The 123,202-nt window shown below is 40.2% G+C and overlaps 6 protein-coding genes and 2 long non-coding RNA genes across 9 annotated transcripts; 3 read left to right on the top strand and 5 right to left on the bottom strand.

Annotated features, from left to right (window-relative positions):
• Positions 1–6,234: 6,234 nt before the first annotated feature.
• Positions 6,235–41,661, top strand: col28a1b (collagen, type XXVIII, alpha 1b). Its single transcript, XM_064349503.1, has 36 exons — positions 6,235–6,370; positions 7,307–7,350; positions 9,236–9,382; positions 9,683–10,248; positions 12,475–12,495; positions 12,656–12,718; positions 13,604–13,657; positions 13,769–13,813; positions 14,115–14,141; positions 14,606–14,650; positions 14,735–14,779; positions 17,518–17,571; positions 18,286–18,354; positions 18,563–18,631; positions 19,081–19,149; positions 19,524–19,592; positions 19,946–20,014; positions 20,129–20,197; positions 21,058–21,126; positions 22,572–22,643; positions 23,832–23,900; positions 24,968–25,039; positions 26,102–26,170; positions 26,962–27,030; positions 30,926–30,994; positions 31,970–32,038; positions 33,077–33,145; positions 33,792–33,860; positions 34,231–34,299; positions 35,076–35,156; positions 36,128–36,163; positions 36,331–36,367; positions 36,539–37,093; positions 37,859–38,037; positions 38,953–39,214; positions 40,967–41,661. Exons 2-36 carry the CDS (start codon positions 7,326–7,328, stop codon positions 41,137–41,139), a joined length of 3,594 nt encoding a protein of 1,197 aa, XP_064205573.1. The 5' UTR covers positions 6,235–6,370; positions 7,307–7,325; the 3' UTR covers positions 41,140–41,661.
• On the bottom strand, positions 24,848–27,745 carry LOC135262510 (uncharacterized). Its single transcript, XR_010332236.1, has 3 exons — positions 26,883–27,745; positions 26,058–26,159; positions 24,848–25,025 (listed from the first exon to the last, which is right to left on the bottom strand). It is a non-coding gene; the product is annotated as an uncharacterized LOC135262510 (long non-coding RNA).
• Positions 41,662–41,732: 71 nt separating the features above from the next.
• c1galt1b (core 1 synthase, glycoprotein-N-acetylgalactosamine 3-beta-galactosyltransferase 1b) lies at positions 41,733–43,590 on the bottom strand. Of its 2 annotated transcripts, XM_064349513.1 has the most exons (3): positions 43,416–43,590; positions 42,469–43,136; positions 41,733–42,277 (listed from the first exon to the last, which is right to left on the bottom strand). In XM_064349513.1, the coding sequence occupies exons 1-3, from the start codon at positions 43,588–43,590 to the stop codon at positions 42,095–42,097; spliced, it is 1,026 nt and encodes a 341-aa protein (XP_064205583.1). In that variant the 3' UTR covers positions 41,733–42,094. The 2 variants fall into 2 exon arrangements, with proteins under 2 accessions (XP_064205583.1, XP_064205591.1); XM_064349521.1 differs by lacking the exon at positions 43,416–43,590 and having other exon boundaries at positions 42,469–43,099.
• Positions 43,591–50,757: 7,167 nt separating this feature from the next.
• On the bottom strand, positions 50,758–81,143 carry si:dkey-256h2.1 (uncharacterized protein LOC337520 homolog). Its single transcript, XM_064349474.1, has 12 exons — positions 80,394–81,143; positions 79,643–79,779; positions 78,141–78,316; positions 76,700–76,860; positions 73,672–73,812; positions 71,405–71,526; positions 69,774–69,942; positions 67,323–67,468; positions 58,518–58,642; positions 57,140–57,266; positions 54,452–54,585; positions 50,758–50,965 (listed from the first exon to the last, which is right to left on the bottom strand). Exons 1-12 carry the CDS (start codon positions 80,882–80,884, stop codon positions 50,846–50,848), a joined length of 2,049 nt encoding a protein of 682 aa, XP_064205544.1. The 5' UTR covers positions 80,885–81,143; the 3' UTR covers positions 50,758–50,845.
• Positions 81,144–81,906: 763 nt separating this feature from the next.
• On the top strand, positions 81,907–91,290 carry LOC135262463 (protachykinin). Its single transcript, XM_064349485.1, has 5 exons — positions 81,907–82,368; positions 83,425–83,527; positions 83,916–83,939; positions 90,347–90,403; positions 90,769–91,290. The coding sequence occupies exons 1-5, from the start codon at positions 82,255–82,257 to the stop codon at positions 90,795–90,797; spliced, it is 327 nt and encodes a 108-aa protein (XP_064205555.1). The 5' UTR covers positions 81,907–82,254; the 3' UTR covers positions 90,798–91,290.
• Positions 86,078–87,552, bottom strand: LOC135262474 (uncharacterized). Its single transcript, XR_010332234.1, has 3 exons — positions 87,314–87,552; positions 87,061–87,118; positions 86,078–86,247 (listed from the first exon to the last, which is right to left on the bottom strand). It is a non-coding gene; the product is annotated as an uncharacterized LOC135262474 (long non-coding RNA).
• A 2,314-nt stretch (positions 91,291–93,604) lies between the features above and the next one.
• On the top strand, positions 93,605–102,368 carry matcap2 (microtubule associated tyrosine carboxypeptidase 2). Its single transcript, XM_064349446.1, has 7 exons — positions 93,605–94,043; positions 95,161–95,828; positions 98,064–98,207; positions 99,184–99,316; positions 99,974–100,279; positions 100,687–100,784; positions 101,583–102,368. Exons 1-7 carry the CDS (start codon positions 94,019–94,021, stop codon positions 101,739–101,741), a joined length of 1,533 nt encoding a protein of 510 aa, XP_064205516.1. The 5' UTR covers positions 93,605–94,018; the 3' UTR covers positions 101,742–102,368.
• A 1,645-nt stretch (positions 102,369–104,013) lies between these two features.
• LOC135262409 (endonuclease/exonuclease/phosphatase family domain-containing protein 1-like) lies at positions 104,014–121,997 on the bottom strand. The gene is made up of 7 exons (XM_064349438.1): positions 120,695–121,997; positions 114,363–114,414; positions 109,080–109,190; positions 107,505–107,636; positions 106,847–106,976; positions 106,423–106,617; positions 104,014–106,095 (listed from the first exon to the last, which is right to left on the bottom strand). The coding sequence occupies exons 1-7, from the start codon at positions 121,549–121,551 to the stop codon at positions 105,899–105,901; spliced, it is 1,674 nt and encodes a 557-aa protein (XP_064205508.1). The 5' UTR covers positions 121,552–121,997; the 3' UTR covers positions 104,014–105,898.
• Between the last annotated feature and the right edge of the window lie 1,205 nt (positions 121,998–123,202).

The following is a 123,202-nucleotide window of genomic DNA, read 5'->3' as shown; positions in this document are numbered from 1 at the left end:
CTAGTGTGATTGGTGGTGCATGGCACACTGACAATGATGTTATTTTCCCTCAGAAAAGAAAGAAAAAATATTGTGTTGGCCTGCTTCTCTTCCCCTGAATGGCTTGTGCTGCAGACAGGCTGTGCTAAATCAACACGCACAACAGACATGAAAACAACAGTACTGCTGCCAGAGGAGCAGGAGGAGGGCTGGAGTTTCCTGCCTCATCTCTCACATGACGCTGCATTCACACACGGCCGAGAATCACCAGCGTCCCTGAAACCTTCCTGATGTGGTGGCTGCTGCAGGGTCACCATATTGTTTCCAGTGCGACAAAGGGGCTTCAGAGTGCTATTACATCCAATCAGCAGGCATACATGCTGTCTATAGCATAAATGATTTTGGGCAGCCATGTGGGAAGCCCACTGCTGACTTAATGGTGTTAAAGTACACCAGTGAACCTCAATACATGGAAAGAAATATGCAGCTTTTATGCTACTCATAGCAAAACTGCTTGCGTGAAATATGTCTCACAAATAAACAGAATGTGTGAAATGTCTGAGCTGACACTGCTATGAGAATAAAGCTTGGGATACCCAAGCAAGTGGGCTTGCTCTCATGCAGTTAAGGGAGCCGTACTGTAAATCACAAGTAAAAGGGCTGTAGTTGACTGCTGGGTAATTCATTCATTATTGTGACCTCACCATCATGGGTGTGGTTACATGACTAGAGCATTTCAGCCTCAAATCCTTGTTGTGACTGACTGACATTCCAGATTAGTTTAGACCAGTAGACAATCTCAGTGTGCAGTCAGGGTAAGCTGACTCAGTTCCAGTGGGTCCCTGTATCTTTTTTATTTTTTTTAAATCTTGATTTCGAAACTGTCAGTAGAGATAGCAGAAAAAAATCTGTAAATATATGCAATCAGAACTTAAGGTTTCTGAAGGTATCCTTCCTGTAACATTCTCTTTGACAAGAAAAATCGGCAAATCAAAGGCTTACTTAATGTCAACATACTTACTGAGAAGGTTACTGAGTAAACTTGAAATATACAGTATATACTAGACATACATAAATATTTACCCATTAGTCACTGACATGCAACTTAAAAAGTGCCTCAGATATTAGCTGTAGTGTTTAGTAGAGTGACAGTTTAAAGTCCTCCAGTAAGTTGTTGCAGTAATGCAGTTGGGGATGTTTTTTTTTTTTTTTTTTTAACTCAGCATGTTTGGATAATTAGTTACACCTTACTGTATAACATGTAAAACATAAAATACACTACAGCACTGACAGCTTGATGGGCCATGTTCAGACCCTGCCTCAAGAACAGTAATACATGTATATTAATAATACATGTAATACATGCTAAAGTATACAAAACTAAATCAGACTAAATTTTAACCAGGTTTTTTTAGTTCTTTGTTCTAGTATGCCTTTGCATAATTTGCAAGTTAATTGGCAAGTTCATTTTCCAAAATATCTTAAACAAGCAAATTGGCATTAACAGACATACTGTCTTCTTTAGAGTAGTGCAAATGGGTCACAGAAAGCAAGTCATGAACATGGACAAAGTGACAGCGATAAGTTTTTGATAACAAATCCTGCATGGGTATAACGTATGTGCTGAGTACTGACAAAGTATCTCAGAGTAATATCAGGATATATTTGCTCTTGAAAAAAGACTATTGGCTGGCAATTCAGTCTGTTGGTTCTGTGGCTGTTATTTTGAGGGACTGTGTGCATTAACAATCACCACTATTGTCAGAACTGCTCACAATACTGCAGCTGTTGAGTCAGAAGCAACATTTTTCCAACCTTTGAGTACTGTGTGGAGATCAGGAATAGTGTGTCATAGATAGTCATTGTAATTGCTGAAATGACATGGTGCACAGGCACAAAAACCAAGAAACAATATTTTGTTCATTTTGTTTTTCATTCATTCTGTCCTCAGTAACAGTAAATTGAATCAAGACGCTTCTCTAGCTTCCCCTATTGTAAATTCTTACATTACAAGAAAGCTCACCCAGTGATTCAGCAACATTTTTTTGTATGCACAAAACGTTTATAATGTGATGAGATGTTTCCCTTTGCATTTTCCCTGAATCTCTGGCTTCTCCAAAGTAGAGGCTGCTTGAACAGCAACCTAATCTTTGTTTATGGTTAGTTGTGAACTGTTTGCTGCATGGCAACTGTTTCTGTCTTAGACTCAAACCCCTGAGTGAAAAAAGTAGGTATTTTCCATTTGTGTCCACAGCAGAGGCCTTAAATGTTAAAAACATTCATGTTCCACTTCCCAACAAGGAAAGAAATGCTAAAAAAGACATTTGTAGCCAAAACCCTGCTTCCTCTCAATACACATGAATCGTAAATCCACCCACAAAATAGAAGCACAGAGCCAGCAAACTTAATCTGCAACTGAATTACAAACACTTTTTGATTTACATTTAAAGGGACAATAAACACAAAATCACATTTTTTTTAGTAGTATCCTGTTTCCATTTGATACATCACATTAGTCAAAAAAAAAAAAAAATTTAATTAAGTCACCGCATTTTGTGCAAAAAACTACCATGCTCTGCCACCCAAAGGGGAAAAGTTCAGTTTCATTTTGCCTGGTGCCCAGCCCACATCCGTGTTGCCGAAGTAGGTAAAAACCTACTTCTGCATAAGCAAATCAATGTCCTATCTCCACCCCACTTGATGGGTCAGTATTGTCAATTCAACTGATCTAGCCGCGTTTCCACCGCAGGAACTATACCCCGGAACTAGGAACCTTTTGAGGAACTCAGTGCGTTTCCACCGCAGGAACTAGGGTCTAAATTTAGTTCTGGGGGCTTTGTTTTACCCCCCAAAACGTTCCTGCTCGAGGGGTAGTACTTTCCGAAAGTACAGGAACCTTTTGGGTGGAGCTTGCAGCGCTGAACATTTCTGATTGGTCGAGTACTCGTAGCATTTGTGTTGTATTTATTTTCCGCCATTACCCGCCATGTTTGAAAATATGCAGCGGCAAACCAATTTATTTTCATAATAACTTCAAATCAAACTTGTATGTTATGCGGCGCAGTAGCCTACTTTTGGTTATAGCCTGTCAACGTCTTGGAATTATAACGTGTGCTCTTCTGTTCTTTTCTTGCTTTAGTATTCGTTTTATAAAATGCTAAGCATTCGTGCTGGGACAGCATATTACGTAGGCTACCAAAACATTCAAACGGATGAATTCGGTTGCTGAATATTTTCTTCCGGATTTTCTTTGTTAGCCCGTTGTAATTGACTCAAAACGTTTGATACAGTTATGTGAGGTATGCGGTAGTTCTGCATAATTAACATTGGTGATACAGTACAAGCAAACTGGAAATCACCTTCCGCACTTTTTATCCGGGTAAAATAACAGGTTAATTCTAGTAATCTTCCCTTTAGCTTTTTCAGACTGCCGTAATTTTACTCAATTTTACTGCCACTTTTCAATTCCACGAAAAGACCAGGAAGACTATGGACTTATTTATGGTGCATGGTTCGCATCTGGAGGGCACACTTCGCTGCTCGGCTAGCAGTAACTTCGAAGGAAAGCAAACGGTGGCTGTACCACTACTAATTTACATTTTCACGCAAGTCCGAGTTTTCGTTCTATTCTTGTCATTTTGCGATTAGCCTATATGGAATTGACGACGAGAAAGTAATAAAACAGCAAATTGTTTACAACGTGTGCATGTTTTCTGCTGTTAATTAATGTGTTTGAGAGGATATATGAAAATCAATAAATACAAAAGTAACCATATATAGTCATTGTTGGTAACCCGTTGTATATAAGTGGAATAAACCCCTTCGGGCTGTCCCGGTTATTAGAAAATAATGTAGGCTAATATGACTGCACAAATTACCCAGCTCATTTCAAAACGCCTGCAGTCCATTAAGATTTAGGTACAGTAGTTAGACTCGTTTTTATAACCATACATAGCTTTTCCAATTGTAACATTAGTCTTTTCTAATTTTATTATTTTATCATTTTATTATTTTTTTCAAATGCAGCAAGTAGGCTAAGGTCATTTTATAATTATAGCTGAGGTGGCCAGCATGGGTTTCACTTGGTGTGTCCGTATCAGAGCTTTGTTAACATTGCTTCTGTACAGTAGTTGATTGTACAAAGCTAAACCATTCAATTATGGTCTGCTAGCTAATGTTCATCTACTTTCCATGGTCATCGATCACTGGCGTGGTTCTAACCAGGGAAGTAAATAAGATGATACAGTTGAATAATTTTCCTACTTAGTAAATGCATAAGGACAGCACCTGTTGCTGGTCTTTAGGAAACAAGGATTCAAAGTAATTTGCAGACATTATAATAAAAATAGCAACTACAGCTAGCTTGATCTCTGGTGGGTCCCAATTCAGAATGGAGACAGACACAGGACTTTTTCTTTCTTTCTTTGTTTCCCCTCGCCGGCTCCGCCTTTGAAGCATTACTGACTGGTTCTATCGCCCCTCCCTCCTCAACCCTCCCCTATGTGTTCTCGCTCTCAACCCAAATTAGCATCTTTTAAAATTGTAAAGTGGGCAGTGACAGGCGACATGCTGGTGTCACTGTACACTTTAACTGTCTCTGAAAGCTTGTCTCAGACACTGAAACCACATGAAAGTACTATGTAAAGGAATAACATGTAAAGAATCACCTCAGTGTTTCTAGCTGGCAGCTACCAGTGGCAAGACTCTCGTACGCTTCTGGCACTACTGAAGTTTAAATCTAAGTCAGATATTTTTAATCATAAATGCACATTAATTGAAACAAAAATTGCTGATGGCTTGGGATATTGTAAACATAATGAAACATATTTCATTAGGAATAGGACATTTTGTTTTACACATTTTTTGGCATGTCACATTGACACATTGATATTTAGCCAAGAAGATCCTGCAATATTTTCTCAAGCAAAATTGTGTGAATGTGTGAAAGCATATCAGCATAATTTTTCATATCATTTATGTGCCAAATTGCTGGCCATTTCAAATTCAATGTTTGCAAAGCTTCAGTGCTCCCACATGATATTGGCAAAAATGAAACACAGGAAAAAATACTCACAACAACATTAGGTTTCACACACGCATGTACACATGCACACACACAAAGAGATTATGGTGGATGTACTATTTTCTTGAAGAAAAAGGATTCGAATTTAAGTGAAAGCAATCTTAGTTAACAGCTAAAAGTTAACAGCTAACAGAAAAAAAGCACATTTTTGAGAGATATTGAGAGAAATAAATTATCCATCATGGATTATCCGCCAACTGGTCAACTCAGTGATACAGCATGCACACATATTCCACTGCTACCCCTTAATGCGCACAGAGGCATTACGATGCGCACAATGCATCGTATTTTAAATATCATACTAATTATGTGCAAGATTACATACAGACACGTCACTACTGCCCTTCTATTGTATTGAAATTCTCTCTACATATTTTTACCTGCTGAAAACTGAAGGAATCTAGGTAAAGCACATATATCAGGTAAAGTAGTCAATGTTTTTGCAAAAATATTCAGCTCTGCCGACACCTTTCCCTCACTGATCTGAATCCCCTCCTTTCCTACAAGCTCACCCACCCGATTTCCACTAGGTCAATGCAGTGCTTGTTTTACATGCCCACCCCCTGCTATTATGTTTGCCAGTTATACTTTTGACAGATGGTATCCCTTGAAGGACAGGGGAAAGGTCACACAACCTTGTACAACCAAGTGTTTTACTGCAAGTTTCCTGATTGAACTTGTGTATTTAACATGCTCAACATACTTGTGCTTTAACACTGAACCTGTAAATCATCTGTCTAAACTCTAAATGTATCCAACTGAAGTTTAAAGTCTACTTCTCAACCATTTGAATTTAAATGTACAATTTCACAATGAAGAACGTGGTTATGATGATTGACTTGTCTTGTCCCATTGGACCAAGAAAGTAGGAGATATTAGTTCTAACGACTGACATCTATTTAAAATAGTACAAACGACATTCAAACGACACGCAACACTCTAAGAATATTAACATGAGAAATCCTAGAAGGTAGTACTAGATAACGGGTAGCGCTGTCTTTTTTATTGCGAAAAATAAAATAAATTAAAAACTTCGCTATTCGGCAGCAGATGCTGTAGTGTAGACCGTTCCCACTTTCCCTTGTTTTCTTGATATGACAACAAAATTATATGAGGTTGCGCCCTCCGTGACTATACAGAACAAGCCTCATAAATATTCATAAATGTCCACTCCTCCGTGAGAGTTCGAATTGTGAAGCGCACTATCCCACTAGGTACAACGCAAAAAGAAAGTTGGTCCAGCAAATAATGTAATTCTCGGATCAGGAGACCTTTTTTAAAGCCATCATCTGGCAAATCAGAAAACAGGTAAGGTTTAATTCGCCAATATTTTATCCTCCAGGTGGTCTATCTGACACCATGGGTATCTACCGTTGCCACGTTCTGTTTTTTTTTTTAATTATTTTTTTTTATTTTCAATATCAGCCATGTTTTGTTAATGCGTGCATGCAGACAGTAAGACTGAATTTCAGAATCGTGTAAAAATGATAAAATAGATGATTGAAAGTCAAGCATGTGCTTTGAAATATTTTAAATGTTTAAATGTTTAAACCTGAATAGTGCCAACTTGGGAAGTATGCATTATATTCTTCGCACATCCGGTTGTGGGAACAAGCCATATAGATCAAAATTATTAACTGCATCCATAAATAATTATTAAAATGAAGTAGCTTTTACATTGTTAATACTATTTATAATGCAGTTGATTCGGTAATTTCGTCGTTACTGCTGTTACTGTAGCTACAATTGTTTTTAGTTTAACACTGGCAGTACAGAATAAAACTACCTTTTCTTAAAACTATGAGCAAAATGTCAATAAATGTTTTGTTTGTTTGTTTGGTCATTGGAATTTAATGATGTCAGTATGGCACTGAATTGAGTTCCCTTCGAATCTTACCTGCATATTCAGGAAAAGTAGGCTTGCCCATGGGGGCTTGCAGTGGAAGGGGGTTTGAAAATTCACTTTTGGGGGATTAAGCACATGACACGTAACTACTTCTCCAAACTTTAATAAGCAGAATTGGATTCTTACAGTAGGCTACTTCATGTTACATGAATTGCTACTACTTTAAAACATATGAAGAAGCATAGCCTAAGGAAGTAGAGAACCTAAATTTATAGTCATACTATCCATCAGTGTTTGATTTGGTGAAATGTGGAGTTTACTGGTTTTTAACCAATTTAATGGCCTCGATGTTATGTTTTCCTATGGAAAAATAATTAATGTTGCCTTTTCCCTTACAGACACATGGCTTAACACCAAATGTCCTCTCAGACAATTGTTACAGGTAAAAAATATTTTTATGGCTCCTTTAATGATGTGAAAAATCTGTTATTCAAAAAAATAAGGCCCCTCCAACTACAAAATTGGAACTGGAAGCTATAAGTGAAAGAATGTATTTTAAAACCTTAAAAAATGTTCTGTATCGAATAATGATTTGTTCAATATGGCTTTTCCACCAAAAAACCTTCAGCAAACCACTGAAAATGGCTTTGGAGCATCTCTACACCTTTACCCATTTAAGAATGCCGGAATAAATGAATTTGCAAGTTAGCAACGCTTGTTGCTGTGGTCCCAGGATATAAAGTAGACACTGGCATCTGGATACAAAATCAATTTCTTTGTGGAATCCATTGACTTCTGTCATCTGCAAAATGTGCACAACAAACACGGATTCCCTTTATACTGTCAGGTACATACACGTGATTTTTACAGACAAATTACACCAATTTTTGTTTTAGAATGGGCTCTTTTGATAACGCGTGGAATAAAGTTCCTACCTCAGGACTGCATCTTAAAACTGCACAACCTGCCATGTTCAATACACCAGCTATCACAACAATGTCACTAACTGGTCAGTTGATGGTTTACCACATCCAAGCAGTCAAAACCAGACTTTGTGTTTGAAGCTCACTACCTGGTCTTGTTGAGAGACATTTCTCACGAGCACCAATGCGGTTGGCTCCAGTATAGGTTTTTCAGCCACCTGCAATAGCGCCAGTGTGATCGGCTCCATTATGAGTGTTTCAGCCATCCGTTTCAATGTAAGTCAATGGTAACAGTATGGTAAAAATACAAAGTCAATCATTTTTTCTCACAAGAAAATTTATTTCTCAGAAGAAAATGTATTCATAGTAGGTGTTTTTTCTTCATTGTCTGTAAGTTATTGTGTTATTTTGAGAAGGCTGTAATATCTAATATGAATCAGAGGCAGTTTGCATCACTGCTGAGTCACTGTATCTTAGTGGACGACCGGACTTAATACCCGTAAGGGTCCTGCTTTTCCCAACTGTGCAGTCTCTGGCTCCAATTTGTACAACATGGCGGTGCCCATAAACTGCACTTCCCTAGCTTCAAAAGGCCTTTCACCAAGCCTATGGAGAGTCAATGGGTGATGTCACGACTTGGTCGATATTTTTTCTGCAGTCTATTACTACATCGCTGTCCTGTAATTTGCATTTCTTTTCATAGTTGACCATGATAGGTTTGATATATTTGTGATGTCTCAAATTTTTCTTGAACGTGCACATTTTCAACACACATTTCAGAAGTTCTCTGTCTACAGTGTCAGGGTGAAGCCATACATCCTGTGACGAGATCACTAGTCATTGCTCTCACCTCCCACAATCGGTCGCCTTTGGGCATAATAAAATTTTACTAGCCTGGAGTTTGGAGCCTGCACACTGAAGAAGGCATTGCTGGAACGTTCGTACAAGATGTGTAGTCTGCATTTTTTTCAAATTTAAAACAGTATAATGTGAACTTCAAAAGCCTGGAAAATCAATTTCAGCACATGTATTGTTGCATAAGGCTTATTTTCTTGTCAATTAAACAATATTTATTCATTTCTATATGTTTGATATATTAGGTCTTTACTATAGACAATGCATCAAAACAAGGAAAATGAACTTCAACATAAGCAATGATATGATATATATAATATGATATAATATGTATAATATATAATGATCACAAAATGTACTGAATAATGCTAAACCAGCATGCTTCACCTCTCAAGCTCTGCATCCTGATATCAGTTTTGCTTCACAGCACATAAAACAACTTAGCATGCTCACAGCGACAGTGTTCTGTTTTGTTCACTTAATACACCCTATGCGGTCTGCTGCAGTGTACTGTACCACAGTAACCATGCAATATTTCCTCTGTTGAAGGGCGGAGATTGGAACCGGGGGGTAACATGGCTAAAGGTGTGCTGCTGTGTCTTTTACTGCTGGCCCTTTCAGATGTGGCCAGAGTTCAGGGCAGAAGAAAGAAGGGACAGAGAGCAAATGGCCTCATTGTCAGAGATGAGGGACACAGTAAGAACGCCTGCGGTCATACTACATGTGTTCAGACTTAGAAAGTAAACGTCTGTGTGTAAGAACGATGAAGGTCATGTCTGCGAACAGTTCCAATAATCTCTTCAGTGTCTTTCCATCGAAAAGTAATTTAAGAAATTTTAGAGCAGTTTGATTGGGAATGTGAAGATGCCCATTTCTTATCAGTATACATATACTGTCCTGCAAGTTCAATTAATCTGATAATGCTGCACCTCTCACAGGTGTGGACATTAATCCCAAAATCTCGATGAACTTTTCATGATTTTTCATTCCTTAAAGGCATGACTTGCACGATGGACATTGCCTTCATCTTGGACAGCTCGGAAAGTGCAAAGACTATCCTTTTCAACAAGGAGAAGGAGTTTGTGCTGAGCCTCAGTAGCCGGGTCATGCAGACGCAGCAGGCTGGCTGGAAGCTGCAGATCAGAATGGCTGCTCTGCAGTACAGCAGCTCAGTATCTGTGGACCACAACTTCCTGGACTGGCAGGACCTGGACGTGTTCCAGAGTCGGGTCAGGAGCATGGCCTACATCGGCCACGGCACCTACACCGCCTATGCCATTACCAATGCCACGCAGGTGTTCGCCCATGAGACCAAGGCCGGTGGCTCGAGGGTGGCCCTGCTCATGACCGACGGCGTCGACCACCCCCGGAGCCCCAGCGCCATCGCTGCTGCCACCGAAGCCAAGAGCCACGGCATCAAGGTGTTCGCCATCGGCCTGTCGGACCTGGCACGGGAGAGCCAGAACAGCGCCAAGCTGAGGGCTATCGCTAATTCCCCATCTCAGCAGTACGTCCACAGCCTGACAGACAGCTTGCTGGAGGAGAAACTGCTCAGAGAGCTGGTGGGTCAACTTACGCATTTTTTTTACACAATACTTAGTTACAGTGCAGGGGCTCATTTCACGAAAGCTGCGTGAGAGATCTGCAAGATGCAATAGAAGAAGGCAAAGTTTTACGGGGTATCTGAGGGGTGGACAAATTCAGCTCGCGGTCAGTTTAAATTAGAATCATCGTTTTATTTTTAAAATGTCATTTTAATGATTTTATTGTAACTATTACATCTCTCTGGTACATCTAATATAACCTATACGTTATAGCAACGTTAGGCCTTTTGCGATTTGTAATCAAATTAAACCTACCCACGGTCACCTAGAAGCCATACATCAGTAATGTCGCCTGTGATGAAGTGGTCACACAAATCACAGTCGCTCTAAATGTTCTGTAGTTGTCGGGTGTGCTCCCAGGTTATTTAACCACAGCGTCTACTTACTCTGCGACTAGCATCATACTGTACTTGTGCTTGTATGTTTACTGAGTGGTACCCTTTTGTACACACAAGAGTGTGTTCATTTTCAGTCAGGGTCCTGATTGGAATTAGTGAATATAAATTGCACCAAGGATTTTTGGGAACAAAATAGTGTGTAGAAGTTGCACTTGACGCCTGTGTTGGGGCTCGTGATTTTTTCCTGGAGCCTACCTCCATCTTTGCACATCAGAGCACATGCCATGTTTGCGAGAGAAAAAATGGTTTTGTGAGAGGTTTGTCATTGCTGTTTTATTTGCGATTTTCGCGTTTTGACAAGATATTGCAATCCTCACAAATCACTTTCATGAAACAAGCCCCAGGATTCTACGGGGTAATCAAGAGGTCAGCCTAGGTTAGTTCTTAACCACTGGTTTAAGTGCTGTCCAGTCTTGTAAAATGTTTATGTAAAAACAGTCCTTCAGCCAGCCCATTCCAGAAGAAGGTAGGAATGACAGCATAGTAAAATAAAAGTGAAAGCCATAAAACAGAATCTAGGAACACCTGAAACTTTGTGTCTAATCCTCTGTGCCATATGTGGGAGGTTCAAATATCTCACCTGTGAGGTGGCAGAGATGTCAAGTAATCAAACAGCAATCACATCACAAAACATTTCAAAATAAGAGTTTGAATGCAGTAACGAGAAAAAGGAAATGCAAACAATTTTGTACTTGTTAGATGTGGCCTTTTATTGCTGCCCTGCTGTATGATTGTTTATTACATTTAATGTATTATTATTTACAGATGGAAGTCTTGGAGAAGAATCTTTTGTAGCTTGGGTCAAATATAAATTAACATCACTTTCCACTCAAAATAGATAACAGCTTTCCTGTTTTAGCTGCTTACTGAAACTATTTTTAAACATTAAAAAAACACATTTTCTACATTGCCAACTGTAGCCAAACTAAGGAAGTTAAGGAATAACTTTTATGTGTATCTTAGAAATGGTTTGTTACAAATAATAGAGGGGGTTGCTTGTGAGCTATATTAACCAACTAAATGAACTCTATTGGACACATTTTGGTTGGGTCAGTTTTTTATTTACTGTCTTGCAACAAATATCCTGCATTGTTTCACCCTGCTTCAAAGTTTTAACAGGTATATCCCAATATCTCTGTAAGTTTTTAATATATATTTAATGACAGGGCTCTACAATTTTTACATGCTTTTCCACTGGAGATATTACAACTGACTCAGGTGACTTATTATAATAATGAATGTAGAATTTAAACCCATGACCTTCAGGACAGTCTCTGCCCACAAAGCAAGTAACTTTGCTCAAGGATGAGTTATGGTGTCCGACTCTGACTGTGAAGCTGAGTGAACCAACGTGAACTGAAGTTCTCTAGTGAAAGTTTCTGAGCACTTAAGTCCATCAGTTTATCAGTTTATCAGTTCATTGTTAACTATCATGTAGGAGTGGGGCTTTACACAGTGTCCCAAGCCTCAATGCTTGGATTGTGTTAAAATGGAGAGACGTTCTCCACAGATGAGAATTTTCCATAATAAACACTGAACTATCTTGAGACTTATGAGGGGTCTGTCTGGACTGAGACAATAATGCAGATTGTGCGCCACCCCAAGTATGCATCTGCATAAAATCTCACTTATGCATGCCTTTCGACTCAGATAACCTTTACAAATGCAGCAGGATGTCCTGGATTCATTTAGAATGTAACAAATTTCCAGAAATCCACTGGACCCTTGAAGCATGTTGTTTAGTTGACAATGCTTTTAAAACTAATTCAACATTTTTTTTTTTCAGAATGTCTTTGCCGGGGATGGAGTAAGTATTCAAATATAATAAATATGTCCCATAAGAGTATGAGTAGTGGATATTTTATAAGTAAATATGACTTTATCCACAATAATAATAATAATAATACTAATAATAATAATAATAATAATCTTTTGTTTTCATACATACTATTTCTATAATTTTTCAGTGTCCACAGCCACAAGCACAATGTGCATGTGATAAAGGGGAGAGGGGCCCTCCTGGTAATCCTGTGAGTCGATCAATGTGCCTCCGCCTTCACAAAATGTAAACAGGGAACGGTTGCATTAGGACAGTTGACAACAATGCCCACATTCACATACACACTGAAGCTCATGGACCAGTGACAATTCTGGTATGGTATGGTTTCATTTTAATTTAGCTGAATCTCTGAAAACCTTTCTTGTATAACATCTGATCTATGGAATCTGAACGATACTTGAAAAAAAAAGTTGGCTCCCCATGGAATTACCTTCATGCGTAAAGCACATAGATGTTCCTGGTTGCAGAGAAAGGAAAACGTTATTTTTATTCCAGAACGTTTTACATTCTAGCCACTATGGACAGTACTGTAGGACCCAGATAATAGTAAAACACAAGCTCGCACTAGAAAATGACTGAAATGGCTTCCCACATTGCAAGTGTAGCATGCTGCTGTCCGCTTGGAAACCATTAAATCCTTTATTTTCATTACCCCGTTTTTAAAGAAAATAATGTCTTGCCGTATGTGAGGACGCCATTTCAGTGAAGGCAAAGGTCAGAAACAGGATTAGGAACAGACAAACATGCTGATCAGTGTTGATTTTCCCACATAAATGTGGGGATTTAAAGTGAAGAGTGAAAGGTGAGGACAGATGCGGTCTTGTATGTTCTGAATTGTACTTAAGGATGTAGACATATGTCAGTACAGCACAGCCCTAAATTATTGCAGAATGCAGAAATAAGTGGCTAGTACTGTTCTCCTGTCACAACAGTATGACACATGATGACAAAGGAAGTCATTAAAATACATAGGTTTAGCAGATTATGCCAATATGTAAGACACTAAGCTTTTATTTTTTAGTTGATTGGCCAAAATTTTGCTTCTGTTGAAACTATCAATTTCCTTTTTCTGTAGGGCAAAAAAGGGGATCCAGGATACAATGGCCCCCCAGGTCCGAAAGGATCCAGAGTTAGTATGCCTCTTCTAATTTACGTTCTTGTCAATATCTATGAGATAGTTACACATATATTCTCTGAGAACATTTATAATGGGTTATATTTCCATTGTTGTTTTCTAAAGGGTGAACCTGGTATCAATGGCCGTCCAGGAATTGAAGGCATTGAGGTACACGATGTCATCTTTTATACTTTCCAGTATGTGTGTGTTGGGTGTTTTATCCATGTACAAGCTATACATGTTTACCCTCAGAATCAGTTTAGACTGATTCATTTCACAACCATGAACAGGAAGGCATATAATTTAGATTCTGCAGCAGTTAATCTTCCAGCCAGTGGAACAATATCCCAACCAATAATTATGTCAATCTTTACAATAAATAATCACTATTTGTGATGTCATCAATTTACAGTGAGCATTACAGAAGTTTCTCACATAATGCTGAAACATGATTCTTGTCATTTTACAGGGAAGACCTGGTTTTAAAGGTGAAAGGGTGAGATTCATAATTCATAATGCGCTTTATTGTAATGTTCTTTGTGATATGATATGAACTGCCTCCATGAATGATCACTGTGTGCAGCTGTGCATGCTCTCACTCTGTAAGTGGTATGTACGTTAATACTGTGTGAACAGTGTCATTATGGCAATGCTTTCACTGTAAGTGTTGTTATTCTGTGTATGCTGTTGTAATTGAGTGCATGTACACAGTCAGTGTGCAAATTATGTTGTGTAAACCTTGTCACTGTTTGAACACTGTCATTGCACACTGTCACTATATGAGATGTAGTTTGTGTATGCTATCACTATGAGAGCACTGTTTCCGGGTGTACATTACCACTGGGCGAGCCCTGTCATTATTTTTGTGTATGCTTTCACTGTTCAATTACTCTGATTAAATATGCATTGTAACTGGAAAGAATACAAGAATGTAATTGTACAGGGCTTGTCCTGTTTCAGGGTGAGAGAGGTGAATGCGGTGCCCCAGGGATAAAGGGAGAGAAAGTAAGTTCATTAAACCCCCTCAGTGTCTTTGCATTATTCCAACCATGTTCACGAACTAGTAAATCATGTCAATCATTCCTACAGGGTCAAGAAGGGCCGCCGGGGCCACGTGGATACAGAGGAGAGCAGGTGTGGTGTTGTGCAGTGTATGTCTGTGTGTAGTTTTTAACAATATGCTTTTGATATTTTATGTTATTTGCCTGTATATAGGGCAGTGTTTGTACCATAGATATCCTATAGCGACATTTCTGTTATTTCAGTACTATTTGTAGCATGTTTTTACCAAGTAGAAGACTTTTTGCCTCTCACCAAGGTGAAAAATTAAGCGAAGCAATTGAAATGAATGCAATGGGAGTTAGAAATTTTTATTAATTCAAATTATTTGAATTAATTTAGATTTAATGATGATGGGTCATTAGAACCAAAAGATGGCGAATACCATTTCCTAGGAGCATGCATACAGAAAATATAATGAAATATTAGATCAGAGCAAATCAGATATTCGAAACACCACAAATGAAATACTGAAACTAACAAGTGGAAGATCTGCATAGAAATTGAGTTGCTTCCTGGCTTATGCACTTGTGCACTTATGGAATGTGAATTAAGGATTATGCTTAATCCCAATACTAATGTGAATATCTAAAGCTGTGAAACGAAGCTTGCACTATATTATTCTTTTTCAGGACCAGACTTTGTCCTATAGGATTAGCACTGGGACAGAGCTACTCAGTTGCCTCTGTCTCTTCATACCCTGCAGCATTGGCATGGAGACAATAGCCTCCATTTGAAGGACTAGCTTTTGGTCATGTGGGCAGTGCCCTGCTTGGAGTTCTCAAACTGTAGTCTTGGTAATATCCATTGGGTGTTTTATATGTTGACTGTTTGGCTATTCATAGGCCATAAAAAGAATGAAAAATGTATGTAAATGAATGACAAATTTTATAAGCATTGAAAATTAACATAATCTTAATGCTCTCTTTGTCTTGTGTTACTGTCATCACTCTCAGATTAAAAGAATATGTGGAAAGATGGTCCAATGATTTTTAAACAAGAATTTCATTATCATGTTAACAGTTAGCCAAGATTAAATTTGGAAAACAACACCAAGGTGGTATTTAGTCATTTATTAGATTCTAGGTCTCATCCAAAAACAAGACTTTTAGACAAACTGACCAAACAATCTCTGAATCTCTAATGTTATTTTTTATATTGGTATATATGATATATATGATGAAAAGAGCTAAACCTACTCAAAGGAACCAACATAAGCCGCGTTTCCACCGCAGGAACTATACCCCGGAACTAGGAACCTTTTGAGGAACTCAGTGCGTTTCCACCGCAGGAACTAGGGTCTAAATTTAGTTCTGGGGGCTTTGTTTTACCCCCCAAAACGTTCCTGCTCGGGGGGTAGTACTTTCCGAAAGTACAGGAACCTTTTGGGTGGAGCTTGCAGCGCTGAACATTTCTGATTGGTCGAGTACTCGTAGCATTTGTGTTGTATTTATTTTCCGCCATTACCCGCCATGTTTGAAAATATGCAGCGGCAAACCAATTTATTTTCATAATAACTTCAAATCAAACTTGTATGTTATGCGGCGCAGTAGCCTACTTTTGGTTATAACCTGTCAACGTCTTGGAATTATAACGTGTGCTCTTCTGTTCTTTTCTTGCTTTAGTATTCGTTTTATAAAATGCTAAGCATTCGTGCTGGGACAGCATATTACGTAGGCTACCAAAACATTCAAACGGATTAATTCGTTGCTGAATATTTTCTTCCGGATTTTCTTTGTTAGCCCGTTGTAATTGACTCAAAACGTTTGATACAGTTATGTGAGGTATGCGGTAGTTCTGCATAATTAACATTGGTGATACAGTACAAGCAAACTGGAAATCACCTTCCGCACTTTTTATCCGGGTAAAATAACAGGTTAATTCTAGTAATCTTCGCTTTAGCTTTTTCAGACTGCCGTAATTTTACTCAATTTTACTGCCATTTTTCAATTCCACGAAAAGACCAGGAAGACTATGGACTCATTTATGGTGCATGGTTCGCATCTGGAGGGCACACTTCGCTGCTCGGCTAGCAGTAACTTCGAAGGAAAGCAAACGGTGGCTGTACCACTACTAATTTACATTTTCACGCAAGTCCGAGTTTTCGTTCTATTCTTGTCATTTTGCGATTAGCCTATATGGAATTGACGAGAAAGTAATAAAACAGCAAATTGTTTACAACGTGTGCATGTTTTCTGCTGTTAATGAATGTGTTTGAGAGGATATATGAAAATCAATAAATACAAAAGTAACCATATATAGTCATTGTTGGTAACCCGTTGTATATAAGTGGAATAAACCCCTCCGGGCTGTCCCGGTTATTAGAAAATAATGTAGGCTACTTCGGTGGTAGTATGGGGTTACAGAAGAAATCATATGACAGATGGACCGACGACAACGTCAGTGGGAATTTGCCTAATCTTCGCGGTACTTTAGACCCCGGTGGAAACGCAGACAACCATTGGCTGAAGGAACCTTTTAGTTCCTGGTAAAGTAATTCCTGGGACCGAAAGTTCCGGGTAATTTTGGTGGAAACGCGGCTATAGATGCCCTACATCCTCAATTTTAAGCAATAGTAGAACAAGCTATCGGCGCTATGAAAATACACAGCCATTCAACAGTTTTGACAACTAAGAAAACACATATAAAGCGGTTTAAGGGCCTGATATTCCTACTACTGCTAGACTGGAAGCAAAAAGTACAATATTGTAACCAGAAGGCCCTTTTTTGTATAATGTTCCAAAACAGTTTCATTCCCTATGTAAATGATAAGTCTCATAGCTGTGTCCCACTATTTTTTGCTTTTACTGCAGGGTCTAACAGGACCAGCTGGAGATCAAGGTCCTGAGGGGCAAGCAGGACCCAAAGTAAGGAAGTGGTGTTTGAGCCAGAAATACACAAGAGGAACTTAACGCACAACACGGAAAAAATATTCACAACAGTCTTTTTGACTACTTGTATAAATGCCCAGTGATATTATTCATGTGCTGAAAAATACATACCAGTAGATCTGCCAGCGAAGTGGGCATGTCCTGACTTTACAGCATATGTCCTACTTGGCTGATATCTCGCTCACTCGTTGGTCGTTGGTCATAGCCAACTAACAAAATGTGCCAAAAAATGAAATTCCTGCAATCGAAGGAATATTGGCAATGGGTTTTTACAAGAACAAATGCCTATTATATGTTTTTGAAATGGTGCAAATGTCAGCTTTGTAGTTCCAGTTCAAAAGGTCACCGGACCCCATTAAGGATACCAATATAGCTATATCTCTCTTTCGGGAGAATGTCATTTCTCCAAGACTAGACTTCAGTTCACTGTAATGTCATTCATTGCGTTCTTTATGTTTAAATCTTTCTGGGATTTCTCATTTGTGAGCTGAAAAGAACATTTATGAGATATTCTTGTCCTTGATCACATTATTTACAATTTTTCTGACCAGCACATATAATAATGGGGAACAGTTTATCATATAGTTTAGTAGTAACCTACATTTCTACATTTCACAAATGTCTGTGGTCTAGAAATTTAAACCTGAGGTTTAAAGTCCTAAGCCCCCTAATTTTGTACCCTTAACATAGGGAGACCGAGGGCCCAAAGGGGCGTCTGGACCACCTGGTGACACAGGCATCGGATTCCCTGGCCCAAAGGTGACCTGGACTCTGTGGAAATCCCGATCGTGGATTAAAGCGCTGCATGTTTAAAAGTCAATGACCCATGACATAGTGGTTTTTGCCACATGAGAACAATACAACAGAGTAAACTGAGTTTAAAAGGGTTTAACCCTGTATTACCAACCGATGCATCTGGTGTGTCTTTTTAGTCTCCTCCCCTCAATTATTTGTGTATGTGTTCCAGGGTGACAAAGGCAACCAGGGAAGATCAGGTCCAACTGGCTTCCCAGGAATTGGGGAGCCAGGCCTGCCAGTAAGTTTTCTGTGCAGGTACTCAGCAGCAGAATACGTACTGAAGCAATTCCTGGAAGGCTATGTACCTTGCTCAAGGCTACAACGACAGCGCTCCAAGTTGGAATCAATCCCACAGTTGGGCTGGACTTGCAAGCTCAGATTCCTAAGCATGACACGACTCTGCTGTTCAAATTGCTCTATATTAATGCTACGTTGTATGATGCTGAACTGTCTCCCACAATAAACCTTTATTCTATTTATCTAATGATAAATAGTATTCAGGGTAATTGTGCTTTATTTAACAAGATTTAAGAGTATATTGAAATTATTCTGTGTGTGTGTGCGTTTATGTGTGCATATGCGTGTACATGTGCACGCGTGCGTGTGTTTGTGTGTGCGTGTGTGCATTCATGCTTGTGTTTTGTGTGCTTATTCATGCTTTTGAGTGTGTGTGAACTTGTGTTTTAGGGCCCTCCAGGGCCTCCAGGAATACAGGGCAACCAAGGGACCCCAGGAGAAGGTCTGCCAGGGCCCAAGGTAGAGTGGTCCACCATTATTATAAGTACATGTTTTCAGTAAATAATTATCATAATAAATATCTTCTAACTTACGTTCCTGTCTGGAATATTATCTGATGAATGGAACAATGGTATTCCATAAAGCATAATATTTTTTATGACAGGTGGCTTATACTGTTGGGATACCTATGTTGAGATAATTCTGTGGCATATGTTTCAGAATAGCATGAGTATTCAGAATACACATGATATTTGCATGTATTATCTGCAAGCTGAAGCAGATGATAGCTACAAAAAACCATTCTTCAATTAAGGGTTATTTAGTATTTGTTTTGGATGACATAAACCACTTGTTCGTGTGGGGACTGCTCTTTAACAGCGTCTGTGTTTCAGGGTGACCGTGGATATGACGGTCTCAGAGGAATGCGGGGTCCCTCAGGTACAGGAGCGAAGGGTGAGAAGGTAATCTGAACAACAGGAACAAGTCGGCTATTTACAATCCAAAATCACAGTAAATGTAAAACTGAATACATTTCAAGGTACTATAAATAAAAATGAATAGAATCTTAGATCATTAGGTGAACTGAATTAAAATCGTCATTTTTTCATTTCAAACATTTAAAAAAAAAAGTATCGCCAGGAAACTTTTATACTACATTGTTTAACCTTGCAGGATATATGCTTTTTATTGCTTTGTGTTCAAGACATTACAACCATCATGGTCATATCTATCATCATCCTGACTGCAGTTTACATGTTTTTATGATTCTGATAAAAAAGAGCATGTTTGAACTATGACCTTTGGCTCTGTCTAGGGAAATACTGGCTCTCCAGGATTGCCAGGACCTGTAGGGTTTCCAGGAGCAGGGATTCAAGGCGAAAAGGCAGGAAAGAAACATATGTTCTAATTTCATGGTCAATATCATTTTAAATCATTCTTCTGAAAAATAATTCTAGTGTGGAATACATATTGCATCTCTCTTCCCCTCTTTGTTTAGGGTGATCAAGGACCAATGGGTCCCTCTGGCCCCAGAGGAATGCCAGGGGTGGGGTTCATTGGTACAAAGGTAAGTCTGAGATCATGTAATGAGTAGTATTGCATGGTTATAAATTAGAAGGGGGACTTATCCTTTAAAAAATGAAATTAATCTGGAAAGTGGCCGGTTGAGAATGTTTCTCTCAGATTAGGTTTGGAAAGAAAGAGGAAAATGGATCTACCACGTGAAAGTCCTAAAGACTCCATTTAAATACATATAACTACAGGGAATTTGTGTGTCCATATCCAGGAGTATATGTGATGTGAGGTCATAAAAACCGAGAGTAGAGTATGTGGATTAATGCATGTTCACTGCTTTGGGTGATTTATCAAGGCTAGTTGCAACTGAACAAAATAAAAGTGTGTTTTTCCTACGTGGGGAAAGCAGATCTTTACTTTTTGAATAGAGTCACAATGTGCTACTCAAGCACATTCCATCCATCCTTAAATGATGTAACCCGCTTATTCCTGGTAAGGGTCGCGGGGAGTGCCGGAGCCTATCTCAGCATGCATTGTGCGAGAGGCAGGAATACACCCCAGACAGGTCGCCAGTCCATCGTAGGGCACACACACCTTTGGACTGTGGGAGGAAACCTACGCGGACATGGGGGGAACATGCAAACTCCACACAGAAAGGCACAATTCTCTTAGATATATTGGAATTTGCTTGAGTAACAAATTCTGTCTCTATTCCAAATTGTAATCTGGTGCCAGTCATGGTGTAAGGTGCAGTATCCACAATCAGTGTACGGATACATTCCCAGTCCTCAGGAACACGTGACTCATCATTCACGGGGGATCACTGCTGAGCAATGAAACAGAGTCATACCCACCAACTGAATCCCTTCTTCCATGACATTCTTATCTTTCTTCCTTATGTTTCCTACACAGGGAAACCAGGGCTTTCCAGGAGAATCTGGTCCCCAAGGGGAGAGAGGAGTTGGAGAACCTGGACCAAAAGTAAGCATGACATTTCATATTCTAAAGAAAATGATCTGAAAAAATAGTAAAAATATAGATGTATTCTTTAAATCATTTAATCTGAAGTAGTTGTCATTTCCATGTGGGAATATGCTGTACACAGCACTGAATGCAGCATTTTACATGTCTAAAAACCATAGCCTCGACATACACTCAGTGCCATGTTATTAGGTACACCTGCTCATTAACGCAAATAGCCTGCTCCTCCAAACAGTGACTCATGTGCCTGCAGCTCAATATATTAGGCATGCAGACATGGTGAAAAGGTTTAATTGGTCAGCCACATATTAAAATGGACAAGTGACTTAGACCATGGTATGATTGCTGGTGCCAGATGGAGTGGTTCCAGCATCTCAGAAACTGCTGCCCTCCTGGAATTTTCACATACTACAGTTTCTAGAGTTTGCAGAAAATGTTGCGTAAAAAAACATCCAGTGAGCAGCAGTCATTTGGGCGAAAACACCTTGTTAATGAGAGAGCTTTGAGGAGAATGGGCATACTTGTTCAAGCTAACAGAAAGGCTACAAATGCTCAAGTAACAGTAGGGCATCTCTGTACATCCAGTACGTCAAGCCTTGAACAAAATGGGCTACTGCAGCAGAAGACCACGCTGGGCTCCACTCCTGTCTGCTCAGAAGATTAGGCTACAGTGGGCATGTGGTCATGAAACAGTATGATTGAAAATTGTAAAAATGTCACCTGGTCTCACAAATGTCAATTTTTGCTGCAGCATGCAGATGGTAGGGACACAATTTGGCATAAACGGCATAAATCCATTGATTCATCCTGCCTTGTGCCAACAGGTGATGGTTTTATAGTGTAGGGAATGTTTTCACGCACACATATTAGGCCCCATAATACCAACTCAGTGTTATTTCAATGTCACAGTACACCAAAGCATTGTTGCTGACTGCACATCCCTTTACGGCGACAGTCTACCCATCTTTAAATGGATATATCCAGCAGGATATTGTGCTCTGTCACAAAGTGCACATCATTCTAGGTTGGTTCCGCAAATGTGACAATGACTTCAGTTTATTTCAATAGCCTGCTCAGTCCCTAGATATCCGTCCAATAGAGCAGACAGAATGGGAGGTTCACAGCATGAATGTGCAGTTTAAAAATCTGCAGGAACTACGTGATGCTGTCGAGTAGGCATAGACTGAAATCCCTAAGGAATATTCCCAGCACCTTGTTGAATCAATGCCGTGAAGTATTCAGGCTGCACTGGTGGGAAAAGAGAGTTCTACTTGTTACTAGATAAGTGGACCTAATAAAGTGGGCACTGGATGTGTTTAGCCTCATGTTGATGAAAACACATTTCTGCCTTACTGCGGTGGTGATTGGTGATGGTTGCATGTTGTAAATGTGTTGATCCATAAGTGAGCTTACTGACTACAGTATTTCTCTGGGGGGTATGCCAGGGTGACCCTGGTTCAGCAGGACTACCTGGACTTCCTGGTTTTCCAGGGGAAGATGGCACTATTGGAGCCAAGGTGGGGATGTTGTCACGCTCTTTGGCATCTTACCTGAGGTTTCTTATAATGCTAAACTAATTCTGTAAAACTGTCATACTCAATAGTCATTTCTGGTGTGCTGCAAGATCATTATTTAATGAGTCAACTAATATCCTTTTCTCATAGAATGTTAAGTAAGTTAATTACAAAATCTTTAGTAGAATTGTGAGTTCTATTACTAATATTGTGCATATGAATTAAATTATTCATCAAAAATGTAAGAAAAAATGTTGGTTGTATAAAGAAATTAATGTGGTGGCAAATTACTGAAAAGTAAAATAGGCTTTGAAGATATCTGCTGCGGGAATGTGTAATCATTATTGACCATCAGTCTAGATCAGGAACATATAACCATACACTACAATGCCGTGAAAAAAGTATTTCTGATTTCCTCTATTATTGCATATTTGTCACACAGAATGGTTTCTGATGTTTATATATATAATAATTTTTTAAGATGTGTTCTGTGTTTACTCAGTTTCCCTTTGTCTAATATTACATTTTGTATAAAGATCAGAAACCACTGAGTGTGACAAATATCCAATTATAGAGGAAATCAGGAAAAACACTTTTACACAGCACTGTAGATGTAAATGCAGAATAATTCATGCATTAATGTGTTTCTTTTTGATGCACATTAATGCATAAATAAATATTATCCTCAATTTGTATGCATCCTTAATGCATCTGTAATGCATAATTTAAGCATTACTTTGAGCCTACTTTGAGTGGATGGTTATTTGCTCCAGATCTTACGGCATTCTGCTTGCATCTCAGCCAACAATAATGAGATCATCACCAATTTAACATTTGTTTCAATAACATCAATCTATATCATGTTTACTACATAAAGGAGCCATATGTGTTTATTTTATCTGACTTAGGGATGCATATAACATGTTAGCTGCATTAACTAAACTTTACATATGACACGTTCCATTGTGATGTCTTTTGTATTGAACATAAATTAATAACGGACAAATCCAGATGGCCTCCACAATATTATGGCTCCTCTCTGACTAAAGCAGCATACAGTGCATAACGGCAACTGCTTATAAACAGCTACTGTCACATGCATGTTTGTTGTACCATAGCTATCATATTATTGAATATGTTTTATGTAATTTTGTTCATAACCCCTGCAATTCTCTTGTTACTTTAAATTAGGGGGAAACAGGTCCAGCTGGTCCCAGGGGTCCAGACGGCTCACCTGGGAAAGGAATACCTGGAGAAAAGGTATGAAAACCAAATCAATATACTGTTTGATATTTGATACATAATTATATTCCCCAGACACTCCCACGTCACTCCCCTGCTCACTACCCTCCACTGGCTGCCTGTTATAGCTCGCATCAAATTTAAAACATTGGTCCTAGCATACCAGGCAGTCAAGGGATCAGCCCCAGCATACCTCCACAAGATATTCAAACCCTACATGCCAGCCAGATCCCTCCGTTCTGCTACCTCAGGATGCCTGGCACCTCCCCCTCTTTGCACCTGCACTTCCAGAACACGTCTCCTGTCTGTTCTGGCCCCACGATGGCGGAATGACCTCCCCGTGGAGGTCAGAACAGCTGTGACACTGACCCATTTCAAACGACGACTGAAGACTCACCTCTTCAGGCTGCACCTCTCCCCATCCCTCCCTACCCCCCTGTAAATGACTGTAAGCTTAGGGTTGTAACTAGGCAGCTGTTTCGTAAGTGACTTAGGTGCATTAACTGTCTTAACTACTGCTTGTATTTTTTCCATAGACTGCATTGTTGCCGTTCTCGTTGTGTTAGTGTTAATCAGTTTAACCTTCAGGGTCCAAGTTGAACTATGCGGTTGTTCCCTGCACTTGGACCGGTATTTCTCTCTAGGGTTTTCGTCATACTTGTTCCTGGTTATGGTTATACACTTTGTTGTACGTCGCTCTGGATAAGAGCGTCTGCCAAATGCCTGTAATGTAATGTAATGTAATATGTAAGTCATACAGTTCAAAAACAAAGCACAATTCATATTTCTGAAGGTACATTATTTTAAATTCATGCTTAAGTCACTCAGTTCCATAAATAATCATAATGTTCAGATTTTTTCTGTAATTTCATGTTTTTTTATATTGTTTCACAAACATTCAAATACATCTATTGTGTTATGTATAGAAAAGAAAAAATTTAATAGCATATTTTGTGTTAAGTTGTTGCTTTTTGAAAGTTTGTTATCTTAAACACCCACATTATTTGGAAATAGTATATTACTATAATTGCTGGCAGTCTGCTGCGGATGATTCGGGGTGGAAAAGGTTTTTCTTCTGTACACAGGGGGACCGAGGAGACAGGGGTCCTAGGGGGCTTCCAGGATCCGTGGGGCCTGTGGGGCCTGCAGGGGCCAAGGTGAGCAAAGAACAATAGGCAAGACTTTCTTTAAAGGGCCCTACAAAGACACACAATCTTTCAGGTGCTGTATGTGAAACCTTCCTAAATACCACATAAATAAATAATAAAAAGGTATGCCAGTGACATAGGCTTATTATACAGTACTGTAATATTTTCATTTAATATTTTAAGGTACTGTTCTATATGGTTGGCAGTAATGTTCATGAATATTTACACAATAATATTTTAATGAACATCTTATGTCGGTCTTATGAAGGTCTTGTGTTGGATATGTGTAATCATTTTCATTACCCTCACAGATCAGCAGGGATGCTTTAAGAATAACAAACATAAACAATACCGCTTCTGCATTGCTGGAGCTATTTCTGTTTTTGTTCCATTCAAATAAATGACATAATTAGATAAATGATAGGCTATATACCTCCATTGTACAAGGCAAATTAAGTCCAAAACGATGACCTTACATTTGTACTGTAAGACATAGTGTAAGAGCGACATTTTAAGAGCTATAAGTAGAATATAAGAGGATGTAAGATAAACAAATGAGAGAAAAGCCAGACAATACAGACCACATTGAAAGCAGGGCCTGTTAGTGTCTGGTGCTGCTGTCTTATAACTTGAAATATTTATTTTAAAAGTTAATTTCAGTTCATCTATGAAATACATATACCTTGTTTGGAATTGTGTTTTTCTGATAGTCCACATGATGGTGCTGTTAATGTTCTTGTAATAGCTTACCCTCTAAAGAAGTCTTATTTTACAGAGGATTTTTATATTGAACAAGAGATATCAGTAAGAAATTAAGTTATACACAACATCTTTAAATATTAGTTGTACATTTTTTAAAACATCAACACAAAGAGTAGGTGCCTTTCTTGAAGATTAGGCATTTCAGCTGTGTAGCTGATACTGGTGTAAACCGCATGGATACATTGTATCCTGAGGAGACGTTGAAAGGCCAGTCAGTTTTGAGTTCAGGATAATAAAAAAGTAAGTGATAAGGAAGTTGGCTTACCTGTGATGAAGAAAAACATTTCTTTGAATTGTGACTGTGTACAGGGAGAACCAGGAAGCTCTGGGCAAGTCGGAATTCCTGGGCCGCCTGGGCGGGGAATTCCTGGTGCCAAGGTAAATATAGATATTGTATCTCATAAAAGTAAATGGTAAATGGACTGCATTTATACAGCGCTTTAAAATTGATGCCTCTCATTCGCCAGAGCGTAGGGTTAGGTCTTGCTCAGACATTCAAACCAGGCGGTTGAACTGGCACCCTCGACTGCTAGCAATCGGTCTACCTCCTAGCTATGCCACCCCGTAGTCTTCACACTGTAATTATATTCTTGCCTCTTGATTATTTATTCATTAGGATCCCCATTAGGATAGCTGTTGAAAAGCATCAGCTAGTCCACACAAAGCAAGACACAGTACAGAACAGCTAGTTTCGAAACATCACAAAGATTACACTATATAAAGAGTTTTAAAAAATGTAAGCACTTATATTAACATACTGCATATGGTGCCAATGCACTTTATTATGCAGTAAGTTAATTTAAGTGGCAGTCTCTAGATGATCACTCAAGAGACTAGAATATATTAGGTGACAGTCCTGTTCTTTCATTTAAATTATATAAAACACAAATTGAAGAAGAGACTAATTAAACTCATGGAAATGTCAACCATCATGGCACCCGAGTTCTAATGTACAGAAATGTTTTCATTAAAGCTTGCATTTTCCCTTGATAACAATGATTTAACTTTAGTGAAATAACACACTGATACATTTGCAGTTTTATCAAAACCACCGATCTTGTCAACAAATGCAGACCCAAAATCAACTTACAGTGCTCAAGTAGTTTCTCTTTCTGGTGCAGAATATTTTTTTAAATAATCTGATCGATGCATGGCTTGTTTGTCAATAGGGAGACCCTGGTCCTGTTGGACCAGCCGGACCAGTGGGGGAACCAGGACTTGGGATAGCTGGACCAAAGGTAAATTCACAGCAAGGAAGTTACTTCACCATCCTCGGGGTCTTCCCCATGGAAATATAATGTGTTACACTACCTGAATTTAGCAGATACTTTTATTAACCCTCCTGTTATGTTCATGGATCAGTTACATCACTTACTATATGTTCCCACCGCTTATCCACCTGGTTTAACCGTTGCCTAGTTGTCATACAGGTATTTTACCCTCCGGTTTCATTTTAACTTAACACCGAGTCAGCCATCTATGGCTTTAAGATTGACAATATTTTTCTGTACAGTACAGACTTATAATGATAAGACACATAACTTCTTAATTTTCTTCTCTTTGACCTTGACCCTCAGCAGCATCCTGAGGGAAAAGATCCTTGGAATTTCTTGCTGACAGGAGCATCATTGTTACTGTCACTCTCACTATATTTGCTTTCATTTGAACTATCACTCCTTTTGACCACCACCAATAATGGTATTCTACTCTTTTAAAATACCTCCACTGGCATTTTACCCGTATTAACATTAGTCAACTCGTTCAAGTAATGTGAAAGAGCAACACTCACACTTCTGCCATCTCTAACATTTTCTTTATGATGTGTCAATCGTGCTGCTGACAGGACAAAGGGGCATGCCACACAGCCTCTCTCACTATCTCTTTCGCTTACTCTCTTTCTCTGACTCACTGAAACACAGCTATACACAGGTTTCAGTGACAATGAAGTTGTTTGTTTTTTCCCCTTCGAGGCAGGAAGAGAGAAAAATGTGGCTAGGTCACCTAGGCAATAATACGCCAAAAGCTTTAGAGGAAAATAGCTAGCTAGCGACTCGTGTTACAAATGTCAAAAAATATGTTTATTACTTTCAGCAAGTTTGTCAGTGTTTTTCAGAGAGTGCCGGGTTTAAACTGTCAGATTGTTAAAACCTGTGATTGAACTGGTTGGCCAATATTCAAAAATATTTTAAATGCATTTCTTCATCCTGCATTTCACTCTTATGTTTAACAAGAACGTCTCTCTGTTTTCCCTCCTTTGGTTAATGGGACGGGTGGACCACCTTTTTTCCTTCCTTGTAATTTTCTTTAGAACGAAAGGAGATTTAAATTTTCTTCCTCGTCTATTATCTCAATAATTTTATGAAGGTTTCTATGGTTAATGGGAGTTTGGCGTCTTGTTGCCCAAGAGAACCCTCCCTGCAGGCCTTTGGCAAAGTATAGGCTACACAACACTAAGCTAAGTGTAATATTATGCACTTGGGTGCTTGGGAATTAAAGCGAACAACCAAAAGTTGTCACGGTTTCTGTGCAGGGTAGATCATTTTTCCGTGCCTGCACCGGCTCAGTGGTTAGCATTCTGATTAGCCACTCGGCTAATCGTTATTTTGGTGTGTGGGGACGATTAGTTTCGAGCTTGCAGATTAGCCACTCGGCTAATCGTTATTTTTGGTTCCTGTGGGATGATTGTTCCTGCTCTAACATTCCTTGCATTCCTGCAGGATTACCTCTGATCTGTTTCACCTGTTGGTTGCTCACATCTTCCGCTGATTACCAGCCACACCTGTGGCTGGGTATTTAAAGTGTCAGTAGGCAGTGGAACGGTGCTTTAGTGTTTTGCACGTTTGTAACGTGTTTTGCTCTAGCCAGTTCCCTGTCGCTTCTCTGAGCAAGGTGTAAGGATTTTAGGAACCAAGGAATTTAAAAGAATTCAGACTTCAGTTTGTTCTTTTTTGGGGAAAAAGGTATTAGGACAGTATTTGTCCACATTCTGAGGTTGGCGGTTTTAAGGGGTTATTGTGTCACCTTCGGGGCACAAACCTTTCTGCCTCTTACTAACCAGTTTTCCCCCTGGTTTTAGTTGGCCTCAGAACGTCTTCTGTTTGTTTTTGAAAAGACATTTTCTTTTTCTCTGCTTCGGTTTGAGGTCGTTTATTCTTCATTTCTCATTTCCCTGTTCCTTTATTTTCTTTATATACTCCTTCTTCCTCAGTTACCCGTTTAGGGGTTTATTATTCATTATTTGGGATACGTCCCTTAGGAGTATAGCACCACCTTCTTATTTTGTCTCTCACGAGACTCAGTGGTTACTGGAGTGCCTTTTGGTAACTTATAGATCCCCTGTTTGGTCACGTCTGGTCTTCACACTTCCCCTCCCTCACAAAAAGTAATATAAAGAATCTAGATTTATTTACAGCATGAAGTGTATGTGCTTACAGGTGCATCAATAGTCTTGTCAGGCACAGGAAGGCTAAAATACCTAGTCTGATGTATACAATTAAAAAGCAGTGACATAAGCCCACCAGAGATTTGGTATGACTGTTCTATTATCACAAACACAGTTTGGTGCCACTAGTAGGTTTCAGTAATGCCACGGTAACAAGCCAATAGAGTTTTCCATTTCCATTAATCCCAGGGTTCTTCACGAATAGCTTTAGCACACTAACTTCTTACTGGGCAACAATTCTTATTTGACCACCCCTAGCCAGCCAAATATAGACTTCCCAGATATTTGTCTTGGTGACTTGAAATAAGGCCTTTTACGACCAACTTCTCATGTTCTCCCTCCAATGACCCTTGTTTTGCTAATTTAACCAGAAGAGTCCATTGAAATTTTTCATGAATGAAAGCTCAATTTTTAACCGAAGGTAGAATATGCTTAAAAAAATGTTTTAAAAAATGTGAACATGAACAATGTTATCCATATAGCCCTGCCATTTTTCTCACATTTGATTGGTTTTTTATCATTGAACACGACTGTATGGATGGATGGATGGCTGGAGTGACTAATGTGCTTGCAGAATGTGATCTATTCATTCTGTATGTGCATGACAGTATGGGAGTGTCTGTGTACGTGATGTGCACATGCTATTTCTTGTTTTCGTAGCAAGTTGTGCCAGTTTTTCAGCTGGTTCTTGGAAAAAAGACACCTCCTCAAAATTCTTCACCTTGAATTTCTGTCTGGGAAGGCCTCATCCCCTCCATCGCCTGTGAAATTAACCAGTCAGTCTTTCATCCACTATGACTTCAGGATCCCACAACTGAAGACTCACCTCTTCAGGCTGCACCTCTCCCCCTCCCTCCCTTCCCCCCTGTAAATGACTAAACTTAGGGTTGTAACTAGGCAGCTGTTTCGTAAGTCACTAGGTGCATTAACTGCCTTAACGACTACTTGTATTTTTTCCATAGATTGCGTTGTTGCCGTTCTCGTTGTTAGTGTTAATCAGTTTAACCATCAGGGTCCAAGTTGAACTATGCGGTTGTTCCCTACACTTGGACCGGTACTTCTCTCTAGGGGTTTCGTCATACTTGTTCCTGGTTATGGTTATACACTTTGTTGTACGTCGCTCTGGATAAGAGCGTCTGCCAAATGCCTGTAATGTAATGTAATGTAATAATAATTTGTTTTCCTAATGTTGAGTTACCACATGGACAGTGTGTGTGTGTGTGTGTCCACTCGTATGTATGCATATAAAACCTAGCAAGTTGTCATAAACTTGATCTGTGCATTGTTTTTTCACTTGTTTTTGCACCCTGTTGCTGCATTCGTTCTCACTAGTCTGCACCCTCTGGTCAAATTTGACCCAGAACAGTATCTTTATATCAAAATGGTGTCTATAAATGATAAAAACATCAAATTGCTCATTATCAAATTCACACGTTCATATTTGCACGGATGAGGATGTTGTTCCAGTCTCCACCATCATTGAAACACTCTGCTTTATAAACTATATTTTTCAGAGTAGATTGTTTCAAGGATGGTAGAGTCTAAAACGGGTCCGTTTTGACCTGAACGTAACAGCAGAGTTAAGAAAAGGACACAAAGGTGTTATTACATAGGTTAACAAGAGCAGAGGACATTTCAGGACAGTTGTACACCTGTTCACCCCCAGTAAACATTCATTAAACTTTTTTTAGGGGGAGCGAGGATTACCTGGACCCACGGGACCACCTGGGGGGAAAGGAGACGGCTATCCCGGCGCACCAGTGCGTTATTGTATATGTTTGATTACCCTCAGTTATAAGCTTGGGTATTGATATACTTAACTCTTTGGCCATTGATGTTTCTTACACTTGGGGATAAACAGAAAGCAAGTTTTAATATTGTGTCATTTGAATACAAAAATTTGCAACTGTATTTCATTAGCTGTATCTTACTGTATGTCATTAGGCCATGTGTACCATAGTTCTCTCCCTCTCTACAGCACTAGGCTGGAAACAGACTGCAACCATAATGTTTGTTCTATTGAGCCTGCTTGACAGGTAGTATCTTTATTGTAAACAAACAATTGACTATGTAGGATGATTGCGCAACTCATTGTATACAGTGTTCATTTTAGGACATTCTGCAAGCCTTTGACTAGAACTTCATGTCCACATAGTAAAAACACCCCACCCTAATATACCTAACAATTTAGTCAGCCAACAAACATCTTTTGAAATTATACAATGCACATAATGCAAGGAATAAAGGAATGAAGAAGAATGGGCAGGGTGGAGTAGATGAAGACAAGATGTCTGATTAAAAATATGTGTGATTAAAAATGCATGTATTTTATTATGTGTTTTGCTTTCATCCAACAAGCTATTGCAGTTCACAGTAGATATTGTAATGCACAAATCTCAAAACCAGGACATCTGCAGTAGACAAGGTAGCTCATCTCATTATTCAGCAACAATAGCCTTCTAAATGCATATTCTGCATTTACTGGATGTTATATTGGACTGTCAATGGAACAGAATGTCAAGGACGGTAGTGTGTTCCAGACACACACTGTTCATTGTGTGGTTAATAAGCAGTGTATGTGTTTATATGGATTTCACAGAATGGCTTGAAGGGAACATAACCAACAAACGGAATGCTAAAGGCTCAGTTTAACTTTGTGCATTTATCAATGGCGAGCACTGTAAATGCGAATCATTCAATTTGCATGAACTGTGCTTTCTCATGCTAACCTGCAGGGACCCCCAGGGTTGCCAGGACTATCAGGAGAACCAGGGCCTGAAGGCAAAGGATTACCTGGGCCAAAGGCAAGAGGACCTTGGAGTATCTCTTACATTCTTGTTTTATCCTTCTAGCTTTTTGTAGTTTCAAGCCATAAAATGTCAGGGAATATAGACATGTTCAGTTGTTAAGTTAATTAGTATTGAATCTAATAATGCTATGCCACCAGCCTCACTGACCTCGTATTTTAGTCAGATCTTGAGGTGTCTTTTTTTCGCAGTGATTGGAATATAATGGTGCAATGGTAGTTGTGAACATAGTCTTAGAAGCTGTTATGTATCACAGTACAATATCCACTCTGTATGATTGAGGGAGTAATTCAATCAAAGCTAAAAGCCCTTCAAAATCAAACAAATAAAATCTGAGAATTGGGTAAGCTTCAAGTAATATAGTACAAGATATTGTGAATTATTAGCCTTCAGCACACTCCAACTGATTTGCCTGTCCTACCCAGTTACCCACCAAGACCAAAATCTTTATTTGTCCATGTGTTCCATAATTACCATGCAGAACTGTCACTGAAAAATTACCTCTGGTGCATTTACAATAATTGCAGTATTGCAGACTTATGGAGATTTTTCCTGGAAAAATTAAATGAAAAGTCACAGTATGAGTGAACGTGAAAATCTTTGTTGTTAGTTGGGCTATTAAAATTTTTTTATTGTTGCATTGTTAAACATTAACATTTTCAGATGTTGGTAATTATGTTGCCATTTCCTGCAGTTCCATTCTAAAAGAAACGGCTGTTTCACAAATGTTTTTTTTTCTCTTAAAGTTAAAAGTTTTGTAGTGTGATTAAATTATTTACAATGAGCCATTGACTATGGCATTACATTACATCACTGGCATTTAGCAGACACTCCTGTTTCTGTTTATACACCAGGATGTGTTCTGAAGCAATGTGCCTTACTCAAGGGTACAACAGCAGTGTCCTAGTTTGGAATTGAACCTGCAACCTTTCTGTTACAAGCCTACTTCCCTAAGCATTATACGACACTGCCCTCCTGCATTCATTATTTATTAATGGTTGTTTTTTGTATTGTCTTCTGTTCTTTTGTTGTTAGGGAGATCGGGGTTCTCAGGGCATATCTGGACCTCCAGGACCACCAGGAATTGGCCAGATGGGTCCTAAGGTTGTAGAAGACCTCATTCAGTTCTAACAGACCTGCTCTGCTCTCTTGAAAATGTGCTTTGATTAGGATAAACTTGTGTTTGCTGCAGGGTTAGTAAAAAAGCACCAGATCTGAGTGAGGTACAAGAGGTCGGAGATGCAAAATAAGGAAGTATCACCACTTTCAGTTAAAGCAGCTGTTCTTATGCCATATTCCACAAGGTGTGATATGGGCAATGCCCACTCCTACTCCTAAATAAAACTTTTTTATTTAGTTCCTGTTTTACCCGTACTGTATGTTGGTGTTAGGCGGGCAAGATGTGTCATTCATAATAAAACAAATGGCTGGCAATTTCTTTCAGGCAGCCACTTTTCCCTTTAACAGCATGTGAAACAAACCAAACCAGTTTAGTAAACAAACTTTCCAACATACAAATGCTCATCTGAAGGATACATTGTGGACATTTTGTGGCCAATATTAATCTTTGCTGACGTGTGGCAATGTTTATTCTAATAACTAAAGTACTGCATGACTGCATCTCCAGGGTTACACTGGGTTAACATACTAGCTTGCTGACAAAAGTAAACAGTAGCACAGATTATTTTATTTCAGGTTTTATGTCTGTTATCCTGGCTACTGGACACATTTGGCATGTTTGTGTTTCCAGGGCTCTATTGGCCAGACTGGCCCACCTGGTCCTCAGGGTTTACCTGGAGAGGGAATTCAGGGACAGAAGGTATAGCATGGTCACGTTGCTTGGTCACAACTTAATACAGTACATGGAAGAACACGAGGAGCCTGGTTATACTGTATGTCAGCTTAATGCATTGTGTGTATGTGTGTGTGTGTGTGTGTATGTGTGCTTTATAGTATTTATTCAAATAAAGAGCTGCATACTTTTTAAATAAAGGTTGTGTACTTGATCCAATGCAGTTTGATATTGCTAGGACATCTTTCAGTTATACAGTAATAACTGAAAATGGACTACAGAGAACATGTACATGCAGCATTGCATGCTATCATGTGAAAAGTGCTTATCTACAGTATTTGTAAATTTAACGTTAAAATGAATGTTAACCGGCCTGGTCTGTGGTTGGTATTTTCAGGGGGATCCTGGATTTCAGGGGATCCCAGGGCCCAGAGGACCTCCAGGAGAGGGTCATCCAGGAGAAAAGGTATACGAGACTGCAAAGATATAAGAAAAGTTTCAGTAGTGATAATCTCAGAGGATATTGATGGTGTATGACAGCTGTTTACCACACTGGCATAATCAAACACCTACAGCATTAAAGGATTCCTTTTGTAAGGATCAATTAAAATCTGCCTTCCCACACAAACAAAAATTGGATAATTGTTGGTCTGAGCCCAGCTATAAACCTCCAAAAAGTGGTATCAAGAAAATGTTTAAAGGGTGGTTACTTACTTATCTCCTATAGAATCTGCCTGTGAGGTAGGGTCACTCATGTCTGCTCTAGTTATCCCTGCAGTGATTGCAGCAGCTCAATAGAAGAGTGGGTAGAATTGAAAAAAGCTGGGAAACTGCATGCATGCCAGAATATGTGTGTACTAGTGTATGTACATGGTCCTACCGAACTGGCGGTGCATATTCCAGCACTTTTGTTGGTCCTATCAAACTGACGGCATTTCATAATGGAGTTTTTGAAAGTGGTTAAAGCCTAAGTTCTGACTCCTTTATTGTGATGTAAAGCAAATTGTACATTATATAAGCAAATCTCTAACTGTTGTATGTGTTCATGATCTATGCGACTCAATGAAGTTTCACCCAGTACAGTACTTTCAGTCAAGAAATTCCCACAAAGTGCTCTATATTGAAGAATTGCAGAATTATTGCAGAAATTCAATAATGCAGAACTCATAACCAATATGTCATAATATCTTCATTGTTCATTATATCTGAGGCGGTTTTGGGGTCACTGATGTTTCTTTGCAGGGAGACAGAGGATTGTTTGGTGACCCAGGAAGAAAGGGGGAAAAAGGAGAACTTGGGCAGCCAGGAACAACAGGACCTGTGGTATGGCATTATATTAGCCAGTGAAATTGTGATGGTGCATTTGATAACAGGTTCTTTAGGCTAAACCCATGGTCGGCTAAACCGGTGGTCCTGTGTTCCTTCAATCTTTATTACTTCCTAAATACAGGTATTTCTGGTTGCAACGGGATTCTGGTGCTCTGATACCATTTATGAACATTCATTTGGAGTTTCAGCTCCCTCATTTGAAACATAACTATCAATATTCTGTATACGGTGCAAACTTCTTTAATGGTTTATAGAATCATAGAAGTTGATAGTGCCCAGTTCTTCAGAGGTGTGGAAAGAGGGTCCATTGTTCTATCATGACTTCTGTTGTCACAAGACATTAAATAAAGGAAAATAAATTCCTCGTCTACCACTTGTCCTGATGGAGATGGGTATGGCCTGCGGTGATCCAGGTATCTTGCACATGAGAATTCACTGATCACTTCCGAACCTATGACCGGTCCAGCCATAGCCTTCATTTGGTCTCTGGAGAGTGATTGTGGACAGTACTGTACTGTTACTTCAGTTACTTCCTTTGTTGCATGATTTTCTATTTTTATTCTAAATTTTTTATCATTATTTCTTTTTTTAATCTGTTGTATCTGAACTGCTTGTGTAGAGCACATTGAGTTGCTTCCTGTGTGAAATGTGCTATATAAATAAGATTTGATTTGATTTGAATAATAGCAGCCAGTAGGACTCAGGAGGTAGTCAGCCCAGAGACTATAAATGTTTGTCCTGTTTGTGAATAATATTTTAGTGGATTTATCAATACTCTTGCAAACTTTCATGCATGAAGGATTTAGAAATTGTTAAATTAATTGGTCTGGCTTCAACCTTAGTAGGAGCATATCAGTCTAAATACAAATAGCATTGTGTTCAAATTCAGCATTAAGCATTTTTATAATAAATACAGAATGAAAGACTAATTCAATAAATGTTTTTCTTAACTCTGATAATTACAGGGTAGGCTTGGACAAAAGGGTGAACCTGGTTTAACAGTAAGTAGCCATACATTAATACAATATATTTTATGACAAATTTATCATTTCAAATAAAAGTTTAGGTTGCCAGTGGAAATTACATTACATTTATTTGGCAGACGCTTTTATCCAAAGCAACGTACAATAAGTGCAATTATGATTATAATCTGTTCCCTTTCACACAGAGAGAAGAAGTTATCAAAATAATCAGAGCAATCTGCGGTATGATAATATATTTCGATTTCTACTACTACTTCTGTTCCTACTATTGAAATATTCTATCTAGCAAAGAATTGGAATTTCAGAGAGGCATAAAATCCAGTTTCTGCAATATTTGCCTTTCCTGCTGCTCAGGAACAGTAACGGAACATTTCTTTTGCCGTTGCTGTTCAGGCTGTGGTGTAAAATGCCGGGAGAGCCCGCTGGAGCTCGTCTTTGTCATCGACAGCTCCGAAAGCGTGGGCCCCGACAACTTCAACACGGTGAAGGACTTTGTGAACGCGCTGATCGACCGCGTGTCGGGGGGCCGGGACGCCACCCGCATCGGCGTGGTGCTCTACAGCCACATCAACGTGGTGGTGGTCAGCCTGCAGCAGCACTTGAGCTACGATGACATCAAGGCAGCCGTCCGCAGGATGACCTACTTGGGCGAGGGCACCTTCACGGGCAGCGCCCTCCAACGCGCCAACCAGATATTCCAGGCCTCCCGCCCTGGCGTGCGGAAGGTGGAGATCGTCATCACGGACGGGCAAGCAGACGGAAGGGACCTGGTGAAGCTGGAGGACGCGGCAAACGACGCCCACGAGGCTGACATCGAGGTGTTTGTCATCGGGGTGGTCAACCAAAGTGACCCTTTTTACTTGGACTTTAAAAACGAGATGAACCTGATCGCCTCAGATCCTATCGAGGAGCACGTGTACCTGATTGAGGACTTCATAACACTTCCTGGTATGTTGTATTAGGTGGTTTGATTCAATGATTTATTTGTGCGATTTCTGGCATTAGCAGGTTATTTTCCCACGTGCAAACGTGAGCTACAGTATATCCATTGTTTTGAATTTCAAGTGTCTTTAAGGCACAATAAATACACACATTTGACAGGCCTTTCAAAAACACGCTTCACTGAAACAGATGTTTATACACTTGGTTTGGCAATGTCTCTCCTGTAACATGCTTTAAAAGACCGGGCCACCAACAAACACATCACAATTAAACCTGTGAGCGTCAAAATATTCCTAAAGGTTAGAGGTCTCTCTTACTGATGCAAGTCTTCAAATTGTCTCTGTCGCCCAGAGACAAGCTCTTGTGGAGGCTGCCAATTTGGGGCGGAAGGTGTGATGAAGCCCTCAGAGAAAGAGAAAAGTTTGCAATAAAAACAGCAGGCCCATGAAATGCGGAAATACAGCCCACAAGCTGCTATAACGGAAGAAAGGGCAAAGACCTTCAGACTTCTGTACCCTTTCATTTTACAATATGTTTCTGTCCATTGTAGTTTATTGTTTTCACTTTACATAAAGAACAGTACCTGGACAATGGTGCATAACAGCCAATCTCCTACATCAATTACCATATGCCTGGACTCTCTGACCCTTACAACTTAACCCCTATTCCACATTTCATCTAAGGATCAAACCAATACTTTATTATTCTGAGTGTTCTGGAATCAATATTAATTAAACGTGGCTGACTGGCTGGTGCTTGTGGTCCTTTTAGCCCTGGAGAGTAAGCTGCTGACTCGAATCTGTGAGCCTGAAGACACATCACTGTTCAGCTCCAGCCCCAGCTCCCTGCTTCCCCCTGGAACTCCCACCAACTCTGAGCTCCCCTGGGAGACACCCGAGAGGACGGACACCCCCACTTTCACTGGAGACTACAACAGGCTATATGAGGAGGTGAAAGCATAGCTCATCTACCATGCTACTGTAGTTTTAAATGAAAGTTTAAATTAAATACTGAAGATAATTATTTTGATGTTCACTGTTCACCGTCAAACTGTATCACTGTGACAAACATTGCTTTATTGCAGGAAGGAATCCATGTGAAAGAATTATCAGGCACAAAAGAGAATATTATTATTCTGGAAGGCAACGCATTAGACACTGTATAAGATAGAAACACTGAAAATACATTAGCTATTAAAACGGGATCATTTATAAACTAGAAGGAAAATCATAAGAGCTATTTATTAACAAAATTAACCTGAATGCTACCAGTTTCTTGACCTGAGGGAAATAAATGAGGCATTGGAGAATAAAAAGCAGAGTTGGGAAAATAAAATGTCTAATATAGTTCTCCTTCTTCACTGTTAATGCTAAAAGGCAGTGAATTTATGAGAAATGTGAGGTTGGGAAGAGAGTAGGAGCAACAGGAACCCAATGATGGAGGGTGGAGATCAAATAAAAAATATTCTTCCTGCATGTTACTACAGAACAGTCATTTTCATTTAGAATCAACAGTCATCATATTGATTATGTATTTGTGTTTGACAATTATGTCAGTTCATTAATGAATAACCTTCCCCATCCATCACCACAAGTGAAAACAAGATATTCTCTTGTTCAGTAATTTAAAATACATTTTTTTATCACTTCCCACATTTTTGTGGTCATATATACTGTAGCTGCACCACTTGTAAAATTTGATTCAAACTTTGTATTTAAGCAGAACATTTTGGAGTTGCATGTTAGTCTGCTGAGGAATTTGTCAGAGAGCAAATTACTTATGCATGTATTTTCAATGAGGACAAGACAGTATGGTAAAATCCCTGTTTGGCAGAGTTTAACATCTTTAATAATTCTGTTATTCAGCCAAGACTTCCTGGGGAATTGGAGAAGCATCCGTTCTCTCAAAAACGAGACAGTGGCAAGAATGGCAGCATCAGCATTACCAGGAAATTATCCTTTGATGGAGAACCACTGAACAGCCTGACAGATCTACTGCCTGATCGAGTGAAGCAACTCTCATCCAGTATGCCAGTGGCAGGTCCCCAGGCCCCTCCCAAACGACTTTTTACAACAACACAGCCATCTCCCACAACACAGTCTCGGCCCCTGGTACCGAGCAAACAAGGTAGTCACTGTATCTCCTGTATCTCCTGTCCCTCACAATTAAATCACAATTTCACAAGTGAATTTAACATTTTCACATGTGTATTAAAATATTCACATGTGAAATAAAAAAATGTCACATGTGACCTGGACAGTTTCACATGTGATTGGCTTTTTCACATGTGAATGAAAATTTACATGTGACAAAAAAATAGTCATGTGAAATTTTGCATCCTCATTTTTCAAATGTTAACTCTGCCCTGATCTTATAAGTGGTATTATTTTGATAATGCACATGTGTACTCTTCACATGTTGTGTGTTCACATGTGGTTTTTGGACAAGTGGTTATTGCACATGTGATTTTTTCATGAAAGTGCCACTCATATCGCCCACTTTCACATCTTCAATATACCCAAGTAGTTCCATTAGTCTACAGATGATATCCACTATCGCATCTGACTAATTCTGCTTCCAAAAATGGCTATCTGTTTACTTTGTCTGTGAAGTAGACAATGTGAAGGGTTGGCAACACTGGATATCACACTGATAATTGTTATGACAGGGCATGTTTTCGGTACATGTTCTGGGTATGTGATGCCACATCATTATATTACAACTAAAAAGACATACAGACCTCCACAAGTATTGGCACACAAGAATAAGATGCCTAAATAATGATCGTATAAAATCAACAACACGGGTAATGTACTGTATGCTCAAAAACGGGAAAATTATGTTATTTCATACAAATCACTCAGATAAAAAAGGTTTAATGAAAGTTATTTTATTTCTGTAAAATTATTTGACCCCTATTTTCAGTGCTTTGTGTGGTCTTCTATAGTTCTATAAAGTCTTATTTGTAATCCAATTGGGGGATCTTTGTTCCAATCCAGTTTCAGCATTGGACCTAACCAGACCAGTTGTGGGTTTAGCATCAGAATAAGGGTGCCTATGGTGAAATATGGTGACTATCTCAATCACCAGCCTTTAACTGTTTGGCAATGGCAGTCCGCATGTACAGACCAAAAGATCTGAAGGATCTTATAGAATTCTATATGGAGGAATGTCAAAGATCCTCCTCAGTATGATCACTAATCTCATAAAACACTATACAAGAACGCTCAGTAGTTTTATCGTTGCGAAGGATGTTTGAGCAAAGTATTGAAAAGGTGGTGTATTCTGACATCTATCTTTCTGGGAGATTTAATTATTAAACTTTTTAGTATGAAAGTATATATTTTCCCATTTTTGAGCAGATAATATAACTCTTTAACTGTGTTATTTCATACAACCTTTCAAAGTATCTTGGATGAGTGGATTTTTCAGCATGAGTAACCACAGGGCTCATTTACAGGCCCTCTAGGGTAACACATTGACTTGGGTATTGTATGGAATTTTCTGTTTGTGAACTACAGTACAGTATGTCCAAAAGTCTCTTGAATATAATTGATCCCCTCAGTCAACAAATGTTGATTTTGTTCCATTTTTTAGCCCATTTGCCTGTTCCTTCCCCCTACAAGTGTACCATAATCATGAAACGTATGGTTTAAAACTAAAATAAGAATGGACTCTTCAAAATAAAATAATTGAACATAAAGATGGTAGCTAAATATAAGCTGCAGGTTTTTAAATAATGGCAATACTTTTCATGTTGAAGTCTTTACTTCCTGTCATCTGAAATGGCACTAGAAGCAGAATGTTAAACCGTGATGTGATTTTATCCTGACAACAACATTTTAAGCAGATTTTTTATTTTGTCTTTTTCCTCTTCAGATGAAGGATGCGAAGAGGACTTGGATCCAGGTCCCTGCCGAAAGTATGTGGTGAAATGGTACTATGACTCAACGGCAAACTCATGCGCCCAGTTCTGGTTTGGAGGTTGTGAGGGAAACAGGAACAAGTTTGAAAGCGAGGACAGCTGCAGGAAAGCCTGTGTCAAAGTATAATGATGTACGGATAGCTGTAAGGAGCTATTAGCAAATATGTATTTGTTTCAACAAGCCATTGCCATGCTCATCAAACAGGCCAATGGGAGACAAGTACTGTTTTTGTCTTCAATTTTTCACTAGATGTTTGTCTGCTAAATGTACATGTTTATGAATTTCCATAAAACCTGTCTTTAAATAAGCTTAAGATATGTACAACTCACAGAAAGTGAAAGGGATTTTTTTACTGCTTAACATATTGATAGCATAGTATACATCACTTGTATACATTGTCTCCATAGTATTTGCATTTGTAGGATTTAACTATATTTTAACAGTGTAATTACATTTATTTATCTGCATTGAAGTAAATGGTACACTGCAGGCTGTGAGAATTCAAGTGGCCAGAGTCATGTTATTCATATTCGTAAGTATAACAATGGTTACCTATGTTGTAAATATTCAATGAATTGAGGAAATTCATTTGGCTGGTAAACCATCTGCTTCTCAAGTTACAATAAAACAAGTAATTGTTCAGAAGTATGCAAATAATGTCCAGTATTTATTATCTGCTTGGCAACGGCACAAACAAACATTGCATAAAGTGACACATCTCAGTGATATTTGTTTATTTTGGATATTTTATGTATTATCATAAACACGCACCACCGGTTATTTAAACTGTCTACGTATATATTTTCATATATAGACATTGGTAAATTGGCAAAAACTGGACACTTTAGAATCATGGAAAAACTTTCTGACTTGCTGAAAAATGTTGGAACTCAAGTTATCCAGAACTATAACTATGTTTCAGTTAAAACCAGTTGAACGTTCCAAACCAGATGAACAAGATACAATTTGTTTTGAATTATTTTTAGATCAAGGAATGGAAGAGCTACCAAGATTTCAGCAGGCAATGTAAGGGACAGAAAACCAGTTCAAAGATATTAATCAAGATATGATTAAGCACGACTTATGTGCCCATATTTGTATTTAATGCTTTTATTTTCTCTGTATTATTTTGTGGAGAATCAGGATTGAATCTGTAGTGGTAGCCATACGGACGAAGGTGATAGGTAAAATAGTCCAGTACATACATATCATCTGGGCGTATGTAATGGAAGGACACTGAAAGATCTGAACAGCACTCAGGACCCTGAGAAGAAAAAACATAATATATTATTTATTCTTGCATGGACAAAGCTTACTGAAATGTCGATAATGCAATAAGGAACTTATTGTGTCTAATTATCATGGCACTGCAACAGGTGTATTACACATGGGAGCCCTGCCAGACTACTGCACACCTTTCGTAGATTTTAATTGACTTTAGGTTTGAATACTTACTTCAGTGGTGGGGTAATATCCATAACCCCAGTACCAGGATTGTTTATTGCCCGGATCCTTGATTAAATGCGATTCTGGGTCAAAAGGGTGAAATGTCTCCCGCTTCTTTCTGTCCCTGGAGTCTCCTGCTTCCACTTCCATGGTCTCCATGCATTTTCCCAACGCCATGTCCTCAATGGAAGAAAAGTGGGTGCATTTTCCAACGCGAAATCCTTCCACAAACCTCCTGAGCGCCTCTTTGCTTAGAACGTAACCAGCCCCCCCGCTCATGTAGCCCTGTTGTACGAATGGTCTGAAACGACGGCCAAAATAAATGGGTCGATCCGAGTCATATTTAGAAAGGAGATAACGAAGATTGTCCAGCACAACGTAGGTGTCGTCGTCGGCTTTCAAAAACCAGTCGGCATCATCCAAATGGGTTTTGTGAATATACTGGAAAGCTCTTATTGTCTTCCAGTAGAGTTGGTCTCTGCCCTCGGTAACATTGAGCCCCACTGTAGGAAACTCGGTCTCCTCCGAACTCATGAATAGCACTTTATCACATCGTTTGGTCCAAGTGGCACGGACATGCAATGCCTTCTTCTGAAGATTCTTAGGTGCCGTCATTACCCAGCACAGTACTCGAACTTTGGGAAAGTGGTCCTTCGTGAGTTTCAAGATTGGCATTTCTACAATATATTTACAAAATATAATAATTAATAATCATAATAATAATAATATATAAAAATAGAACATTTTCAATATTTTAAATGAAAGAACTAGACAGAAACACACGTTCTACTTCGGTTGATTAATTTTTCTATTTGTGAAAAGCAGGCGTGTGTGGGGATCTGAAACACAAATATTAAAATTCCATAAACCAGAATAAATTCAGTCAAATTAAAATAAGCGCTTGAATATAGTTTCCATTTCGCCTAATTTGTAGAGTTGAGGCCTATTGCGCTTACCTTCGGTTGGCAGTACAGCATCCGCCTTTCGAGGGTTTGTGGTAGATGTATTCGTTATGTGGTTTCCCGGAGTAAGCCGAACATAAGTAGAAATGTCAAAGTCAGCACGTAAAACAGAATAACTGACGATGAAACCAAAGAAAAGCCCAAAGGCAAAAAACGGTAGTGAAGACATCTAAATAAAAAGCAAGGTTTATAGCTAGGCTAAATCCTTCGTGAAATCAGTGATGTTTCAAAATTCCAAAAAGGATAGGCTAAGAAAACGCGCCGCAAGTAGGTTAATTCACAACATGCACCTGCTCTGAACAGAAAAGAACGGTCCACTAAGAATATCTAACAAAAAATTTTTTAACTATCATTGCAGATTTAGGAAAGTACTGTAGGCTATGTGCCTATTTTACAGAGACCATAAAATAGATTAGAAAAACAAACAGGCTACCTTTAGAAAACTTTTATACAGCGTCTTCAATTAGGTAGCCTATGGTAACGGGGGTGAAGGTAGGTCTGCACCACGCCTTAGGGTGACGGAACGAATCCGCCAGTGAATAACAAGTCTTATTTGTACAGGCCCACCATTGACGTGAGCCTAAGAAAATATAAGACTATCTTTTAGGATTAATTTTAAAGTAGGCTACCTTTAATGGTTTACGAAGCTCTTTAGCACCATCATACATTTCGGATTGCCTGCCAGCATATGTTCCAAGCAGAACACTTCAGCTGCTGGTTTACGCAAAATAAAATAATTTTTAAAAAAGAAACATAAGAAATCCGGTAATGCAGCTTTTAGTTTTCATGCCCCAAAGGCTTGGAACGATTTTCCGGTTGTTTTAAAACAAGAGCTGTTTTAAATCGTTTAAAAGTTTAAAAACTTTCTTTTTAATTTGTATTTATTTTATTTCATTATGTAGTTTTAACTCTTTGGTTTTACTGTTTAACGATATATGCTTTCGTTTACACATTTTAATTCTTTTTATAGCCTATATTGTGTCATTCTATGCGTTTTTCCCTGTTTTATTTTATTTTATTTCATAATGCTTGAGCTCCATTTCAACGTATGAAAGGTGCTATAAATAAAGCCATTATTATTACAGAACAGGATGAAGAGGGAAAGAATAGGTCAGGTGTAAGAAGATTTAAGATGCTTTAATGGCACTGATGTGTGTCTGAGAGGCGAGTGAGAGTTATAATCTCAAAAGAATGGTAGAAATACAGGTTGTCTAAAAAAATTTAAGGGTTGAACAAATGGTTTTTCCCGTTGTTCTGTTGTTTCTTTACAGCTTGTTAAAGACATATGTACCACAAATAAAGAATAATTTTTTGTTTCTGTATTTATTTTCTCAAGTTTTTCTCCCAATTTGGTGACCAATTATACCATATAGTTCTGTTCAATTTCCCGTGTCGTGCTCAGAAACCGCGTCGGTCAGCAGTGGCAAGGAGGTAGCCGCGTCTCCTCCGAGCCGTGGCTCCTCCTGCCCCTTACCGTGATCCCGATGCCTAACCAGGCAGCTTTGTTCGACGAGTCCCTCCCACCCTTCCCGGAAGCAGCCGTCCAAGTCGACCAGTTCCTCAATGCACCGGTCATACTCAGATCTGGCATGACCTGTGCAACCGCATTGACTCCAACGCATCTCGCAAACAAATTCTGATCCGGTGGCTGATATGTAGGAGGAGCTGCCACGTGCACAGATGGACGTCAACATATCCTGACCTGAAGCATATGCCCTGCCCTGAGACTTTTTTGTTTTTTTTCCCGCAAGTGCCCTTTGCAATCACTATCTCCATTTTCTTTCTGAAATATTGGTGACAACTGTCAAAATTTAGGAGGTCAGCATTAAAGTTTACATTTCATACATTTATTCATATAATAAAGATATATATTTACGAACTAGCATTGGCCAGGGAAAAGAGTGGTGCAATCTCAGAAAAACTACACCCTAAAAATGTTAGTTTAGTGGGTGGTATTAAGGTGTGGTTGTCATGTAATGCACAACTACACATATTAAGTTGCATACTCGCTTGAGCAGCTTAATTTCAAGAAATGTTGTGAAAATAAGCATGTGTTCAAATAAAGATGTGTGTGTGTGTGTGTGTGTGTGTGTTTGGGGGGTGGGATTACATTTTTTGCAATTCAATTACAATTGCAATTACAACTCGCTTCACCTGAGAATGGTGCTGTTCACTGATGAGGTTGTCTGTGAAACGGTTCCTACTTTAATATACTGCAAGACTCCAAATGAACTGAGTTGGGAAGATCACATCGTTTTTGGAAATATTCTGGTTAAAAAAACATGAAAAATTTAAATATTATGAATAGGCATTGGCCACCGGAGGGAACAGAAAGCATTGCATTCTCACAGAAGTAATATTTCAGAATCCTTAGCTTCAAACTGTGAAGTACTTAATGCTGATGCCTATTGAGCAAGCATTAAGTCCTCATTGAAATAACTTATTTTTGAGAATATTTAGAAATAATGTCTTGCTCTAAAGACGGTACAGTCCAACGTATGTGTAATGTGGACACTAGATGGCGACAACACATTTGTACATTATACTGTGCTTGAATATAAAGATAAAATGATTAAAATATATGAACAAGCATCTAATTCCTCGACATATTATGAAGAACAGAACACAACAAAAGACTGAGAGGCAATAAAATACATAAAGTTATATGAGAAATAGGAGTAAAAGAGAATTATGAGTGTGCTTATTACACTCAAGCAAGAGGTTCTTCTTGTGCTGCAAGTGTTCCAGAAGCTGACAGTGACTCAGATGTGTGGCCCGTCTCCATCTTCTGCATTTATTGCTCTGCTTATAAAATATGTGCAAAAACATCTATGTCCAAAAAAAAAAAAAAAAACGACAGATTTTTTTTTTTTTTTTACATTGACTCTATGTGCAGTGGGAAGAACATTTTTGAAAGGTGCCTATAATGTGTATTTTCCCTCAGTAAAGCCATCTCTGCATGTGTGTAAATTTATGCACAGTTTCGTTTGTGCAGTGAAGCTATATGCTTTGAATACTATTATCATTTGGAGGGGTGGGGGGGGGGGAGCAACTCATGTTCTACCTGTAGATATAATTACTCTGATACTACTGGTAAGTATAGCTCCTACTCATCTAATTAAGTGAGTAATAATTATACACTCCTCAAAAAAAGTTTGGAAATTTGTGTTTGGTCAATCATATCTCTGTTGTCATTGTATTATTAGCATTGTATCTTATATCATTGCTATCATATATCATTGAAAGCCTGTTCATTTCCCTTTACAATGATGTCCCATTTGTAAGGATCACGCATTTGTGGGATGAGCAACACAGCTGATTATGTGGATGGAATCCAACTGAAATGTGACAAATTTCCCTGCCAATGTCAAACAGTGTATTCTCCTGTTGGTATTGACTCGATTGTTTTGAGTTGTTTGGGGGATTGGATGATTGAACTCTCTATCAGTAACAAGGAACGAACAAGACATATTGGTAATTTTACACTTTATTCATTGAACAAACAGTCAGGAGCTTCAGTAGCGGGTGGAAGAACCATCCTCCTCATGCTGGTCACCAGCCTGGTCACGCGTTGCTGTGGGATGGCATTCCATTCCTCAACCAGGATTCGTCGCAGGTCAGCCAACGTGGTTGCGTTGGTCACTCTAGCACGTACAGCACGCCCGAGCTGATCGCACAAGTGTTTAATTGGGTTGAGGTCTGGGCTGTTGGCAGGCCATTCCATTCAACCGCGTTGGCTGACCTAGGCTACAATAATGTTGTACTGTAACACAGAGCTGTTGTACACTCAACTCAACATCAGTATCAAACTTACACCCAAATAAAGAAATACAGATTTTTGGAGGACCTACTTACCAACTTACTCCATCACACGTCTGTTCTGCTACAACCGGGAGTGTCTCTAGCTACAATAGTTGGGAGGCAGGTGAAGGGAGGTAAGGCACTGCACCATGCACCAGTGCCAGCCTTTCAGCAATGCCATTTTGTTTCTTGTAGATTGTCATGTTGGTGAAATCCTCCTTGCAAAAATGGGCACTACAAATATTACCTGTTGGGGCTATTGCAAAATCGCAGTGCCCATGGGCCTCCAGAACTGAAACCCATTTAATTGTGTCTCCATTTTTTGGAAAAGAAAAAAGAATATAGTTTTTTCTGCATCCAGAGAAGGCAGAATGCTTGGGTTCTTATTTTAATAAGAATTCTGTCCAAGCTTCACCTTTAACTATGCAAAGACAGCAGTGCCAGGAACCGCCACCAAGTAGGAACACAAATCAAATCACTTAGATCCATTTACTGAACAGAGCTCCAGAATCTTTTTTTTTTAATCCACAGTGCCAAGACAGCACCAGAGGGGAGCAGCACCCTCAGAAGCAGAGACTGCTGCCAATCATGCGTCTGCATACTATTTCATCCCAAACTTGTACTGGGGCAGATTTCTTGGATGGGTTACATGAGTGACTGAGGGTCAACAGGGCCAGGAGTGCACTGTCCTCCAGTAAAAGGTATTACCAGTAAAATAAAATAAAAACTGTTCGGAGTCTGCGTTCAGTGCCATTTTTCAACGTGAAAGCAATTGCATTTGTTTTTCTTGGAGAAGGTAATGTCAGCCTCATATACCAATAACAGTCAAATTCAATTACAGGAGGGCATTATATGAGGCTGGCTCAATTTCCCCATTCAGCAATACACAATTGAATATATCAAACAAGGCCATATATATATATACATTTTTTTTTTAAGTAAAACTATACTGTACAGTGTCTATACTGTAATTAAAATGAAAATGCCCAAATGATCCTCCTGTAATTGAGTTGCATTTATTTCAGACTCCAGCATCAACATCTTGTACATCATACTGTGAAAAAGTGATATGAATACAGCTGACTGAGATTAGAGTGAACGTGAAGCGTCTGTATAGGAGCCTGTATGAAATGACCCATTTGGTTTGATGTACTACTGTACGTGATCTGTGGCCCTTTCAAATGTCTGCAGACGTGCATGCACACGCACACTCGGAGAGAAGCACAGTGCGTGAGAAGCCCGTTTCTGTAATATGTCCATGTCTTACTATCTAGAGGCCATTACATGTGCTGCATTGCTCAGGAGAACAAGAGAAACAAAGGTCTGTTATCCAGTCAGAATACGATGTCAGGGCAGCAAAACTGATGAGCAGATGAGCAGCAGCCCGGAGTGTTAATGGAGTCACAGTCAAACCCACCAATTAGATCAACATCGATGCAGGCAGCCTTCACAAGTGACAGAGGACGAGAGGTAGGCTTTCAGAAGCGACAGACCCACGGACACTCCCCTGAGGCACCGAAAGGACGATTCATTCATACATGACATCAGTCAAAGGCTTTCCCTTCCTGCGACACCGCAAGTACCCCAGCACTCCAGCGCCCAACATCGGCCCTTACGAGGGTGCAATTACGTTAAAGTGCTTTTGAGACGCGGCTCAGAAACAAATGCCCCTCCAGTGTTATGTTCCTTCTCATTTGTTCTAAGGACAAAATTATAACCTAGTACATGGGAATCTGCAAGGACTAGCACTATTCCTTGAATGGTGTAAGCTTTTATAGTATCAGAGGACCTGCAAGTAGTGTTCCTATCAACAAAGACTCATTATAACCAAATAGTCACTGCTTTTGAAACAAGCTGTTTAAAGGAAAGGACATATATTGATAACACCAAACAAAAGAGGCACCAGCCTGAAAATCTGATCCCTAACCCACAAAATGTTTTATCCTTAGCTTTAACTTACCAATCTGAAGTTAGGGTTTCCCAATATATTGCATTTATTTCAACAATAGTTGAACCTGTGATGATGCATAAGGACTGAAAGAGACACTTGCTGAAATCCATCCATACATCTGTGATTATAAGTATTGCAAGTTATAGCTTGTGAAAAAATGTGAGACCCAACACTGCCACAATTTTTTAAAAAATATGGAGTAATATTGATCCTGTAAAGTTTCTTATGTAGAGCTGAAGGTATATTTTGTAAAAATGTCTTACAATGCAGATTGCTGCAAAAGACCTGTTAATTAGTGTTCAAACTGAATACAATTTTTACAAAATATACCTTCAGTTCTACATAAGAAAATTTACAGGATCAATATTACACCATTCTTAAAAGGGTGTACTACCCTCATCCAGATCAGATCTGCAACTAAGAAACCCCCAATCCTGTGTGAACTTAAAAATAAGGTTAAAATAATTTCTCCAATGAAACCTGTAAAGAAGTAGAGCGATATAAAAAGGCACATTTGCAAACCCTGGGTCCGAATAGAAAAAAAGAGAGAGATGAATAAACGTACACTGACTTGATTTTCTGGCTGTGTGTACAGAGTGACTTCAGCAGCATTTCCTTAATTTCAATTAGCCACAAAACAGAGAGCGGAGGTTGCATGAAATCGAATACATGGGAAGAAAGTCCAGAGAAATGGTTATACAGATATTAAGGAACTGTAACCACCATTAACAAATTAGAAAAGAACTCCCAAGATGAACACTGAAACAAATAAATGCAATGGTGAAATTGTTAGTCGCTATGTGCAACAATGCAATTCACCATCTTGCAAAAGTCATCAGGTCTAACTTGATAAAACCACCTTCGCCTATGAAAGAGTAAGAGAGTAAGAGACTATTTTAATCAGTCAAACCAACCAATTAATGGAAAGTAATTTTGTCACTTTCCAAGCCAAATTCCACAAAGAAACAATATTTCCCAAAACTAAAAAGGAAAAAATGAAGGACACTGCTAAACCTAGATCAGACAGGGCTTTGTGGAATGCAATCTGTGATGCTGTTTATGACCTGTGGCCCTCTCAGATGCTAGTGGTGGCCAAATGCTAAACCTCTAAAAACATTGCACAAATACTGCCATTCTTACACTCAAGATAGCATAATTTTCTTAACTAGATTAATCATCTTTTTAGTGTTCTCGTCGTAGTAGCAGCTCTTTGAATTGGAATATCTTAAGCCTATAAAGAGTTCACCAAGGATCACTGTGCCAGGTAAGATGATACGTTCTGTGCCAACAGCTTCTTTAGTTATTATTTTGATTCCTGTAACCTCTAAAGCAAGCCAAGCTCAGAGACTCGCTGTACTCCGAGGCTAGGTGACATCCTGGTGTGTTGATTGTTGGTTTTCAATTCAACACACATTTCTTTTAATAGGCAAGACTAAAACTCACAAGGCTTACGGCAAAAACACTAATCCAAAGCCTTTTAGTACAGGTTAAAAATACAAAGCAATAATTAAAGCAATTTCATTATTAAATATTTTGTTTCCCCAAACCATTTAATGAAAAAAGCATTGATTATCAAAACAAGCATTCTAAAATAAAGTTTTATTCACAGTTCTGATTCATCATTGACATTTACAATCATTCAAATAAAAGCCACCTGTTTTCCAATGAAGCATTACTTATAGAACACAAGGTAGGAGTACATCACAATATAACCAGGGTTACTTGTGGGGTTGGGGTCCCGCCCTTCATACAAACCAAAGTACAATATGGTATTGGATCCACTCATGTACAGCTGAAAAATAAAGAATAAATAATTATTAGAGCTTCCTTACCCAATACAACATAAGTTGGCACACAAATATCACAAGTTGGCACAAATCTCTTCATTGAGAGCAGCAATCTCACAGATTCATAGGTCTATAAATCCTCAGTCACTGACAGCTCTGAGCAATGCACCGATAAAGGATTTGACAATGAGGACTTGCATCCCTGCATTCCAGGGTTGTGGTTTTCTCTTGTGCTATAAACTGTCAAGCCTCAAGGGCCTCAAGGGACCGAACAGTGCCAAATATTGCAGTGAAAAATAAGCCGTTAACATTTTTCTTCACAATTAAGAGAGAAAGAGTGTTTATGCGCGTTATTATAACTGGATATTGAAATCTTAAAACAAAAAACTGCACCTGACACAGATCTCTTCGTATCTGCAAAGAGCATACCGTTTTCACTTCTGAACTTAAATGTAATAAACCGCACCAATGTAAAAAAAAAAATTGTTAAATTCAAGAACAAATGGTCCTTTCATCTCCTGGATAATTCAGGCCCACTGCAGCCCCTGCTGTTTCAGTAATGCAATATTTCACACTCCTAAACAGGAATTAAAAAGAACACTTTATTGTGCCTTGAAAAAAAAAAAATGTGCAATATAACATGAATTTGTTTGTTTGTGGAGCATTGTTACTGCCCCTGTGGCTATATTCAATATTCAAATAAACAAGACGGTAAATTTGGGCTTTGGAGACTGAGAGGGCGCATTCACTAATGACTTCCTGTGCCTCTCGGTTTTCTGAAGGACCGCCGCGGCTGGAGAACTCTCCCATTTTAAAAGGATAATTTCATGCAAATACTGAAGCAAATGGATACGGGCCACAATCAGCACTGTGTGGAATGCCTCCAATTAAACAGTCTCTTTTGTTTGGGATCTGAATTGAAAGTTAATAATTTACAAGGCCTCAAAGCAATGCTGGGATACATGATGGCCACAGCCTTAAATGTGCGAAGGAATAAATTCATCGGGGGGAAACAAATAACAGCGAGTCTTCACAAGTTTATTTACGATGGCTGATTTGACAAAATGTTACGAGACACAGGGGTACGAATGAGTAGATTTGGATGAATACTAAAAAAGGTCATTAACACACCTGAGAATGAATCAGAGCACGGAAATTATTTTTAATGTGCATTTTTCGTTAACCTTTATTTAATTCTCACGAGGACTCATTGCTGTAAAAGTTATAACTTGGCTGGTCCTCTGGAATTTAAATTTGATTAATTGAAATGATATTTCCCTATATTCCCTCAGATCTCCCCATACATACGGTCATATTCACCTGGGCTTTCAGAAGACTGAGCAGCTTTGCTACTCCACTCTGCCCACATCGTTTCCAAGGTGACTTTTCAATTAATTAAAGACAGAATTCCAGAGGAAGTCAAGAATTTATTATTTAAAGCCAGTTATTGAACAAGACATATCATTGGCACTCTAATGCATATGCCATTCATGATTACTGAACGTTATAAATTGAATGGTCGAGTCACCTTAGAAAAAGCAAAATGATTGAACTTACACCAGGAGTGGTCTCTCGAGAAATTAAAACGCAAAGAAAACCTAGCTGGTTATAATAGGTTTTTGAAAGTCAGCATGGTAAAAAGCAAAATGTGCTTTTGTGCACCCAGCTAAACAAGTTCCCTGGGGTTCATTTTCAAAAAATGTGAGATTGAATTACTGGCTCCAATCCATATTTACATCTTAGAAGAGTTTTTATTTTCAGGTGGACCAAAGATTTGAGTATTTGATTAGAGAAACGCCGCACACGCCGACCCTCATCTGTATTCAAGGACTGTGCTGGTTTTATAGCAGTAGTGACTCAGGCAGCGGGAGGGTTTTATGGCTGAATGCACTTGCCATTCATACAGGACAATCTTGTTTTTATGGGTGTCAGACCTCGAGCCTGCGAGCAGATCATCTGTTTAATTTCCCTCGTAGTCAAGACATGAGATATGGTCCGCATGCACGCGGTGAGTCGCAATAACTTAAGTGCAGCAGCAAAAGGAGCAGCCTGCTCTTCCTAATGAGGAGCGTGTCCGTTTTACAAAGCTGTGATGCTCATAAATATCAGCTCATTATTGCCATTTCAGCTTGATGTGCCAGAGTGCATTAGGAAATACACAATACCATTATGGCATAAATCAATTGAAGCAGATTCATCCCTAGCACCGGTTTCAAACAACTACATTAGACCCTGCTCCAGCTCTTCCCCGGCCCTTTTCAATTCTACTGATGACGGCACATTTTCAGGACCCCTGACTGTAAAAATATCTCTGAGAATTCGGGAACATTCTCAGTTAGAGTACACTCTGTTCACAGTTAAACACATCAGACATGATGGCCACTGGCTAACCGCTGTTATGAAATCACTGCTGTGTTCCACCAGCTCTTTGCTCTCTGACCTATGTAGGGCACAACATCTCTCGTTTAGACCACAAAGTCTCCCTGTCCAGGAGTCCAGGATTTTATCCCTAAATGATTACTCTGTCAGAATACGTTTAATTCAAGCTGACAAACATTCATATATTGCATGAATACATATACATGAGTACAATACAAGGAAATTAACAGGGCAGGTATGTAAGTGAGAACCCTCATTGGTATGAGGAGGTGGAGTAATTCATCTGAGGACTGCTCCGATTAAATGACATGACATTTCAGTTCTACAAGTCTGCTTGCCACAGCAAGCGATAACACAAGAGGTCAGTATGCCTCTCTGGGCTTTTATCACACCAATGGGCTGTCTTCCTCTAATTAGGCAGCCACACAAGCCACGCCCATCATGCTATGAGGGTGAGCATGATTGTCACATAGCAATGTAACATCAGTAAAGACATCAGCCTCTCTATTTCCGTCAGACTTGCCGCTTGTAAATGCTACAGATTACAGGAACAGAACTAGACCTGGTACCGCTGGAACTACAAACGTAATCAATTCTCACAGAAAAACATATCTCTGATAGAAATGATCACATGAAGCAAGAATTTTAAAGATTCTGCTTCCATTGGCTTTTCCTCTAAAGAAAAAAAAAATTGCGACCTATCTTCCCCCACTGAGATATTTATGTCATTTGAATCTAATTTAAAAAATGCAAAGTAGATGCAAATACAGTACCATACTAAAGTTTATTTTGAGTATGGCGCTGTAAAATAAAAAGCTTTTATACAAATCAACTGTATTCATATTTGGCTTTGTGAGGATATAATTTTTTAAATATTTTACAACACACATATTATAAAGTCTGAAAACAATACACGCTCTGGAGGAAAATTAACACACAATCTTTAACTGCCTTTTCATGAACGTAAGTAGTATATAGGAGGAGAAACTGAAAATGAGACAGCATATTAAATGAAGCAATAAAAGGATAATTCACAAAAAAGGCAAGAGAGACAGTTCTGATAGAACAGAGAGAGTGAGAAGAATTACACAACACAGATTGGTTTGCCTTACCTGATCAGAAATGTCAATTCTCCAAGGGTTCACCTGGAGCCCATCACACCACCCTCCTCGGCCGTACAGCCAGGTACCGTGTTCATTGGGCACCGCACCCTCCCCAGCTCGGGCTGCACAGCCCAGGGCAGTACCTAAGGTCATTCAGGCACACACATCACAAAATGTCCAGTGACCAACAGAGGAAATATTTATTTGAAGCAGCAACACTTTTGCCACAAGACATTGCCTGCCCCATAATCTACTCAACAACAACAACAATGTATTTTGAATCCTTGAATATAGCTAACTCTAGTTCATAGCATGGAGCAAACCCTTCTAAACACACTGTACAAAACACACTGTACAGAATAAAATGTGGATTGTGACTAGCAGTAATGCATTCATTTCATAGTCGACCTCTTACAGGGGTAGGTTTCATGCAGGTTAAAACCAGGAGCAAAGACTTTTCAAAACAGAAAGTGTATTCATATTTTTCCATCACTGAGGGGTACTATAAATGTTACAATTATTTTCTGTGAGTCCTCTCAATGTCAAGGTTACCCGAGGTATGCACGACGCCAATGTAAAAAATGCCATCTCCAAGCAACAGGTCATACAGGCAAACACGATACCAACCTGAAGCTACGCCACCCAGAATTCAAAAATTCTTGATGCATCAAAAGCCTACAGGGCACCAATACAACCTGCAACAACCCATATCCTGTTCAAGAACTTTGTGTTCTGACTCTCCTGGGCAGTCATTATGGCAGTCCTATTTCAGTGTACCAACATCAAACTCTGAGCAGGTACAGAATCTCCATGCAGCCACTGTGTTCAGAAACATTCCCATTACCCAGCTGTTAGAGGGATCAGTGACACCAAAATGGTGGCACAAGAGCATGTCATCTTTGGTTTGGGATCAGTGATAGACCAGCTAGAAAAGGGCAGGAGGAAATCTGTGGCTTCTTTAAAGCCAAGAGAACTCGGAGAGTTTTAGGTATTAAGCAAACATCTTTGGAAACCTGGATCGATTAATATCCTTTTATCTGAACAATAACAGAAATTACATTTGATCTGTGCTTACATTTCCTCAATGCATCAATGAGATAATTGAAGAGATTTATTTGAAACAAGCATTGTAATGTGGCTGGAAAACAACATTAAAAGCATGCGCTTCAACTTCTCATGGATGGTGCATCGTAATAATGAACTGCATGATGTAAAAATACTTTTCACAGTGGATTATATGTGCTGTTTTTTATAAACATTACTGTGGAGTGAAAGCAGCCAAAACGCCCCAAAATTAATGAAGAAAACTGTGAACAATTAAACTGTTTACAGTTGTGTTTGCCAGCAAGGCTTTTAGATTTTTTTTGATGAGAAAAGCAATTCTGTCCAAAGTCCCTCAAGGGTAGGAACATAATATGCTTGGGGCAATTTCCATTTGATACCAAGAAACATCATCATCTAAAAGTCATTTATTCATGAAAGGTTTAGTACTGGGAAGGCCATGCATGAACTGGAACTTTGGCTTTTCAGTTGTTCTGCATTTTCTCTACTTGCTACACAGTTCTATCTGTAATTGCAAGAGATCTGACTGCCTGTTTCTGTTTTAACTAAACTAAGCCGAACTGAGCAGTTAGCATGCATATTCCAACTCCCTCAGCCCCATATGCATTGCTAAATCAGAGTTTCAGTATAGATATCCCAGTAAGTAGCTGTTGACCTAGGGCTTTATTAATTAATACACTTTTCCTGTCAAATATGGAATCACTAACTCTGAGTCATCACTGCAGCACCCGCCCCTTTGGCCACAGTAGAGTGCAAGTGCATGCTAGCCAGCTGGAAACTATCTTCCAAATGAGAGAAAGATAACTACATCCAACCACAGCTGACTCTCAGTTAGCATTCTGTTGACCCCTTCTCCCTTTGAAAGTGCCTGGTTCCTATAAAAAAATAAGGTTTGAATCCATCTTCATAATTTTCTCTGGTCTCAGATCTTAAAACCAAAGCTCGCCACTTCAAAGACATTACAGTACACATCTAACTGTCACTGATCATATAGCACTTCACAGCACAACAAACAAAGCTCCAACATTATTGTATAGTATAACATGACCTTGCATGCATATGAAGGACACATAGGTACACAGTGTGTATATGTACGTACATTCATTGGCCACTTAATTAGGTACACCTGCTCCTCCAAACAGCAAATCATGTGGCTACAGCTCAATATATAAAGCATGCAGACATGGTGTAGAGATTAAGTAGTTGTATGACCTAAACACTAAAATGGTCAAGATGGTGCCAGACGAGGTGGTTCCAGCATTCCCTCCTGGAATTTTCATGCACTACAGTCTCTAGAGATTACAGAAAATGGTGCAATCAAAAAACATCCAGCAAGTAGCAGCGGGAAATCCAGGCTGCTAGATCACTGTACCTAATAAAGTGGCCAATGTCTGTCTGTGTGTGTGTGTGTGTGTGCGTGCGTGCGTGTGTACACTTACAAACAGCGCATGTTTTGTAAACATGCCAAACCACATTTTACAATTTTAATCTTATAAATCACTACAAGATACAAACGCTCAATCTTACTTCAACCTCACAGTGTTCACAAAACAACCTCATGCATGTATTCATCGGACACATCATGACCAATTTAGCAGACAAGAACCGTCTAGGCTGAAATGTCACCAGGCTCACCGGCAGAGTCAAAGATGCGTGAGTTATTGGACAGGCCGTTGATGAGGAAATGATGCGACGTCACGCAAAACTCCCCGCATCCGTTCTCATCGCTTCCGTGTCCAGTGATTACGGCGTAAATCTCAACCTGGGGACCAGGAAGGAAGATCAAATGAAAAGCCAACAAGGAAAGGAGGTTGTCAAGGCAGCAGGCTAGAATTCATTAACGATATTCTGTGCGTAAAAGACTCCCTTCCTCCTCCCACTGGAAGTTCAATGATTCCCATGAAATATGCTGTTCTCCATCCCTCAATTTTCTTTTTGTGCTGCTGATCTTGTCAGGTTAAATTACGAAGCATGTTTTCTTTTTCTTTACACTGTTGTCGCAGAAGACATTAAAAAGATAGCATTTCACAGATTGAAGAGGGGAGCCTTTTTTCCAATGAAAACTGTCAGGACGGACTGCTGAATGTGAGAGTGGCAGATGCACACTTCGGTGCATCTCGACAGCCATTACAGGTGCGGTGCGATGTCAGATTTAGTCTTTATTGCATCTCTCATCACAAAAAGAGTGTGCATAGGACGGAGGAGGGACACGGCTGCTTAAGAGAATTAGATCCCATTTGCATTTCTATAGAGAGGCACCGCGATGTGGAGGCAGTTCCAACAGATGGGGGGAGGGAGGCAGGCTTTCAGACAACCACTAAGGTCTTTAATCTGAATTACAAATGTCTCCAAGTATCATTCCTCTACTGCAAACTGCTTAATAAAGGGACCAAATCACTCCGGGTGTTTTGCAGTATTTCATTTAAAAACATCACTCGAGACAGAAAACCCCAGTGCCCTGATGCGTATAAAATAGAGAATATAGTGGTGAGGATACTGCGTGCAAAATATTTCTTGGAAATACCTTACGCTGCAGGCAGCAGTAAAACTATTGTATATTAGTTTTAAAAAGAAAAAAAGTGATTTCTTCAATAATATTCAACAAAATCCTTCTTCCGTGTGATTGTACATTTTGATTAGTAACATGTCTTCCAGAAAATTCTCATGGATCTGCAGAGGTTGCTTCAGATGTTACCAGCACCTAAAGGGTTAAAGTATTTTAAATTACCCAGGCCTGCTGTTCTGTAAGAATATATAGGGGCCCAGAAGGACCCGTGCTCCGGGTTTTATGGCCTATTGCTCTGTGCACTGAATAAATAAAGACCTGAGTACTTCAGAATCAGTACCGGCCTGGACAATATTTCCTGTATGTATTTAAACAAGTCCCACTGGATAAGAACAGCTGCCAAAGGCCTAAATATAATGTAAATGTTCCAGGCCGATGCTTGCTGTAGGCACTGCCATTTACACAGATATAAAAGATAATAGAAATGATATTAGAACTAGTTCTTACTTTTTTAGTTGAAGCTGGCACAGTGAACTTGATTGGCTGGTAGCCCTTGTTATAGTCTTTGTCAAAGGTTCCTCCATTGTACAGGGACATCAGCGTGAATGGGTATAGTCTGTCTGAATGTTGACCTGTGGGAAAAAAAAAGTTGTATTCAGCATCAGAAGTTAAGTGAAGCAACTTGACAATAATTATGAAAATACGGATTCACTGGTACTCCCAAGTCAAGCTTGTCAGTCATACAGCAGCAAATATGTTGGGGGCCTTTAATGTTAATGTCAGTACATTGTAGGAAAAAAGACATTGTTTCCCATACAAAATATGTATAATAAATACATCAGATCAGATCACCAGATCTACTGTAACCCACTGCATCAGCTTAAAGTTTGGAATCACTTGAGAAAAGCATACGATTTGAAACTGGTCAGTTCACATATGTACAACAACTCGTTTTATTTAAACAGAATGGGATTTTTGCCATGACTAATCACAAAACAGTAGGAAGACATGTAAAACCAGACAGGAAACCAGATTAGGCAACAATGCACAGCTTACTGGATAGATGCACAAGATATAAGATGCAATACTGAAGCTCATCTTGTACAACACAATGTTATGTCCTTCTGTTCTGTACTACACCACCACCAAACAAACTAGCAAGAAACAGAAAGCTTACCGATATACATAGCAATAGTTATAGGCATAACCAGTGCCATATACTACAAAGAAATTCGTGTTTCGTGTCAGACTTTCCTCCAATTATTCTGCAAAATGTCAAATATTGTACTGTTGTACTTCAGAAAAGGTATGCAATTTCATTCAGGCTGCAGAGGTATGCAATAACTTCAGTATGACTCTCACTCTGCAACCTCTGCTGTTGTAAAAGGACCAGAACTTTCTTCAGCTAGGTTTTAATGCACATAGTTCCGTCCAAAGTTTCCTGAATACAGAATTTCACATTCCTTCTCCATTCTTCCACAACGCTTTCAATAACTGGCCTTGCTTCAACAAAAAAAATACAAAAAAGAAAATATAAGCATTTTATCAATGCACCCGTCTCCACCCCCACCCTAAGCCTTACTTTCGATTTTAAGAATGCATTGTAATGAATGTTAAAGCAACAGTAAATCGGATGGGAGTGAAGAACAAAGATGCATAGAACAGCAAACCAATTGGACGTGCTGAACCTACAAGTGCGGTTTCGAATTAAAAAACGCCAACTGAGAACAGGGTAATGGGCTTATACACAAGTCATTCTAATCTGTAAATCAATGGGGGGATTTTTCTCTCCCTGCTTACTGTAATCTTGAGGCTACCACTCCTCTCATGTTCAAGCCAAGCAATTGCACTTCCTCACTCCAGGCTGCTGAAGGGTACCCGCTTCTTCATTTCTCCATTCTCCACCTCCTCCCTCACACCAGCAGTGCAGAGAACAGCAGAGCAGGTTTGAACTTGGCATTCTCCATTTTACGCAAGTCAAGATGTACACTCAGCTCCATTATGTTTGGGACAAAGACTTGTTTTCATGATTTCACTCTGTACTCCACAGTTTTAGATTTGTAATCAAACTATTCACAAGTGGTTAAAGTGCAGACTATCTGCTTTTATTAAAGCATATTTTCATAAATTTCAGTTAGAAATTACAGCAATTTAAATTCAGAGCAAGGAGCTGATTGTGTGAAATCTAAATAAAGATCACCTTGTTTCTATGTTTTTTTGTTTCGCTGACCATAATCCCAGTGGTTAGCACTTGGGAACAGTGTGACCCTCGAGTTGAGACTAACCGAGGCACAAAATTCAGCAGGGCTTAACTGCAACAACACAGATCAGGTGACTTGCTCAAGGACATAAAAGCAGCGTGCCACTAAAAACACTTACTATGCTAGTCCTCAAAGCCCACATTATACCAAATTGTTATATTCATCATTTCTAATGAGGCAATACTCATAATGCATATTTATATATAGCCATAAATTAATTTTTAAAATAGACTTCATGGAGCCCTTAAACAGATTCAAAAGTTCACTTGTGTCACATTTCTTGCCCTGTTGTACCGCACGCCAAAAATAAAAACAATTTCAGAAATAAAACTGAGTACATTATTAAAAATGCTCTGAAGAAAAATGAAGCAAGATTTCAACCTCTAGACAAAGAAAGCGTGTATCTGTTATGACAAGTCCCTTGTCAGGAAAGCAATTGTAGCTCATAGACAGACAGATATATAGGCCGACAAACAAATAAACAGATTGAAAGATCCTTTAAAATGTAAAATAATCAGTAAACACTGCACTCCAATAAAGATAAATGTTTTTTTCTGTGAATTAATTCCTAGTGTAGAACACAAGCATTCCTCCAGATTACACACCGAGCAACAAAAAGACAGAGAAGTTATTATCTTGTCTGAGTTAGAAAGATTTAAATGCTAATGGAGTTCTTTTATATACAGCTGCCTGAGCATCATTATTCCAAGGTGAGGAGTAACTTTAGCAGGGAGAACAGAGAAGCACAGGATGCATTAGGTAATTAAAATAATCACTCCTGACACATGCCGGCTACTAATGGAAGGCTTCTGTTGTCAGGAGCAAAACTGATTTATGCAGACAATGTAAATGTGCAATATCCCGAAGATCACAAAGCCAGAATGAATACATATTTAATGTGGGGTGAGACTGCTAAATCTCACAGTGAGACAGTTCTGAATTCAAATGCATATCTACGGGGTACTTCATGATTCCTACAATTAAATCCCTAAGCACATACAGGAGTATGCTAATAGTCGTACGCATTACATTATTTGCAGAAAGTGGAATCAAATTTTTTAAAAAGGATCAGCAGCACCTTTTGCATCATTACAAAAAAGAAGAAAAGTAGTAAACCTAGTAAATGAAGAATCATATCACTGAGCACAAAAGCAGCATCAGACCCCAACTGCCCATTGATGGCTCATTTCACTGCATGTGAACGTACAGGACGTCTCCGAACTCCATTTTAACCAGAGAAACAGGAGGCCATTTCCATAGGTTTCTCCTCCAAAGGGAATCTAGGAGGATACATCAACGTACAGTAATACTGTCATACCCAATGGCCTTAAGGAAGAAATTGACTTGGCATGTTTTCTGTAGCCAACCAAGCCCTTTGTGTAGGATAGCTATAATTATATAGTTAATATTATATACATGGCTGGATTATGGACCGGGCCAGTGGGGCCAGTGACCCGGGGCCTCGGACTGCCAGGGGGCCTCTGAGCCTCAGGCCACGCGCGGTGCGTGGCCCAAGACTTCCGAAAGAAGCTGAACTGCCCAGGCCCTCTTAAGTGACACACGGGCCCTGCCTGGGCACCTACATGAGGTCCCTGGTGCGTTCAAAGCTGAGCACCACTAGAGCCCCCAGCCCCTCAGTGCATACATTGAGGCACCCGGGCCCCTTGGTTGTTAAAAAGTGAGCTGCACCCGAGCTAGGGCACCCAACACACAGACCCCTCAGTGCATTACAATGTGAGGGTCACCTAGGCCCTTGGTTTGACTACTGTATCAGCTCACCATATTAGTAAGCCCCCCAGTAGCCCCTTTCAGTGTTAACAGAATGTTGAGCTGCCCCAGGCCACTTGTGTTACAACAAATTAGCTGCACCAACAGGGCCCCCCAGACCCCTCAGTGCTTACAATGTGAGGGCCCCCGGGCCCCTTGGTGTTCAAAACGTGAGGTGGCCACTACTGCCTCCCAGACCCCTTGGCGCTTACAATGTGAGGGTCCCCAGACCCCTTGGTGTTTAAAACGTAAGCTGACCACTAGGGCCCCTGGGCCCCTCAGCGCTTACAGTGTGAGGGCCCCCAGGCCCCTTGGTGTTTAAAGAGTGAGCTGATCACTAGGGCCCCTAGGCCCCTGGGGCTTAAAGCGTGATCTGACCACTAGGGCCCCTGGGCCCCTCGGCACCTACAGTGTGATGGTCCCTGGGCCCCTCCGTGCTTAAAGCATGAGCTGACCACTAGGGCCCCCAGGCCCGGCAGCGCTTACAATGTGAGGCCCCTCGGTGCTTAAAGCGTGAGCTGACCACTAGGGTCCCCAGGCCCCTGGGTGCTTACAGTGTGAGTTGATCACTAGGGCCCCCAGGCCCCTCAGTGCATACATTGAGCGTAACACCTTGGTACATACAGTTCATGCTTAAAACGAGAGCCTCTCAGAGAGTACTGTGCTGTACAACCGAGCCACTGGTTGGCACGCTACAATATGCTGTGACATCAAACGATATTCACCAAGTCAGTTCATGCTGCATAACAGGACAGTTTGTAGGGTGTCATATTATGGCAAGCCGTTTGTTATTTGACTTACTGTAATCAGCTATCCCTTTATTTTAGCTAGCTGCCCATTTTCCCTAGCTAGCTGCCCATATGATTCAGCTTGTTAACAGAAATTAGTTAGCTAGCTGCCATTTTTGCCAGCTAGCTGCCCTTACAACCAAATTAGCTGCACTAAAAAGCCAGCTAGTTGACTAGCTATCTGCCTAAAACTCAGCTGTCTAACTAGTTAGGTGGAACACAACTTAACTAGTTAGTTAGGAGGCATTTGTTTGCGGGTCGTCTGTGAGAAAGGGGTACAAGATAAAGGGGTAGCTAGATACAGTGGGTTGAATAAATGTTAAAACAGCATGCCATAGTCATGATGCTTAAATCAAAGCTACTAGCTAGCTAACTATTAGTGCTATTAGTTCAAAACATGGGATGCTGTGGCCGTGGGAATAAAAACCTCATTAAGAGCTTATTAGCTAGCCCAAATGAACAAGTGTGCTAAATGCACATTGTGGTGTTGTTACACACTAGCACACTGTTTAGTGGTTATCATTTAATATTGTTGTTTATACTGTATGTAAAATTGTCTATTCTTTAAGTAATCTGATTATAATTGTGGACAAATTTTTTATATTCACTTGATAGAGCATAACAAAAATACAGAAGGCATGATTAAACAAAGGCAATATTAAATGGAATAAAAGTAATGAAATGGCTTCTTTTTGAAAAATACACCGCGGTTTTGTGAAACATTTAAAAAATATGCCGAAAGCTATAATTAAGGAAAACCCCATTCATTTTTTCTATAGACCGTCTGTTTTTAGATCCACGGAAGTAGATAATGCTTTCAAAAACCCTCTAATAGTAATAATGATGACAGCAGCACTATGTGAGGAAGGAACTAGCACTAGTCCAGTTTCCAGTAATGTTGTCACTCCCCCAGAGCCATCCTTTGAAGGCGAACTCTCAACAGCTAATGGTATACAAGAACCATCATTTCCACCTCAGGAGCAGTTGGGCAGTTCACAAGAATCAAATCAGCAACCAGGCCATTCCTGGTGCTATGAGGTCATTGACCCTGCATTATGGCAAAGCACTTCCAGTGACATTGTTAAGTCACTGCTTATTGAAAGACGAGCAGCCCCCTTCCAAAACCACAGTTTCATGTGAGCACTTGTGACTGGTGTTCCCCTATCCAGCATATCGCTGCAGGTCACCTGATCTCAGGAAATCGTGACTCATCCTGATGACGTCTGTGGACAAATCAAGTCACTGACGGCACCCTAATTTTCTATGGCTTTGTAGTCTCCACCCCAGCAATGTTTAAAATAGACCTCTCTTAATATACAAGGCTTGCTCTTTTTTTTCTTTTTAGAGCCTTGCTTTGCTGTTTAGAGCACATATTCCTTGCTATAGCACCAACTATACAGATCAGATATTTGTTTCAACCCTTTAGTGAAAACAAGTCTGGGGGGCTTTGCCCTCTCACTTGGGCTATAATGTTCTCTCATGGTATACTTAGTGCCACAGACCGGAAAGAGGGGAGGGTGCCAGCTAATGTCAATGCCAATCTAGCCGGCTGTGTACCTTGCGCACCTTCTCACGAAGGGGTGAGGCAAAAGTAATTGCGGGTGACACAGGAAAATAACACACTGGAGCAGAGCCAAAAGGAGCCTGACAGGATAGCAAGCGAAACATTGTGAATAGTGATAAGATAAAATACATGTCAGATAATAAACCCCGAAATGAATTGCACATTGCTGCTACATGTTTACAAATCTACTGTAAGTCTTTGTCAAATAATCTACTAAATGTTAAAGCCTAAGTCAATAGTTTAAAGCAGGAATTACATCCTGCCATGCTAAAGTGAAAGACCATAGCGCAAGAACGTGAAGTACATGGTAAAATATGTTATTTGAAAAAAATGGTTTTAAATGGAATGCCCTTCTCAGAATACTCGTAAGAATAAAGGTTGCAAGAAAACAAAGCCACACAGAAGGAAGAACAGTGGGTTCATAAGCTACTTAAACCCTATTCTTAGTACAGACACCCACCCAGCCTCTGTTAAAGAAAGACATTGTGAACAAGAGATAAATAAAGTTAGTGCAAATGGGATCTTAGGATATGCATGTAGATCAAGATGCAGATACAAAATTCTGACACCCAGCATCTTCTGAAAGTTAATTTACAAATGATAAAATTAGAATTATCATTCTTTTTTGAAAGATAAAGTACATAAAGCACTGAGAGTTGAGAGAAAAAGCTGAAAAAGCTAACCCATTCAATCTAACTTCATTCTACAGTACTTTTGTATTCCAATTATATTCATTCATTATATTCATAATTCAAACCAAGGGACAAAGCACCATCATGTTTAGAGTGAATTCCCCAAAACACTTGACTGGTGGCTCATGGGATGAAGGGAGTATATTTGTGTAATGGATCATCGGGAGATACAGCTGAAACTGGCCTGCGGGAGGCATTCAAGGACACAGGGGCAGGAAGTAGAGGATTAACCCAATCTGTGAGCTCCTCTGCACATACTAATGAACCTTCCTCATCACCCTCTTATTGACGATAACCACCTCTGAATCATGGCGTTCCTCTATTTACACCCAACCTTGGAATTCACTGCCAAGAATAAAAAAATCATTAACCAGACAGGATAAAAAAAAAGATAAAATGCACGAAGCACTCAACATTTCATAATAAATAACCATATTTTGCACAGCAGCAGTATGTGGAATATTGAATAGTCCTCTGGGATCAAACTGTAGGCGAGACACAGCTGATATATATATATATATATATATATATATTTTTTTTTAAAGCTCTGTCATACTATAAACATTGTATATGAATATATGAATGAGAAAACTAAGCAGTCATTTGGACTGTCATTTGGCTGCCATTTTCTGCAAATCAGCCATGCACATGGCAAGTATTCTGAATATGTAAAGAATTCTGAATAAGGGATTTACAAGAATAATATTTGTAACTAATGAATATGGAATGGAATGGAAAATCCCATATATTGTGTTCCAAATACTTGCATTCTGAATATTGGTTTTCATATTCTGAATACGGTGGTTTATGCCCTCCGATAGATTGTGAGCCTGCCCAGGGTGTAATCTTGCCTCTCGCCCAATGCACGCTGGGATAGGCTCCAGCACCCCCGCGACCCTGCCCAGGATAAGCAGCTAAAGATACTGGATGGATATTCTGAATACCGCATACTAAATATAGATATGGATTCTTTTATATTGGGAATAAATGGACATTCTGACCAATAGAATACTACGGTTCATGTGAATGCAGTCATTGAGCTCATTGAAATTCCCATGGTGCTTAGTACAAAGAGCAGGGGATTCTTTGCTGTTCAGTCAGGCCATTTTATAATCCCCCAATTAAACAGGTTAAGCAGATCGTTCCCTCTCCAGTGTATGATAAAAGCCACAAAATGGCTGCATGGCATCACTCAGCCTGATGGTATGCATCTGTGAAAACTGCACTGACACCCGCTATTCCCCTTTCATTTTAGACTAAGGAGCTTTGAGATCATTGGAAAAGGTCTGAAAAGTGCTACACAAATGTACGCACAATATAAAAAGATAGGATACAAAAACACAGCTAGCATAGTCACCATGATTAATCTCCAAATTAAACAGGCAATGATCAAATGCATTAAGAAATGCTGATCATATCACTTTTATCGATAAGTATCTAGATTAAGTATCCATGCACTATGCAAACAATCTCACTAGAACACAAGGAGAACAATAACACAAATTTGTAATGTGATTTTTTAAATTATAAAACATATCTGGAGGACTGGCACATTCAAAAAATAATGAAGAACTACAATAAGACTGAAGAATTACAATGAATTATCAATGAAATGCACGATCGGAGGGCAAAAATGAAATATGTACAAGAACTGTATAAGATAAAATTATTAATTCTTCATGCCTTTTTATATTGGACAATGATCAAATGAGTAAAGGATCATACACAGTCCACTTGTGCATGAATATTAGGTTTGTGGGTCTGAGTCTGAAATAATCTGTGTAATAATGTACTGTTAAATAATTACAGCGCACACAATGCAGTATGTGTCCTTTGGAAAAGATCTTTGAAAAGGTCTGACACACTGCACTCTGAAAGAATTGTCATAGTTGACACTATAAAAGGCTCACTGCATTCACCAGGGAACTGCTGGGGGAAAGAGGCTTGATTGTGTGTGAATAATGTGGACTGTGCCAATAAAAACCAAACCGAACCCTAAATCTATGGAAAATCCATGGAATATACACCATTTGTAGTATCCCTGGCAATACCAACTGAGGCTTGTTAGCCTAATTCCACTATAGCCATGACAGATTAATCTAATGGACAGTACAGTTTGCTGTACTGTACCACTGTGACCACGGCTTAGCCAATAATACAAGGTTTTCCATCTACGTTGGCATTTTCCGTGAGATTAAAACTCCAATACAGAAGAGCAGGCGAGTGTTTATATGACTCACCTGAATGATTGCTACTGCTGAATCGCAGGTTCAAGGACGTTACCCATGGCATCGCCCAAGGCACCGTCTTCATGGTGAAGGCACACTTTCCATTGTTCAGCAAGGGCAAGAGAGGGGAGACATCAGTCAGCCAATGGCCAGTACCTCTGTGAGAACACAATACACATTACATTATGAGTACACAACAGTTTTCATGCATCCAGTTTGCACATGGTCTAATAAGAGACTTAAGTGAAGGAAATTTTGAAATGGAAAATGCCATCCTCACACATAAGCCGTTAATTGGTAAACTCATATAACTTGGAGAAGAGAACTCTCCTTGAATTCACAAAGGGTTGGATTTTCATTGCATAGCTATAAAAAGTTATTTATTTTTGCTAAATGAATAAATCGACATTTTTAAAAAATCAGGTACCTTCACCCACTATTCAACTTCCAAGCATTTTCACAACATGAATTTTCCATATTCAATTTCAAGCACTCTCATGTTTTCCAGGGCCTGTGTGAACCTAGTTTTTTCAGCCTCTAACAACTGTAAATGCTCTCTTAGCTTTCGTTTAATCAAAAATCTGTCCTATCAGTGTCTTTAACGAAAATGAATGTGGCAAATGCAATTAATTCAGAATAAATGAAAGATTCTCCATAATTTAGCCACAGAAGCCATAAAAGCACGGTGCTCTGAGTAAATCTGCATCAGTCTGGATTCGGCAAGTGAATGAGTAATGAAGAACAGTAGGTTTAAAATTACTGTTCCATCTGTATTCATTACAGTTTTTCATTACTGCAGAATTGCAATCTCTGCGGCTGTTTGCCACTTAATTTTTTGTCATCTGGTGCATTATAGAGAATTATATTTTTTTCTTATTACATCCATCAAATAATTTATAACATAAACATAAAAATACAGACTTTCCGATCATTTTCTGTGTAGGGTAATTCTAGGAGAAAATGGCACCTTTTCAACCATGACCTGTAAGATCTTTGTGATATCCGACACCCATAGGATTAATTACGTTGTAGTAATGACCGTTAGTATATGTTTGCGAGAAGAAAAAAAACACAAAGTGCCCATTTTCATTTCACTTTTGGCCTACCCACCTCTAGTTTCTAAACATACAGCTTAACTTAACAATTAAAACAATATCTTGGTCTCATTGTAATCACAAATACTTTTTCTACAACACGAGTCATGTTTGAATATCTTCACTTCATTCTTCCATTTATTAAGGAAGTAATATTATTTATCAAATTATCTGAAAACTACTAAATTGTGCTCAATTTTTGATATGGTGTTCTATACAGTCCATTATCTACAGATGCCAATTTACAAAGTGGGATCTCTTGTAATTATTGTTTTACAGCACATTTGCAAGACTATTACAAGGGGTGATAAACTGGTTAAAACAACAGTTCACCCTAAATGATTGATATCAGTACATGAAATGACTTTGTTTTGATTGTGTGAATGATTACTTTCAGCTTCTTCTCACCATACATTTGAGAGTTTTGCTATTTTCTTCTCACTGACAGGAGAATCCCCCATGGCAGACAGACACTTATTGAAGTCTGCCAATTATGTGTCCATCCAGTCACCTTGCTCCTCATTACATGACAATTTCTTATGGCACTTCTTCATGGGATTTTATTCTTCTTGAAGCATTTTTTAAAATATCAGAAGAAATCTGAGAGGTCAAGATTGAAAATGAGCCATTTTCATCTGGAATTACCCTTTAGTGAAATTTGTTCAAGATGCGAGTACTTTCTTTGACTGCTACAGCACTGTTTCAGATTACTGGCTGTTGTCGTTTTTCATGTTCAAATTTATTTTATTTTTTTTTTACCAGAAAAGTTCTTATAGCATGTATAGCATTTATTAGTGCAACCTGATTACCATTTTTTAATTGCCTCAATGAAAACTGGGCTGTGGTTAGCATAACATAAAATAACCTCTTGCCTCCATTCACACACACAATGTAGTTCTGTATTGATTTTCTCCATGCTGCAGCTACACAGGCTTACACATGCCGCAAAACATGACTGAAATGGAAAAATACAGCCAGTGATAAGGTATGCTTCTCAATGACCTCCAGCTCATCTCCATTAAGTACACTATGTATTACCTGCAGCTTCAGTTTCCAAGGACTAACTGTAACCTCCTTTCACAGAAACACACACTGCTATAATGAGCTGGACCGAACAGTCCTTGAGGAAAATAAAATTGTTCCAATTTCAGTGTTCAGCCTTGCTGACAAGGTACACGGTATTCAAGGCATTATCCACTATTAAATACTTTCCATTTATACAGAATATTAACCGAGGAAATTCAAGTAAAGCGCCTTGTCGAAGGGTACAACAGCAGTGCACCCCTTGGTTAAAGGCACAGTTTCTCAACCAGTGTTCCCCCTGCCAGTCCCCAAATACAATATTAGCACAGTATTAGCACCAGGTTACCTGCGGAATGCCGTGATCCAACGGCCAAGCTCCATGTTGCAGAGGGGACTGAAATTATCGCAGCACACAAACAGCTGTACAGTGTGATCCCAATGAGCACAAGTCTCATCCCTTTTTCCAGGACAAGACAGGGATGCATCCAACTCCAGCACATCAAAATTCATCATGTCTGGCACGCAAGAAGAGAAAGATCCCAACAGTTTTCACCAAGATGCAAAACAAGAAGAAAATGGTCACAGTCCATTCTTACTCCAGCTACATTACTGGCTTTGTCACAGTACTATACTACTAACAGCTGAACATTGCAGGAGATGCATGTGAGGCTGCATCCTCCAAATCCCAAATGACACATTTCAAGCAGCGTATAGATTATTACTTTACTCCTGTATTTAAGTTTGATAGATATTCAGCATTACAGGTTTAACAGAAGGGTTGACTTGGGAATTGCTGACATTTAGGCTTGTATCTGGTTACAGTGTTTACACGCATTTACGTCCATTCCCTGACGTTCCTCATCAGGTAACTATATGCAAAATGCAGTCTAGCATCTCTTTGAGAAGCTTGTCTCTCCAGGCTTGTGTAGGCTCCCTAATAATGATTGATCCCAACATAAATTTTAATACTAGTAAAATGAGTTCTGTGTAAAAAAACGGGCAATGCAGAAAAAGCAAATCAACCCAAAGGAAAGCTTAAATACTAATGGGACCATTATTATGCTTTGTGTAGAATGAAGCTGTCAGATTTGTTGAATGTTAAATACTTTGCACAAATGTCTGTCAAAATGGCCCAAAAGAGTGAAATGTAAGGCAATTAGTGGTTTAGTGGCCTTAACAATGCACGCAATGCAGTAGTGGATTTCTCCAGAGCTTGAAAACCTATCCCCCACCACCCATACTAGCCTATGTGGTGCACTGAGAGACACATACTGTGGTACAGAGGAATGCCAAATATTCAGACTCCATTTAATGCGGCAAACGTTAAAATAGCAAGAATCCAAGGTGTGAGCGGGGAATAAAATAATGCAGAATATAATTTCAATAAGGTATTGCAAGTCATCCATGTTATTTAAGCCATTCTAATGCAACAAGTAATAAGATAACACGCTGCTCTAATTAAGGCAAATAAAACTAAATGTATTCTCACAAAAGGTATAAATTCAATTCCTGCACACACAATAATTATGGTCTTTTGATCGGTATTGCAGTATTCACAAGGCAATGTGTACTTTCAGAGGACAGTGAAAAAAGAAACTAAGAAAGGAAGAGCATTGATGAAATAATTAAACTACACTGCTTCCCCTAACATTCTTTGTATTATTTGCAGATAATATGCCTTTGATGTGTGTGAAATGAAAGTGCCTGGAAATTAACTTCTAAAAAGCAGGAAGAGAAGCAACGTCTGACACGCAACCTTGGTTTTCCATTAAACATCAAATGAATATTCAATGTTCAGTATGCACAGGATTTACACAGTATGCACAGGATTTAACGCTCAGCACCATGCAAATATTTCCTCAAACGTATCCCATTATTTTGTCAAAATGCCACAGTCTTGTAAAAAAACAAAAGTGAGTGACAAGTGGTGAATATTTCTGGGTAGTTCTCCTGAAAGAGTACAAGGCGATCAGTTACCTGCAGGCAGGTTCACAGCGGTGGTGGCTCCGCCCTCACCCTGCATCACTGCATTATCAAACACAGTGAGCACCTGAGCCGGGCTCCGCAGCTGTTCCTGCAACTGTCTGGAAAAATCGAACCTGCAGCAGAGCGGGAGAATAGTGAGAAAAGCACTGACAAGTCCTGACATGCATGATTTACCTGCTTAGTACAAATCATTTCAATAGTTTAATTTTCAATTATTATTACGCTGGTGACTATAACTGCAGCAAGTCACGTTAAGCGCCATGATTATTCCGCCAGATTCTTAAATAAAGTTAGCTAGGATTCCCAACAATTCAACTGCAGTATCCCACCCAAAGGAGCATTTCAGAAGTCTGGTTCCTTAATTACTGCTCCAAACTACTGGCACCAACACAAGAACTCTGCAAAAGCCCAAATACATACATACAGAACTGCAGAGAAACAGAGGACCACACCCAACAGAACCTTGAGTTCTACAGAACGCAGCATTGTTTATCATTACATTATGTGCACATTGAAGGTTTTGCACAAATGACGATAGGATTTTTTTAATGAACGTATTTGTTTTTGGCTTTTTATTGTTTAACAGGCATACAATGCAATTATAGAGACACACTCGCACTTCAGCCAGCTTCTTCTGAATCCCGATGCTCTCAGTAATAGACATACAGATCAGCAAAGACTCTCCGGGTAACTTCACTTAAAAGGACTTACCCAGAGAAAGGCACTGGAGCACACAGATCTTCTTTTAAATATTTAATGTGCAAACACTACCAACGTTTCGACGCTACTGCGTCTTCATCAGAGTCAAAGCGGCATACAATGCAGTTGAAAGGGGGATATGAGGAAGGAGCAAGATAAATACTGCATGTCAGTTTGTGTATAGGCAACTTCCAAAACATCGATTTACCTTTACCATAAACCCGTAGTGATGCTTATTCATATTTAATTTGTGGGGTTTGATGGTTTAATAGACTCGGATAACTAAGCTCTTGGAATCCACCCCTTCTAGCAGGACCTCAGAAAGATTTATGACAGGCGTCCGCTCTTACGCTCAAGCTCTACGCCAGACCACACAGGGGACGAATCGTAAAATATGTCTGCCACTCCCCTGGCATTCCCTTCTCCTGCTTGTTGAGACAAAGGAAACCTGTTCCAGCCCCTGCCTGCAAGGGCTTGATTTAATGATGTCTGAGGTGCAGAAAAATGAAAGGACAGGAACGCCCTGGGCATAAGCCATTCCTGGCACTCTTTCCACTGGCAACTATCCCCATTCAATATCAGCAAATTCAGTGTTACTACAGAGAGTCTCCATTCAGATTTCTACACAAGTAATCCTCATAACACTGGTGGCTAAAGATACCAGGTAAAACTTTATAAATACTGCCCTGAGATGACATTTGCAGTCCGTACATGCAGACTACAGAAAACTGGTAATATGCATAGCCCCTATAGAATACTGTCGGCACTGTGAGCATTAAAATACCATAGAGCAGGGGTCCTCAATCTTATCCAGAAAGGGCCGGTGTGGGTGCAGGCTTTTGTTCCAACCAAGCAGTTACACACCTGACTCTGCTAGTCAAGATCCTTTGCAAAGACTCCAGTGGTTGATTAGTAGAATCAGGTGTGTAACTGCTTGGTTGGAACAAAAGCCTGCACCCACACCGGCCCTTTCTGGATAAGATTGAGGACCCCTGCCATAGAGGCTGCTGGGTGGCTCATTCAGATAGGGCACCATGTTGTGGTGCATGGATGAGCCCCACAGTCTCAGATCTAAGTGCACTGCCCTGGTTATGGGAGGTTAGTCACGTTTCATTGCTCTCTGGCGACCCTCGCTGGTCGATCGGGCGCCCGTGGACTGCATGCCATAGCCGCATATGAAATGTCTTCCTCCAATTCAGCTCTGTGCAAGCTTGGCTATGGGCTGAGGTGTGAAACGAAGCAGGCTGGTGCTATCATATGTTTCAGCGGACAACCGCATACATCTTCACTTTCCCAAATTGAGGGACAAAAGGGACATCACACTTGAATGGACTGGCTACAAATAATAAATTGGACATTCCAAATTAGGGTGGGAATTGAACATATTCACTCACATGTTAGGTGCCAAATTAATAAAAGAAAATGTAAAAAACAATAGCATGACAATAAAAAGGGCCTTCCCTGTATGAAGTGGTAATACATGTAGCCCTGTTGTAATGCACACAGCCCATGGGCAATGCAAATATGGGTTACTCAGATATTTCATTTACCACACTCACCACTGGGCTTGCCAGCTGATGAATCTGAAGGTGGGGTAGAGGAACCAACCCATCTCAGCCAACGCCCCCTGCTGGTCAATCCCGAAGAAGAAGTTTGGAGAAGGGGTGGTTTGGAATGACACTTTCACTGGCTGCATTTTTCTGCAAAGATAAGAGACACACATTGAGACCTTGGATAACTATGTTGTTGCTGGAAGTGGTGGAGGGCCAGAAGGGGGACGTCTTTCATCAACACAAAAAATAAAATAACAGAATAGTTATAATGATGTTTAGAAGTACATTAGGAGATGTCAACTTTCAGCTGACTTCAGGGGAATTAAGTCCTGTCTCCATACAGACAGCTTCATGTCCTCAGTTTACCTACCCATACAGTACATAGGTTAGAAAAAACACCACAACACTGTGTGGCAAATCTTGGTGTGTCACCTCAATACTACTTAAATCACTAACTTCGTTTCCAAGGCAAGATTTGTGGCATTCTCTATCGAGCTGAAAATCTATAGTCTCACGGGAAAACTTTAAGAAAGGCCATGGAAGGCTGTTGATAGAAACAGTGATCAATAAAAAAGAAATACGGCTTGCTGTAACATTTATGTTTTCCCAATAACAATTTCAATAGTTTGGAGGGGAACTCGACTGAATTGGGTGAATTGGAAAGCGCAATTTCCCAGAGCAAGATTGAGAAGAGCACAGCGGTGATTCACAAAGAAACGCTGCCAAGTATCCCATTACCGCATGGCACGCTGCTGTGCCACCATTATCACAAGTGGATCCCCTCAATCAAAACCTCTGAAAACAGCACTGCAGACACTGAATCACTTCCAAATAAAAACCGGGACTCAGACTGCCTAAAAGGGGCGGACTGGCTCTCTCAGAGGTTCCCTGTATGATATTTCCAGCCAAGAGCTCCAAATATTAATACCTCACTTCATCTGAGAGGATTGAGGGCTGAGGCAGTAAGAGTCATTTTGATGTCATAGAGATCTCATTGCGCTGCAGAGGAGAACCCATTTTATTAATCAATCCATGGAAAAAACAAAGGTACTGTACAGTCCAGGGACTACAGGTCTGCCAAAGAAACAGACACGGCTTTATAATATGCAAGTACCGTCATTTCCATTGGATAATGATGTTTACTAATTAAATAATATGCTTTGGTGACACAGAGTACCTAAAGACCAGCATTTATTGTACTATATATGAGGCCACATTCTCTGAGATGGGATTATATCACTTTTTTGCATCTACAAAATGAAAATCTGAACGAAGTGTCTGTATGTCAATTAAACATTTGACCATGGCCCTCTCCGAAATGACACTAAATGCCCAGCTAAAATCTTGGGAGTCACTGGTAAATTGTTAACTCTGTGCTTTCCTGAATGAAAATGATATATTGACTAATACCAGCCCGAGTTCAGACCTGTACACAGTGCAATCTCAGCTACCTCGTTAGTCCTCAATGACATTGTGGGCACATTGGATAAAAGGCGACACTGTGCTGTTTTATTTGTTAATCCATCGAAGACTTTTGACACAGTGGACCATGACTTTTTAATACTTAAACTGATAACTATAGGATTGCATCAAAGTGCAGTCAGTTCAGTAACTATCTTAAAGAAAGAAATCACAGTGTGTGGTGGCAGATAATTTAAAATCGCAGTTCCTGGACATTGGTAAGGGGATATCACAAGCTTCTATACTTGGCCCTTTACTGTTCACTTTATATATCAATAATATCGGCTCCCGAGTACGAAATAGCAGGCTTTTATGCTGACGATACAGTACTTTACTCTGCTGCCCCTTCTGGTCAGGAGGCAACACAAAATCTTCAAACTGCCTTTGATGCTTTCCAGCACTCCTTTTTTGGCCTGAGGTTAGTTCTTAATGCATCCAAAACCAAATATATGATCTTCTCAAGAGCACATAAAAATGAAGCAAGTAATATGAAAATATGTACAGTAAGTGGTGTCAAAATTGAGAGGAAATCCAACAAGTACTTAGGTATCTGGATTGATACTTCACTATCTTTTAATACACATATAGACAAATTAACAATAAAGTTGAGATTTTTAAATAGAAATAAAGCGTGTTTTAATATGGAGGACAGAAAGAAAATTGTTCAATCCTCGTTTTTACCTGTATTGGATTATGGAGGATACATGTATATATACATATATATTACATACTGTGTAACAGCTATACATTTTATAACAGGAGCTGGGTATCGTACCCATCACTGCTATCTCTATCAGGCTGTTAAATGCCCCCCCCCCCCCCCCCTGGAAATTAGGAGGAAAGTGCATTGGCTCATTTTCTTATATAAAGCACTAATTGGTAAGTGCCCAACTTATCAAACATAGTGCATATAATGCCTGGTCACAAAGTCGGTTGTCGTTGGAAGTGCCACGCATTCATAATGAGCTGGGAAGGACTGCTTTTAGTTTCTCTGCAGCATATACATGGAACGAGCCACAAAAACCTATTCCACTCTCCACTCTCGTTTCTTTGGGGCAATTTAGCACCCTTATCAAAAACGATCTATCCTTCTCTAGTACATGTTTTAATTGAATAACTCGTGTTCTGATAAATTGTTTTATTGTGTATTTATGGAATTATTTTATTGTACTTATGCATCTGCTCCTTGCTGTATGCAGGGCTCCCTTGTAAAAGAGACCCTGGTCTCACTGGGATTCCCAGAATAAAAAAAGGATTGGATAGATTGATTGACACATGTATCATTTCAGACATAATGTCCTCGCATTTAAAAAAAATAACCAATGAATTTTACATCGTCTAAAAGTCCTTAAACTCAGTAAAACCTTGCATTGATAATCTCTCCTCAAATGTTGACCTTCGAAACCAAACAGTACAATACAGGAACAATGCATCATTACACTTGTCTTCACCATTCAGGGGTAAGAAGACAAGCTTGTTATTTCCAACTAATAAGCCCGTACCTCGGGCTGCTTCGTACTCTCTGTCACACAAGCTGTCAATCTGAGCATGAGAAGGGCGGTAAGAGGCTCACAGCAGGGCTTGAACCACGGAGGGCTCCAGGTGCACCATGGAGGCAGGGACACTCATCGGTACGAAGCACTCCTCCCCCTCGCAGTTCATGTCCTGGATGGGGCTTCCGAGGGACGCGTATACGAGGACCCCCACCGCCTTCGAGTTAGCCATGTTCCGCACCTGGAGCAACAACAGTAAAAACTAGCTATAGCAAGATGAATTTATAAATCAGTCAATCGACCAATGAGCTGAGCCGTAATTTTATATGGTCAATAAAGAGCCAACATACTAAAGATATTAGTGTGACACATTTATAAATCCAATCACATTTTTTCCAGGGATAAGGTATTTTTTTCACATTCCTTCATGTATTATGCAAAAACTGTCACACAGCTTAAATGAACCCAACTCAGAACCTAAAGTTTAAACAATGTAGGGGTGCATGTACCCTCCAAAATAATTATGGGTGCAAGAAAAGTGTAAAGCAAATTGTAGGGAGAAATAGTACTGCCACATTGCTGATGTTCCAGAACATGAAGTTTTATTGTGCTACCAGGGACAACATTTCGATTTGTGACTACTAACAACAACTTCTCTTGTCAAGAAGATGTCCTTGATTGTGCAATAAAATATCATTTTCTGCAGCAATAGCAGTGTGTGCGTTATGATTGTCCTAATGGTTCTGAAACTTCAAAAGATTGCCATCATTTAGTACCAATTCCACAAAGCACAGACTGAGAAAGAGTACAGTCTTTACGGTTAATAAAAAAGCATGCTGTACAACCACATTAACCTGTAGTAGCAGCATTAGTAGTCGTACGCAGAGCAAGTATTTTGGTGTACATGGCTACAAATGCACAACCAGTGTCTTGATAAAGAGTAACTGCGTAAAAATCAGACTGACCTAATGAGGTCATACCAACACTTCTAAAACAGTGGAGAAACAGACGAGATGAAGACATTAATTTTCTCCACCACCCCTTTCAGTGACATTCACTTTCCACATGGGGTCAGTGGGAGATGATGTATCAACATCTGACTGAACGGTGCTAGCAGGAAAGGTCTCCCATTTGGCACCCCTGAATGCACTCCATTTTCTTTTGCTGAGAATCTGACGGAGTACCATTTCATAGTGCATATAAATCAAAACCAAAATGAATAATTAACTGACACACTTCACGTCATGGGTATTTGTGGACTTTCGAATAATATTCCGTTCGATGTAATGTGTTAATTATAAAAAATATTACACCACTGCTTAATTTAATCAAGAGTAAATGTCTGACTTAATGATACGTTTTAAATATAAATGAATCAATTACAGCTGTGAAGTGGCGCAAAAACTAATTTCAAACTAATCCCCCATACACCCACTCCATTTTCACCGCCAGCAGTCACCTGACGACAGAAAAGTAGCCCTCAATCTAACTGCAAGTAACTGCCACAGGTGCATTTCTTACCTTTGTGAAAAATGAGCAGTTTCCCTCAGACACCCATGCCACAGCAGCAGACACAGTGGCACAGGGCTGACATCCATCACCGGCGTCAATCAAGCTGTACGACCTCTGATCCCAGCGGCCCATCAGCCAATCATATCTCGCATCCAGTCGCTTGGCAACCACAGGCAAGTCCCATTCTGTGTTAAATGAAAGGGCTTTATAATTAGTGAGTTTTTCTTTTTGTGTTTTTTTTTTTTTTTAAATGGGGATTAAAAAACAGCAAATTTGTTTTTGCTAAACACCGCTGGGAACGTCAGGGGAATTCAGCGCAATCAAAGCCCATCATGAGTTTTTATCTCATCACCTTTTATTTATTTATTTTATCACCTTTAGCCAGCAATGGAAACCCAAATCACAAAGGGTCAATCATAGTTAAGAGCAGCAAGAAAACCGCACCATTAGCAGTGATTAATGTGACCCCTCTGGCAACCTAAAAGTATCATGGGTACAGCTTGCTTTTCACTGTGACCCTCTGATTCCATCGCACAATGATGATTTATAAAGAAACCTAATTCCTTCATAAAAGGAGGACATGTTTAGTCACGGTGCCATTTTCTACTGTGGGAGAGGATTCACACCTCACAGTGGATTTCCACACCAGTTTCCTCCTGCATTTCAGTGACAAGCTGTTGAGGTTAACTGTGTCTCATATGTGCTGTACAAGGGAAGGTGTGTTCTACAATGGACTGGCATACGTTGTAGCATTTCCTTACATACTGTGTTCGTTGGGTTTGGTTCTGGCTTACTGAAACACTCTACGGGATAATGTAGTTGGTAATGGTCTATGGTTGAATGTTTGTCCTTAGATCTGACAGTGATCCCAAAGTTAGTTCTAAATTAATTTCTGCAGACTCTAACAGTAAGAAAAAAAACAGTATTGTGTGAATGTAATAACAAAGCAAAATGAGGAGAAGTGTGAACTCTGAATTAATTAACAAAAGCATTATCCTGAAAACACTCAGTTACATCAGCAGAGCTTTATTATTTTGTATGGCTTTTTTGTATTATTTTGTAATGAGTATGTATAACAATATGATTAAATATGGGAAATTATGGCTGCACAAAACACTTCAGCATAAAGAGCCAATTTAACATAATAAAATGCCGAACTTGTCTCAGTGTCTCTCAATAACACTGAACAAACACTTTCTGATGAAAATTAGCCTGCAAGATGACTCACCTCCACTTATAAAAACCACTTCAAAATTTAACCCCCTGAAAACCACGTAAGGCACCTCCAAAACATTCGTTATGCAATATTCTGTAATATACTGAAATATAAAACCCTTCACCCTCTCCAAAAAAACAGTCATATTATTGTCAAGGCTGTACACAAATCATTATAAGCCTTTTTGTTAAAAGCTGTGACCAAAAAATAACAATAGGACCACAGCCTAAAACTTCCTGTGGAATTATGGGATGCTTTGTGAAAATATAAAGATGAGTAAATGCTGCTTTTGCACCTGTAGAGGTAAAAGTGACCTGGTCCAGGCCGCAGTTGTGTCCACTGCAGCCCCAGGAGTACAGCACGCTGGGTATCCAGTTCCCAAGTGCATGGACAGGGACAGGTGAAATGTGTACTCTGGACAAGACATCTTTCCTATGAGTAAAAAGGGGGAAAAAAAGAGTGTCAAAAATGCCTCGGATAAAATTGCCAATGATTATCTGAAATTGCTTTAAAATATCTTGGGAATTGGTGAACCTCAGGCAACATAATTAAGTGGGCATACCAAGGATACATATTACGATTACCTGGGTATGTAAATCCTGTAGCCAATGCCCTTCACGCACAAAATTGCCCCCACTTCAATCTGCAAACCCGTTTTGATTTGGCTAACACATATACATTTATTAAACCAAATTACATTAGATAATTAACCATTCACGTTAATTTCACATTAAAAATTACGAAAAAAATTAACAGTTTTATTCAGTCATAGTACAGGCGCCTAATTACTGATATTCAATGCGTAAACGTATCAAACACATGATCTGAATAACGGCAAATGCACACTTTAGGTGAGCGTGTTCAGACATACGCTACAGTGAGCCACAACCAATCACAGGGGAGTGGGTGTACTGTGTGTAATCAAAGAAACAACTTGAGGTATTTTCTGAACTGATTTAAGAGTTTTTGTCACGTTGCGGCTACTGGTTGGATGTCATCGGCATCCGTATTGTTTACTGGAAATACCAAAAGCCAATTCGACCTACCTGTGCGCTGCTACGCGTTGAATTTGCTCCTGCATCCACAGAGCATCACGCGCAGCCGCGTCGTCAAACGTGAGGAAAAGTACATGACAACTTTCAGGAAGGTACTGTACAAAGTCTGTTAGTGAAGACTGGGAAGTCCATAAACATTCTAAGAAGGCTGACTTGTTGGTAAACGCGTGGATAACTAATGAAACATTTAAGACAGAAGTCGGTGGATACACAAATTCCCCATCCAATGTTTTAATTTGGAATGCAGGTGCAGAGTCACCTGGCTCAAACGCTGTATTGGAGATCGGATTTAAATTTCTATGAGATCTGAAATTAATTAATGTTCTTTTCTTTGTGGGAATATCATCAAATTCGTCCTTCATATAGTCTAGCTTCACCAGACTCGATTTTATTCTGCCTACACTTGCGCTCGCCTCAGTTTCAAATACAGACGTTTTGATAAGAATATAAACCGTCACTGTCACAGTATGCAGGAAGACCATGATTCGCCTATCCTAGTCAGTCGGAGGCAGTAAACTTGGAGAAAAGATTAAGCAAGATAACGAACTGTCTAGCTAGTTCCTGTGCTGTACCTAACTACCTACCAATATAACTAAATAAATGCGTACAAAACAATGGCGTCCATTGCACCTAATGTATTCAACGGGCAGTGAGAGCTAAGGAAGTACTTTCAAAAGTATGAAGTACCTAGCGCAGTTTCTTCGCTTCACTATTTTGTTAATAAACTATATAGGCGTGGTTAGTGTGTTTCTACGGTGGCTCTATAAGAACAAAATGCCCAGTAATGATCAAATCTGTAGGCGGAAACGTTGAAAACAAAACAACCCAACTCCAGTTTTGTTTTACGCGCATATAGGAGTAGCGGACATACAGACGACTGCATGTAGTAATATCTTGTGAGCCAATTCGATGAGCCTCCGAGTTAAATTTAGGAATTCAGTGCCCCCAGACGAACCACGAGCGTGACGCATGGGTAATGCAGTCTATCAAGTCGGAGTGTCCAGTGTTTTCCCTTAGGCTAAACCTATGGGCTAAACCCATAGAGCATTCATGTCTATGACTAATTCTCATATCACGTTACCTTAACTGTAGAAAAGAAATTAATCATCTACTCGAACGACACTTACAGGCAGGGTGTAATATTTCAAACTCATTTAAGCTTACGATGACCCGAAAAAATGTATATGCCAAATTGTGACAGATCATTGATTGTTCGCTATTAATGTTCTTTTTATATGTAGCATACATACTCCACTGAACCTTGATGCGTCACTAATTTTGAGACGCAGTGGCCATCCAAACGTCCCCAGTGACTCCGACTGCAATAAATAAATATTATTTTATCAGCTGAAGTGAAATACGTTCTAGTATCAACTAAAATGGAACACAAGAATGGGAATTAGTCATACTGTGCAAGAAAATCACCAGCCAAATGAATAAACTTAATATCTTTAAAGCAAAATAAGACAGTTGCCACCTCCCAATCTCTTGCTATAAAACTGGCGCGTGCTCAAGTGCGCCCGCGGAGACGCAGCAGGAGTGGGCTGGAAACAACAGTGTGAGGTATTGATTGCAAGCTTGTTCAGGGGAACTGGGTTCTTACATTTCATGCGCTTGGAATTGGTCGGAGGCTGTAGTTCTTTGAGGTGTTACACTAACAACCCCCAAAAATCATTAGAATTAAATACGAATGAAAAATCACCATATTTTGGTTAGGTTTGCACATTGAAACATCAGTTGGTTTTTTATATATTATTTTAATCGTACGCACCTGCACGAGTTCCCTGGCAGCTCTTTCATTGGAGGCATTTAAAGAAGGGACTTCAGAGTTTTGCTGAACGAATATTTCACCATGAAATTACTACTGTCCATTTTAGTAGTTTTTCTTGCTCTGGCTGAAGTATTTTGTGAAGAAGTGGGCCAAAATGAAGATCTAAACCACTGGGCAAACAGTATTCAAATACAGGTAGGTGACCTGTCATTTTAATCCATGTCGTTTTCGTGACACAATTTAACTCTGCTTGGACAAACAGGCAACTTATTCTGCTCTCACGCAAAGTTGTGCAATGTTGTACATTCCAATTATGCTTTTATTTTATTTAAGAAACACCAGAAACTATTTATTTGCCTCTGGCTGTAACAATTTTTGTCATTTTCCCCAATACGGTAAAACGGTTACATTATTGACCACTTTCCCTGTTATTGTTTTTAATCAGTACTTCACGTAATGCTTTCACTTTTTCGTGTTCTATTATAAATAACGGTGGATGATAAATCTGATATTGGATGGCAGCTATTTAACAGAGTAAAACGCTATGGCATATAGCTACTCATGCGCACAGTTGATGAATGACTTCGTTATTTCTTCTGGAAGGAATAAATATGTTCAGGACTGAAATGCTCATCCTATGTGATGAGACGAATAGTCTAATTTGACATTTCAAGTTTTTCCACAAAAAAATAATGTCGGTATTTGGATGATATCAGATAACGTGTATGGACGGTGATATTAAACTATTTACCTCCTAATTAACCACAAATTGAAATAATTATCATATATGTATATTTGAAACGCTGGTTACATCTAGTATCCATTGCTAATGTTTCATATTTGGGAACCTATAATGTATATTAATTTTAAAATGATCCATGTTTTCATTAAATAAGTGTACAACAAGACAACTCTTATCGTCTATCAAAATGTGATTTCTTTGACTACTGATTTTGGCTTTCCAAATGGGGCGAACGTATGAAATTTGACATTGCGGATTGACCACAAACCAAACAATATGATAGTGTTAGAACTTGTAATCTAACTTATCCGTATATTAATCGTGTTTGACAGCTGCATAGTTGAATTCTTGAAATTAAGTAATCACACAAAAAATCCTGTTCAATATATACCATGTCAAATGAGCAGAATTGTGTTGATGTTTCAAGTATGACCACTGTGTGTGTGTGATCGTGTCGTGGTCGGGTTATGCGGATATTTGTGTTTGTGATATGTCATTTTATCTCTTAGGATGAGTGGCTCGCTTCTGATCCACTAAACGAGATCCTGAAAAGAATCACAAGGAAACCTCGGCCTCGTCAGTTTTTTGGTCTAATGGGAAAGCGATCCTACGGTAAGTTATTTCTGTGTTGCACCTTTTATGGCACCATTTTACTACTTGTTTCCTGGCGTTCCGAGGAAGTAAAGTGCATTTTATACCTCCACTGAGTGTATGGTTATGGGCTTTTGACGTCAAGACAGAAGCAATCGTGCTATTATGGAGCAAGATGTTGAAATGGCTTGCACAAAATAGCTGTCAGCTGTATTGATTATTGAAACCATGGTAGCATTCTAAAGAATTAAAACAATTTTGAAACCCTAGATAATATTTTCCACATGCGGATTACATTTGATGACCAGACTGCACATTTGACTGCACATTTGGCCAGTGTTTTCGACATGCTTATGTATCCATTTAATCTTTATTTTTCTCCATTTTCTTTTTCTCTTTCTCCCAATAGCAAATGCACAGATAACCCGCAAAAGTAAGTTAAAAACTGCAGAATTACAATCAAAATAAGTTGTTTTTGGCAATCACAAAATTGATTTAGAATAAGTGGTAGTTTAATTCAGTCTCTATTGCTTATGTAACAAGTTTCAATTCCAAATGCAGATGAGGACTGAATATCCTCATCTGACATCGTGCTCAGGCAAATTCCAGATAAGAATGAGGATAAGTGTCACTTATGGGTCATTATCAAATTATTTACTTATCGATTATGGGCACTAAACCTCTGAAGGATGGATGTGTATTTTTTTCTCCGCACTCTGTTCCAAGTTTAATAATTAGCCTAATCATTTATTGGCTGGACCGCAATAACGGGGCCAGCCCTACAAACGCGAATGTCTGTGACTGAGTGACTGAGTGAGTGAGTGACTGACTGAGCAATGAAGTTACACCAGTGGTCAGCCGGACCGCGTGTGTTAGGTCCAGCCATATACTAGGTTTTAACCTGGTCTTGTTTAGTTAGTATTTCCACATTTTTCCACAAGATTATACATAACAGCTGAATATCATATCTGCACCATATAGGTCTACTCTTACTATTTGTTGAAGTATACAAAACTGTGTCAGTACAGTATCCATCAACAAAATGCACTGATTACATAAGAGTTTGACAAATATGTATAGCGTGAAAAAATGAAAATGGCTGTCTTAGGAATTGAGTTTGGCACATCGGTGGCAACGTAAAGCTCCAATGGTGAGCTTCTCCATATCAGTTTGCAAATGTCCAATGATCTAATAGTGGAATCATGTAATGATGAGAACAGCCCATTCACCCAACTAGGCTCATCATTTACCTATAGTCTAGAGAATATTCAGCACTGTGTCGAATCTGGACTTAAACACCCAGAGGTCTCTGCCTTTATTACATATATATTATGTAATATATTGCCAAGATGTAGGAATGGGGTGCTTTGGAAGAAATAATATATCTTCAGACTATACAAAAGCAGAACAGGAAAATGCTGCTATCTTGTTACTTGAAGAGAGTTGTTTTATGTTACATTGGCAAACATTGATTTTAGCCCTCCATTTGTGTTTTCAAGTTGAAAAATGAACCTTTAAATTGTATTACAGCAGGTCTTAAAAGGCACTTAGGGGTTCTACATGAAGAAATAAAACCCACTGACAAAGGCTGGCTGGATGTGCCAGTCTATAAATCTTCCATTTAGGGACCATTTGATTGCTGTGTGTTTAGTGCATTCAAATAAACAATTTTTAAATCAATTTAAGTCATTTACATTATTTCTTCCAGAAAATCTTTTAATTCCCAGGTCCAACTAGATATGCATCTCAATTGATCATTTTTAGAGAAGACATATAGCTGCCCTTTATGGAAGAAACTTCAAGAATTTCCAACTGATGCACTATGCATCTTCACAAAACCTTTGGCCTTGGCAGGATCAGATTTGTTGCAGAAAAAATGACCAATGTCAAGTAAATTGCACTGAATCGCCAACATAACCTCTAAAGCATCTCTTTCAAGGTTTACAGCCCTATATCTTATTAGTGTGGATGCAGGGATGTCAGACTCTAACAAAACTGTGGAAAAGGAAAAGCATTCAGCTCATCACTGGCACAATATCTGATATTGACAGAGAAGAGCATAAACACTGTCACACTGAGTGGTGTAACAAGAAAGAAATGATATTTTAACACAAAGCAACTGTAGAACCTTTCATGCTTTTATATTCTCACTATAATTTGACATTTTCATCCTGAAGATAGACTGCATATTATATTTCATTTCTCATAAAAAGTTTTGGTCAGCCTACCGGGTTTTGGGTTGCAATTTAACGTCTCCCTAAATGTTTTGTCAGTAACAGTGTGTCTCTTGGTATGTCATGGTAATGTCACTTGCTGCCTCAGTGGTGATATAGCATAATTTGTGTTATATTTACATCCATATCTGCTGATCCGTGTAGGACTTACAGCTTTTTGTACATACCAATTTTAGGTCAGCAAAGGTAATTGGACAAAGCAACATAATATGAAATATAGTTACCATATTTAGCACTTGGTTGCAAATCCTTTGTAATCTATGATTGCCAAAATCCCATAGACATCACTAGATGCTGGGTGTCTTCCCTGGTGATGTTCTGCCTGACCTGTACTGCAGCCATTTCAGATCCTTTGGGTTTTTTTTTTTTTTTTTGCTTTCACTCTTGTTTTCAGCAAGTGAAACACATCAATTGGATGCAGGTCAGGTGATTGACTTCCACTTTCCACTTTCTGGCCCTGAAAAACGCCCTGGTTGCTTTGGCAGTGTGCTTGGGGTCATTGTCCTGCTGCAAGATGAAGCACCGTCAAATAAGTTTTGAGTAATGTGGTTTGTATTGTAATGTTTCTATTCCCTTCAGAATTTATCCTGTTACTGCCGTCATCAGGCACATCTTTAATGAATACAATTGAGCCAGCTGCAGTGGCAGCCATACATGCCAAAGCCATAACACTACTGTACCTTCATTATGGTTCAAAGATGATTTGGATCATGAGCAGTTCCTTTCTTTGTCCACACGTACTTCTTTTCCGTACTTTGGTATAGGTTAATACTCATCTCATCTGTTCATAAGAGTTTGTTGTAGAGCTCTCCAGTTCTTTTGGTAAATGGTAAATGGACTGCATTTATATAGCGCTTTTATCCAAAGCGCTTTACAATTGATGCCTCTCATTCACCAGAGCAGTTAGGGGTTAGGTGTCTTGCTCAGGGACACTTCGACGCACCCAGAACGGGGATCGAACCGGCAACCCTCCGACTACCAGACAACCGCTCTTACCTCCTGACCTATGTCGCCCCCTGAAAAGACCTATTCTTTTCATATACCTTTTAGCAAACTCTAACCTGACTGTTCTGTTCTTGAGGCTTGCTAGTGGTTTGCATTTTACACTGAATCCTCTGCTGGTGTAGTCCTCTCTTTATGTTAGTCTTTGACACATAAATGCCTACATCCTTAAAAAGGGCTTTTTCTTCACAACTGAAAGTATTCTTTGGTCATCCTCTACAGTGGTCTTCCATGGTCTATCAGGTTGCTTGCAATCGCTGAGCTCACCAGTGAATTTTTACTCATTAATAGTGTACAAAACGGTGGACTTTGACTCACCAAATGTTTTGTATATGTCTCTGAGCTGTTTATTCTTGTTTTTCAACCCCATGATGACCTGCAACAGCAACATAATCAAAATGAAAATTTCACACCTATAACCATTTGTAGACATCTTGTTAACTTTCTTGTGCTTGAACTAATAATGCAACAGTCAATTATCCTATTACTTTTGGCCCCCTAACATGGGGAGGTCTGTATATAAAAAGGGGTGAAATTCCTACATGGTTCTCCAATATGGATGTAGATGTACCTGAATGTCTCCACTTTAACCTCATATTCATTGTTTCATTTCAAATCCAATGTGCTGGAGTACAGAGCCAAAATAACCTCCTGATTGATTGCCAACATCTAAAGGGTGATGCTGGTTTCGCTAGCCGTCATTTCCTTAAATAATTGTATTCAAGATTTTTTAAAAACCCAGATACACAGCACATTTATCTAGCACATTGGTTTTCAAACTCAGTCTTGGGAACCCCCTGTGTATGCTGGTTTTTGTTCGAACTGCAATTCCAATCCTAGAATATCCACAAGCTGTTAATTTTTCTTAATTGGGCGATTTTCTTTTTCTTAATTGGATTATTTGCCCTCTTAAGCCCATTATGTCAGAAATAGCTATGCATGCCATTAAGATAAAAGTCTCATGGTCACATTGTGCTATATTCCAAACAACTGCATGAAAACAGGTAACACAAATTTGAAACTGTCAAATTCAGGACTGAGGGGGATCAATAGGCTCCTTATTAGGTTGTCAAATACATGTGTTTAAGTTATTTCATTTTTTCCCTTGAATTTATTAGCACAATGCAGGTTTGGCTCATTATCATTTGCTTTTCCTTTGAATTCTCCATTATCTACAAAATGGCTAGTTTTAGTGGCCAGGTGTCCACACTTTCACCAATTAGGAGCCTAATGATTCACCTCAGGCTTTAACTTGATCAGTTAAATAATCTGGAACCTTGTTATGCAGTAGTTCACAATATAGCACAATAAGCACAATTTGAAAATGGGGCTTTTATTCTTCATGGCATGCTTGGCTATTTCTGACATGGGTAAACTGGGCAAATAATTAGGTGCTTTTCAGGGGATTAAGAAAAATGAACTGCTAGTTAAAATTCTGGGATTAGAATTGTGGTTGAAATGAAAAGCAGCATACACTGGGATTCTCCAGTACCAAGTTTGAAGGTCAGTGATTTACCATCATTTGATTGCACTGCTTAGATAAAAAAATATATAGCACAGGCATTAAATATGCCGTTGGAATATCAAATAACCGCATAGAACATTCTGTTGCACATGAAATGACAAACAACCCTCTGAAGGTGCATGCCTTCATAAAACTGTTAGCTATCTGAATTTAAAGGGTTTAGGATGTTCCAAAAACAGAGTATATCCGCTACATACATAAAAGGGGGCAGCTGTTATCGTAGGTTCCTCATCACAATCATATTGCCTGCATCTGTGACCCTTTTGACTGGTCCTGCTGTGATCCTTATTCTCACTACATAGCGTAATTGAAAATGAGTTGACCCTGACCATACTTTGTCTTCCCTTTAACTCACCTTTTGTATACCCTTGCCTTTGTGAATAGGATTACTGAAAGTAAGCTTATCTCAGAATGTATTGCAGCTGAGATAAAGATAAGAAATCCATCATAGTAAATGTTTTCACTGCAGGGTTTTTATGTCAGTAACTCCTTAAAGTCCTTAAAACACTTTAGGTTCTTGAGTGTGTTCTTGAATGTGGGTCAAAGGGTTCTTCAGACTATAAGACTATAGTTTCATTTTCATTTCCTTCATAGCCACTGAGAACTTCACTGAGAAAGTTCTCACTTCTCACTGAGTTACAACTATGGGACATTATCAGGAAGTATTTGAAACAGCATTTACCCTTTTTCTGTTGTCTGCCTCCTGTTTGCCACTTGCCACTCTCACACCCTGGAAAGGCATTTAGTTGGACACACCAAGCATACACCAGGTAAATTGCCCCAGATTTATGCACAAATTTATGGGCTGCATCCCAATACTCAAAAAAAAGTTTTCTCCTTTCCTCCACTACCACCTCCCTCCCTCCAATGTCCCAATATTGGAGGAGACGAGTGAAGTGGCCTCAAACTCGGCTTCTTGCCTCTTCCCGGCAAGGGGTACACTGGTGTATCCTACCGCAGAAGTCTTTTCTGGGTGACAATCATGCTCACGCCCACAGAGAATGAAAAACCATCCCACAGAATCTGACACTATCCAAACTTTAGAAAGCAGAGATGGAAGAAAACTTGAATTTTCCCCAATTATGCAAGGTATTTTTAAAAAGCTAGATTGCCTACAACGGATTACAAAATGTCAGTTTGTTTTTCTGTCTCATATCCTACAGTCAAATTTGACAGCTTCAGACAGGGAAGCAGGTTTATTTATTTGCTTGTACATGAATGTTAGTTAAAGGAGTTTGACTATGAACATAAATAAGTATTGCAGCTATCATTATTTCAGCACATGCATATGCATAAATAAATTTAATCAACCAACCATTTTCAAGGAATGTAGTTATTACCAAAATGTTTGATTTCAGATGTTATGGTGGGAAATAATTGTTTTTCAATGTGAAGTGATACTATACGAAGGGACTGTTTCATTTCATCACTTCCACCAATGATTCTGGAATTACAATACATTTTTATATTTGTATGCTATGAGATGTTTACTTTGATCTAACGTTGCCGATTACATATTAATTAGTGTCTTGAAACGAGCCACAATGTCAGGTTCATGTTTGTCCAGGCTACTGTAGCCTACATGCAACAATTTGTACTTGAAACTTGAAATAAACTATTTTTCAGCTTTAAATGTGCTGACCACATGTAAGATCTGCGATTGGCTATGGGACTATTTAAGGGCTCAGCAAAATATAACAATTTTGATTTGCTTATTTAATCGATAGTCAACATCACCTTTGATGAATAAGAAACTGATAAAGCTGTCCCAAATTTTGTCACTCCTCCTCGTTCTCTCTTTTCCTCCACATACTTCTGGGTAGGAGACAAGTGGTAGTGGGGGAGTGGAGGAAAGGAGATGAGGAGTGAAAAGGAATGGGATTGCTCTGAATGCTTAGCACGTACAACCAAGCATTTCCCCTGTGTTTTGCTTCCCTAGAAAATTATCCCTCTTTCCTTTGAAGTCCAATAATCTACATCTGGGCTTAAGTAAATCCACAATCAAAGATGCTGGAGGGAGCAGAAATGCTTACCAATGGTCTATCAGCTCAGTCTGAGTCTCTAAATGACTTTTTGTAGGGCAAAAACTCAACTCTTTTGTGAGCCTGATGGGGAAAAGAAGCCAGGAGGAGCCAGGTGAGTACATTACCTTCTTGGTAAGTGTAACTCAGTGGTCACCAATAATGGGCCTTCTTTTATACATCATTCTAAACTATTCAAAAACCATGAATATGACCATACATGCATACTTATTACTTTTAATTCACACATTCTTCCTTGGTGGACAAATTTGAATTAAAACTATTACTCTTTATTTGTACATGTTAATTATACTTGTGCATGTTTTAAGTTTGTCATAATTTCTAACAAATATCATATGTAATATGAATAACATAAAGATCTACAATATTTATTTATTTTTAAGAAAGTACATTTAATTGAAAGTAAAACATGCGCACGTATTACTTCTTCTGCATCACATTTTTCTTTCGCTTTTGCAGATATGTATGAATGGAGAATACAGAACTAGGATCAGCAATGCTAATGGAGATTGTGTCAATGTGTTCCCTGCTGTGTCACTCCTTATGTGAGTGAGAGGTGCCTGGTATTAAATTGATGTTTTTTGTTTTGTTTTGTTTTTCAAATGAAGTTGTATGAATAAATCTTTTGTTTTCTCATTGTGGTGACTATTTTACTCATCAGAAACACAAAAAAAACAAGATATGAAATGTTACATATTACATGTTATCTGCTGTAATAAAGAGTGAATTATTTTATTACTGCCCATAATGGAATGCTTTACCCAGCTAACCTGGGGAATTTGCATAGCCAGACTCATTTTATTGCGCCTCATTGTTTTTTGTTTGTTTTAAATTATATGGTAGTGCACAGTCATGTTTAAATGTCACAGCATGCCTGATTGTTTTTTGTTATGGTAGCCTACCGTAAAGACTCTGATACCAAACAAAATTGTATTATGTTTGTGAAAGTGAATTGTTATATTAAAATAATTTTTCATTTGAGCTTGCAGTGCGTTTCTGTGTTTCTTCTGGTTAAAGAGCTTGGGGAAAGTGTGTGGCCCTCTGCTGGAAACAACTGGAACCAACAACTGGAATTTCAGAAGTTTACAAAACTGTTGGGGAATTGGTGTAATTAATTGTGTGTGATAATTTTAAAAGACTCATGAAGCTTAGCAGTTATTTCCTTTAAGGCATGGGAGAAGATAAGATTTAAGGAGAGCTACTTAGAATGTAACCTGGAGAGAGCCATAACTGTTTTTGTACCATGGTTAATTTTAATTCTTGATAAATACTAAATTATAGCTTTATATTACCTTATAGCTGTCATTAACAAGTTAAAATTTAGTTAGTGTCACGGTACGGGGGCTAGGACCCAGGCGCAGAGTAAGGAAAGACAAACTCAAAAGGGAAAATTAACAAAGACTTTACTAACAAAAGGGGGAACACAAATGGGGAACAGAAAAGGCCACGATGGGCAAAAACACAAACTCCAAAAATATCTAAGAAAACAGAAAACGAGGAACTCAAAAACACGGGCAGGGCAGAACACGGGCAGGCAGAGTGCAAGGGTAGGTACATTTGGTCAGAAACAACCACAAGTCAGGAAAGAGCACAAGTCGGAAACAAACACAACTATTTCCATACTAACACAGTCGACATGTGCCAGCCCTCACACTGGACCTACCCGCCACCACTGTGCCGTAAATAGAAGAAACCCTGCTCATCTTCTGATTCTAAAGCTGTCGGAATGTAATTGTCACTGTCCTTGCCTTAAGGCCAAAGATCACATGCTGTGAAGCCTTTATTCCCATTTTTACTCATGGGTTTTCCCGTGTAAATGTCTGAGAATTGTGTGTTTCAGGAAAGGTGTTAACATAGTGCCATCTTGTGTTTTTAAAAATATATCACAGCCAAGAAGCATTATTACCCATGAGATTTTTCAATCACAACCACCACAATAGAGCAAATTGACTTAAAACAGTGGAAGTTAATAGTTTATATAGTTAAAAGGGAAGTATACAAACCAATTCATTTTAAATATTCCATTTTGTCCTTTGAAATTGCAGGGAAAATCAATTTTCATCAACCAGATGTTTTTTCATGTAAAAAGCCATGTTAGTCACATATACAAAGCATATCCACTGGCAGGGCTTCAGCTATAAATTCTCCAGGGCAAAATATATTGGAATGGCCACATATATTTTGTAACAAATTAAAAATTGTTACATCCCCCAGACCCTGGGTATGGGCCAAAAACAAATATTCCCCCCTCCCCATCTACAGCCCTGCCTACAGGGCTATACTGATTTGTATATGTTCCACAATAATTAAACTAGCACTTTTCTAGAGAAATGCTATGACCAAAGCTTCTTACAATTGTTTGTTTGACTGCTGAGTGGTAAGACCATTTTGTCAGAATTAGTAGAATCAGTAGTGCCAAGTTACAGCTTGAGGGGGTATGCCCCTTAACTACAGTGTACAAGACTGTGAGTTTAGCCTTTTTCAGGGTTTCATACAGAAATAACTACAATGACCACAGACTTTCAGCCCTTAAGTACATTAACTTCTCCTGCCAATTTTGTCATCGTAAATGTTGCAGTCCCACAATCAATAATTATCCCCATGGGACATTTAGCTACATCTGCTAACAACAGCATCTGATCTAAGCAGTCTGATAACGGTAGCCAATTTCAGGATACTTATTATTATTAGAAAAATAATAATAATAATTAATAATAATTATTTTATGTAACTTGGCCCTGCATTTTTGATGCATATAATTGATGCAGCCAATTGTTAAACATATAGATTGGTCATTTTAAAATTGTTTAAGTGCAACACACCAGAATTGCATATTATTTCCATTATAAATGATTGGGATTTAAAACTGTAATGTGACACATGAACTTTGAATGACCACATTCTCTTCGGATGGTAAAATGAAAAAACTCAGAGCCATGTTACAATCAAGTATTTAGGAATCATGAGGTAGCATTGCTTTAGAATTGAGTGTGTTTAATTTATGTGAGCTAAGATAGCCAACATCGTTTGTTGTAACTTGGTCTTATTTGATATCAATACTTTTGAAGGCAGGCTTAAGTGTTTTTTTTTTTAAGTTCGAGTTTTTAAATGGTTGCTAAATTAAAATGAATGATTAATGGCTTATAGACACTGTTTTTTATGCGTGACTAATTTGGCATTTTTGTACGTTGAAAAGTTTTTTGCTGAGATGAAAACATACAGGACATTAGTGAGTAGCCTAGTTATTTTTACAGTCGACACGAGCCCATTGAAAGTATCCTAGTGACGTAATTACAAGCGCCATGGCAACTGGAGGAGCTCAAACGCCTTGTGTGTTCTGATCGTGGGAGACTGTTCACCGAGTCCACAATCAAGTCAGCCTCTTGTAGCTAGTCAGTAGGCTGATTTCCTTGATAATTTCCTCAAGAAAATATTTTCGATAGGCATTCTTTAATTGTAGAATTAGATCATCATTAAATATCATTTAGTTATAACTACCACAATTACTTGAGCTAACTTAGCTAGCTAACCATATCACCGAAGGTGGGCACAATATCAGATAGAAAGCTATCTAGCCAACTCAGTTCTTCGGCTTACTAGCTAGTTACAGCTGTATCCAAGCTTAGACTAGTGAGGTAGCTGAGGTTAAGGAACTAAGAAGGGTGTTCAAAAGAAGGCTGTGCTCTGTCTTTCTGAACAGATCCAAGGAATGCTCGAATCAATTAAAGTAACCGGTATGTATCTAGTATAACCAATTGCATTTAAATTACCAAACAGTTTAGCGCTGTAGCGCTATTTGTGTTCGTTATTGCAGTGACTAGTCTAGCAAACGTAAACGAATACCAGCTTAGCAAAATGTTGCTAACTAGCTCTGTAATGTTGACCGTTAGCTGGTAAATTAACAGTAGCTGTCTAATGTCCGTGAGCTAAGCTATTATTAATACTAGGTAGCAAGCTAACGTGTTTTAATTTTGTCAGTTAGCCAACAACATGGCCAGTCGTCTTACAAAAATGAAAATCAGATCATATTTAGTCAATATCCTTAGCTTAAGTTAGCAAGCTAACGTTGAACTGGTAATCAGCAAGTGTATTTCTGTTAACGTTAACTGCATAGCTAGCACACATGCAAAGATTTCATGGTTGTATTAGCTCCAGTGATAACTTACCAAATTATATTGTATTGATTATTAGATCGAGACCTTTCATGAGTAACAACTTAAATAATACCGACGTTAAATTGAATTAGAAATATTTGACCACATAGCTGGCTAATCAACTTGAAAAAAAAACTATTGCATTCAATTGTGTCAGAACAGTACAGGCATCTTAGTTAATTCATCTTGATTCATAGTAGATCTACGGTTTTTCTAAAGATTCTGCACCCGTTTTGTGACATTGTTACTAGCTGGGCAGCTGCTAAGACATAAGAAAAACACGGGTTTGATGTGGCTGATATGACGGTAGTCACATCACTCCCGTCAGTACTATCAGGCTAGACAATTTGTGATGATGATCTAGGCTGTTGGGCGAAATTTGCGGGGATGTACTGTGCCTACATTCAAACCTCTGAATTCTGAAGATAGTTACAACAAAATTTCCCCTACATAGTAACAAAATCGCAGTCAGTCCTTATTAAATCTATTCTGAATCTATCTGCTCTTGCAGATTAGTAGGTAATAGGACTTATGGATCAATGATTCTTTCATAGACATGGGCAGTAAGGGGTAAGCTTGCTACTTAGATCAAGCTATTTTGGTTGTTTGGTTGTGTCATATAAGAATGTGAGAGAACGCATGAGAGACTTGTATAGGAATCGGCTTCATTTCTTATCAAATTGTTGTCTTTTCACAGAGAGGCTCCACTGGCCAGAACTGGAGCTGTCAAAGAAGTACCTTCTGAGTCCCACAGATAGGCCTGTCAGCCTTAGCCAAATTAGCTTACAGAAGCTCTCATCCAGTGTGCTAAAGGATATCTTTACCACCGGCACCAGCAGCTACAATGTGCTGCTGCAGACTGCAGAGGAGAGGAAGAGCCCTAAACACTCTCCCTACAAGAAGCCCCGCACGCCTGGGCGATGCTCCTCCTCCGCACACGGGAAGGACCGCGGTCAGCAGGCTCTCGGCCCGGCACCCCTGGCGGGGCCCGAGCGGTGCGGGAGCCCCAAACCGTCGACCCGCGCATCGGGGGTCCCCCGGCCAGGCCACGCCATCAAGGTGACCGGCAGCACCATAGGCCTGGCGCCGCGCCCGCGAGTCCCCGCCAGGAAGCTGAGCTCCTCCTGCGGCGTCCCCCGCACAAGGCTGCCCCTGCTGGCCGCGGGCAGCGCCGCGCGCGACGGGGAGAACTCCGCCAGGAAGCTGTGCATCCTCTCCGCCATCAAGCCCACCAACGTGGACAAGGAGAAGGCCAAGTTCTTCAAGTCCGACTTCACATACAACCCGCAGTTCGAGTACAGCAACCCGGTGTCCCCGCTTGTGCTGGCTCGGCACAACAACGCCTCTGACAAGTTCCTCACGCAGGTCAGTTTCCTCATCCCGGCTGAGGCCCGAGAAAGGGAGGAATTCTTAACACAAACAAGGTTCATACACAGGGTCCAGGTACTGTGAGTGGTGTTTCCCTGGCAGAGACAGGGTCCTGGCACCAGCAGGAGTCCTGGCACAGGTTAGCGACAGTTTCCTGATGTGTAAGTGATATGATACTGATGCAGACAGACGGTCGGTGTTGGCATAGGTAAGCAACAGGCTTGGCACAGGCAAGCACTGATCTTTATAGCTTTCCTGTCTAGCGCATTGTGTCAAGACTGCTTGCTGGGTTGTCGGTCTCCTCTGTTGTAAGGTCCCAAGGTTCAAGTCAGCAGCCTTTCAGTGTTTCTTCCTTGCAGTGACTGTCTGCCAGATCTGTTCATCCCACAGGACCTGGCTGAAGTGAATTTCCCTTTGACTTTGGTCAGTCAGACCTCAGCAGGTAGAGAGCAGCGCTGTCAGCTGCATTTTCTGCTGACTGGAATTGAGCATGAGCCTGGAGTAAGAGCAAGGAGACCGCATTCTGCTCTGCATAATTAAGGCAAGATCAGCGTATGTGACGTCTCAGCTCAGCTTTCCTGGAGCCATATTTCCAAAAATTGTTCAGTACAATGAAGTGATCACCCCATAACATTTCTGCAGTGAACCTTACCACCTGGGCTGTATGGATGTATGCTGAATTTTACTGCAGTGCTTTTGAAATTCTGGTTTGGTTGATGAAATAGTTGCCAGAGTTTACATTTACAAACAGGAATAGTACATATGCGCTTAAAGTTTCACAGGGGCTTAATACAAAAATAAACAATATTCACATGAACTGATGTGTGCCCAGATGCTGTTTTAATATCATCAGAAGTGTTCAGCCACTAGTCTGGATCCACAGGTATATTTTATTGCAGTGTAAATGAATATGAATATCTAAATAAGGCAAGGAATTGTGATATCTTCCGGTATTAAAGTTTTATTGTAGTATTGAGTTAGCAGCAGCGAGGTACTATAGGTGTCCTGTTTCTGCCAATTGTGTGTTGTGCTACATTGTGACTGAGACAGACTGCCTCCAGTGAAAGGGGATCCAAACAGGAAAGTAGGCAGTAACAGGATCGGTGTGACGGGTGTGTGGTCGGGGCATGGCTTGTATGAGTCTGAGCACTGGTGTTTTACATGCAGGCTCTCCATGGCAATGATGAGACCACTAGCAGCTTCAGTTACAGTCTTGATTTAATTATGGTTCTCCATTGTAGAATGGCTGCAGTCACACATAGACATACCTCCTTGTTACCTCAAAAGACCCCACCTGCTTGTGAGGGTGACACTTGTCACGGTTTCTGACCTCCGAGCATACAATGCGCTTGTTAGCATGGAAGCAGAGGTCAGGGCAGATAATGATCTTTTGTGATGTTCCATCATATACTCTGTGTTGATCAGTCTACACATTGTCGGCACAGAAAGTATGCACTCAGCATGTAGGCTACAGTATGCTGTGTGGCTTACTTGATAAAGAATTACAATTGTAACCAGAAGGTTGCTGGTTTGAATTAAGGATAGGACACTGCCACTGTTATCAGAAAGATATCTCAGTGCAAATGTAATGCTGTAAAACACGGCATTTTCCCAGTACTTTCTATGCCTGGTTTGGAATCAGCAGCTGTGACAGTTCAGCTGCGGTAGGCAGTGAGCACTGCAGCTCAAGCATGCACAGTCCTCCAGTTCCTGTGCCTGCAGGCCAGGGACGTTTTCAGTACAACAGGTTACCGGCTTGCAGGTACAGGAACTGGAGGACTGTGCATGCTTGCCAGTGACATGTTCAGTATTACAGCCAGTACGAAGAGCCAGTATAAAATGTTCCAGTCAGAAGCCTGTCTGCTTTTATGATTTATTTATTGAGTTTATGCTCATTCATAGATTTAAAAAAAAAGATTCTGTAGTGAACAGTTATTTTTGCAGTGTGCTTAGCATGTCTACCCCTTTCAGCATTACACATTAACAGTTTTTCTGCATAGTTTATTTTGCCTGTTTTTTCTGCGCCACACAGAATTATTTCCATAAAAATTAGTGATTTATTGATCCTCCTTTTTGAGTCATATAATAATATGATCAGCTATCTGTCAGGCATCCATTTTGAATCAGTGAATAGCAGGAAGTTTGAAAGTGCTGCCAGCCTGCTCCTCACTTATGTTGCCTCCCTCTCTGTCTGTCTGTTTGTCTCTCTCTCTATCTATCTTTCTCTCTCAGGCTGTGCGCATCCTGGAGCTGGCTGTGCAGAAGTACGGAAACTATGAGAAGTTTGAGCAGGCCACAGGAGGAAGCCTGCTCACCAAGAGCCGCATCGGGTACCATGTAAAGAAGTACATGGAAAAAGAGGGCTGTATGGGGGAGGTGAGAGGCAGGAGGGGGGCTGTATGGAGGTGAGAGGTGGAGGGAGCTGTATGGAGGTGAGAGGTGGAGGGAGCTGTATGGAGGTGAGAGGTGGAGGGAGCTGTATGGAGGTGAGAGGCAGGAGGGGGGCTGTATGGAAGTGAGAGGTGGAGGGAGCTGTATGGAGGTGAGAGGCAGGAGGGGCTGTATGGGGAGGTGAGAGGCAGGAGGGGGCTGTATGGAGGTGAGAGGTGGAGGGAGCTGTATGGGGCAGGTGAGAGGCAGGAGGGGGGCTGTATGGAGGTGAGAGGTGGAGGGAGCTGTATGGGGCAGGTGAGAGGCAGGAGGGGGGCTGTATGGAGGTGAGAGGTGGAGGATGCTGTATGGGGGAGGTGAGTGGCTGGAGAGGGGTTGTATGGAGGAGAGGTGGAGGTAACAGAATGGAGGAGTGGAGGGGCAGGAGGGATGCTATGTGGAGGTGAGAAGTGGAGGACATTGTATGGGGGAGGTGAGTGGCCGGAGGGGGTTGTATGGAGGTGAGAGGTGGAGGGAGCTGTATGGGGCAGGTGAGAGGCAGGAGGGGGGCTGTATGGAGGTGAGAGGTGGAGGGAGCTGTATGGGGGAGGTGAGTGGCCGGAGGGGGGCTGCATGGAGGTGAGAAGTAGAGCACATCGTTTGGGGAGGTGAGTGGCCGGAGGGGGGCTGTATGGGGAGGGGAGAGGTGGAGATAACAGAATGGGGGAGCAGATGAGAGGCAGGAGGGATGCTATGTGGAGGACACTGTATGGGGTATGCAGAAGGTTTTTTATGTAGTGTATTTGCTGTTTTATGGTTGTCATTTGTATACCTTCCCAGGGACAACAGATGTAAATTAGCTGCTAGCTAACTCTGGTGCAATTACTTTTTAATTGTGCACTGTCCCTGTAAAAATAAACAATAAAATAAATAAAGGTGTGTCCCAGATGTCACAGGAAATGGGCCCTCTTCTTTCCTGCAGATTGTGGTCCACCTGACTGATGACCTTCTCTCTAGAGCTTCAATGACCGTGGTGAACGGTCGCCCCACACTGACCATCAACATCTCCACAGCCCGGGAGCACTGGCTGGAGGGTATGCTGAGGCACGAGATAGGTCTGTATGCCAGTACCTGTGCATTTGTGCTTAACAAGACCTAGTAATCAAAGTGCTCAACTGACAATATGACACAACTCTCTTATTACAGCCGACTTTTGGATATTACCTTTGTAGAGCAAGTTCAGTATACATTCACAGTTATTCATTAATTTGTGTACACCCTTTTATTGTGTTTGTTCATTTTTCATGAAGGTCATCTTGCAGATAGACCAGAGTGATATAGGTTCAGTTAAGGTAAGCTTAATTGACTCTGTGGGGTAATTTGTCCTGTGTATTTCACCCATCCTAGTTACTTAGGAGCAGTGGGCAGCACAGTGCAGCTTCCGGGGACCTCCAGTCCTGAGGCCAGTGCCTTGGTCAAGGGCAATGGCAGGAGTATACCGAACATGACATGCATGTCTTTTCTAAAGCATGGTCCAAAATTCATTCATGTCATGAACTTGCTTTAGGCAAGGCTAGGAAATAATCTGGTTGTTCTAATACTCTAACAATCACTTGAAATTAAATTCAGAACTCACTTGAATACAGATTCCACAGGGGCCAGGTCAGACAGTACCACAGTTACACACCATCCCACAGGCATTCACACAGCCATGCTCTGTCTCTCTCCGCTCTCCTCCTGGTCTTTGCTCTCCATTTCCCTCTTTCTCACAGGCACCCACTACTTCCGGGGCATCAACAACAGCCAGCAGCCGTGGAGCAGCGGCGCGGGGCGGAAGAGGCTGGGCCTGAGGCCCCTGAACCCCACCGAGGAGGGCCTGGCCAGCATCCACAGCGTGCTCTTCCGCAGGGACCCCACGCTGTGGCGCGCCGCCCTGCTCTACTACACCGTGCACCAGGCCGGGCGCCTGTCCTTCTGCCAGCTCTTCCAGAGCCTGGGCCGCTTCGTCCGGGACCCCAACACCCGCTGGGACTACTGCGTCCGCGCCAAGAGGGGGCAGATCGACACCGGCCAGCCAGGTACCCGCACACCCCGCCCCGCCCCGAAGCGTGCGCTCATGGGTCCTCTGCCTCTGAGCTCCTATTATCATCATCTTATTATTATTATTATTATTATTATTATTATTATTATTAGTAGTAGTAGTAGTAGTAGTAACTGCTATTATGTGGAAAACACTCAGCTGAAGTGGGAGGGATTATTAAGCCAATTGAACAATGAAAATAGGTCAAACTGTTTTTTTTTTTTTGCTTGTTTTTTTTTTGGAAAATATCTTAAGTTGGACAACAACCAGAACATACATGTGATTTAATAAGCCTTCCGATGCTTGCCTTGTCAGACACTGTCCATGGGGTTTATTTTCTCACAGTAGACTGAAGGTGCCTCCTGAGTGATTAGGAGTGATACTCAGTGCTTATTCCTGTGGCAGGCTGCTTCAGTAAGGATCAGGTTTACCTGGACGGCGTCCTGAAGATCCTGAGGCACAGACACAATATTGACTTCCTGCTCTTAACTGCGCTGGGGAAGGTGAGCATTCACGCTTCTCTAGAATGCAAAATGCAACACAAAAGCACATTACTAATGTGGAAATGAAACTTTCACATGATGAAAATGACGTCACGCTAGGGCTGGGCAATGTTTATAAAAACACTGCGATACTCTCATGTATGACACTGTTTAAACTGAGATTTGTACAAGGCTTCTCAGTTGTATTTCTTGAGACATAGCTCAGGAGGTAAGAGTGGCTGTCTGGCAGTCGGAGGGTTGCCGGTTCGATCCCTCGCCCTGGGAGTGTCGAAGTGTCCCTGAGCAAGACACCTAACCCCTAATTGCTCCCAACGAGCTGATTGGTACCTTGCATGGCAGCCTTTCACTGTTGGTGTGTGAGTGTGTGTGTGTGAATGGGTGAACGAGAGGCATCAATTGTAAAGCGCTTTGGATAAAAGCGCTATATAAATGCAGTCCATTTACCAGAAACTGAAATCTGTGAATTCTTTGCTGATGTGTTGTTTTAATACTTTTTTTTGCATTTACAAATGGCCAAGAAATGCTTATAATTGGGTTACAAAACTTGAAAGAAATATTAAGAAGACAATTTTCAATTCTGGGGAAAATAACCTCAGTTTGAATTCAGTTTTCCTAGACCCTTGAGATAGAGTAGAGCCAAATGAGTGAGTTTAACGAATTGGCTGTAGCCATTGTGGCCCTCTGGGGCTGTACCTGGGGTTGCCAGGGTTAAATAACAAAGCGTAAAAGCCCACTAGGGATAAGGAGTTATGCACAAATTCCCACCAAGCCCTAAATGAGCTCTGCCTGGCTGTGCAGGTCTCTTATGAGGATGTGGACAGGCTGGTGGGTCTAGCAACCATGGAGCACGTGCGGATCCCCCACTTCCTCCAGGACCAGGCACGCTACAGAGAGCAGCTTGACAAGATCATGGAGGTCAACCAGCTGACGGATGAGGAACTGCAGGCGCTCATATGAGCATGCTCAGAAAGCACCCAAATGTCCTACAGTAACCCGGCCTGCAGCTCGTGCCTGCCCAGAGCTGCCTGTCACTACAGTACATCAGCTGTCCCGATATGTGTGAAATCTGTAGTATTTAAAAGCTTTTTTTGTAAACTGTACCGGTATGTCTCTTTGACATTTTACTCCGGAAGTGTACTTTTGCCCTGGTTTGTTTCCCAAAGAGCACATATTCCTGAGTTTTACAGAGCTTTTTCTGTTGTCTTTGATCAGGGAATCATTAATGAAACAGGGTCTCACTGTTTGCACTTTGATTTGTTGTACATAACCTTTGACTTTTGAATCACTCTCTTCTTTAAATGGCTTAAGCACAGATAATGGTAGTTTCAACTGCACTTTTTAGAACGATGTTTGAAGTTTACAGTGCATTTATTGGTTACACTGTTTAACTACTGAACACTGTGACATTCGATTTTACAGTGCTGTGTTGTAGACGTTTTTATCAAACGTTGCCTGTCTGCTCTTACCAGTGCTTTCGGGATATGACCCCAATTACTCTGGTATTTGTATGTAATGTTGCACAAGCTCCTCTGCTGCTTTGCAGTGATGTGCAGAGACACCTTAAATAAACTCAATACAACACCACCAAGTATGACTTGAGTTTTGGAGCTGCTGAACATTTTACTGTAAGATGTGTGTTCTGGTCGAAAATCTGGATATATGATCGGCATCATCTTTGGCCTAGACTACATGTAGGCCTCTGTAGTTTGGTGGCCTCATGTTTAGAGCCAGATCTGGTCCTGGAAGGGTCTAATTGAACCCTATAATTCGGAATGCGTAGCATTGGGATTAGCTGGGATATTGTCCCTGTGATAAACTAATATGTGGCTGTCTCAGGCTACTGAAAGATGAACGAGTTTAGATTCTTTCCATCATCATTTATGTATTATTGATGTAACGCCAAAAGCATGTACATCATTTTTTTTCTCATTTAGAGCACATTATTATGATTTTGTCACAGAACCAGCAATTAGTTGCTGAGATAGTTATGAGATATTAACAGAAAATAGAGCTGGATGGAAAACGAAATGCAGTGGACACTGTTTTTTTACATGATGCTGAAGGTATATGTTCTAGCGCGTAGCAGCCCCTTCTTTCTGACCACGTCTGGCCAACATGAGGGCTGCGTTTCACTGTGAAACGCGACACCTGGTCTCCAATGATTGACAGCTACAAGCACTGGCATGCCTGACAAAGGGCTGCTGTCTGTTAATAATGTGTGCGCAAGTGACCTCTGTCCCATGGCCTCATCATCTATTCGCTCTGTTTGTTTGCTGGTTTGTATGTGGGCCAACTGAGAGTGACACCTAAGAAGCAGACAATACTGTTAAGCTGGCTGGACTGGCTCAATACCTGTCATAGCCATACACAGCAATCCTTAGCCCTTTTTAGTTACAGTACTGATGTAAGTGCCAAGAACAAAGTAAACTGTTACAAGACAAAAGAAAGTAACATTTCCCTGAAAAAATTCCTTCGGGGTATGTTAAAGTGACATTGCATACTTTTACATGGTGCAGCTGTAGAGGGTAAGCTGTTCCATTCATTTCTTTAAAGTTTAGTTTTAATGGTCTTTGTTTGTGGAGAGGGGGAAAAGCTAAGTATAATAACACGGTAGGTGCGGAAAGTGGAAGATGAGAGCATTTTTCACAGGAAAAGTATGACCGATCCGAAGAATAGAATTAAGAGCAATTTTTTTTTTTTTTTTTTTACAATTCATGCTATGTGCTTCTTTCTAAGTGGTGTTTTAAAGAAGTGAGTATATTTAAGCAAGCTGCAAACAATTTCACCACCACATCTTTATCTCTGTGTCAGAACAGAGCGGTCTACTTGTTTATAGGTCAGAGGTATCAGCTGTTAATGTTGTACAGGGTCTTGACAATGCTTACTGAGATAGACACACCAGAGGGCACTCATAGCAAATAGTTAATGTTGGACGTGGTCTTGGCAACCTTCCTTTCTGACATAGACATTTCAGTCATTAGAGGGCACTCTCAACCAGTGGTCAATGCTGTACAAGGTCTTCAAAACTTTCAGTTTCTGAGATAGGCACTTTAGTTACTAGATGGAACTCGCAGCTATGATGATTCCAATGGATAAGAGATGAAATGCAAATACATTCTAGTTTTTCATCATATATTCTTGGGCTATTGACCAACTGGGTGTCTTAAGGATACTGTATTGATGATGAAAAGTAGGTTTGGGTGATTTAAAAAAAACACTCATGCCAGTATGTAATTAGCAGTTTTATCTGCTAACTGAGTCCTTCCAAGATATTTATTTGGCTTGACTCTCACCAAAAGAAACAAGGCTAAACAATGACTAAAACCTATACAGACAAAAACAACTCAGAGTTCATATATATGCGAATAGAATAAATCTATAAATGACTTCTGACTCAACTGGCCTTATATCTTTAATTATGTCCACAATCAGTGAGAAAGCAGTAACAGCACTGAGCCTTGTCCTCTAGTAAATGACACACTTGCCTCTCTTCTGATTGTGTAAACGAGGCTCAGCAAATCTGGATATGCACAGGGTTATGGACCTTCTTTGTAAACAAAACTGGTACAAAACTGTGTAAGACAAATTTCATCAGCCATTGTGTACAGGAGGGTATTTCACAAAGCAGGATTATTGAGTAAAACCTGGAACAGCTCTTTTTACTTCAGTCCATGTTCCAAAAGTGGTTATATTAGTCTACATGGAGTATGTGAGGAAGACTGCTTTTATATGTTGTGCACCTCTGTTATACTGCTTGTATGTTACATTCGGTATTAATCACTGCTTTGTTGCAAAACACTGGTGTTTAATCATTATGTTTTCATTGAGTGGTAGGGAAACTATTGTTTAGCCACAACTTTCTTTTTCAGTAATCATACACGCACAATGAGTTGTACCTCACACACAAGATCCCTATCACTGGGTCACTGATTTTCTGTCATACCTACCACTGTTCAGCGGGTGATAGCATCCCTGCACATGTCTGTCCATGGTTCTATGTGCTCTAAGCAGTATGGGAGCATCGCTGTCAATCACTGTCTGTGCTTATTTAGTGTCAATTGATGTATATTACTGGGGGCAGTAATAACTGACTGTCAAGAATGCTCTATCAACCTCTTGCTGAGGGATGACTGAATTGCAGGAGGGAACACTATCCTAGATAACTGTTGTCCCAAATCCTAAGCAACTATATACTGTATATTATTATAGTTCCTACACATTTGTAAGCCTAATACAACATGTCCTGTTTTGTTGTTTTTTGTGTATATAAAACTCCCAAGAGGCCTTGCATGCCAGCAATTTGTTTAAATCAATGTAACATTTCATTAGGCATTACAATAATGTATTCATTTATCCATGATAGTTCTGCTTAAGCCAGGGGTCTGCCTGGTCACGCCATATTTTAAAATTGTGCATTCAAGACTGACTGCATAGAGATGAAATGTTAGTTCACTTAAAATTTCCCCAGGAGCTCTGCTATTAGTGCTGCATGATATGCTTTAAGTACTGTAGGTTTATGTCTCTTTTTAATGTCATACCTCTTTCACTAACTAACCTTTTTTCTGCTGTTGAATAAATACTGGAGCAGAGGTAACAACCCACATCTAGGAGAGACACTGCTGGCTGTTTTATTCACCTTAAAATCAGAAACAAAATCAGACCCAAGGAACAAGTGTTGGTGAAGTAACTGTGTAATCAACTGCTATGCGTTTCTATTCTAGAATTACCCACCAAACCACTAAGTCCGTCACACCAAAATTTATGGACCATTATCCCTGATACCATGTGGCATTTGCCTAACTTTATTCAAAAAGTCCATTCTCCAGGGAAAAAAAAAGTTTAAGTTTCATCTTTTTTTTCCACATGGTCACCTTCATTTTAATGTCCATTGCATTAAAATTGAAATATAAATGTCCTTTCAGATATTTAATATTGAATTTAATAATACTATGTTGTAGTTTCTGATGTACATGGAAGACAGAAATAAAAGGCAATCTTGGTGCTGTTCACATTGGCCCGGTCAAGTTGCACAATTCCATCACATGACATGCGCATGTTCTGCATAATGTCACTCCCGGCCTGGTGGTCTGCATAACCCAGGAAGAACAGGTGCGTCACCGCTCGTGTTTGGACATGGGTTCGCCTCGCTCCACCACTGCAACACTGTTGCCATTTTGGATCAGCTCCTTCTGGGTCCTGTCGATGAAGAACTCAGCCACGACTGGACAGTGGTCTGATGCCACCCCGCCCCATGACCAGTTGTCTGGTATCCAGGGATTGGTCAGGCCCTCTCGCACCACCAAGCAGTGACCTGCAAGGACAAGTGAGCAGATATGAGGGCTTCCACCAGAGTATCTTTTCAAACTTTTTAACAATCACAGAGCCTTCAGAAATGGTTACAATGGCAAGCTCTCTCATGGAAATAAACAAAGATAAACAGACAATAAAATGTAACAGAGCTCAGGATACTCAAGAGTCAATTAGCTCTGATCATGTCATTTCCTGGAGTCAGGACCACCCCACCCATCACTGTTACGACCAGGCGGATGTCACAAGGATTTATAAAAAGACATTAAACTACACTGATGCAGTCAAAACACACATATAAAAACACAAACACATACAGACACAAACCCACCTGTGTAGACCTTCTTGAGCGAGCGGCTGACCCAGATGTTGTCCAGACAGAGGGAGCCCTGGGGGGTCTTGGTGCTAATGTTGGTGAAAACAGTCGCTGGGACTAGAGCGCTCAGCTTCTCCTTCTTCAGAAGATCCATCTCTCCACTGTCTGGGGGCAGCCCAAAGTCTCCCAGCACCAAAAGGTCCTTCTCTCCTGTTCCACAACAACAGCTTTCATATTCACAAGAGACCCAAAAATGTGCTCATGTTTTCATGGGGCTTTTAGTATCATTAAAGTTTAAAGAGCGCCGCATTTTGCCATTAAATACAGACACTACTAAAATCTTTATAGACATTACTAAAATATTTTTTCCTATTCTTCTCATTAATTGTGCTGTCACTTGAAGAGGCATAATAAAACAGGAAGTGACTTCAAGGCTGACCTTTCAGTTTTTCCAAAGCAGTGTCAGCGATGCACTTGTGGTCATCAGAATGGTTCTTCCCATTTAGATCCCCCTTCAATGTTGGAGCTTTCAACCGGACGTTAACAACTGTCACCTCGGATGAACCTATCTGTAGATGAAAGTAACATTAAGTTACATTACTCACAAACACTACATGAGTAGCAGGTCAGGACTCTGACGATGTCTGTTGTTTAAAGAGAGATGGGACACCCGCTACTATAATTTGAGGCCCATCAGGATAGGCTATGAGTAACCTTGCAGTGGTATGGAAGGTCTTTGGTGAAAATAATTGTATTTTTATTAGTAATTCCTCCAGTGTAGGCTGACTTTTATTGGCTGTATTTTGAACTTTTACAAGGCCTGTAACCCTGATATATGTTTTTGTTCCAGATCAGTCCTGTGCCTGAATCAGATACACACGAGTTGCAGTGTTGTTACGGAACTGCATTTGTAACCAGGAGGTTACATGTTTGAATCTTGGGTCAGACGCCACTCTTATACCAAGACGCTTAACCTCAAGAAATTCCATAACTGCCCAGCTGTACAAACGGATAATATGAATGAAGGTATCAGCACATACAGTGAGCACATAAATAACAGTAGCCATACTCTACACACTTGATTGTGTCACACCTACATTAAAATGTCCAAGGTAAGGCCGGGGATAGGCGTGCCTCCCGTTGCCATTGACAACAGGACTCTCCAGGAGGAATGCATCCTTCAGCTCGATCCCAGAGGATGTATCCCAAAGGAACCCGGAAAACTCTGCCTGGGGAACAGGGAAACAGGGAAATCTTAACACTAGGCCCAAAAAGCATAAAACATTCAGAATTATCTTGTAGTGTTTTCTGCTTAAAAAGAGTCATAAACATGAGCTGCTTGGAATAAATATGGAATAAAGAATAAACTTTTAAGGGCTTTACTCTTTATTTTGGAATACACAATCACAACTGTGCAAACCCGTCCCATCGATACAACATCCTAATTCAATTTTTGAGGCTATCCCCCAGCATGTATATCATCCCAAATGCAGGCCTGTGGCTTTTGACTCTGCACAGCTGTGACAGCTGGAAAAGGAAGACCACAGTAACCAGAAAAGTCACTATCGGTTAACAAAGAGGGGAACACCCGATGACATAGATCAGACAACAAGGGGAAGAAGGACTTTGCACAATCAGTCCCGTCAGAGATGCAGAAAGAGGAAGTCACAACACAAAGAAAAGGGAACAAAAACACTGTACTTTTCTGCGCATTTCATACAAAATATGACCAAATGTCTGAGCTTTCTGGGGTTTTGCACTCACACGCGCAGACACACACGCACACATATCTCACATTTTCTCAGTCACAGTTTTCTAAAAGCACTTATTGTGCAATAAGCCAGCCATCAGTGGCCACACGCATACGGATGCACAAACCACAGGCACATATACACAGTAATTAGTTCTTTATCACGGTCACCCTACACAGCAAGAAAAAACAGCTTTAAGCTGTTAATCTGCCACCTGCAAGGCCAGTAGCCCAGAAGCACCACAGCATCAGCAGAATAGAGTGTAATAAACTAGTCACACAGTCTTAGTGCTCACGACACACACACAAAGGACCTAATCTCATCCTAGCCCCAGATACCCCTCTGCAGAGGTTGAAAAGCAAACAGAAGGGAATTGATTGAGAAGAAAATTCTCTTTAAAAATACTATTGTAATCAGGGCAGAGGGCTGGCAAAGTTCAGCTTACAATACCACAGTGACTGTCTTGGAATCTGAGCAATGATTGCATATTGTAGGCCTCAATCCAGAAAACAATCTTCAGTCCCCTGTTTAAGAGGTGGAAATACAAAGCTGGTGATTAATATGGCGATTGATCGCATGAGGTGCATTGCTTAAGGGTGGTGGCAATGTGACTCCAGGGGAGGTGCCTTATTTTCAGAAGGACTTCATACCCACCCCACCCTCTACTCCACCCTCTCCTCCTTCCTCAGCATGGCTTCTGAGAGGATCCAAGAGTGTGTGTGACCCTACAGTACGTTATAGCACTGCCCTGCTTGGTGGGATGGTGGCTGGTTTTTGGTGATCAGCCTCTCATGGGACTACCTTGTGAAATGGTATTCAGCAGGATTCTTTTCTGAAGGGGGCCCTGCCATTTTTGGCTATGCACAGATAAGGGGAAAACTGTGAGTGTGTGAGTATGGTAGTTGTCGGTTGTGACTCTACCTTGTGTAGCTGTCCTGTTGAAGTTTCGGAGACGGAGCATTTCCACACCCCCCTTGGGGCCCTCCATCTCCGGACACTGGGCAAAGTTCCTTGGTTCAGTTCCACACAGAACTGCAGATACAAAGGGGAGGGGGGGAGAGGGAGGGTCAGTACACAATCCTCTCTCAGGGTCAGTCAGTGCATACTGAACTGGAATGACAGAGAAAAAGTATAATGTAACACATACAATCTGATCCCTGTCACAATATAACAATGCAAAATGTACAATGAAACACACAAAATAGGATGAGAAATTTCTTTCAATCACAAAGAAGAAAAAAAAACACTGTTTGACCATGTTTCCCTAAATATCAGACACAAACCACATCAGGTCACACTGGCATGTAGTGACATTGAGTACACTGGCTAAAAACAGGACTTGATTACATAACACACCTGTCTTCGTGTTTCTTTCATAGTACCAAAACAACAGCACTGTTATCCCAATCAACATGTCGCCCTAATGCACACGTACACTGGTACACAAATAAAATCTCCCTCACCCTGCTGATCTCAGACTAGCAGTAGACTAATACCCTAAGTTCTAATACTCATATCTGGTTACACTAGCAGGTCACTGATCTCAGACCAGGAGTAGAGTATTCATTTCTACCAATGGCAGTGGTTGCATAAGCAGGCTTCAGTGACAGGTCAGTGGCAGCAGTTTGCTTTATGAGTGATTAGTGTGACTGCTGCTCTGTGCTGCTGTAACCAGAGACTGTGCGTTGGCTCAGTGTTTGGAATTCTGAGCGTCCGAGATGTGACTTCTCAATACGCACGCTGCATTACTGCTCGGGATAACAGCCACTCACAAAACAAGGCAACTGCCATTGGAACCATAAGGTTGCAGGTTTCATTCCCAATAGACAAGTTAAAGGCCTACTGAGAACATAAAAGCACTGATGAAGGCTTCTCACACACAAGCGTGTCTTATGTTTTGCACTGGCATTCTGCATGTGCCCCCAGTACTGTACAAGAGTTCTCATACTCCGTTGAAGTAAGCATTTCTGAAATGTAAGGTTTGCTTTCCTTTGTTTTTTGCTTTTTCTTTTTCCAGTTTAAGCACCTTCTAAATGCTGTTGGTTAACAAAAAGGTATCCTAACTGAATTACTTCTTTGAAAACTGAGTGGTATATCTGGATAAAATGTGCTCTGAAAGTTGCCCTGAATGTGAACATCTGCTCAGTAAAAAAATGATCGCATTAGGAAATAGGCTGACCCAAAATCTCAACACATAACCTTAATCTGCTGCTGACATACATTCATATTCCAGCTGCCCGGCAGTCAAATATAAAGAGAGAAACAGTCTAACTCAAAGTCAGACATATCGAGCAGTTTATCAATTAGTGTAATGGATGGGATCCATGGGAAATGAGACACCGGAAATGGGCTTTTTCAATATCTGACCATTTCAGTAATTGAGTTAAGAAAAGGCAAGGGCTCTAAATGTAGGCAGAGCAGTTTTGTTTGGAAAGGAAACGCTTGGCATATATCACCCTGATGTCGGGGCATTCTCTTAATTAGCATTTAAAATAAAAGGTGCCTTCCAAAGGCTGGATCGATACCAGCATGAGGTCATGCGTTCTCAGTATGCAAATGGAACCCTGTTCTCCCAGCATATGCAAAGGTTCAACCAATGTGACAATTACTGGAAGCGGAGTCACCTGTCTTGCAGGGACATGATGCTGTGAAACATGGAAAAGGAAACGCAAAATGTGAAATGTAAAACATGCCATAAACTTTGAAAACAAAATGAGGCTAGGCGTGTTTTTGGTTCACTATTATGAATGGGCTTAAGAACTGGATCCACAGTTATTCTGATTTTAAACAGCCGTAAGACCTGTTTTGTGGCCTCAAGGCAAATGCTATTGTAATAAACAATTTAGGCCTAATTATACTTGAAGTTCTTTGATTGGTCAAGGCTTTATTTTAATTTAAATTAACTCACTGGAGGGACTATTTAAACTATTAATCAAGAAAAGAGCATCCCATTCAATTGTAAAGATGATTTTGTGATTAGGACAACGATACTGATTGCTTAAACGTCAAGATAAAACAACCTCAAATGGATGCAGGTACAAACCTTTGATTGCTCGGATTTATTTGTGTGCTACATAAGCAATCATTCTCTTTGTGATGACTTTAACATTAATAAATACCCACTTTCTCCTATTCAAAGGTTGCTGTTTGTTCTTTCGGGTATTTACATTGCTTGTTTACATTGCCTTCTATGCAGCTGTTGATTTTCCTAATACTCTCATTTTTCCTCAGTTTGAATGCCCAGTAACGACTGTATGCCATTCTCATTGTAAACACAGGAGGACCAGCAGGTACAGTATGTGCTGTTAAACACACAACTCCACTCCGATGCAAATACAGCAACTGTACAGGAGGACAGAGGAGAGAGTAGACATCTGATCAACCAGAAGAGTCACTGCTGCGAAGTGAGGTGGGGAAACCGTACTGACTGGAACTCCTGCTCCCTGACCAGCCAAATGGCAAACTATAAGCAAACTATGGTTTTCCAGCAGATGCTGGCATGCTCAGGATTTGTTCCAGGCTCTTGGGTGAATCACTGCACCTCTTACACATACCTTAGCCTGATGCACCACTTGGAAGCCAGATATCCTGATTGTGTTTAAACCACACAGACTCCACTACGTACCTATCCATCTCATGGAACATTACAGTGCTCTGTTTGGACACTAGACAGGGATCTTTTTAGCCTGGCAGACAGCTGTGACTAAGAGAGCAATAAGACCGTTTCCCATCAGGAATACCGTGAGTCACCAAGGCCATTATCACTTTTCAATCTGCTCTCAAATGCCTGGGACTCCCTGATAACCCCCCACACACTCAACACCAGATTACACTGCTGTACAGTCCCCAGTGCTATGCGAAAGACCCATTTACCAAATGTGATCACAAAAAGCCCTCATTAGTCCAAATGTACAAGCTAGCACAGTCAAACAATCTTACCGGCTTCTTCATTAACACTTAATCCTGAATGTACTGTTGGTCCGGAAAAAATAATCTATACAAAGCTGATTAAATCCGACACTGTTTGCACAGGTGAGCAAGACATTCAATTCCCCAAGCCACAACATTGTAAAACTATCTGTGTCCAGTACACATTGAACCACATTTTCCCCCAATGTAACCATGGTTATATAGTAACCAGATATTCATGTATTGATGTTTGACTCGCCTTTAGCCAACACTACTGTATATTATATGACATGTACAGAAATCCATACTGACATTGGGATTGGGTTTTGACTTAAGGCCTTTGGGGTGGAGCATTCAGCTAATATCCCAGGTGCAATGACTTACTGTACCCCAAGGACCAGGGCTCAGTCCTTTGTCCTCTCTAAAACCCAGACACAATACAAGTCTGAAGTACAACTCCATATCAGTACTCCATGCTATATGCTGGTAAATTATAATTAGGCCTATACCAGTCACTCTAATTGTTAACTTATACCGTAACATAACTCAGGAGACTACCCACATTCTTCTGATTGTAGTATAATGATTGCTTAAGGATCTGGGCCGTTCTATCCTGGATCAAAATACTTTGAACTGGTGAAGATGAATTGCTTCAGTAAAATGTCCAGCTGTATCCAGCTGCAGGCTTAACTGGTGAACTGCGAAATGAGCCAGACCTCAGTGTGATTTGATGCACAGTGAAAGGTCATTTTTGAAGAAAATGCTGAACATTCAGTACTCTGTCTCAGCATGGTTCTGCAGTCTGCCCTGAATACCCACAGCATAACTGAAAACTCCATGAAAGAAAAAGCCTTGTCACTTCTGTGCTCACAGCCATGTTCTAAAACACGGGACAGCGTGTACTACGTGGTGTAGTATATTACATCTTTTCCCTGGGAAAAAGAATGGCGTACCCAGGCCCCCCCCCCTTATCTCCGTGGCGGTGCCGCACCTACAACCGCTCTCGCCCTTGGGATGTGATTTATAGAATGCGGGGAGGCGGGGAGAGTGCGGACGTCCGCACTACATCACAACGCTTTTTTCCCCTCACAGCTTGTCTCCCCGCTTTCAGACACACAGAGGAATCACAATTACTCAGATCATCTCCCTGACTCTGCAGCGTTCGGGGGTAGGAGGGGTACTAAACAGAGGAAGGGCAAGAGGACAGAAAATAAAGAAAGGGAGAGGATGAGGAGGAGAGGGAGAGCTTCTGCAGTTATGTTGACACTGACAGAGTAAGATATTTTCATCTGTAGCCAGTGACATATGAGCTTCGTGGTGTCTTTAGACCTGTTCCTCTGTAAACTGTAGGGGTCCTGATCTTATCTAAGAGGGACCTTACATAAATCATACAAGGCTCTTGTATTTATCTTACTGTGTGGTGTGTGCTGTCATAACAGCTTGAGGGATGCACTAATGTAAAGGAACCATTCTCACAGATATGTGTATCTAGAAACACTTGTTACTGGAATATCTGAGCAGGAAAGCCCACAGCTATTACAGGTGACTCTGGATGTACAAGTGCAGTTTGCCTGGTCGTATGAAGGAACAGAACACAGTGATCCCAAGGTTGCCTTGGGCTGATTTGCACACCAGAGGACAGGGAAAGCCAATCTCACCCACAGGGGCACACAACAGAGAGAAGGGCACAAGTGAGAACTCCACCCCCTCTGGAGTCAGCCAATAAGAAATCGAGCTCACATAATTGGTGTGTGAAGGTCGGGAAGATGACGCAAATGACAAAAGAAAAACTGGTTCACCTATCAGTTCCATTCATTAACCTCAAATTCCTCCATGCTCACTGTTCAGAGGCCTTTCCTAGTTCCTGTCACTAACACTAAATATAGATGTGCAGCTTAAGCATCTCCTAGCACACCATTAGCATGTATCATATCCTTATAATATAAGCTCTTCAATGGCATTGGGTCGAAACAAAATGGCAATAATGTAAATGTAAAGACAGTACAGCATGGATGCAGAGAATAGCTATTTAAAAAAAAAATATTTCTGTCCCCAATATAAAAGAGGTTGCATATACTGACCCAGCTTACACTGTAGTATATCTTCAGCAGCCTGAGCTCTGGGCTGAAACCACTGAAAATGAAACCACTCAAAGATGACAAGCCTTTATTGATGGGCCATGGGAAAACACCACTTGCATGACATCTTTATCGATGCAACGTTTTGCCCAATGAGAATGCGAGAGACTGAGAGAAGTTGACAGGAGGGGAGGGAAATTAAAAGCTGATATAGTACCTTCTCCAGGGCTTCTCTGTCTGCCAGGTCTTGAACTGCTAAAAGCTTGATGCTGTAGGGAAAGGGCAGAGAGATACAGAAAGTATGAGTAGTGAGACTGATTATGTGTTGATCAAATGATTGCGAGTTAGCAGATATTGCTACAAGGCAACCATTTTGCAAGAGTTTGAAATTCAATGCCCAATATCTATATATTCACTGATAATGAACGGATGACATTCTGCAACAACAAGGAAACGTGAATCATTCAGCAGACAAAATAGCATCACACCACCGAAATGAGAAAATGATTTTGTTCAGACGTGATTTGCAGCTTGGTAGACATACTGAATACAGAGGAGATTCGCCAAAGTATCCTCCTTACAAGCCTTCAAGCTGACTGTCTTGACAATTTGGAATCATATGTGTGCCAGGATTATTATCACTCACGATAATCTAAATAAACTGAATTATAATGAAATCAATACCAGTACTGTTTTACAAATTGTAAAGTGTGCACATTATGTCTTCTCTAGTTATCATATTTTATGCCAACATATTTTATGATGAAAAATATATATTGAAATTGTATGTTGTGTCATTCACAAGAGTTACCAGATAAGAGAGTACTCTGATACATCTTTACCTTAAACATTGCACAAATGAATCTGTTGCATAACACTGTTGCACAATGCTGACACCACAGCAGCAATGATAAGCTCCACTGTACCAGGGTCACTATAAAACTGCACCCCTCCTTTTTTAGCTTAATTCATATTCCTGGAACCAGCCATTTAAGATGCCCCATCATCTCCATTACAGAACTTGAATCTATGCCACACTGTGCATTACACTGATGGAGACAGCCTCACTCGGTCAAACACCAAGTTATCATTTTACAATATTCCACATGCATTCAGTTCCATTTCTTTTTATTTATTCCACAGAAACTCAATTGGGTAAGGGTCCATATTTATCAGCAATTTATCTTACTAAACAGATTTAGACATTTTTTGTTTATGCTCAAAGCCAGAGTGGCAGTGAGCCAAACAAGCATCACTCAGTCTCAGTTTACACATATTCCATCACCTGTTGCATTTGCACTGTGGTAATTAAAACCGGGTGTTTTCTATGGATTATTAAGTATGGTCCAACAGGCTTTCTCTATGCATTGACACCTGAGGACTGACCTACTCCCTTGCAATTGCAGAACTGGCAGGGTTACACAAGGTGTAATTACACAAGATGCACAGCTGATTGTTATGTAGTAGGAAAGGTACTGTGGGCCATATGCAGTGGAGGGGTTGAATGTCACCTTCCGAGTGCTGACTTGAATGCAGATCGATACGGCATTTAAGCCACAACACTTATCCTCTATGCCTCGGGAAGCAGGTCGATGAGGTGCTGATGAGACTGCAGCTAGAGATGACTGCTGCTTTTACAGAAAGGGACTGTCGGACGGTCCCCATATGGGAAAGAACTGCATATGCACAATTTTATGCAGATACACAATAACAGGAATATTACCAAATTGCTGATTTAAAAAAAAACTAAAATGTCGCCCCAGAAATATGTTATTCATTGACTGAACACTCATGTTATTCTATCATTCCATCCTCTTTTGGTTAGTAAGATTTCCCTCTTTTGTAGGAAAAAAGTAGGCTCCTTTGATCCTTATGATGAAATTTTAAGGAAGGCACCGAAATCTACACATTCGAAAGGTAGTTAGGGAACATCTGCTTTGTTTTACATAGTAAAATCCACAGTAAAAGCTATAAATAGGATCTACAATCCACACTCCAAACTAATTGATTAATCAGATTTATAAGCCAGTCTTTTGACAGCAATTTCTTTTGTAAATTGAGATTAGCATTAGTTTCCTTCTGGTTCTTTTTCAAGTAAATATGTTGGCTATGTTCCTCAACAATCAATACCCAGTGAGGCATTCATATTAAGTTCTGACTGTGATGGAACTCATTTAATTCAGACAGTAGTGTTACATGCTACAGGCTGGAGTGAGGAGCTGGCAGTGTTCTAAAATGTGGTGCTACGTCAGCAGCGATTGGCTGAGGTTATCAGGGGATCGCTGACTCCGAGATGTCTGCACCCGCTTGTTTATCTTTCCCACTGGCCTTCCAGCGGATATGCTGCACTTCCACGAGGAAAACGTCTTGCTTGTGAGCCAGTGGGAAGGTTTCCACTGGGAGCTTCTCGGACATGTTCTTCTGAACGTGAGGGTCAGTGAAGAGTGAGCTGATGAATGGGAAAAAATTTCAGCCTGAGGGATATTGGCTCCGCCCTGCACTGTGACATCACTACATCACATGAGTCTACTAGGCGAGTGGAGTTCTACAGCCTGCCCGTGGGCAAGTCACATGCCCAGATCTTATGCAATGGTAATCAACTGTTACCATAGCGACATGAGGATGCAAACAGGATGTTTGATAACAAAAATAGTTACAGGGTTGAAAAAGTTCTTGAAGAATTTAAAGGTACCCTGAAAGAAAAAATTTGCAATTTATAGTACAGACTATCCATAAGGTTGATGAGCAACTTATTTTAGTTGTTTAGAATCATGAAATAAAAAAAGACTTGAATGTAGAATATGAAAAGACTGGAACAGTGAAGTGTGATTAAGTCAATAGCATCCCAGGTGTATAGTGGTGGGCTTAATTACATTAAGTGAATTGCAGGATTCACACACTAGGTCATCATCAGAGCACATAGAACGTTCATGGCAGCAATCTCCAATTTCCAAACAGCTGGAAATGACAGGTAAGTACCAATATCTAACCTGTTCCTTCATCTGCTTACATCACCAGCTGCATTGGTATGTTAGTACGAAAACACACAATGTGTAGGCCTACATTTCACTCAATTATGGAGAAACACAATACCAAACTAACATTATACAGTTACACAGAAACATGAATAGGATTCCATGCACTGCTAATTTTCTGGCAATTCTGATATAAAAATGAAGGCATTGTGACTTTTTTCACAAGCAATGTGAGTTGTTTTCAAAATTTACACGTGAAAAATTAGTGAAAAGGTGACAGACCCGAAAAAAAAATCTATATAGTGCCCCTCTATGATTTGGTGTTGCTACCATGTCCACGAGATTAATATTAAAAAAACAAAGATGGGTCACTTTAACTTTTGACTTTGATCCTGCGCACTGCGGGTTTAAGAAGGGACTCTTGTTGGTTTAAAAAGGGCTCCTGACTGGATATATATCCTGGCAGCCTGCTTTCAGAGAATTATACTGGTGAATGCTGATTACAGAGAGCTCTATGCTGATGGAAGACAAGATTTAACAGGGAATGCTTGGAGGCTTATGTAGTACACTGTGCTTTGTAGCCCATGGCAGGTGAAAAAGAAGCTCTAACCAGAGGTCTGTAATTCACGATGCACTGCAAACTGCTGCCTCCATAGATTTTCCACTTGGGTAGCTGAAAGGCTTCGAACGATTGAGTCAGCTCAGTGCGGCGGGCCTGGAGCACTGCCACGGGGTGGGGGTGGGGGGTGTGTGGGGGGAGGCGGGGCTGGTGCATCATTCAGGGCAAATTATCACACAGTACAGAATCTTAAACATGTTAACCAGAACAATTCAGATCAAGCACCTTTCCTACTGGAGGCCTCAGCAGCGTCACACTTGGGCCCTTGAACCCAAACCACTCTTGACCAGAGCCTAGATCAGCTCAAGCAGGCTGTTGGTTCTCTAAGTGTTGAATTCCACATCAAAGCCTATGACCGCACACACAGAGATGATGAGGTCCTATGCGCCTCCTCACAGGGATGTAGGCTACCTATAGTAAATAACACCCGATTCAACTCTTCACTAACTTTCCCACTTAATCTCACCAACTTTGGTATTCCAGTCATCTGGCACACCTGGTCTCCACCGGGCCTTCTGTGAGACACACTGCTGCAGTGTCGCTGCTTATCAAAATACTAAATTATTCACTGAAACTGAAATTCACTGTAACTTTTTGGTATTCATGGGCTTCTCTTAAAGCCTGCAAAAATTCCCCCAAGCATGAGGCAGGCACCATAGAGACTGCGCTGTTGTTAATAGCCTTCCTCAGACCTGTTGGCATTGACTCTTTAAACATAAAAAGTTCAGAAAAGCACATAAAAGCAGCACAACTGCATAAATATAAAGTGCAGCGAAACTGGCTTGATACAGCCCCAGTATGATTGAATGAACCACTGCATGAATGACCCATTGAATAAATACCTTCAGTACTGTATTTGGCTGGGGTGCGATTAAAGTAAGCCTTTGACCCACTAACTAATCCCATCATGGCAAACTCTGGTCTGATTGTGTTTGCTTTCATTATATAACGTTCCCTGGCACTAAAAATAAATATTTAGTCCATATCGTCAAGCAGATTAACAGTTAAAAGTACAGAAAAATATATATTATATAAATATAACAAAAATTATTGACAAAAAGGTGATTAAAGTTAATTTAAGTATTACTCTCCTGTTGTAGATGGATGCCGAGTGATATCACATTACTTTAACTGTAAGGAGGAAACAGTGAAGTTATATTCTTTTTTTTTTTTAAACTGCACTTTCTCAACAATATTTTCTTTTCACCCAATTGAGCCCAGTCATGTTTATAGGCCTCTCCCATCACAGTAATCCACTCTGTCAATCAGAAGAGTGCAGACAAGAGCAGGTTGTGTGTTGCCAGCAGCTGTCTCTTTAATCTGCCATGCACCAGCTGAGTCCAAGGAGCTCTCTGCATCCACAGCTGGCTCAGGCAGACTGCAGGCACCCGACTGACCTGTCTCTCCAGCAAGATGAGAAAAAGGACAATCCTGGCAACTGAAACCCCTCTCGCCCTGAGCAATACTACAGCACATGCACTGCCCTGCAGAGCCATCAACCACAGTCAGGATTTGATACCATACATCTGAGCACATGATCATGCTGAGTGCTCAAGCAGGAGAACCCCAAAAAAAGTTATGCTCTGGCTTTGTTGACCTTTTGTGCAGAATATCTACAAGCCATGACCTATAGTCTTTGATAACAATACAGATATTTGAAGCAGTAACGGGTCAACACAGAAGGCACACTGTCTAATACAACTAAGTATACTACCTTTGACAGTTTAAATCAAAGATACATAAACAGACTTTCTCCATGCCATATAAGCATGGAAGACAAAAAGCCACGGACAGCCAGCAGTTCCATTTTCAAAAGAACTCGAGTAAACTCGAGCAAACACCTTTGCCCTGCTTTTCCTTCTGAAAGTCAGCACCCTGGGAGAGGATGAAGCCATGGGAGGGAGAGAGGGATAAAGACAGGGAGGGTAAACTTGTGTCTGTCTCTTCACAAATAGCTGACAGTCAAAGCCCGCAGCACACTGACCTTTAGCAACTGTGACTCAGAAGAGTTTGCTGACCTGGAGTTACTCTCCCCTCAAGGGAAGTGAACAAATGCAAACAGGGCCAAGACCAACCAATACCTTGTGACAGCCCAACATGTGACCAAAAAGAACAATCACTATTTTTGCCTGGAAATCAACATTTATTGAGAGTGGTGGTGGGGGGGTGGGGAGAATTATGGACATGCAGTGGCAGCTCTGGCTCAGAGACAGTATGTTCCCTATGATCCCTGACTCTCCTGGACTGCAATGAGGTGAAGGTGCACTGCTTCAGGCTAACTGTAATATAAGGTCACTATCACTGTACTCTACATCAACAAAAGCAGGAGGAGAAATTCAGATCACTCCAGGTATTCTTTTGATAAAATCATTACATTACATTACAGGCATTTGGCAGATGCTCTTATCCAGAGCGACGTACAACAAAGTGTATAACCATAACCAGGAACAAGTATGACGAAACCCCTAGAGAGAAGTACCGGTCCAAGTGCAGGGAACAACCGCATAGTTCAACTTGGACCCTGAAGGTGAAACTGATTAACACTAAACAACGAGAACGGCAACAACGCAGTCTATCGAAAAATACAAGCAGTAGTTAAGACAAAATCCCTCTAGAAATGTAGCCCTACATGTACAGCCTACATGTTTACTTAGCCTACATAAAAAAACCCATATCCAAGGGTAATTGACAGCCCTGCAGATCAGAGTCTTTTTTGCTGTTCCTATTTCCTAGATACGTAGCCTACATCTGAAACTAGTAAATGCTTAGTCTTGGAGGTGACTAATCTTTCTTGTTATGGAGGCAGAGCAATATGCTGGCAGTAAAGCGGGAAATCGTGCTTCCTGTTTGCCAAGCTAAACGTTCTCCATAGCAACTCACAACAGCATCAGATCAGTAGGCCTATAGCTTTATATCCGTTATGCACCTGTAGAAGGGAGAAAAATCCAAACTCACCCATTTTCAAGCAGTGTCATGCATACAACTTCCTTCACGCCAGGGTTATTTGCCTTCTCGACTGAACAGGACTGCAAGTTCCAGGTAGCCACTCGTACAGCAGCTTTGCTGTCACGCATTCCAGAGAATACTTCCACATTGGGCCGTGCCGAGATTATCTGTGTCGGCCCACCTGGCGGAAGATCGAGATCCTCACTCTGAAGACTGAGAGAAGTCGGACTGGCGTGCGATTTGCTAGTGCAGGCAAACCCACCGTTGGTATTTGTAGAAGGCGTTCTAGAGCGTTCCACAAATACCTGGAATCTAATTTTGTCCAGCAGAGAAGAGTTGATTTGATTGACTTTCACCAGATCCTCTATGCTTTTGAATGGTCCATACTCTTTGCGGTAGTCTACAATGCTTTGGGCAATTTTCTCTGTGATGCCGCGGATGCTGACGAGCTGCGCCGGCGTGGCAGTGTTGATGTTCATACCTGTGTACGCCAGATGTTCGTGGTTCTGGTCTTTGCGCAGCGACGAGGAGGGAGAATGTTGGGATGAACCTACTCGGTTGCCGACGCAGATCTCTAGTTTAATTGCCTCTAATTTGACGGCCCCTACCCCGCTCACCAGCGCCAGGTCCTCCACTTTTTTGAATCCCCCGATGCACTCTCGATACTCTACGATGTTTTGCGCAACTGTACGATTTACACCCGGCAGGGTCATGAGCTCTTCCTCAGTGGCAGTGTTAATGTTCAGTCGCTCCTGGTTGACCATGATGTTACTGAAGTTACACGCCGCGCTGAACTTACGCTTGCTGTGACAAAAATCCATCGGATCTTTAGGAATGGAACGATGGCACCCCAAATTCCCTCCCATGTTGGATCACCTGTGCAGAGAACCACTGACACAATCTCCGGTGCAGAAAAGAACTGATGGACACAAACAGAAACCGGCTACCGTTGAGCTACGTTCCTTACCTAGACTACGTATGTAGTTAGCAGACTAAGCTTGAGTATACGTATTTGCTATTTAATAACTACATAATGCTGACGTGAACTAGCCTACGCAAAGATAGCAGTTTATATCTTCTTAACAGGTAGTTTACTGAATCCGCTGGTCCATGTCCTTTTTGAATTCCTTGTAATCTTGCTTGCTTTTTATTTTCGTTTAGTTTCTAGGCAGGCACACCCTTGTAGGTCTGGTGGCTATATTGGAGCAAGCGTGTAATTCAAGCGGTACCTACCGCCGTTTGCTGAACGCAGCTCCTCACGGCGTTTGCAGCACAACAGTCGTCATGCATTCTCACCACCCTGATAGGGGGCGGGGCCGTAGCACGGGTTGACAGACCTGGCAGGACATATTACTGCATCGTCCGACTTCGATGGCACGTCCCGCGGTAGCATGCTATTTCATAGCATTAACTGCCCAAAATCAGTGTGAATGTTAACGTTTGAAACGCTCAAATTGCACATTCTGACAAAAAATGTAATTCTCCACAAATGGAAGGCAAACGTTGCGTATTAAAGATGTGACATACTGTGAGAGGAGTTGAAAAACTTATATGAATAAAACAAGCACCATGGCAGCTGTATTAATGAATGAAGATACATGCAATTCTTTATTTGTACATGTAGTGCTAGCTGTATTGGCATCTTTTTAAAAATAATTACAGCGCATTTTATTTTCATATCTGAAACACGACTGCCATTTCACTATTAAATTGTAATCTATTGTGGTCAATGACTTTGCCCAACGTGGACAATTGCTGAAATGAATACATTCCTTACCCCCATTTATCATTACTGCCCAGAAGTATGCACATTTACTCTGCACTCCAGTGTTGTCAGAAGAAATGTCACATGATCATTCCACACTCTCGGCTTTGTCATGTTTTGGGATTCAGATAGAACACGGCATTGAAAAAAAATTAAATGTTCAGAATTCAAATCAGACTATAGCTGCTTCGTTAACTCAGTAGTTTCCAGTTCTTTCTTTTAAAATAAAAAAAAAAAAATCACAAACTGGTGTGCTTACTCTTGCTGGAATTTATGCATTTTGAAGGAGACTAAATACTTCCTATTTTCCAAATGTAACAAAATTGTTCACTATAGTCAGGTTATCAAATTATGGGGACAGAGCCCATTCAATCTACTTGACCTTTTAAGAACTGGGTCACTACATAAGGCTATACGGAGAGGGAACAGTCCAGCACTTTCAATGTAACATAATCCCATCTAGGTCCTCTAAGCTCCAAAACTGGATGGGGGCCAAAGAACAGCAGAGCAGAAAGAATGAGAAAGTGGAAAGGGAAATAGTGTGGACATAAAAGGGTGAACTGCCTAAATGATGTAATGGGGATTTGGTCAAAGGGGCAGATTCTATAGAACAGGCGAATGGTGAAAGAATACAGATGACAACTCAGAAGTGTCCTCCGGTCACACAGTGGAGGCGCTTTGTTTTGCGCGGCAGTTTCTGTCGGGCTAGTCCGTCCTGTATTGTGCAGTGTTCTAAGAAGAGTCCATGAGAA

The sequence above is a fragment of the Anguilla rostrata genome, chromosome 1, assembly GCF_018555375.3.
Source record: "Anguilla rostrata isolate EN2019 chromosome 1, ASM1855537v3, whole genome shotgun sequence".
NCBI classification, from domain to species: Eukaryota; Metazoa; Chordata; class Actinopteri; order Anguilliformes; family Anguillidae; genus Anguilla; species Anguilla rostrata.
The sequence above is the reverse complement of the archived record's forward strand: the minus strand, read 5'-3'. Positions and strand labels throughout refer to the sequence as shown.

What these genes read in the sequence shown, in the direction of transcription:
- col28a1b (XM_064349503.1), top strand. Translation starts at nt 7,326, where the DNA reads ATGTCCTCTCAGACAATTGTTACAG. An exon ending in CAGGGATAAAGGGAGAGAAA is followed by an intron (nt 14,651 to 14,734) that starts GTAAGTTCATTA and finishes TCATTCCTACAG; the next exon opens with GGTCAAGAAGGGCCGCCGGG. An exon ending in TTGGGGAGCCAGGCCTGCCA is followed by an intron (nt 18,632 to 19,080) that starts GTAAGTTTTCTG and finishes CTTGTGTTTTAG; the next exon opens with GGCCCTCCAGGGCCTCCAGG.
- c1galt1b (XM_064349513.1), bottom strand. Translation starts at nt 43,590, where the DNA reads ATGTCTTCACTACCGTTTTTTGCCTTTGGGCTTTTCTTTGGTTTCATC. An exon ending in TGCTGTACTGCCAACCGAAG is followed by an intron (nt 43,137 to 43,415) that starts GTAAGCGCAATA and finishes AATATATTGTAG; the next exon opens with AAATGCCAATCTTGAAACTC. An exon ending in GATATTACCCCACCACTGAA is followed by an intron (nt 42,278 to 42,468) that starts GTAAGTATTCAA and finishes TTTTCTTCTCAG; the next exon opens with GGTCCTGAGTGCTGTTCAGA.
- si:dkey-256h2.1 (XM_064349474.1), bottom strand. Translation starts at nt 80,884, where the DNA reads ATGGTCTTCCTGCATACTGTGACAGTGACGGTTTATATTCTTATCAAA. An exon ending in ACTGCTCATTTTTCACAAAG is followed by an intron (nt 76,861 to 78,140) that starts GTAAGAAATGCA and finishes TTGTTGCTCCAG; the next exon opens with GTGCGGAACATGGCTAACTC. An exon ending in CGCTGTGAACCTGCCTGCAG is followed by an intron (nt 69,943 to 71,404) that starts GTAACTGATCGC and finishes CTTGCGTGCCAG; the next exon opens with ACATGATGAATTTTGATGTG.
- LOC135262463 (XM_064349485.1), top strand. Translation starts at nt 82,255, where the DNA reads ATGAAATTACTACTGTCCATTTTAGTAGTTTTTCTTGCTCTGGCTGAA. An exon ending in TGCACAGATAACCCGCAAAA is followed by an intron (nt 83,940 to 90,346) that starts GTAAGTTAAAAA and finishes GACTTTTTGTAG; the next exon opens with GGCAAAAACTCAACTCTTTT. An exon ending in AAGAAGCCAGGAGGAGCCAG is followed by an intron (nt 90,404 to 90,768) that starts GTGAGTACATTA and finishes TCGCTTTTGCAG; the next exon opens with ATATGTATGAATGGAGAATA.
- matcap2 (XM_064349446.1), top strand. Translation starts at nt 94,019, where the DNA reads ATGCTCGAATCAATTAAAGTAACCG. An exon ending in CGAATCAATTAAAGTAACCG is followed by an intron (nt 94,044 to 95,160) that starts GTATGTATCTAG and finishes GTCTTTTCACAG; the next exon opens with AGAGGCTCCACTGGCCAGAA. An exon ending in TATGCTGAGGCACGAGATAG is followed by an intron (nt 99,317 to 99,973) that starts GTCTGTATGCCA and finishes TCTTTCTCACAG; the next exon opens with GCACCCACTACTTCCGGGGC.
- LOC135262409 (XM_064349438.1), bottom strand. Translation starts at nt 121,551, where the DNA reads ATGGGAGGGAATTTGGGGTGCCATCGTTCCATTCCTAAAGATCCGATG. An exon ending in ATGACACTGCTTGAAAATGG is followed by an intron (nt 114,415 to 120,694) that starts GTGAGTTTGGAT and finishes CTTTCCCTACAG; the next exon opens with CATCAAGCTTTTAGCAGTTC. An exon ending in ACAGAGAAGCCCTGGAGAAG is followed by an intron (nt 109,191 to 114,362) that starts GTACTATATCAG and finishes TTGTATCTGCAG; the next exon opens with TTCTGTGTGGAACTGAACCA.